This window comes from Ranitomeya imitator, chromosome 5 (genome assembly GCF_032444005.1).
Source record: "Ranitomeya imitator isolate aRanImi1 chromosome 5, aRanImi1.pri, whole genome shotgun sequence".
Lineage (NCBI taxonomy): Eukaryota > Metazoa > Chordata > Amphibia > Anura > Dendrobatidae > Ranitomeya > Ranitomeya imitator.
In genome coordinates, this window is record NC_091286.1 from 17,097,593 (window position 1) to 17,226,485 (window position 128,893).

At 46.8% G+C, this 128,893-nt stretch overlaps 1 long non-coding RNA gene and 1 pseudogene across 1 annotated transcript; one reads left to right on the forward strand and one right to left on the reverse strand.

Annotated features, from left to right (window-relative positions):
• The first annotated feature begins 14,465 nt into the window (after nucleotides 1–14,465).
• LOC138637642 (zinc finger protein 850-like) lies at nucleotides 14,466–103,910 on the forward strand (annotated as a pseudogene).
• LOC138681095 (uncharacterized) lies at nucleotides 33,009–41,397 on the reverse strand. The gene is made up of 3 exons (XR_011321886.1): nucleotides 41,292–41,397; nucleotides 37,664–37,822; nucleotides 33,009–35,431 (listed from the first exon to the last, which is right to left on the reverse strand). It is a non-coding gene; the product is annotated as an uncharacterized lncRNA (long non-coding RNA).
• Nucleotides 103,911–128,893: the final 24,983 nt, after the last annotated feature.

Consider the following 128,893-nt stretch of genomic DNA (forward strand, 5'->3'; position numbering starts at 1 on the left):
AATTTAAGTTTTGCCTATATTTCATTCACTTCACCAACTTAGACTGTTTAGCACTGATGCATCACACACAAATCGGATTACAAAAATATTTACACACCGGTTGTAATGTAACAAAATATGTAAAAAGCCAAGGGGGTGAATACTTTCGCAAACCACTGTGTACTGCTTTCAGTATGACTACTCATATAGTCATATTGTATATCCTCCAGTGCTGTCATATATCAGAGCCGCAGCCTACCTCGAGGCCAGAAGGTGTTCAGTGCTCAGAGACATGGCCGAGGTGAGGAGGCTGAGCCCGACCACCACTGAGCAAGAAATAGAAGTACAAGATGTTCAGTGCTCAGAGATACGGCCGAGGTGAGGAGGCCGAGCCCGACCACCGCTGAGCAAGACACAGAAGTACAAGGTGTTCAGTGCTCAGAGACACGGCCGAGGTGAGGAGGCTGAGCCCGACCACCACTGAGCGAGACACAGAAGTACAAGGTGTTCAGTGCTCAGAGACACGGCCAAGGTCAGGAGGCTGAGCCCGACCACCACTGAGCAAGAAATAGAAGTACAAGGTGTTCAGTGCTCAGAGATACGGCCGAGGTGAGGAGGCCGAGCCCGACCACCGCTGAGCAAGACACAGAAGTACAAGGTGTTCAGTGCTCAGAGACACAGCCGAGGTGGAGGCTGAGCCCGACCACCACTGAGCGAGACACAGAAGTACAAGGTGTTCAGTGCTCAGAGACACGGCCGAGGTGAGGAGGCTGAGCCCGACCACCACTGAGCAAGACACAGAAGTACAAGGTGTTCAGTGCTCAGAGACACGGCCAAGGTCAGGAGGCTGAGCCCGACCACCACTGAGCAAGAAATAGAAGTACAAGATGTTCAGTGCTCAGAGATACGGCCGAGCTGAGGAGGCCGAGCCCGACCACCGCTGAGCAAGACACAGAAGTACAAGGTGTTCAGTGCTCAGAGACACGGCCGAGGTGAGGAGGCTGAGCCCGACCACCACTGAGCGACACACAGAAGTACAAGGTGTTCAGTGCTCAGAGACACGGCCGAGGTGAGGAGGCTGAGCCCGACCACCACTGAGCAAGACACAGAAGTACAAGGTGTTCAGTGCTCAGAGACACGGCCAAGGTCAGGAGGCTGAGCCCGACCACCACTGAGCAAGACGCAGAAATACAAGGTGTTCAGTGCTCAGAGACATGGCCAAGGTGAGGAGGCTGAGCCCGACCACCACTGAGCAAGACGCAGAAGTACAAGGTGTTCAGTGCTCAGAGACACGGCCAAGGTGAGGAGGCTGAGCCCGACCACCACTGAGCAAGACACAGAAGTATAAGGTGATCAGTGCTCAGAGACACAGCCGAGGTGAGGAGGCTGAGCCCGACCACCACTGAGCAAGACACAGAAGTACAAGGTGTTCAGTGCTCAGAGACACGGCCAAGGTGAGGAGGCCGAGCCCGACCACCACTGAGCAAGACACAGAAGTATAAGGTGTTCAGTGCTCAGAGACATTGACAAGGTGAGGAGGCTGAGCCCGACCACCACTGAGCAAGACACAGAAGTAAGGGGGGTTCAGTGCTCAGAGACACGGCCAAGGTCAGGAGGCTGAGCCCGACCACCACTCAGCAAGACACAGAAGTACAAGGTGCTCAGTGCTCAGAGACACGGCCGAGGTGAGAAGGCTGAGCCCGACCACCACTGAGCAAGACACAGAAGTATAAGGTGGTCAGCGCTCAGAGACACGGCCAAGGTGAGGAGGCTGAGCCCGACCACCACTGAGCGAGACACAGAAGTATAAGGTGATCAGCGCTCAGAGACACGGCCGAGGTGAGGAGGCTGAGCCCGACCACTACTGAGCAAGACACAGAAGTACAAGGTGTTCAGTGCTCAGAGACATGGCCAAGGTGAGGAGGTTGAGCCCGACCACCACTGAGCAAGACACAGAAGTATAAGATGGTCAGCGCTCAGAGACACGGCCAAGGTGAGGAGGCTGAGCCCGACCACCACTGAGCGAGACACAGAAGTATAAGGTGTTCAGTGCTCAGAGACACGGTCGAGGTGAGGAGGCTGAGCCCGACCACCACTGAGCAAGACACAGAAGTATAAGGTGGTCAGCGCTCAGAGACACGGCCAAGGTGAGGAGGCTGAGCCAGACCACCACTGAGCAAGACGCAGAAGTACAAGGTGTTCAGTGCTCAGAGACACGGCCGAGGTGAGGAGGCTGAGCCCGACCACCACTGAGCAAGACACAGAAGTACAAGGTGTTCAGTGCTCAGAGACACGGCTGAGGTGAGGAGGCTGAGCCCGACCACCACTGAGCAAGACACAGAAGTACAAGGTGTTCAGTGCTCAGAGACACGGCCAAGGTGAGGAGGCTGAGCCCGACCACCACTGAGCAAGACACAGAAGTATAAGGTGGTCAGCGCTCAGAGACACGGCCAAGGTGAGGAGGCTGAGCCCGACCACCACTGAGCAAGACACAGAAGTATAAGGTGTTCAGTGCTCAGAGACACCGCCAAGGTGAGGAGGCTGAGCCCGACCACCACTGAGTAAGACACAGAAGTACAAGGTGTTCAGTGCTCAGAGACACGGCCAAGGTGAGGAGGCTGAGCCCGACCACCACTGAGCAAGACACAGAAGTATAAGGTGGTCAGCGCTCAGAGACACGGCCAAGGTGAGGAGGCTGAACCAGACCACCACAGAGCAAGACACAGAAGTACAAGGTGTTCAGTGCTCAGAGACACGGCCGAGGTGAGGAGGCTGAGCCCGACCACCACTGAGGAAGACACAGAAGTACAAGGTGTTCAGTGCTCAGAGACATGGACGAGGTGAGGAGGCTGAGCCCGACCACCACAGAGCAAGACACAGAAGTACAAGGTGTTCAGCGCTCAGAGACACGGCCGAGGTGAGGAGGCTGAGCCCGACCACCACTGAGCAAGACACAGAAGTATAAGGTGGTCAGCGCTCAGAGACACGGCCAAGGTGAGGAGGCTGAGCCCGACCACCACTGAGGAAGACACAGAAGTACAAGGTGTTCAGTGCTCAGAGACACGGCCGAGGTGAGGAGGCTGAGCCCGACCACCACTGAGCGAGATACAGAAGTATAAGGTGTTCAGTGCTCAGAGACACCGCCGAGGTGAGGAGGCCGAGCCCGACCACCACTGAGCAAGACACAGAAGTACAAGGTGTTCAGTGCTCAGAGACATGGGCGAGGTGAGGAGGCCGAGCCCGACCACCACTGAGCGAGACATGCACAAAACTGCACTTTTACTTTCTTACATATTTAGGTTTATTAACAGTTACGACTGATGACAGCATTGGAGACGTAAAATCATCAAAAATACAAATTGCCTTATAGCAGGTGAATCAATTGCGCTACACAGAGCTGAAGCTCCACCATATGTAGCACAGGCGATTGGATGATCGCAGCTTCTAGCCTCCTAATGAGACTACTGAAGCAAGTAAAAAGTTGAAGTTGTTGTTTTTTTTAAAAAAGAAAAATTCAAATCACCCCCATTTGCCCCATTCAAAATAAAACAATTAAAACAATACACATATTTGGTATCACCGTGTTTAGAATCGCCCGGTCTATCAAAATCTAAAGTAAATTAATCCAACGGGTAAACGGCGTAATGAGAAAAAAATTAAAGCCAGAATTACGGTTTTTGGTCCATGAAACATTGCATTAAAATGCAATAACGGGCGATTAATAGAACGTATCTGCACCAAAATGATATCAATAAAAAAGTCAGCTTGGTATGAAAAAATAATACCTCATCCAGCCCCAGATCCCAAAAAATGGCAACGCTGTGGGTCTCAGAAAATAGCGCTATTTTTGTTTTTTTTCAAACATTTGATTTTTTGTCACCACTTAAATAAAAAAGAACCTAGACATGTTTGGTGTCTGTGAACTCGCAATGACCTGGGGAATCATAATGGCAGCTCAGTTTAAGCATTTAGGGAACATGGTAAAAACAATTTGTGGAATTGAACTTTTTTTTTTTAAGTTTCACAGCACTTTGAATTTGTTTCCCGCTTTCCAGTACACGATATGGTAAAACCAATGGGGTCATTGAAAAGTAAAACTCGACTCGCAAAAAACAAGCCTTACATGACCATATTGACCTGAAAAATTAAAAAAAAAGTTATAGCTGTGTGAATAAGGGGAGCGAAAAATGAAAACGGAAAAAAGGAAAACCTCAAGGTTGTGCAGGGGTTAAATACTTAAAGGTTCAATATAAACCTCACCAAAAAGTGACATTCAACAGAAAGCAGAAATGTCATTTTCTAAAATAACCAGATAATAAGATCGAATAAGGCTGAGTTCCCAGAATGAGTATTTTCACTGCGCAAAAAACCGCAGCATCTTCCAGTTCCAGCAAAGTGGATGTGATTTACAGAGATCTCGTGCGCACTGTGCTTTTCACTACGCTGCATAAAACGACCTGCGGTGCGGGTTTGAAATCTGCTGCTTGTTAATTTCCCTTGTGGGCACGGCGAGTCGATTTTCATAAAGTTGCATTTGATGCAGAAAAACTTCGGGTAAAAAACGCACTGTACTAAAAACGTTAAAAAAAAAAAAAGCAAATACAAAAAAAGTTGTTTTTTTTTTTAGAGTAAACCCTATATATGCATATACGTGTATCTATCTATATAATCGTCTAAGGGGTACTTCCGTCTGTTTGTCTGTCTGTAATGGAAATCCCACGTCGCTGATTGGTCGCTGCCACGAATTGGCCCCTCCCTACTCCCCTCCAGTCAGCGCCAGTGTGGCGCCCCATCCCGGACCAACTTTTTACTATTGATGCTAAGTCATCTGGGTAATTTCGTAATGCATCACTGGGAACAGAAGCTGGCGGCCGCATCACGCGCATCGGGACAGCTTCGGTGGACGACGGAGGGTGAGTATATAACTATTTTTTATTTTAATTCTTTTTTTAATAGGGATATGGTGCCCACACTGCTATATACTACGTGGGCTGTGTTATATACTACGTGGGCTGTGTTATATACAACGTGGCTTGTGCTATATACTACATGGCTGTGTTATATACTGCGTGGGCTGTGTTATATACTGCGTGGGTAGTTTTAGATACTGCGTGGCCTGTGTTATATACTACGTGGGCTGTGTTATATACTACCTGGTCTGTGCTATATACTACGTGGGCTGTGCAATATACTATGTGGGCTGTGCTATATACTACGTGGCTGTGCTATATACTACGTGGCTGTGCTAAGCGCAATGTACATACATACATACATATCCTAGAATACCCGATGCGTTAGAATCGGGCCACCATCTAGTTTATATATATATATATACCGTATTTTCCGATGTATAAGACGACTTTTTAACCCCTGAAAATCATCTCAAAAGTCGGGGGTCATCTTATACGCTGGGTACGGCGTGTGCAGGGAGCGGTCCTGGATGGTTCCTAGGGTCTGGAGGAGAGGAGACTCTCCTTCAGGCCCTGGGATCCATATTCATGTAAAAAAAGAATAAAAATAAAAAATATGGGATATACTTACCCTCCGTCGGCCCCCCGGCTCTCAGCGGTGCAAGCGGCGGCCTCCGTTCCTAAGGATGCATTGAGAGAAGGACCTTAGATGACGTCACGGTCACATGACCACGACGTCATTTCCGGCCTTCGCGCAATGCATCCTTAGGAACGGAGGCCGCCACTTGCACCGCTGAGAGTCGGGGGCCGACGGAGGGTAAGTATATCCCATATATTTTTTTTTTTATTCTTTTTTTTTCTACATGAATATGGATCCCAGGGCCTGAAGGAGAGTCTCCTCTCCTCCAGACCCTGGGAACCATCCGGACCGCACACGCCGTATAAGATGACTGGGCGTATAAGATGACCCCCGTCTTATACGGCGAGTATATCCCAAACTCCATATTTTATATGGAAAAGTTGGGGGTCGTCTTATACGCCCAGTCGTCTTATACACCAGAAAAAACAGTATATATAATAGTAAGAGCATGCTATGAATAATGTGAAATCCAAAAGTCATATACTTAGTGCTGCGGCAGAAATCTGTGCGTTTCACTGTCTCATGGGAGCTTCCTCAGGGGTAATAAAATACTACAACTTGCCCCGACAAAAAACACAAGCCCTTTTTTACGGCTCTTTTGGCTGACAAATAAAAAAAAAAGTTATAGCTATTGGAAGAAAGTGAGAGAGAAAAAAACAAAAGTCCTTATCTGGGCGCGAGCGTTTAGTCTTATTTGCAATCATGTAACACTGTTCTTCTGAACCAAAAACCAATGCAAGAAATCGAAAAGTTTCTCTTACTTAGCTCTGGTGGTGAAATGAGTTGAGCTCGGGCCGCTCCGTCTTACGGTCGGATCCGCGGTGTCCGGACGCAGCAGCCTGGCAGCACTTCTGGGCCGGCTGAGGATGGCTAATGGCTACACGCCATAGGGTGTCATGCTAGTTTCTTTCTCGATGCCGTGAGACGGTCAGGTCTGAATCTGTGGAAGGGTGGGACTCCCGGGAATCGCTCACTGAATATTACAGAATCTGCCGTCAGCTTTACACCAGACATCTGGACTTACGAGATTAAAAAAATGCCTTAAGAAAGAATAGTCAGCCGAGCAAATGGCTAGAAACAGATAAGAAGAAACATCTAACAACATATGTGATAGCACAGCAAAAACCAAAGTGGCTGTAAAAAGGAAGCGAAAGAGTTAAAGGGAACATCAGCCCAAACTGACTGTATAGACCGCGCACTAAGGCTGCTGTCACACGGTCAGTATTTGGTCAGTATTTTACATCAGTATTTCTAAGCGAAAACCAGGAGAGGAACAATTAGAGGAAAAGTATAATAGACACATATGCACCACTTCTGTATTATCACCCACTCCTGGTTTTGGCTACAAATACTGATGTAAAATACTGACCAAATACTGATAGTGTGACGGCAGCCTGACAGTTCCAGCAAAGCGGATGTGATTGTATGAAAACTCATCCAGATGGGGCTTTTAATGACGCTGTTAAATTATGTGTTTTTTGTGTCTTTCTTCCCTTTAGTCTTGTATGGGGAGCTTAAAATAAAAAAGGAAGGCGTCCACACTGTAAAAAAAAAAAAAAAAGTAAGGCGTCGTCCCGGACACATTGATAACAAATATATGTACTCTTTTTTGTTGTTTTTTTTTACAAAAATAAATGTATTTATTGGAATACCGTAATATTTTTTCTTTCTCTTTTTTTGTTCATTATTTTGGGTTTTTTTAATATATTTTTTACACTTTTTAATATTTTTTTTAACTTTTTTACATTGTCCCAGGATGGGACACCACAGTACACAGACAGATTGCTGATCTGATACTCTGCAATGCTTCTGTACTGCAGACCATCAGATCAGCGTCTTGACAGGCAGGGAAGAGCCACCGTCCCTAAAGGACCCCGCAGCCATTTCAGCTGCCAGGGGCCTCCATGGAGACCATCAGCATAAGGCGATCACATCGTGGTGTGTTGATGGAAGCACACAGGGAGCTCACTCCCTGTGCGGTCTTCTCGATGTTGCTGTCACTATTGACAGCGGCATCAGAAGGGTTAAATGCCAGCGATCGGTGCTAGCACTGATAGTGAGCGTTGCTGCAGGGTGTCACCTTTCACGTAGAGCGGACACCCGCATATGATCAAGATTCTGCTCAGCGTGAACCCCCGCAATCGCGGCATACGGCACTTTGCCGGAATGCGGCTCCCGCAGCACCGTACATATAGGCCGCATGTCGGAAGGGTTAATGGTCATTTTAAAAAATGTATGTGATTCATTCCCTTATTGAAAAATAAAGAAAAATATACCAAGAAAGAGCATTGAATATTTTAAGAATTGTTTAATAAGTTAGAGTAGAGTAGGGCCCGACCAAAAGAGTCTCCTTGTCGCGGTGGTGGATGAAAAAATCTTTTGGCCAAAACAAAATCTGCTGGCTATATGTGTGATCTGGTGATGGGAACTGTTAATGTGTGATTGGGGAGGACGTGGTGCAGATGTGGAGTTTTTCCATGAGTGGGCGGTGGGACTGTGGAAGGTTTAAGGGGTGGAGGCGGGGCAGGAGTGGAGTCTCAAGGGGGCTACGAAAATGTTGCCAGTATGGGGCCTCGAAATTCCTAGTGACAGCCTTGGGTGTATCTAATTCTGTCATGTGTAGTACAAACCACATGGCCATGTATCTAATCCAGTCATGTGTGATACTGACTGCTGAACTTTAACACAGGTTAACAAGTAAAGAGACGTTATGTATCCGCAAGAAGAACAACCTATAAGTAGGACACACAACTATATTTATGGTAAATAGAATATTAGATTTTATTTGTTACATTTCATAGAAGAATAGATTAAAATCAGGGGAAAATATCCCCAACAGAGGTGATAGGAAAGATATATATCTTGGTACCGTGTTAGCCAGTAGATAGAAAAATATTTAAAATTGAGAGTCCTCAGTGGTTGATACCTTTTAATGGCTAACTGAAAAGATGGGAACAAATTGCAGCTTTCGAGACTACGCAGGTCTCTTCATCAGGCACAGACTAACAGAAATTCTGAAGGATCACATATTTATGCACAATACAGCCCAGAAATAATGCCATAGATAAGACAGGTGACGTGAAGCAGAACTACCATTATGTGAGAGTTATAAACCGTTGTGTCCATAAATATTGGAACAGTTCATAGATAAGGAGTGTGAATGTTTTATTGTCCTCTGATTGGGGTCTGGTTCTGTGTTGTGATGCCCCTATGCCTGATGAAGGGACCTGTGTAGTCTTGAAAGCTGCAATTTGTTACCATCTTTTCAGTTCGCCATTAAAAGGTATCAACCACTGAGGACTCTCAATTCTAAATATTTTCCCAACAGAGGTAAAATTAATGCAGGGTGTGGGGGCAATAATAGAAAAATCATATAGAAATGTACATATTATAAAGTGCACACCTTGTGTATAACCGGAAACTTAAAGCACTAACCCTTAGTGATCAGGAAGTAATATCTGGTCACTTAGAGATCAATAATCCATTTTAGGAAACAGAACAATCAAGTTACTAAAATATTTGTTTATAATCCTATGATAAAGTAAAATATTTTTTTTATATGTGCATCAGGGTAAAAACACAAGAATCAGCAATATACTATTATTATTATTATTTTTATTTATCATTATGGCGCCATTTATTCCATGGCGCTTTACATGTAAGGAGGGGTATGCATAATAGAAACAAGTACAATAATCTTAAACAATACAAGTCATAACTGGTACAGGAGGAGTGAGGACCCTGCCCGCGAGGGCTCACAATCTACAAGGGATGGGTGAGTATACAGTAGGTACACAATACAATATACACAAAATGTCATTAGCCAGAGAAAAATAATAATAAATATACATAAATGAAGGTTTCTATGCAGTGTTGTATAGCTTTAAATATGATTTAGTCACGTAAGAAATTGTAAACAACCCAATGGTCCTACCAATCTAATATAAAGTGACAAGTGCCAACGAAAGCAATTATAAAATTTTAAACATACAAGAAAAATATATAGAGACTACATTGCCCGGAATGGAGACACAGACTGATTCTGTACAAACCCCACAGCACTGCACCTGCCCAACGCGCGTTTCGCCTTCAGCTTTATCAAGGGAACCTGGCATGGGCACATGGCTGTGGATGTGCGGGGGTGACGGCCTCCCTGAATCCTGGCATACTTCAATGCTTCTGTGGTCAGGAGATTCCTTCTACCCAGGGGTGAAGCAGACCCACTGCACTACATTTTGTTGTGTTGGCCTCCTGGAACAGAAGAGATAACTGCTCTCCTACATCTTTGCTGCGGCTGCATCACTGCTACTCTGCTTTTCTCTACTAACCTTGCTTGCAGTGTTTTATGAAAAACCTTCACCCGCCATCCTGGAGCTTAATTACCTGAAGACTTTATGGTGTATGAAATGCTGAATCATCCTTCTTAAAGTAAAACACACAGTAATTGACCAAATCTCAATTCATAAAACAATACAAGTCTTTGCAGGAAATGGTGCAACAGGTCAAGTATTCAAAGGCAACTAAAAATATACTTCACATTGTAAAACATTGATGTAATCCCCATCATGAGGCATTGGATCATTGCAGATAAACTGCTCAGATCACATTACACAGTTCAGCAGTAAGTATCTCACATGATTGGGTTAGGGTGGTTTCACATTTGCGTTTTGTTTTGCGTTTTTGCGGTAAAAAACGCAAAAAAAGCATGCGTTTTTCCCTCTATATTTAACATTAAAAACGCATGCGTATTTTAGTATGCATTTTGACGCGTTTTTGCAACACATGCGTTTTTTTCTGCATGCGTTGTGTTGCAGAAATGCAACATGTAGTATTTTTAGCGTCGTTTTTTTTGCCGCAAAAAAACACATGCGTTTTTTTGCGGCAAAAAAATGCATTTCTGTCTATGTAAACGCATGCGTTTTTAACCACATGCATTTGCATGCGTTAAAAACGCATGCGTTTTAAAAAAAAACACACTGATAAACCACCCCACACCATACAATTGATAAAGGGATCCTACCCCTAACCCTACCCCCTTTAAGGGTAGGGTTAGGATCCCTTTAGGGTTAGGGGTAGGGTTAGGATCCCTACCCCTAACCCTACCCCTAGTTCTATTCTATAGTGGGTTTTTTACTTTATTTTGATGATTGGCAGCTGTCACACATTTATCTGCATGTGTTTAAAAAACGCAATCGCATGAAAAAACACATGTAAACGCGTCAAAACGCAGCGTTTTTTTCACCACATGCAAAAACGCATGCGTCAAAAAAACGCAGCGTTTGTACGCGTTTACATGCGTTTTTTCACCATGCGTTTTTTTTTAAAACACATGCATTTTGAAACGCAAGTGTGAAACCAGCCTCAGATGCATGGCTATATGGACTGTATCACACATGATAGCATTAGATACACACAGGGCTGCCACCAGGAATTGCAGTACCTTAGAAATCCATGTTACGGCCACTCACATAGTGTCACGAGGTTGTCACGATCCCCTGGAGGACCTGGAGTTAGACGGTCACGTCCGGTAATGAATCGAAGGTTTTCTTTAGAGATGGTGCTAAAGAGGTTGATGACCCGTTGTATGCTGGTCGGAAGCATGCAGCTCCATTTCAGCTGCTTCTGATCTAGTCGTTGCCTCTTCCTGTATAGACTGGTCAGGCCTTCCTGTCCCTGCCGGTGAGATATTCATCTTCCTGTGCTGTGTGCTAAAGCTAAGTAGTTGTTGTTTGTATCTTCCTGTGCTGTGTGCTAAAGCTAAGTAGTTGTTGTTTGTAGTTGGAGTTGTGGTGTTCTATAGTTTACTGCGCGTTTGTCTCCTGGTCCCTGTTCCCATTTAGTTTATTCCTCCCTGTCCCTATCATCCTCCATATTGTTGGTTAGGGCTTGTGTATGATAGAGGTTTTCTGTTATCCCTGTTTTGTCTTTGTGTTGTCTTGTTTATCTTACATTTCTGCCCCATGCCTCATGGGATGGGGGAGGGGACAGATCAGGGTTTAACAGGAGCATAGTAAGGTCGGAGACTCAGTCCTCTCCACCTTCAAGAGTACCCCCGGAATAGGGATAGTTAAGGTCCCAGTTCCAGTGACAGTGTGAGACCCCTACCTTGCCAAAGACCGTCACTGCGTGACACATAGTGACAGTTAGTTGTTAGTGGCCGTAACCATGAATATCTAAGCTTCTACAATGTACTGAACATGGGGTAAGTGACATAGCGAATCTGAAGAACTACTCTACATTTCTAATTGGAGGTATTTGCTAATATTATCATTACACATTCTACATATTGGAATAGGATCTTGGAGATGGGAATACCATTTATATTGCAACTCTGTGGAATCATTCTGGAGTTTGCATAAACCGGAATTCTCCTTTACAATGAAAATAGAAAAAATTGGGAGTCCGGCTCAACAGGACTGGATTTTCCTTTTCTTTTTTATTTTTCAAAAGAAAATATGGTGCATACAAAAGAAAAATGTACGTGGTCGACATGACCCAGTCAATGCATTTCGACTGCACTAGGCAGTCTTACTAATGACACATAGAACAACTGGATGAGAAGGAATCAAATTTCTATAATTCTCCTTTACAATGTAAGTTCCTTCTCCACCTGGACTGATCTTTAATTTAGTAAGTTCTCAATTCAAGGGAGGAGGGGGGAGCTATAGGAAGAGCCCCTCCATCTTTCAACTCCTCCCAGCTACATAAAATCTTCAGTAATAAGTGCCATCTCCGGTATCAGTGATGGAACAATCACCGAAGACAGATTTTACTTGGGAATCGAGAAGTTTGAAAATGAACGATCAGTCCAGGCGGAGAAAGAAGCCGATTCCTCTGATAAGATCTACAGTTACATCAATATATATTTGGACAGAGACAGCATTTTTCTAATTTTGGTTATAGACATTACCACAATGAATTTTAAACAAAACAATTCAGATGCAGTTGAAGTTCGGACTTTCAGCTTTCATTTGAGGGTATCCACATTAAAATTGGATGAAGGGTTTAGGAGTTTCAGCTCCTTAACATGTGCCACCCTGTTTTTAAAGGGACCAAAAGTAATTGGACAGATTAAATAATTTTAAATAAAATGTTCATTTCTAGTACTTGGTTGAAAACCCTTTGTTGGCAATGACTGCCTGAAGTCTTGAACTCATGGACATCACAAGACGCTGTGTTTCCTCCTTTTTGATGCTCTGCCAGGCCTTCACTGCGGTGGTTTTCAGTTGCTGTTTGTTTGTGGGCCTTTCTGTCTGAAGTTTAGTCTTTAACAAGTGAAATGCTGCTCAGTTGGGTTGAGATTAGGTGACTGACTTGGCCATTCAAGAATATTCCACTTCTTTGCTGTAATAAACTCCTGGGTTGCTTTGGCTTTATGTTTCGGGTCATTGCCCATCTGTAGTATGAAACGACGACCAATCAGTTTGGCTGCATTTGGCTGGATCTGAGCACACAGTATGGCGGCTCTGAAGACCTTAGAATTCACTCGGCTGCTTCTGTCCTGTGTCACATCATCAATAAACACTAGTGACCCAGTGCCACTGGCAGCCATGCATGCCCGCGCCATCACACTGCCTCCGCCGGGTGTTACAGATGATGTGGTATGCTTTGGATTCTGAGCTGTACCACGACTTCGCCATACTTTTCTCTTTCCATCATTCTGGTAGAGGTTGATCTTGGTTTCATCTCTCCAAAGAATGTTCTTCCAGAACTGTGCGGCTTTTTTAGATGTTTTTAGCAAAGTCCAGTCTAGCCTTTTTATTCTTGATGCTGATGAGTGGCTGCACCGTGCAGTGAACCCTCTGTATTTACTTTCATGCAGTCTTCTCTTTATGGTAGATTTGGATATTGATCCGCCGACCTCCTGGAGAGTGTTGGTCACTTGGTCGGCTGTTGTGAAGGGGTTTCTCTTCACCATGGAGATTATTCTGCGATCATCCACCTCTGTTGTCTTCCGTGGGCGCCCAGATCTTTTTGCATTGATGAGTTCACCAGCGCTTTCTTTCTTTCTCTCAGGATGGACCAAACTGTAGATTTTGCCACTCCTAATATTGTAGCAATTTCTCGGATGGGTTTTTTCTGCTTTTGCAGCTTAAGGATGGCTTGTTTCACCTGCATGGAGAGCTCCTTTGACCGCATGTTTACTTCACAGCAAAACCTTCCAAATGCAGCACCGCACCTCAAATCAAGTCCAGGCCTTTTATCTGCTTAATTGAGAATAACAAAACAAAGGGATTGCCCACACCTGTCCATGAAATAGCCTTGGAGTCAATTGTCCAATTACTTTTGGTCCCTTTAAAACAGGGTTGCATGTGGTAAGGAGCTGAAACTCCTAAACCCTTCATCCAATTATAATGTGGATACCCTCAAATGAAAGCTGAAAGTCTGAACTTCAACTGCATCTGAATTGTTTTGTTTAAAATTAATTCTGGTAATGTCTATAACCAAAATTAGAAAAATGTTGTCTCTGTCCAAATATATATGGACTTAACCGTATCACAAATGTTATTGATATATGTCATAAAAATTAACACGACTTTTATTCTTTAATGACGGATGCATTAAAAGTTTGAAATGTCCAAATGTTTCCAAACTCTTTTGTAAAATAATTTTTTTGCAAATAAATTCAAAGCACTTTGATCTGAATTAACTATTAATGTGAAGTCTTATGTGCCGTGAAAAAAAACCAACCCCCCCCCCAAAAAAAAACATGGAGGTATGTAAAGACATTCCACAGGTCAGTCAGAGTGAAAAAATGCACCAGTGACCAAACGTCCAAATGCACTGCTGCATTTGGACGTTTGTGTGACTACAGGACCTGCAGTGACGTCAAGGTCATGTGATCACTCATAGGAAGGGAGGAGTAGAGCACAGGCACTTCCTGTCACGTGACCTCATTGAAGGGTCCAATAATCACATGGCTGTGACATCACCACAGGTCCTGTCCTGTGTCGACCAGGCAGTGACATCCGCAGTGATGGTCGGTACGTGAGCTGCTTTGTCTCTTTGTTCCTCTCTGTATAATTCGGGGAATTTTCTCGTCTCTGTTTCCTATACCGCAGTAGTTCTATAGGTGATGTGTACTACAGCGAGTGCAGCCAGCAGGGGGCAGCGTTTCCTATATGGGGAAATATATATATATAGATTTACATTACAGAATGATGTGCAATATACAGGACTATGCAAAAGTTTTAGGCAGGTGTGGAAAAATGCTGCTGAGTGAGAAGCTTTCATAATTAGAAGTGTTAATAATCTATATTTTATAATTTACCAAAATTCAAAGTGACTACCTGCCTCCGACATCATCAGTATTGTCACGAGTGTGTCACGTCTTCCAGGGATAGCTGGCGTTAGGAGGTCACTACATATTGTGAATTGCAAATCTTCCATTTAGCCTGTGTGTCTGTGTCCCGTATTAAATGGATTTGGTTTCTTTTGGTGCTGAAGTGGTTAACGACCCTTTCTATGCTGGTCAGAAACTTGCAGCTCCATTTTCAGCTTCTTCTGATCTGGTCATTACCTCTCCCTATAAAACCTGTCCGGACCTTCTCTGGGAGACGCTGTGCTGAATTGGTGATCATTGTTGCTACTTTTCATTGTTGCATGCTGTTTTCCTCAATGTCCTATTTCCATTTGGTTCGTACATTTCTATCCCTCGTAATATACTTCTTTACCATTGGTGAGTATTTGTTGCTTTCTGTTATCCCTGTTTTGTCTTTGTGTCTTGTTCTACCTTACATTTCTGTCTCAGGCCTCATGGGTTGGGGGAGGGGACGGATCAGAGTTTAACAAGAGCATAGTTAGGTCGGAGACTCGGGCCTTTCTACCTACAAGAAAAACTAGCGACCACCCATCACCTTAATCATCAGTATCTGGTGACCACCCATCAGCTCCATCATCAGTATCTGGTGACTGACCGTTGCCTCCATCATCAGTATCTGGTGACCGCCCGTCGCCTCCATCATCAGTATCTGGTGACCGCCCATCACCTCCATCATCAGTATCTGGTGACCGTCCGTCTCCTCCATCATCAGTATCTGGTGACTGCTCGTCACCTCCATCATTAGTATCTGGTGACCGCCCGTCGCCTCCATCATCAGTATCTGGTGACCGCCCGTCTCCTCCATCATCAGTATCTGGTGACCGCCCGTCGCCTCCATCATCAGTATCTGGTGACCGCCCTTTGCCTCAATCACTTCTTCTCGTCACTTGTACACAGGTTATGGAGGATCTCAGCAGGAAGTTGTTCCAAACCTCTTGGAGACCTGACCCCAGATCTCCTGTGTATGAGGCTTGTGCGGATCCTTCTGTCTTCATGTGATCCCAGACAGACGAGATGATGTGAGATCAGGGCTTTGTGAGGCCTGATCACCCCCAGGACTCTTCATTCTTAATAACATTGGTTGGATGTTTGGGGTCGTTGTCCAACTGCAGAATAAATTTGGAGCCAATCAGATGCCTCCTGATGGCATTACATGATTTCCCCACATGGAGGACGCCATTAATCTTGACATAAGCCCAAACTTCCATTTGTTGAAATGTGTCATGGCTCGACTCCGGGACTCGATCCGGTGATGTCTGGCTCTGGTTGCTTTATCTCTCTGTTTGACCACAACCTGTTTTGTCTCTATCCAATTGCTGATAATTCTCTTGACTTTGCTGTGTTGCTTCTATGCAGGTGGTGTTTTCACTGCCTCGTTTTGGTTTGTCCTATCACATTTTGGCAGGAGCTATTTATGCACTCCTGGCTCATGCAGTCCTCGCTGGTTATACTCCAAGTTAGAAGGATTTTTTGGTGTCCCATCCCCCCATTGAAGGGCTATCTTGCTGAGGTTTTCTCTAGTTCTTCACCTGCGGTTTGTTTGCATGTTCCCCTTCTCAGCTCTTTTCCCATTTTGTTATTCAGGGTCTGGGGGGGATTTTCACGTATACCAAAGATCTTTTTGGGTAACTTTGCTTTCATCAGTCTTTCATGTATGACTGTATGAACACATCCTTAGCCTTGTGTCTCACCTTCTGTCTGTGTGCACTCTGTTCTGTTGTTGTTTTGGGTTACACTCTGTGTATAGTTGCGCATGCAGTTAAAAACACTCAGGGTCAGCCAACATTGAGTGAGGTACCATTGCGTTATTTTAGGGTGCCAACCTCGACAGTCAGGCAGGGGCAGATCAGTGTCAGGTAAGGGATTTGCCTAATCTGTGTATAAACCTGTGATGTGCAGGTTTAACATCTCCCCTTGTTTGTTCATCACCGTGTGAATGTTAGGGCTCAACCATAACTCGGTGATCATCCTCTCCAACGCATCAGTTGGTTTCCTCTCCTTGATGGGAATCTACGCTGGAAGTGAACGGTAAAAAGAAAAGGAAGAAAAACCCTTACCAAAGCCTATCCCGGTGTTTAGAAGAGCAGTCTAAATGACTGTAACGCCGGCCTTTAGGTCTCTGGAAGCGCGGTCCACTGGTCCACGGCTGGCTCAGTCATTCGTGTGAAGTCCTTAAAAAGGTTGGCCCTACCCTTTGAAGATTCTGGAGTGTTAAGAGACCCTCTGGATAAAAAAGGAGATGGGTATCTGAGACACATATGGAAGCTATGGCAGGGGGGTTGAAACCGGCACTTGTACCACCCATTCCCAAATTATTTGGTTACAAGTGGAGGAACAGCTGAAAGATAAAACCACGAGAGAGAAGATTCTGGTTAACTTGCCATTATTGCACGGAGCTGCAACATTTTTAGAAGATACATCTACAGATTCCATAAGACTAGCAGCTCGGTCTGTTTGTGAAGTACAGCTAGACGTGGCTTCAGTCTAAGAGCAAACTGTGCTCTATCCCATGTGGTGGCCAATTCTTGTTTGGGAAGAAATTGGACCATATTTTAGAAAAAGCCGGAGACAAAAAGAAGAGCTTTCCCTGTTTTTTTTTCACAGCAAATACAAAAAAAAGTTCCTTTTGGAGGAAAAGTTATAATAGAGGATGTCCTCTTCCATTCGGTTTGTGGCTCCAAGAGTCTTCACCAAGGTACTAGCTGAGATGACTGCCTATCTTCATGTCCGGAACACCATTATTATTCCTTACCTAGATAACTGCCTGATAGTGTCAAAATCAGAGGAGCACTGTGCAACACAGTTTGAAGATAAAAGAGTCATCTTAGAAGATCTTGGCTGGATTATAAACACTCACAAGCCAAAACTAAATCCAGTAAGAACACAGTGATTTCTGGGCCTCATTCTAAACTCTGAGTTTCAAACTTGTCTTTTACCCGAGAAGAAAAAGGACAAGATAGTAGCCCTTGCCTCAACAACAATGGAAATTCCAAAAATGACCTTAAGGAAGGCAATGTCCCTGTTGGGAACTCTAACCTCCTGCATTCCAGTGATGGTGTAGGCCCTTCTACACACGATGCAGCTTCAGTGGGATATATTGTCATCGCAAAGGTTGCAAAGAGGGCATTTAAAAGGGAAGGTAGAACTTTCTTTGAGAACTAGAAATTCCCTCTTGGCATGGACAGACACGACAAACCTAGCATCGGGGGTTCAATGGATCAAGCCAGTGATAAACATTAGATGTGAGCAAATCAGGTTGGGGGGCACACCTGAGAGATCAGACAATTCAGGGTTCTTGGTCAGTCTTCGAGAGAGGTCAATCGTCAGACCTGAAGGAGTTATGGCAGTAAAAAAGAGCTCTAAAAGGCTTTCTTTCTTCTCTCCTTGATCGCCACGTCCGTGTCATGTCAAACAACTGTGCTACAGTGGCGTATTTCAACCACCATGGGGGAACAAGGTCCCAATCTCTAATGGAAGTGTCACAATGTGTTATGTCCCCATGGATGATCCGGAGTTACACGGTCACATCAGGTAATGAATCGTAGGTCTTGTTTAAATGGATTTCCTTTTCTTCAGTGCTGAGAGGGTTAAGGTCTCAATCCATGCTAGATGTGACCATACAGCCTGGTTGTTCTCAGTTGCAACTACTTATCATTTAATCCATATATATATATATATATATATATATATATATATATATATATATATATATATATATATATATATACTGGCTCTAAATGTTTAATCCTTGCCGGTGAAAGATTTGTCTTCCTGTGCTAGTGCTAAAGCTGAGTAGTTGGAGTGGAGTTGTAGTAGTAGTGATCTGTTGTTTGCTCTTGTACATGTGAGGTTATCTTCTGGTCCCTACCCCCATTTAGTTTATTCCTCCCTGTCCCTATCCTCCTCCCTATTGTTGGTGAGTGCTTTTGTATGATGGTAGTTTTTTTGTTATCCATGTTTGTCTTTGTGCCTTTTTTGCCTTACATCTCTGTCCCATGACTCATGTGTTGATGGAGGAAACAGATTAGAGTTTAACAGGAGCATGGTAAGGTCAGAGACCTGGGCCTCTTTAAATTTAAGAGTACCCTCGAGACAAAGATAGTTTGGGTCCCAGTTCCAGGGACAATTTAAGGCCCCTCTTCCTTATTGAAGACTGTTAGAGGGTGACAGGAGGCTGCAAACAAGCCTTTTCATCTAGCAGAGCAACACCTTCTATCCCCAACAGAGCTGCACATAAAGGGAACGAAGAACACCAAGACAGACCATGGCAAAGACCATCATGGGCAGCACGGTGGCGCAGTGGTTAGCACAACAGCCTTGCAGCGCTGGGGTCCTGGGTTCTAATCCCACCCAGGACAACATCTGCAAAGAGTTTGTATGTTCTCTCCGTGTTTGCGTGGGTTTCCTCCGGGCACTCCGGTTTCCTCCCACATTCCAAAGACATACTGATAGGAATTCTAGATTGTGAGCCCAATCGGGGACAGTGATGATAATGTGTGCAACCTGTAAAGCGCTGCGGAATATGTTAGCGCTGTATAAAAATAAAGATTATTATTATTATTATTATTATCATTCTCCCTAATGAGAATAATGTCAGTGTCAGATCCATGGATCCTGCCGGAGATCCCAGATGTTCTGACTAAAGGTCCAGTTTGCCACTCTCAAATGAAGGGCTTCCATTTAACAACATGAAATTTGAGAGTTTAATACTGAGTTGGAAAGGTTTTTCTCCAAGGTTAGTTTCCACTTTATTGAAGAGTAAGAAACCTATAACAACAAAAATTTACAGCAGAAGGTGGAAAAAATGTTGAGAGTTTTTAACGAAGGCTTTGGGAAAAAAGGCCCCAATCAGTTCCAAAGCAGAGTTTCTCCAGAGGGGGTTTAAGCTTGAAGTATCTACAAATACCCTTAATGTTAAGGTTTCAGCCTTGGGCACATTATACAATTATAATCTCACAGCTAATAAATGGATATTGAGGTTTATAAAATCCTGGGACAGATCCAGACCTGCCCCAATTTCCTGGGTCTCCCCATGGGATCAGTACTGGAGGCATTAATCAAAGATCCATTCAAACCTTTACAGGAATTATCAATTAAATATCATACCCTAAAAACAATTATTTTGGTAGCACTGACCTTGGCACGTAAGGTGAGCGATATCCAGGCCATTTCAATAAACCCTCCCTATAAGCAGGTATATGATAGGAATATATTAAAACCTAATCCGGCCTACCTTCCCAAGGTAGCTTTAAAACTTCCTAAGAGTCAAGAGATTATCCTGTCCTCCTTCTGTAATAACCCTAGGAATTCAGGAGAAAAAAGTTTCATAATCTCGATGTTAGAAGAGCATTGTTAGAATACATGTCTTTATCTACTCAGTGCAGGAAAAACCAGTCCATGTTTAAAGCTTTTCATGGTAGCAGCAAGGGGTATAAGGTATCAAAGAGTATGATTGCAAGGTGGATCAGGTATTCTGTTAGTTTAGCCTATTTTGCTAGCGGTTCTCCAGTTCCTGAGGGCATCAAAGCTCATTCCATTGGCCTCCTGGGCATTATCTATTGGTCAGATTTGTAAGGCCGCAACCTTGTCCTCATCCTCTACTTTCTTTAAGCACTACAGACTTAACTTTTGGTACAAGGTTGCTGCAAGCGGTGGTCCCTTCCTACGGTGGTTTCTCCATAAATCTCTCAGGTGTGCTGTCATGGGTGAAGGGAAAACACCAAGGTTATTTACCGCTAGTTGTTTTTTTCCAGAGCCCATGACAGCACCCATATTCTTGTAAGGAGGTGGTTGGGACCCTCAGTTGCTCCCTCTCTCCTGTATGCCGGGCATGTGTGCCCCATGCGGTGCCCTGACGGTTTGACTATAAAATACTGTTAATATGATGTATCACTGTTATTCATGTGCTGTGTTTGTATGTCTGATATTGTCTTAATGTATTCCTATTGTGCATTGCAATATACAACATGCATATGTTAGATTAGGGCTAGTTATAGGTTAACTAAGGGGGCTGGATCAGCAGCCTCAAAGGGACAGGAAATTCCCGTCTCCCAGTCAGTGCAGGGCAGACTTGCCCAGGGCCAGAAGCTCTGCAGTGTCGGGAGCCTAAGACTCCCCTGGAGGGGAAAAAGTGCTGCCCCGGACCCCTGGGCAATGGAAACGGGCACCAAGACTGAGAAAGTGCCCACCCAGAGACTGTTAGGAGCCGTATGGGAGCTGATGCTGCTGTGATGTGACAGCTTTGCGCAGGAAGTTATATCTCCTTGTTTCTTCTTTATTAAACAAGTTTTCTACTGTTGGAACTGAAGAGTGCCGTGTGATACCTGTGGAGAACGCTGTTCCTATGTGGAAAGCAGCCGAGTGCTGGAGGTAATTGACTGTGCTACAGGTCTGGGACTGCATCTGTCCATTTATGTGCAAGGGGCCGGGGTGTTCACTGACTGTGACTTAGTAGGCTCTCCCACGACTACCACCCCGTGCCACCTTGTTACATATTCACTCCCCCTTTTCTCACCATGTGGATATGCACTATAGATTTTTGATGATGGTGTAGGTTATGTATATAATTTTTTGGAGGTCCTCTCATACTCTGTAACCCAACTGATGTGGGGGAGGGAGAGGTGCTACCCTTTCATTTCAGTAGGTTTCCTGTCCTTTGTGGGTGATTCTCTCTCTCTCTCTGATGTGCTGTCATGGGTTCTGGAAAAAACGGCTTCTGGAAAGTAACCTTGGTGTTTTTGTGCACAATTGTCACTTGACCTTGTTACTATAAAAGGTCTTGGGCTTTTGACCACAATTCTTCCATGATGACCACTTCTGGCCAGACATCTCCAAACAATAGATGGGTATGACAGGGTCCCACTAGTTGCTGTCAGATTTGAGCTGATGGCACTGTTGGACAACTTCCAATTTCAAAGGGAAGTAACATGATTTCATCTGCTGCACTAAGTTTCTTTGGCCGACAACTGCATCTATGGTCCACAATGTCACATTTTTTTGTTTTTCTTCAAAAGAACTTGTACAGCACATCTTGAAATCTTAGTTTGCTTTGAAATGTTTGCTTGGAAGAGACCTGGCTGGTGCAGTATAACTACCATTTGACTTCTTGCTTCTGTCTTTCCATAGCGTATGACCTGTGACATTTTACGCAAGTTTACCTAAAAGAACTGGTGAAGTTGATGGAATTTAGATTTCTCTTTTGTTTATCCCCTTTGCATTCTGTTAATTGATAAACATAAAATCAATACTTCTATTTTTCAAAGCTTCTTACTATGCAGCATTTTCCCCAAACTGTTGCACAGTATTGTATATGTATGTTATAGTGTGATGCTTAAATGGTTATTTCCTTTGCCACACAAGGCCCCTCAGGGACCCAGTACACAAGTTCAGCTTTTTGAGGAAGACATATGTGCAGGACCCTACCAACAAAAGAAGCCAGAAGCAAGGAAAGTTAAATGATTTATTTATTTAGTTAGTTTCTTGGAGGAGGCTATTCTGGGGTCTGATGTTGGGGTAGGGGGCATATTATAAAGTTTTGCATAGATAGGCAGCATTTTCTAGTCACTATTCTTTATCTAACATATCATCTCAGATGTGTTTTTCCACCGATTCCTCCTTGTTCCCTCAGATTCTTGATGTTCAGGACTCTTGTCCTTTATTAGACGATGGTCCTCTCTATCAGTGACCCCCCGAGGATGGAGCAGGACACAGACCACATGGCGGCTCGGATATTAGATCTCACCCTGGAGATAATCTACTGGATCACTGGAGAGGTGAGATCTTCACATCACTCTGATCTCTAGGAATAAAGCAGGGAAATGACGGGAAAGGTGTTGTGAATTCTGCTCTTGGGTTCCCTCCAGTGGTTGTTGGTGGGAATGCAGTTGTCTCTGACTCGCCGTCCTGGCCAGGTGTATCGGATTATTACAATTCTGACTGGGATATTTAGGTGTGCAGGATCCTTTAGCCCTTGCCAGTTGTCAATGTTCCTTGTGAAGTGTTGGATCACTTTCTGGCTTCTCCTGTTGCTGCCAAATTCAGCAAAGATAAGTGTTTGGTTTTTGTATCTGTGGCACATTGCTGTGTGCTTGTTTCAGTTTTATTCCTGCTCTGATTGTAGGATTCACTGGAGTTGCAGATTTACGCTCCTACATTTTTTAGTAGATGTAGGAAGTTTTTTGTATATTCTGCTGTGTATGTTTTGAAGGGTTTTAATACTGACCGCACAGAACTCTGTCCTATCCTGTCCTATCTAGCTAGAGTGGCCTCCTGTGCTAATCCTGTTTTTCTGCCTGTGCATGTTTTTTCCTCTCCGACTCACCGCCAATATTTGTGGGGGGCTGTCTATCCTTTGGGGATTTTCTCTGAGGCAAGATAGTATTCCGATTTCCATCTTTAGGGGTATTTAGTCCTTCGGCTGTGACGAGGTGTCTAGGATTGTTAGGTACACTCCACGGCTACTTCTAGTTGCAGTGTTAAGTTCAGGATTGCTGTCAGTATAGTGGACACCTTCTCCAGTGAAAGTTCTCATGCAGCTCCTAGGTCACCGGATCATAACAGAAAGGTGAAGGATTCTTGGCCTCTGTGTAGTGATCGGCGTCTCCCCATACACAGGATCACACAGTAGTGAAGACGTCGTCTGGGGAGTGTGTGACCCCCCGTGTGTCAGGAGGGCGGAGCAGGACCCCGAGTGACATCACCGAGCCTCCACCTCATTCACTGATACATGAGCAGAAGATCCTAGAACTGACCAATAGGATCACTGAGCTGCTGAGCGGAGAGGTGAGCGCTGCCGGGAATGCTGGGACATTATACAATAACGCCGGGGGAGGGGTGTGCTAATGGCGGGTCATTGTGTGTGTCAGATTCCTATAAGGTGTCAGGATGTCGCCGTCTATTTCTCCATGGAGGAGTGGGAGTATATAGAAGGACACAAGGATCTGTACAAGGACGCCATGATGGAGGATCACCGGTCCATCACATCTCCGGGTAAGAGGAGACCTTCCTGGGTTGTAGAGAACAGGTCTGAGAGTCGTCTAGATTAGATCTGGGTAAATTGCGGTCTGTGTGCCACGTTCAGCTTTTTGGCTGTCATTTTCTTGCCCATGGACATACACAGCCAAATTGTGAAAATCCAATACTGCGGTGATGCGCATGTATGTTAGGTAGTTGCCGCCGCGTCACCCGAGCAGCATATTGTGAATTCCTGCCACCAGCATATAACACCACATGGCAGGTACATGATAAGCGGCCATGTTAACATGTTGATGCCTTATTGAATGACTCAAACCTCTTTTCTCCCGGCCCAAAGTTTGATTCTGGAATAGAACAAGGCTCATTCTGTTGCAGAATCTCTCTTTGGGCCGGGTGAAAAGATATTTGGGCCTCTAGGAAAATGTGACTTGTTAAAAAAAAAGTATAGTTACCTCCTGCACTGACGCCGTTCATCCGCTCTGAGCCCTTTGTTCCTTGTCGGTTCTTTTGTTATCTAAATATATCGTCTACTACAGTGCACGTCACCGCTGCACCCGATCACTGAGTGTAGCATCCGTGTTGATGTAGGCAGCGCAAAAAGTTGAACTCAGTGATTAGTTGCAGTGGTGCCCGATAGTTATGACATCACCACTGCAGCCAGTACAGAGGTGATGGAGCAGCTGCGGTGGAGAGGTAGCGCCATAAGAGACCACAACTGCCTGGGCTTTAGTATGGAGTCCTGATGTCCTTGGTCGGAAAGCTAAGAAGGACATAGACCTTCAATCAGTGCTGCAAGAATATAATGGCGAGAGTCAAATCGAACCAATAAATTAACCCTTTCCAATTCACCTGTAAATGTGAACAAGAGAAAATAAGGTGTCTTTTAATGTAACTTTTATTTTTAATTTTTTTTCTTGTTAGCAGCAGACCTCAACAATGGCAGATACAATTAGTGTCATCATTCATTAATTTGGGGGTTAATGGTTCAACTTTTTTGGGGGGCAATTTATCAATGTTATTTTTTTAAGGTCTGAGGTGTGATTTATTAGAAACGATCGTCTAGTCTGATAAGAAAAAAAAAAGAAAATTCCCAAGGAGCTTGGAGCCGTGAATAAGAAGAAGCTAAATGATACTGGGCTACTGGCACCCACCTGGATTCTGGCGCTCATTGGTCTGCAACAACAGAGAATGAGACTTCACCATTCCACCAGCAGCTGGAGCACAGCGGCCTATGATTGGCTGCAGTGGTCAGGAAGCTTGAGCAAGGCATCATTAGATGTCTTTCTGATGACTTTTCTATCAACAGCAGGACCGCTGCTGACAATCAGATGCTTTGCATGTCACATCATCAGAAAAATATTCAATGATGCGCTGCTCGAGTCTCCCGACCACTGCAGCTAGTCACTGGTTGTAGTGCTCCTGCTGCTGGTGGAACGGTGAAGTCTCCTTATGCTGTTTCATCTCAGAAGACAGAGCAATCTGTCCTGGATCCAGTTGGGTGCCAGGTAGTTGAGTATCACCTAGCTTGTTATTCTTTAAAACTTTATGCCCGTGGGGAAACTATTTTTGCCTGGACAAAACCCTTTTAGGGTCTGGTATCCTGTTTATTTACAAGGTCTAGTCTGAGGATTTAATTAATTTTGGGGTCTGAATATATTTTGATATCTGATCAGGGATTTGATGGCTTCCCCAACCTACATCTTTTATGTACTGTATGTGTCTGTATTGTGCGTGTGTCTTGACCCCTATGTAGTGCATTATTTGCTTCCACAACCCCTTAGATTGTATTCCTGGCAGCAGCTGGTTAGAGCAGAGGAGCGGTCAGACAGTGGAGTGTAAAGAGGAGAAGAGCGTGGAGGTGCAGACTGCAGAACAGAAAGAGAAAGAGCCTGATAACAGTGAGTAATGTTGGCTGTGGTCCTGTGTATCTGTGTCTCTTTTTCTTAACTTTATTAATAATAGTGGCAGATTAAGGTAAAGCTTGGTTACTGGCATGGGTCACCAAGTTGGAAAGAGAGGGACTGGAAATCTACGGGCCACTGGACAAGAATGGCCGCAGAAGGCAGCTCAGAGGTCCTGAAGATGTCACCTACCCACAGGACAAGAATGCTGGGAATAACCCTTTAACTAAGCTAAAGGGACCCTGTGTCATGCAATTGCAAGGGACAATGGGCACCTACCCTCTGCCTCAAGCTAGGGGAAACCCTATGTTATCCCTGTCCCTCGGATTACCCCAGATGGTGGAAACGCTGGGGTCTCGTCTCGTTCCTTGCTATGCTATTATATTAACTTCTCTGTTCCCTCCCAAACCCAGGGAGGTATGGGACAGAGGTATATAGGATAACACAAACCAGACAGACGGGGATAGGCTGGGGTCACACTTGCGAGTGCAATGCGAGAAACTCGCATCAATACCCTGCACTGCCGGCGGCACTCGTGACCAGAGCATGCGGCTGCATGTATTTCTATGCAGCTGCACGCGCCGTTCCCGAGTGTCGGGTATTGATGCAAGAGACTCGCGTGTGTTTCTCGCATTGCACTCGAAAGTGTGACGCCGGCCATAAAAGAAAACTATAATCACATAAATACCCTTACAAAAGAACTGAGTGGGAATCGGAGGAGGAACAGGAGGGACAAACCAAATGCGGCGATGATTAGGATAAACACACAAAGCAACTCCACGCAAATATCCCCTAAAAAACATTCCAACCGGCTACTACGAACACTGATCTTCTCCTTCAACTCCAAGGTAGTGGTAAACTAACACTGGCAACTCCCAAATGCCAGTGGTGAGCATATATACCAGAGGGGAGTGGCCAAAACAGAACAGCTGAGACAATTCAGGATGGAGAACTCCAGGAGTCATACAGCACTGATTAACCCTCGCAATAACTGAGCAGGGAAAAGCTGCAGTGCTACTAAAAAGGTGAAGCAGTTGTAGTCAGTGCAGGGGTTTTGGTAACAAAACGCCCCTCTCTGCCGCAGTATCCCCGTGACACCCTGATACCTCTTTATTCTGAAGTTTCCAGATGTCAAACTTCTTATTTTTTTTTTACTTCTGTCTCCTCCTAGTTATTCAATCCCTGGATTCTATCACTAAAAACCCCTTCGACCTTGCCATTTCTCCTTGTTAAATGACCTGGAAAAGATTAGGAAGAACAGGATGCGGCACTGACTTCTTCAAAACTAGTGTCTAATAAACACAAATAGAGATGTATTGGTAATAAAATCGCTATCGCTACAATGGAGGACAATCTAGGATCTGTGAAAAGAACTCATAGTAATGTTTTCCCTGGTCTTTTTATTTTACTTTTATACATGTGTTTGCTTTTTCTTGCTTTCATACTATTGTCTTAACACTTTCTGATATATTAAAAACAATAAATACATTTCAGAAAATAAGACATTTTTATTTTCCAGGTGAATTTGAAATGAAAGCCTCCAATGAACATCACCATTTGACTCCCTGTAATGAAGCAAAACATAACAAAACCAGACAAGACAATTCAGTGATTCCTAGTGCACATACAGCCCTTCATAGCATAAATCTGTCCACTGATACTGCTGCCTCCAAGTCACTGACTTTGCATGAAAGAATTCATAAAAATGAAAGACCATTTCCATGTTTAGAATGTGGGAAATATTTTAGTCGGAAATCAAATCTTATGGAACATATGAGATTTCACACCGGTGATAAGCCGTTTTTATGTCCTGAATGTGGGAAATGTTTCAGTCGGAAACAAAATCTTAAGGGACATCTAAGAACTCACACAGGGGAGAAGCCATATTCATGTTCTGAATGTGGGAAATGTTTTGGTGACAAATCAGGTCTTGTTGACCATCAGAAAACTCATACAGGAGAGAAGCCGTTTTCATGTCCTGAATGCGGAAAATGTTTTAGTCAAAAACAACATCTTATGGGACATCTAAGAATGCACAGAGGGGAGAAACCATTTTCATGTTCAGAGTGTGGGAAATACTTTGTCCGGAGATCAAATCTTATTAACCATCAGAGAACTCACACAGGGGAGAAGCCATATTATTGTTCAGAATGTGGGAAATATTTTGGCCACAGATCGGGTCTTATGTATCATCAGAGAACTCATACAGGGGAAAAACCTTTTCCATGTACAGAATGTGAGAAATATTTTGTCTACAAATCAGATCTTGCGAAACATCAGAAAACTCACACAGGGGAGAAGCCATATTCATGTTCCCAATGTGGTAAATGTTTTAGTGACAAATCCACTCTTGTTAAACATCAGAGAACTCACACAGGGGAGAAGCCGTTTTCATGTTCAGAATGTGGGAAGCGTTTTAGCTACAAATCAACTTTTGCTAGACATCAGAAAAGTCACAGTTAGGATAAATCATTTTAGTGTAGGAAATCTTTTACATGTGGAGCTTTGTGATGTACACCTTTTTAATGTAAATTAAACTAGAAGAATCTTGAGTCCCGGTCTTTTGTATCAATGTTTGGTAAGACTGCTATCCCAGATGCAAGTACTACAAAGCAAGGCGAGGCACTGGATAGATTGTACTACAACTCCATTTTACAAAAGAAAACTATGATTTGGAAATCTCTTACACCCATATTTTATTCACAGCAGAGCATAGATCACAAATCAGAACGTGTACGTTGGACATTATTCCATTGCATTTGCAATTGAGGGCAGCAACACATTTAAAAAAAAGTTGGGATAGGGTTGAGAAAAGGCTGAAAAAGCAAATGATAATGAAAAACAGATGGAGGGTCAATTTTCAACTACCGTATATACTCGAGTATAAGCCGACCCGAGTATAAGCCGACCCCCCTAATTTTGCCACAAAAAACTGGGAAAACTTATTGACTCAAGTATAAGCCTAGGGTGGAAAATGCAGTAGCTACTCGTAAATTTCAAAAATAAAAATAGATGCTCCATACCGTTCATTATTGCCCCATAGATGCTCCATATACAACTGTGCTATATAGAATGCTCTGCACCGTTCATTATGGCCCCATAGATGCTCCACATAAAGCTGAGCCCCATATACGGTATATTGCTCTGCACCGTTGATTATGGCCCCATAGATGCTCCTTATAAAGCTGTGCCCCATATACGGTATATTGCTCTGCACCTTTGATTATGGCCCCATAGATGCTCCTTATAAAGCTGTGCCCCATATACGGTATATTGCTCTGCACCGTTCATTATTTCCCCATAGATGCTCCTTATAAAGCTGTGACATATATAATGCTCTGCACCGTTGATTATGGCCCCATAGATGCTCCTTATAAAGCTGTGCCCAGTGGCGTAGGAAGGGGGGTGCGGTCCGCCCCGGGCGGCACAATGCGGGGGGCGGCCGGCGCTGCAGGAGAAGAAAAAAAAAAAAAAAAAAGACGCCCCTTTAAATCTTCGGGCGGCGCCGTCCGCCGCCACGACCAGGGCCAGCTCCCCCCACCACCGGACCCCGCCCCCCGCTCTATACTCACCTCTCCTGGTTCCTGCGGCGCCGGCAGCTGCAGCGTCCTCTGACTCTGCGACGTCTCAGAGCAGAGGGCGCGATGACGTCACTACTGTGCGCGCCGCTCTGCCTCTCTGTCCTGAGCGTCGCAGAGCCGGAGAGACGCTGACTGCACCAGACCTGCGCTAGGAACGGGAGAGGTGAGGATTTTACTTTTTTTTTTTCTTTTCTTTATGTCTGACTGTCTGGGGCTGGGGCAATGCTGGACACACTGGGGCAATACTGGAGACCATGGGGCAGATTGCTGGACACACTGGGGCAATACATGAGACCATGGGGCAGATTGCTGGACACACTGGGGCAATACATGAGACCATGGGGCAGATTGCTGGACACACTGGGGCAATACAGGAGACTATGGGGCAGATTGCTGGACACACTGGGGCAATACTGGAGACCATGGGGCAGATTGCTGGACACACTGGGGCAATACAGGAGACCATGTGGCAGAATGCTGGACACACTGGGGCAATACAGGAGACCATGGGGCAGATTGCTGGACACACTGGGGCAATACAGGAGACCATGGGGCAGATTGCTGGACACACTGGGGCAATACTGGAGACCATGGGGCAGAATGCTGGACACACTGGGGCAATACAGGAGACCATGTGGCAGAATGCTGGACACACTGGGGCAATACAGGAGACCATGGGGCAGATTGCTGGACACACTGGGGCAATACAGGAGACCATGTGGCAGAATGCTGGACACACTGGGGCAATACAGGAGACCATGGGGCAGATTGCTGGACACACTGGGGCAATACAGGAGACCATGGGGCAGATTGCTGGACACACTGGGGCAATACTGGAGACCATGGGGCAGAATGCTGGACACACTGGGGCAATACAGGAGACCATGTGGCAGAATGCTGGACACACTGGGGCAATACAGGAGACCATGGGGCAGATTGCTGGACACACTGGGGCAATACTGGAGACCATGGGGCAGAATGCTGGACACACTGGGGAAATACTGGAGACCATGGGGCAGAATGCTGGACACACTGGGGCAATACAGGAGACTATGGGGCAGATTGCTGGACACACTGAATACTGGAGACCATGGGGCAGATTTCAGGACACATTGAGGCAATGCTGGAGACCCTGAGCAGACTTCTGGACATACTGGGGCAATACTGGAGACCATGGGGCAGATTGCTGGACACACCGGGGCAATACTGGAGACCATGGGGCAGAATGCTGGACACACTGGGGCAATACAGGAGACCATGGGGCAGATTGCTGGATACAACGGGGCAATACTGGAGACCATGGGGCAGAATGCTGGACACACTGGGGCAATACAGGAGACCATGGGGCAGATTGCTGGACACACTGGGGCAATACTGGAGACCCTGGGGCAGATTTCTGGACACTGAGGCAATGCTGGAGACCCTGGGGCAGACTTCTGGACACACTGGGGCAATGCTGGACACTGGGGCAGATTGCTGGACACACTGGGGGTAATATGCTGGACACACTGGGGCAATGCTGGACACTGGGGGTAATATGCTGGACACACTGGGGCAGACTGCTGGACACACTGGGGAAAGGCTGGACACTGGGGCAGATTGCTGGACACACTGGGGGCAGTGCTGGACATACTGGGGCAGATTGCTGGACACACTGGGGGTAATATGCTGGACACACTGGGGCAGATTGCAGGACAACATGGGGGTAATATGCTGGACACACTGGGGCAGATTGCTGGACAACATGGGGGTAATATGCTGGACACACTGGGGGCAGGACTTGAGGCATGGGCAGAATGTAGATACGGGGCATGATTGGAGACACGGGGCAGGATTGGATCATGGGGCAGGACGGATACGATGGAGGCTGGTGGGGCAGGATGTGGAGATCATATGGGGTAGAATGGATACTCATGAGGGCAGGATGCGAGAACATATGGCTGGAGCCAGGAATGAGAAACGGGGCCAGGGTGGGGAATATTATTACCATAGGGGCTAATTAAGGGATATTATTACTGCAGTGATGTATTTATTTTATTTTTTGAGTATACTGTTTTAAATGGGGGGGCGGTCCTGTTACTGTGCAGAGTGACACTATATCACCTTTTTTTCTTCATGTGATGTAATGTAGAAGTTGTGAAAAATTAAGTAATGTGTTCTGCAAGCGGAGCTCGAGATAACTGTGTTATTTCCTGCAGAAACGAGTCCTGGCTGGAAGGAATGATGGCGGTCTGTGCTGGATGAAAGATGAAGGACTTCACCTAGAGACGTCACTGGTGAGTCAGTGTGTTACCTATACACTGACACTATACACTGTATACTATATAGAGGTCCTGTGTATAATGTCACCAGTGATCTCTGTATTACCTCTACACAGACACTGCATACTAAGTACAGATCTCCTGTGAATACTGGCACTTATGGTGATAGTATTGTGGTTTTTTTTTTATTACTGATCAGTATTGTAGTATTCAGTCACTATGTGGTGGTAATATGTGGTCTGGAAATGGTGCGGTGGTATTTGTCCCTTGTATGTAGTATTATTCGGTCACTATGTGGCCTGGTCATGGTGTGGTGGTATTAAGTCACAGGTGTGGCATGTGGGGGTGACACCATTAGGCCCAGTTTAAGTTCTACAAAACAGGAAAACCGTTTTTGGTAACCTTTGTGTGTATGGAGCCGGGGGGGGGGGGGGGGGCGCCAAACTCGGGAACAGCCCCGGGCGGCAAAAGCTCTAGCTACGCCTCTGGCTGTGCCCCATATATTCATTGCTCTGCACCGTACTTTTTGGCCCCATAGATGCTCCTTATATAATGCTGTGCCATATAGAATGCTGCTGCTGGTGCTAGAATAAAAAAAAAAATCACATACTCACCTCTCTTGCTCAGGGTGCTGGCGCTTTAAATATTTACCTGCTCCTCGTGCGGCTCCGTCTCCAGCACTGACGCTCAGCAGAGAGCGCGCACTGACTACGTCACCGCGCCCTTTAACCTGAGCGTCAGTGCTGGAGACGGAGCCGCACCGGAGCGAGGAGAAGGTAAATATAGCGCAGTGCTGCGCTCCCCGTATACTTACCTGCTGCGGCGCGGTCCCTGCAGTCCCTGGCTTCCCCGGCGCTGCAGCTTCTTCCTGTAATTGAGCGGTCACAGTTACCGATCATTTACAGCAATGAATATGCGGCTCCTCCCCTATGGGAGGTGGAGCCGCCTATTCATTTCTGTAATGAGCGGTACCATGTGACCACTCAGTACAGGAAGAATCTGCAGCGCCGGGGAAGCCAGGGACTGCAAGGACCGCGCCGCAGCAGGTAAGTATAACTACATAGCCCCCGCTCCCCCTCACCTGCCGACCCCGGGTATATGACTCGAGTATAAGCCGAGAGGGGGACTTTCAGCCCAAAAAAGTGGGCTGAAAATCTCGGCTTATATACGGTAAGTCATATAACTGTATAAAAAGAACGAGAAGAGGCAGAGTGTCCCAGAAGCAAGGATAATAATAATTTTATTTATATAGCGCCAACATATTCCGCAGCGCTTTACAATATAGAGGGGATTTGTACAGACAATAGACATTACAGCTAGTGATGAGCGATTATACTCGTTGCTCGGGTGGTCTCTGAGTATTTGTTAGTGTTCGGAGATTTAGTTTTCATCACCTCAGCTGAATGATTTACATCTGTTAGCCAGCCTGAGTACAAGTGGGGGTTGCCAGGGAATCCCCACATGTAATCAAGCTGGCTAGTATCTGTAAATCATGCTGATGAGGCGATGAAAACTTAATCTCCGAGCACTAACAAATACTCAGAGACCACCCGAGCAACGAGTATAATCGCTCATCACTAATTACAGCATAACAATAAACACAGATCAACAGATACCAGGAGGAATGAGGGCCCTGCTGCTCGCAAGCTACAAACTATGAGGAAAAGGGGAGACACGAGAGGTGGATGGTAACAATTGCTTTAGTTATTCGGACCGGCCATAGTGTAAGGCTCGGGTGTTCATGTAAAGCTGCATGAACCAGTTATCAGCCTAAATATGTAGCAGTACAGACACAGAGGGCTAATAACTGCATAAAGTGTATGAGAACATGATGCGGGGAACCTGATTATGGTTTTAAGTTTTTTGAATGGGCCACACAGGGATAGTTAGGTTAATGCATTGAGGCGGTAGGCCAATCTGAACAAATGAGTTTTTAGGGCACGCTTAAAACTGTGGGGATCGGGGATTAATTGTATTAACCTAGGTAGTGCATTTAAAGAATCGGCGCAGCACGTGTAAAGTCTTGGAGACGGGAGTGGGAGGTTCTGATTATTGAGGATGCTAACCTGAGGTCATTAGCGGAGCGGAGGGCACGGGTAGGGTGGTAGACTGAGACCAGAGAGGAGATGTAAGGTGGTGCTGAGCCATGGAGGGCTTTGTGGATGAGGGTAATAAGTTTGTACTGGATGGTCAGAGGTCACCGATCTGAGGTCAACTGCACTAAAAATTGTGGAACAATTTCAGAAAAATGCTTCTGAAAGTAAATTGTAAATACTTTGAATATCTCATTATCTGGAGCACATAATATCATCAGAAGATTCATAGATTCTGGAGAACTCAAAGTGCACAAGGGACAAGACAAGGCCTACGGTCAATATTGGATGCTCATGATCTATGGGCCCCCAGGTGGTACTGCATTAAAAACAGGTATAATTCAGTCCTGCAGATCAGTGCATGGGCTCAAGAAAACTTCCATAAATCATTGTCCGCAAACACAGTTCACTAAGCAATGAAACTGAAATCTCCATCATGCATAGAAGAAGCCCGCATCTCTGGTAGTATGGAGTTGGCCACATACTGCATCTATCACAACAGGATGGTGTCACAGAAGAAGATTTCACGGGATGATGCGGCCGCCTGTGGTACAGAACTTTCACCAATAAAATGTATTTTGCAAATTAGAAAACTAAAAATCTGGCAAAGATCCTGAACTGAAGAGCAGCGAGAGTCCAACATCAGACAAGAACATCATTCCTCTCCCAAAACTCAAGCAACTTCCTCCTCACTTTCCCGACGTTTACCGACTGTAAAAAGATGAAGAGATGCTGTGTAATGGTGGGCATGGCTTGGGGACAACTTTTTTGAGATGTATTGCAGGCATCAATTTCTAAAGAAGTAAATTTCTTCAAATGAAATGGAAAAATATCCAACATTAAACTTCTCATCTGTGTCCTCTGTTCTGTGAGAATAAAATATAAGAGATTTCCAAATCATTTTTGGAATTGGATTTGTATAAAATGTTTACTCATGCTCAGATGCGGGAGCTTGTTGGGGTTCGCCACGTGGTATAAAGGGGTGAAGAAGACATCTGAGTGGGCCCCTAGCTTTAGTAACCATGTTTACAGGTATGGTGGGGCACACTTATCTAGTGGTTAAAGGAGAACCTCAGTAGATGACCCAACTGTCACTGAGAAAAAATTACTATACAGAGACCAAGACCCCTATAACTGCCATAAGGTAAGAATAGAGTGGTAGATACCAAAGTGGGGAAGAACTTTTTGGTGGTTGGATCTAAATGAGATTGAAAAGAAACCAGAGTTTCTGGGGAAGATGGAGAGTCGCTTGAAGTTGATTGCTTTGTTCGTATGATATGTCCAAAGTAGGCAAGTCGTAGCTTGGTGATCCTTTCTTTGAGTGACATGTCTGGCTTGGTTTGTTCTTCTCGCCATCCATGGTATTGATAACATCCTTCTCCATACCCACGTTTTGAAGACGATGATTCTTCTTCTATCTTGTTTCTTTACAGTCCTGGTTTCGCATCCCTATGTCTTTACAGAAAAGACCAGATTATGTACGGGCCGTGTCTTTGTTGCCAGTGATATGTTCCTTGATTTGAAGACCTTGTCCAGAGACTTCATTGCTGTTTCCCCATAGCTATTCTTCTATTGACTTCCGATGTCGTCGCTGCATCTTCAGTGATCATCTATTCCAGTAGGTTGAAGTCCCTTACAACTTCCAGTTAATTTCCATCCATCATGCAGTACATGTATCCCGGTCGTACCTGGCAGTAGTCAATATCTTTGTCCTCTTTGTGTTGAGTAGTGATTCTAATGTAATTTATATAAACCCTGAAATACCTGGAAACTGCAGAATTATGAAGACAAAAGAAAGCACATAGAGATTCATTACACCATTTAATGTGCTGCATGTGTTCTCCATAACTCTATGAACACCTTAATATAAAGTGCCTTGCGAAAGTATTCGGCCCCCTGGAACTTTTCAACCTTTTCCCACATATCATGCTTCAAACATAAAGATACCAAATGTAAATTTTTGGTAAAGAATCAACAACAAGTGGAACACAATTGTGAAGTTGAAAGAAATTTTTTGGCTATTTTAAATTTTTGTGGAAATTCAAAAACTGAAAAGTGGGGGGTGCAATATTATTCGGCCCCTTTATCTTAATACTTTGTTGCGCCCCTTTTGCTGCGATTACAAGTCGCTTGGGGTCTGTCTCTATCAGTTTTGTACATCGAGAGACTGAAATTCTCGCCCGTTCTTCCTTGGCAAACAGCTCGAGCTCAGTGAGGTTTGATGGAGATCGTTTGTGAACAGCAGTTTTCAGCTCTTTCCACAGATTCTCCATTGGATTGAGGTCTGGACTCTGACTTGGCCATGCTAACACCTGGATACGTTTATTTGTGAACCATTGCATTGTAGATTTTGCTTTATGTTTGGGATCATTGTCTTGTTGGAAGATAAATCTCCGTCCCAGTCTCAGGTCTTTTGCAGACTCCAACAGGTTTTCTTCAACAATGGTCCTGTATTTGGCTCCATCCATCTTCCCTGTCCCTGCTGAAGAAAAGCAGGCCCAAACCATGATGCTGCCACCATGTTTGACAGTGGGGATGGTGTGTTCAGGGTGACGAGCTGTGTTGCCTTTACGCCAAACATATGGTTTGGCATTGTTGCCACAAAGTTCGATTTTAGTTCCATCTGACCAGATCACCTTCTTCCACATGTTTGGTGTCTCCCAGGTGGCTTGTTGTTTATGGATATCTTTGAGAAATGGCTTTCTTCTTGCCACTCTTCCATAAAGGCCAGATTTGTGCAGTGTACGGCTGATTGTTGTCCTATGGACAGACTGTCCCACCTCAGCTGCAGATCTCTGCAGTTCATCCAGAGTGATCATGGGCCTCTTGGCTTCATCTCTGATCAGTCTTCTCCTTGTTTGAGATGAAAGTTTAGAGGGATGGCCGGGTCTTGGTAGATTTGCAGTGGTATGATACTCCTTCCATTTCAATATGATCGCTTGCACAGTGCTCCTCGGAATGTTTAAAGTTTTGGAAATCATTTTGTATCCAAATCCAGCTTTAAACTTCTCCACAACAGTATCACGGACCTGCCTGTTGTGTTCCTTGGTCTTCATGATGCTCTCTGTGCTTCACACAGAACCCTGAGACTATCACAGAGCAGGTGCATTTATACGGAGACTTGTTACACACAGGTGGATTATATTTATCATCATTAGGCATTTAGGACAACATTGGATCATTCAGAGATCCACAATCAACTTCTGCACTGAAAGTAAAGGACACAAATAATGTTGTACGCCCCAATTTTCAGTTTTTGAATTTCCACAAAAATGTAAAATAACCAATAAATTTTGTTCAACTTCACAATTGTGTTCCACTTGTTGTTGATTCTTCACGCAAGTGAAAAGTTACATTTTGCTCACACAGTATAAATCCTTCTCTCTCTTCTGCTAGTCCAGCTAACAAGAGTCCTTTACTCAACCCGCGGATTTGTGTCTTCTTTCCCCGATAGTGAACTATGGTGTGAGTATGGCCGGTACTTACGTTTTCTCTTTTTTCTGACTCTGGGACTCCCGCCCGGTGCAGCCTCTTCGTCCCTCGTACTCTGGCCTGTCCAGGCTTTTTACCTTTACGAGTTGTAAACTCTGGGCCGTACTGCTAGTTGTCCTCTCCCAGGACCCGTCGGTGGTAATTCACACTGTCTCTCAGTCACTTTCCTCATTTCTGCTCCTCATCACAATATCCCTTTTCCTCAGTCTCTTCTGTCATGACTATGGGACACCCACAAGCTGTGGCACTGCTCACAATGGACCCTCTTACTACACAATCTTGGCCCTTTCTGTCTACCTGACAGGAACTATCTATTGTCCCTTCAGCTTAGCCCTCCCACTCTGGGCTAGTCCAAAACATTACCTCCAACTGTCCCTGTCAGCTGCCTGTTGCTGGGCAGAATACAGCCTTGTCACCAACAACACAGATCACTACACATATAAACATCATTAATGCACATCACTATTCACATCACAAATTATAACAATTTTCAAGAATGGTAGCTCCATACCTGAGAGGGCCCCACGCACTCCTGGGAAGGCTCAAGCTCTCCAGCGGGTCACTGTCCATGAGGGGTAGGGTGTCATCTCCAGGGGGTGGTCGCCCGGTCCTGTTAGCTGCCTGTGGCAGTCAGATGGTGGGACGTTCCCTCCTCCAGTGTCTCTGTGGTCTGGAGGTGCAGATTGGGCATGGTCAGATGACTGCTGGGAGGCAGATGTAAACCTGCCATTTCCTCTTTTTGTTGCTGATTATTCTCAGTTAAGGCTACTTAATCCACAGCGCCATTAATGGCGTTGTGGAAAAAGTATATAGCGCCCCCCAGAAGCAAAATTTATCCGGGGTCTCGGCTGCCAGGGGTAGCCAAGATCCCAGAGAACATGAATTGGGTCGGGTTTTACCAACCCCGGTGTTGCGATCGCCGTTATTAACGTTATAACGTCGACCGCAAAAAAAAGTCAGATTTTCCATTTAATTTCTCTTTCCTCTGATGTGATCAGATAGGGGTGTGTTGGGGATAGGGTTATGGTTGGGATTAAGGTTAGGGGTGTGTTGGGGTTATGATTAGGGTTGTGTTGGGGTTAGGGTTGGAGTTAGAACAGGGGGAGTTCCACTGTTGAGGCACATCAGGGGCTCTCTAAACGCGACATGGCGCCACCATTGATTCTGGCCAATTTTGCGTTCAAAAAGTCAAACGGTGCTCTTCTCTTCTGAGCTCAGCCATGCACTCAAACAGTGGTTTACCCCACATATGGGGTATCAGCGTACTCAGGAGAAATTGCACAACAACTTTGGGGCTCTAATTTCTCCTGTTACCCTTGGGAAAATAAAAATTTGGGGGTCAAAATATCATTTTTGTGGAAAAAATATGATTTTTTATTTCCATGACTCTGTTATAAACTTCTGTGAAGCACTTGAGGGTTCAAAGTTCTCACCACACATCTAGGTAAGTTCCTTGGGGGGGTCTAGTTTCCAAAATGGTGTCACTTGTGGGGGGTTTGTACTGTTTAGTTACATCAGGGGCTCTGCAAACGCAACATGATGTAAAAGTTTGTGAAAAAAAGTTAAATGTAAATTTTTATTTAAACATTCCAAAAATTCCTGTGAAACACCTGAAGGGTTAATAAACTTCTTGAATGTGGTTTTGAGAACCTTGAGGGGTGCAGTTTTTAGAATGGTGTCACACTTCGATATTTTCTATCATATAGACCCTTCAAAATGACTTCAAATGAGATGTGGTCCCTAAAAAAAAATGGTGTTGTAAAAATGAGAAATTGCTGGTCAACTTTTAACCCTTATAACTCCCTAACAAAAAAAATGTTGGTTCCAAAATTGTGCTGATGTAAAATAGACATGTGGGAAATGTTACTTATTAAAGGGACACTGTCACCTGAATTTGGAGGGAACAATCTTCAGCCATGGAGGCGGGGTTTTTGGGTTTTTGATTCACCCTTTCCTTACCCGCTGGCTGCATGCTGGCTGCAATATTGGATTGAAGTTCATTCTCTGTCCTCCATAGTACACGCCTGCGCAAGGCAAGATTGCCTGTACTACGGAGGACAGAGAATGAACTTCAATCCAATATTGCAGCCAGAATGCAGCCAGCGGGTAAGGAAAGGGTGAATCAAACACCCAAAAACCCCGCCTCCATGGCTGAAGATTGTTCCCTCCAAATTCAGGTGACAGTGTCCCTTTAAGTATTTTGTGTGACATATCTCTGTGATTTAATTGCATAAAAATTCAAAGTAGGAAAATTGCAAAATTTTAAAAATTTTCGCCAAATTTCCATTTTTTTCACAAATAAATGCAGGTAATATCAAAGAAATTTTACCACTATCATGAAGTACAATATGTCACGAAAAAACAATGTCAGATTCACTGGGATCCGTTGAAGTGTTCCTGAGTTATAACCTCATAAAGGGACAGTGGTCAGAATTGTAAAAATTGGCTCCGTCACTAAGGGCAGGGGCGTAACAACTGCGGTCGCAAGGGTCGCGACTGCGACGGGGCCCGCAGCGTTTTCAGGGCCCGCCCAGTCTAGCAAACAAGTAGCAGGGGAAACAAAGGACTAGGAGACAAGTCACGCACGTATCCTGCTGGCCACGCCCACAGCTTCCCCAGACTTTCAGCAGTGTGCGGCGAGTGGGCGTGTCCGTGAAGGACATGTGACCTAGCAGAAGGGCTGTGCTGTCACTGACTGAAGCTGGAGAGATGGAAGAAGGCAGCAGCTGGTGAGTGATGTGCTGCTTACACCTGACACACACACACACATACACACACCTACCTGTTCTGTGCGCACAGGACCTGTGATGAGGTCACAGGAGGGGAGGAGTCAGGGGTCACATGATCAGTGGCCTCAGTGTATGCACTATGCAGGACTCTGCTGTGCTTGATTGTCATGGTGCTGAATGAGGGGATGTTTATGTAACAGAGCCGTGTGTGTACAAGGTGTACAGAGCGGAGCCGTGTATGTATGTAGTGGAGCAATGTGTACGAGGTGTACGGAGCGGAGTCAGGTGTGTACGAGGTGTACAAAGCTGAGCTGAGGGTGAAAGAGGTGAGCGGATTCGTGTATGTATGGGGTGTATAGAGTGGAGCCGCGTGTGGACGGGGTGTACGGAGCAGAGCCGCGTGTGTACGAGGTGTAAGGAGCGGAGCCACGTGTGTACAAGGTGTAAGGAGCAGAGCCGCGTGTGTACAAGGTGTACGGAGCAGAGCCGCGTGTGTACAAGGTGTACGGAGCAGAGCCGCGTGTGTACAAGGTGTACGGAGCAGAGCCGTGTGTGTACAAGGTGTACGGAGCAGAGCCACGTGTGTACAAGGTGTACGGAGCAGAGCCACGTGTGTACAAGGTGTACGGAGCAGAGCCACGTGTGTACAAGGTGTACGGAGCAGAGCCACGTGTGTACAAGGTGTACGGAGCAGAGCCACGTGTGTACAAGGTGTACGGAGCAGAGCCACGTGTGTACAAGGTGTACGGAGCAGAGCCGCGTGTGTACAAGGTGTACGGAGCAGAGCCGTGTGTGTACAAGGTGTACGGAGCAGAGCCGCGTGTGTACAAGGTGTACGGAGCAGAGCCACGTGTGTACAAGGTGTACGGAGCAGAGCCGTGTGTGTACGGGTTCTCGGAGCGAAGCCGTGTGTGTACGGGCTGTACACGGCTGTGGGCAGAGCCCAGCATGTGCACTGTGGGGGAGTATTGCGTGTACTCGCCAGCATCAGAATGTGCAGTGCGCATGCTCTGGAGCCGACCAGTACACCCAATACACCCCCACACTGCACAGGTCTGGAAATGACGCACTGCAGCGTCATACCAGGAAGAAACAGCACACAGAGTTCAAACGCCGGGAGTGCGCTTGGAATTAGAGCGAGGGAGGACATATTACTATAGGGACGTTAGTTATAAAATCATTTTTCTCAGCGAGTACAGGGCAGTATTAGGTCAGACTACACAACATTGCAACACAACTATAGTGTGCGAAATGAATAGGGAAAATGTGAATTTCGGTGGGAAATATTTTGGCGCGGGGGGGGGGGGGGGGCCCTCACTTTGTAGTTACGCCACTAAGGGGTTAATGTAGTGTGATGACGTGATGCAGAAAAAAGGAAAACAACAATCTCAGAACCACTTGGATCAGTACCGACATTCCTAAGCTCTCGCCGTGTAAAGTGACACCGGTCAGAGCTGACACCCGGGTGTGAGACCGACCGTGATGGATCCCGGCGACTGCAGGACCTTCAGTGATGTCATGGTCATGTGATCAGTCAGCGGAGGGGAGGAGTTATACTGCGGGACTTCCTGTCATGTGATCAGTCAGAGGGGAGGAGTTATACTGCGGCACTTCCTGTCATGTGATCCTGTGATGTCACCGCAGGTCCTGCTCTCTCCCTCGTCCCCCGTGTTTGTCCCCGCAGGTCCTGTCCCCCAGGAGGTGACGTCCGCACACGCTCGGGTACGGGACACTTGTCGTCCATGTTCCGCGCTCTCTTCCTCTCGCTTCTCCCCGTTGTTGTGTCGGTCACATACAGCGGCGGCTCCGCAGCACCGACGTCACCACATGAAGAAGCCGCGACATTGTGAGGTCACAGGACGGAGACTCCTGACCTGGAAACCTCTAGATTTCTCCATTGTGGAGTCTGAGCCTCGGCCGCGGTCACTGAGGTGATTAATGGCGTCTGAGGAAGGATCTCCGGCCAGTGACGGCCTCACTGCTCCATGGAGACGAGTCCGGAGACGCTGCAGCCGCGGAGACCCCGGACTCATCCGCTCACAGTCCGGTGTGTGGAATAATCCGCTCCTAGGACACCGGGGGATCTGGAGCTTCCGCCACTCGGTGTAACCGGCTGCAGGAACGAGCAATGCTGAGGACTGAGGAGAAAACTGTGCAGCGGATGAGTGAGCGCGGGGATAAGGTGTTATCTGAGCATGCTCGGGTGCTCGAATAATATGTCCCAGACGTGCAGCCGCGGGGACTCGGACATATTCCTCCAGCGGGCGGAAGACACCCGGTGAGCACATGAGCATGCCCAGATAACACCTTATCCCAGCACCTTCACTAGTTACTGACCTTCAAAATCAGAAAATGTCCAGCAGTGCCATCAGCTCAGAACCGACAGTAACCCGTGGAATCAGCTCCCACCATTTACTGTCCAGAAAAGTCTGATCAGCAGTCGTCTTCATGGAAACAAGACCAAGAGACAACTGTGCAGGAAACGTGGAACAGGGGTGTGGAAAATGGCGACAACGGTCAATGAATTTGTGAAATATTTAGCTGTAATGTGACCGAAGGGCTGGAGATTGGGACAATGAAGAAAGTCTGCAAGAACCATGAAGCAATGTGTTATATATAACGTCCCAATATAATGTGCACAAACATATCTATATATATCTGGTGACCGCCCGTCACCTCCATCATCAGTATCTGGTGACCGCCCATCACCTCCATCATCAGTATCTGGTGACCGCCCATCACCTCCATCATCAGTATCTGGTGACTGACCGTCGCCTCCATCATCAGTATCTGGTGACCGCCCATCACCTCCATCATCAGTATCTGGTGACCAACAGCCACCTCCATCATCAGTATCTGGTGACCGCCCATCACCTCCATCATCAGTATCTGGTGACCAACAGCCACCTCCATCATCAGTATCTGGTGACCGCCTGTCACCTCCATCATCAGTATCTGGTGACCGCCTGTCACCTCCATCATCAGTATCTGGTGACTGCCCGTCGCCTTCATCATCAGTATCTGGTGACCGCCCGTCACCTCCATCATCAGTATCTGGTGACTGCCCGTCGCCTTCATCATCAGTATCTGGTGACCGCCCGTCACCTCCATCATCAGTATCTGGTGACCGCCCATCGCCTCCATCATCAGTATCTGGTGACCGCCCGTCACCTCCATCATCAGTATCTGGTGACCGCCCGTCACCTCCATCATCAGTATCTGGTGACTGCCCGTCGCCTTCATCATCAGTATCTGGTGACCGCCCGTCACCTCCATCATCAGTATCTGGTGACCGCCCGTCGCCTCCATCATCAGTATCTGGTGACTGCCCGTCGCCTTCATCATCAGTATCTGGTGACCGCCCGTCACCTCCATCATCAGTATCTGGTGACCGCCCGTCACCTCCATCATCAGTACCTGGTGACTGCCCGTCGCCTTCAACATCAGTATCTGGTGACCGCCCGTCACCTCCATCATCAGTATCTGGTGACCGCCCGTCACCTCCATCATCAGTATCTGGTGACCGCCCATCACCTCCATCATCAGTATCTGGTGACCGCCCATCACCTCCATCATCAGTATCTGGTGACCGCCCATCACCTCCATCATCAGTATCTGGTGACCGCCTGTCACCTCCATCATCAGTATCTGGTGACTGCCCGTCGCCTTCATCATCAGTATCTGGTGACCGCCCATCACCTCCATCATCAGTATCTGGTGACCGCCCATCACCTCCATCATCAGTATCTGGTGACCGCCTGTCACCTCCATCATCAGTATCTGGTGACTGCCCGTCGCCTCCATCATCAGTATCTGGTGACCGCCCATCACCTCCATCATCAGTATCTGGTGACCGCCCGTCACCTCCATCATCAGTATCTGGTCACCACCCGTCACCTCCATCATCAGTATCTGGTGACCACCCGTCGCCTCCATCATTAGTATCTGGTGACCGCCCGTCGCCTCCATCATCAGTATCTGGTGACTGCCCGTCGCCTCCATCACTTCTTCTCGTCACTTGTACACAGGTTATGGAGGATCTCGGCAGGAGCTGGTGCCAAACATCTTGGAGACCGGACCCCAGATCTCCTGTGTATGAGGCTTGTGCGGATCCTTCTCTCTTTCTTCTGATCCCAGACAGACGGATGATGGGAGATCAGGGATCTGTGGGGCCGGATCATCACCCCCAGGACTCCTCGTCCTTAATGACATTGGTTGGATGTTTGGGGTCGTTATCTGACTGCAGAATAAACCTAGAGCCGATCTCTCTCCTCCCTGATGAATCTCCTGATGGAGAAGGATCTGCCAGGATTTTACAGCAATGAGGACGACATTAATCCTGACCAAATCCTCATCTCCATTGGCTGAAGTGCAGCCACAAACTTACAGGCCCCTCCACCGAGCGTCACTGCTCCTGCAGATGCTCTTATTGTTCTGCTCTTCAGCATTTTGGCAAAGGATCTGCTTTGCTTTTAGCTTGGGAGAGGCGTGGTAGGTAAGTATTAGACTCACTGTAGGGTCCCATCACAGAAACGTCCGCCTTGTCATGGCTGGTGGGCTCTCATGAGTTATCTAATTTGTGCGCTAAGTTCCTTCATTTCTGTAAACGTTCTAACTATAACCGTAGTGCAGAGCAGATGTCATACATTCAGTGTTTGCTGCGGTTTACTGCTGTCACAGGCGGCTGCATTTCCTGTATATACTGTATGTGTGTGTGCAGCTTATGGTATATTTACAGGGTTATTCACGGATTCAGAACTTTGTCATATGAGGTCTCTCTAGGACGGGACCTAAAGCCCTGACACTTGTTGGGCCAGGAATTATGTTTAGGACCCTAAAAACTACAGAAGCCCTGAATGAGGAGAGGTAGAAGTCTGACTTTTGTGTCTGTTCTGGGATCTGATTTTAAGTAGGGGGCGCTATTATAAAGTTCTGTATAATGGCCACACAGTTTTGTTACTATCTGTCAAGTAAAAGATTATTTCAGGTGACATTTTTCACCAATTTCTCCTTTTTTCCCAGGTTCCTTATGTACAGGACCCTGATTAGATGATGGTCCTTTCCATCAGTGACCCCCCGAGGATGGAGCAGGACACAGACCACATGGCGGCTCGGATATTAGACCTCACCCTGGAGATAATCTACTGGATCACTGGAGAGGTGAGATCTTCACATCACTCTGATCTCTAGGAATAAAGCAGGGAAATGATGGGAAAGGTGAAGGATTCTTGTCCTCTGTGTAGTGATCGGCGTCTCCCCATACACAGGATCACACAGTAGTGAAGACGTCGTCTGGGGAGTGTGTGACCCCCCGTGTGTCAGGAGGGCGGAGCAGGACCCCGAGTGACATCACCGAGCCTCCACCTCATTCACTGATACATGAGCAGAAGATCCTAGAACTAACCAATAGGATCACTGAGCTGCTGAGCGGAGAGGTGAGCGCTGCCGGGAATGCTGGGACATTATAGAATAACGCCGGGGGAGGGGTCTGCTAATGGCGGGTCATTGTGTGTGTCAGGTTCCTATAAGGTGTCAGGACGTCACCGTCTATTTCTCCATGGAGGAGTGGGAGTATATAGAAGGACACAAGGACCTGTACAAGGACGCCATGATGGAGGATCACCGGTCCATCACATCTCCGGGTAAGAGGAGACCTTCCTGGGTTGTAGAGAACAGGTCTGAGAGTCGTCTAGATTCCCCATCATCTGCTCATCACATATAGACAATGTATTCAGTCACTGCGGTTATTTCCTATAGATGGATCCAGTCCGAGAAATCCCCCGGAGAGAAGTCCCAGTCCTCTATATTCCCAGGATCGGCCAGAGAAGGAGGAAGATGTCCCCCGGGATCATCAGGTAGATGAGATGAGATTTCTACAATTCCTCTACAGAATAAAGGGGTTGTCCAGACATATAATATTGATATCAGATTTTTAGCTCTGGCCGTGGCTGGATGTAAGGATTGAATGGAGTCAGGACATCACAGCTGTGCTCAGTATGTAGCGGCCGCTGCGGAGAACTGCAGATCAGCTCCTGTTATCTTACATATAAATATTCAATCTGATTGAGATCTGGGGAATTTCGAAGCTAAAGCCTCATCTCACAGTTCACAACTACAGAGAAGGAGAATTAGCCGATAATCTGCGCTGCTGGTATCACATCTGATAGATCCAAGTCCAGACAGAAAGTATTGGCGGTTCTTCTTCATTCAGTCGACGCGTTTTGAAGTACTACAGAATGAACAATCGGATCCACAAAACCTAGACAGATATTTCTTACAATCAAATCCATGTTTCTCCTGTTCTGTTTCTATTTATCTTCTTTCCCTTGGAATCAACATAAGAGAATATACACTGCTCAAAAAAATAAAGGGAGCACTAAAATCCCACAACTTAGATATCACTGAATGAAATATTCCAGTTGTAAATCTTTATTTATTACATAGTGGAATGTGTTGAGAACAGTAAAACCTAAAAATTATCAACGTAAATCACAACTAATATCCCATGGAGGTCTGGAGTTGGAACGATGCTCAAAATCAAAGTGGAAAATGAAGTTACAGGCTGATCCAACTTCAGTGAAAATGGCTCATGACAAGGAAATGATGCTCAGTAGTGTGTGTGGCCTCCACGTGCCTGTATGACCTCTCTATGATGTGCAGGCATGCTCCTGATGAGGCAGCGGATGGTCTCCTGAGGGATCTCCTCCCAGACCTGGACTAAAGCATCCGCCAACTCTTGGACGGTCTGTGGTGCAATGTGACGTTGGTGGATGGTGCGAGACATGATGTCCCAGATGTGCTCAATCGGATTCAGGTCTGGGGAACGGGCGGGCCAGTCCATAGCTTCAATGCCTTCATCTTGCAGGAACTGCTGACACACTCCAGCCACATGAGGTCTGGCATTGTCCTGCATTAGGAGGAACCCAGGGCCAACCGTACCAGCATATGGTCTCACAAGGGGTCTGAGGATCTCATCTCGGTACTTAATGGCAGTCAAGCTACCTCTGGCGAGCACATGGAGGCCTGTGCGATCCTCCAAAGAAATGTTACCCGACATCATTACTGACCCACTGCCAAACCGGTCATGCTGAAGGATGTTGCAGGCAGCAGATCGCTCTCCACGGCGTCTCCAGACTCTGTCACGTCTGTCTCATGTGCTCAGTGTGAACATGCTTTTATCTGTGAAGAACACAGGGAGCCAGTGGTGAATTTGCCAATCCTGGTGTTCTGTGGCAAATGCCAAGCGTCCTGCATGGTGTGGGGCTGTGAGCACAACCCCCATCTGTGCACGTCAGGCCCTCAGACCACCCTCATAGAGTCGGTTTCTAACCATTTGTGCAGACACATGCACATTTGTGGCCTGCTGGAGGTCATTTTGCAGGGCTCTGGCAGTGCTCCTCCTGTTCCTCCTTGCACAAGGGCTTAGGTAGCGGTTCTGCTGCTGGGTTGTTGCCCTCCTATGGCCCCCTCCACGTCTCCTGGTGTACTGGCCTGTCACCTGGTAGCGCCTCCAGCCTCTGGACACTAAACTGACAGACACCGCAAACCTTCTTGCCACAGCTCGCATTGATGTGCCGTCCTGGATGAGCTGTGCTACCTGAGCCACTTGTGTGGGTTGTAGAGTCCGTCTCATGCTACCACGAGTGTGAAAGCACAACCAACATTTAAAAGTGACCAAAACATCAGCCAGAAAGCATTGGTACTGAGATGTGGTCTGTGGTCCCCACCTGCAGAACCAATCCTTTATTGAGGGTGTCTTGATAATTGCCAATAATTTCCATCTGTGGTCTATTCCATTTACACAACAACATGTTAAATTGATTGTCAATCGGTGCTGCTTCCTAAGTGGACAGTTTGATTTCACAGAAGTTTGATTTACTTGGAGTTAGATTCTGTTTGTGTTCCCTTTATTTTTTTGAGCAGTGTATATTAAAAATAGTAATAGTTTGTATATATTTTTCTATATGTCAATTATACTACCAAATTTGTAAAACCTTTTATTTTTTTCTGATGAACCCTGATGATCTTTCATCACTATAAATGTAGCCGCACTGTGTTGTAAACTCTGATTTTCTTGTCCTGATGAAGAAGTCTGTGGTACTTCGAAACGCGTCGGGGAATAAAGAAAAACCACAAATACTTTCTGTCTGGACTTGGATCTATCAGATGTGATACCACAGTGCAGATTATGTGAGATTGTGGGGCCAGAAACGACAATTAGGACTCAGCAGCTCCTGCTACTTTCCAACGCCCGGTTGTCACATGATTCCTGGCTCCAGAGGAGAAGGTGTTGTCAGCCCTTCTTTTACTGTATACACAGTGCTCAATCAGGACAGCCAAGATGGCGATATACCATTTCTATCTTCTCTGTTGGGGTCCAGTCGTCCCTCACAGCCGGCTTCCTCCTCTTCCACAATCTTGTACAGCTGTTGACTCTGCAGTGACATTTTAGAATGTCACTGCAGAGTAACATATGGACCATCCGGATGGTAAAAGCCATAGGACGGTCTAGAAACAGTTAGATCACATTATTTTGCTGTAATAGGGCTACTAGGATTAAGAACTTTCACTGTCATGTAAGGGACACTTGGTCTTGGCACATGTCACATATTGTACATATCTGTGCCGAGAGCTAAGGTTTCCCAGCAGAACATGATCCAGAGCATCGCTCTACCTTTGCCACCTTGTCTCCTTCCGATAGATCACCTTGGTGCCATCTGTTACCCAGGTAAGTGACGCACACACACCCTGCCATTCATATGATAATGGAAACATGATGTATGAGCCCGGGCTAGGATGTCTAGAGAAGAGACTTCTTGAGGGAGGACATGATGAGCGCTGAATGAGGGAAGAGTCAATCTTCAGTAGTGATGAAATGCTGCTTTACTGTAAAAGTGGTGACTATGCTGAAAAACTGGTGTGACTGAACACAGCGTCCACTTCACAGTAGATCAAGATCATTTCATACAGAGAATTATCAGCAACATTCCCGTCAATGTGTAAATGATGAGGTTGATTGGTAATTGTGCTTGATCATCACTTGAGGAGATCCTTCTCCTTGTCATTTCTTTTTTTCTCATTCACCCGGATTTAATATAATCCAGGATTCCTTTTTCCCTTTCCTCTCATATTCACTGTGGGATTCTTGCAGGAAAACTCTAGTGGAACAACGTGTGGACTCGAAAACTTCACATCTGCGTCAGTGATCGGTAAGAGCCGTCCATACATCTTGTTTTACTGTAAATTTCTGTATTAATGAGATCACTTCCTCATCGTGAATATTTCATTTATTGCCATCATATCACATCATATTCCATGGCACTTTTACAATGCGATACAATATGGACAGATGCAGCACCAGTCAAAAGTTTGTACACCCCTGTTCATGCGGTGGTTTTGCTTGTTCTTATTGGAATGTGCACATTTTAGATTCATACTGAAGGCAGCAAAACCACAAAGTAATGAGGAAACGAGTGAAGGAACACATATGAAACGGTACAGAATGTGTTACATCTTAGATTCCTCATTGCACCCCCCTTTTACTCTGATGACAGCTTCACACCCCTTAGGCGTATTTTCAACAGTTTCATCAGGTCAACACTTGGAATGGCTTGGACAGTGTGGAAGGAGCTCCCAGACAGGCTGAGCTCTTGTCGGCTGCTTTGCCTTCTCATCCCAAACCATCTCACTTGGGCTAAGGTCAGGCGGTTGTAGAGGCCATGTCAGCTGAGGCAGCCTCCAACCTTCTCCTTCTTTGTCACATGCTCCTTATGTAGCCTTGAGGTTTGTTCGAAGCATTGTCCTGTTGCAGTGCAAATTACTTACATTCACGTTCTTTTCCTCTCTAATTCCCTTAACCTTCTGGCTATTACAGAAACCTGGATCCAGCACTCAGACACCACCGCCGCTGCCGCTGTCTCGTTTGGTGGGCTGAAATTTTCACATACCACCAGACCTGAGAACAGACAGGGTGGAGGTGTTGGTTTGCTCTTTTCATCACAATGTGCTTTCCAGGTCATCCCCCCAGTTCCCTCACTCACATTTCCTTCCTTTGAAATCCACGCCGTCAGACTCTTTAAGCCCTTCTCCTTGCGGGTGGCGGTTGTTTATCTCACTCCAGGCTCCTCCTGCCTGTTTCTAGACCACTTTGCCACCTGGCTTAGGCTACTTTCACACTAGCGTCGTTTGGGATACGTCGCAATGCGTCGTTTTGGCGAAAAAACGCATCCTGCAAAGTTGTCTGCAGGATGCGTTTTTTTCCCCATAGACTAACATCAGCGGCGCATTGCCACACGTCGCAACTGTCGTGCGACGGTTGCGCCATGTTGTGGCGGACCGTCCGAACAAAAAAATGTTGCTTGCAACGTTTTTTTGAGCGTCGTGTCTGCCATTTCCGACCGCGACTTTAACATCCCCATCAATGATCCCCTCTCCCAATCTGCCTCTCATCTTCTTTCTCCAACTTCTTCATTCAACCTCTCACAGTTTACTAATTCTCCTACGCATGAGGACGGGAATACTCTGGACCTGGTTTTCTCCCATCCCGGATCGCTGCACGACTTTACTAACTCCCCTCTCCCGCTCTCGGACCACAACCTTCTTTCCTTCTCTGTCAAGAATTGTCTCCTCGCCCAGGACACCCCCACTTACCACACTTATCGGAATACACGTACCATTAATACCCAGCAGCTTATGGACAACCTCCACACATCTTTAGCCCCCATCTCCTCCCTCTCCTGTCCAGACTTAGCATTGTCACACTTCAATATTACACTGAAGAATGCCCTGGATGAAGCAGCATCTTCTACACGCAGAAAGACCCGACACAGACAACGGCAGCCCTGGCACACTATGCAAACACGCTTTCTTCAGCGTTGCTCAAGGTGTACAGAGCGGAAGTGGAGAAAATCTCTCTTAGCAGAAGACTTCATCCACTATAAGTTCATGCTCAAAACCTATAACTCTGCCCTTTCTCTGGCCAAACAATCCTTCTTCACCACCCTCATCACCTCACTATCCAACAAACCAAAAAGACTTTTTGAAACCTTAAACTCCCTCCTGAAACCTAAAGTACAGGCCCCCATCTCCAATCTCAGTGGTGAGGATCTGGCTACTTATTTCCTAGAAAAAATCATCCACTTTCATCAGGATATCTCAGCCCAATCTCCTCAGTGCCTGGATCCCCTTCCCTGCCGCACCTCAAGCTCACTAGACATCTTTGAGCCTGTTTCAGAAGAAGAAGTTTCCAAGCTCCTCGCTTCTGCTCGGCCTACAACCTGCAATAGTGACTCCATTCCTTCATCTCTCCTGCAGTCTCTGTCACCAGTGGTCACCACTCACCTGACTAAAATATTTAACCTTTCTCTTTCCTCGGGCATCTTTCCCTCCTCATTTAAACATGTCATCATAACCCCTTTACTTAAAAAGCCATCCCTGGACCAGAACTGCACGGCAAACTACAGACCTGTCTCTAACCTTTCCTTCATCTCTAAACTCCTGGAACGCTTGGTCCACTCCCGTCTGATCCGCTATCTCTCGGATAACTCTCTTCTTGACCCCTTACAATCTGGTTTCCGCTCTTTACACTCCACTGAAACTGCCCTCACTAAAGTCTCTAATGATCTAATAACAGCTAAATCCAAAGGTCATTGCTCTCGGCTGATTCTCCTGGATCTCTCTGCCACATTTTTTTTTAGTCAGATAAATTTTTATTGAGCATAATAAATGTTATTTATTTATACAACAAGTTGCATTTGTGTTTTATTTTAACAAGAAAATATACCCCTTCCCCCCCTCCCTCCCTCTGATAACCAACCCCAACTTTCCCCCCCCCCCCCCCCCCCCACGAGAAGATCTTCTTTATTACAGACATATTGTATTATTAACATTGTTTTCCACAACCCCTCAATTATTCCCGTTTAGCCATGGCTGCCATAGCTTTTGAAAAAACCCCATCTTATTCCTCTTGATATAAATGCTTTTTTCGAGCTGGACAATATGATTCGCTTGTGCGACAAATTCTCGTCTGGTTGGAGGTTCCTCCCTAATCCAGTATCTCGCAATCACTTTCCTTGCAACGAAGAGCAATCTAGCTATTGCCATTTTGGCAGTTTCGTCGGCCGACAATTCCTCCACATACCCAAGTATACAAACCACTGGATCCCTGGGAACCGCACATCCATAAAGCACCCCAATTTGGTTCATCACTGCTACCCAATACGAAAAGAGCCTGGGGCACAACCACAACATGTGAAGCATACCCGCCTCAGTCTGAGTGCACCTAGGGCACTCAGAATCCAATCTCACTCCGGCTTTGAACAACAAGTCGGGTGTCCTATAGGCCCTATTAACCACATACAGTTGCGACAGTCTCCCAGGCTCACTCATCGACAATTTGGGTATGTATTCCAGAATAGACTCCCATTTTTCATCGTCTATTTCCCCCAGTTCAGCCTCCCATTTCTCTCTAGCCTTAATCGGGTAATCCGCCAAGAATGTGTGCAGTAAATCCCCATAAACTTCCGATATAGCCCCCTTTGTTCCATTATTATTTAGTATACAGTCTAACATAAGATCCTTCTGAATCACCATGGGCCCCCTCCTCCTCTGTGCCTGAAAAGCGTGCTGAACTCTCCTATATTGATACCATTTTAACCCCGGAAACTGCAACTCCTGCTGAAGACTTAAGGCTCCCACTGTGAATCAATTGTCCCAACAACCTAATGCCTTTTTCTCTCCATTCTCCCATTCCTTCCATATGGTTAAATTCTTGAAGAGATGAGTTATCCCAGATAGGTGAGAATTCCGTGAATCCCCCAACTCCCCTAATTCGCTTCAGCATCTGCCATACTCTATGAATTAAATTCATGGTGGGACAGCCAATCCCCAATTTTTTAAAGAGTCCTGATTCCAGACCCAAACTCAAGGGCCCCACCCCGCTGATATGCACCAGACTACTATGACCCAGTTCTTCCTCTAACCCTTTCCCCCATCCCCTAAGATGTTGGCTCTGTGCAGACAGAAAGTACAGCCATGGGTTGGGTAATGCAAGCCCCCCCTCATCTTTGGGTCTCTGCAGAGTCTCCTGCCTAATCCTCGGGCTCTTCTTTCCCCACACCAACTCTCCGAATGCAGGATTCACTCTCCACCACCTCCCTCTGTGCCCCAGCCTGCTCACCCGTCTGCTCCACTGAGTCCACCGCTCCTCCTGTCACCTCTCCTTCAGCTCCTTGCATCATCCGTCCTGCCTCCTCTGTTCTGGCGAACTGCTCCAGCTTTGCTAATATTTCTAGCCGCTTCTGGTAAGCAGCGCCTGCCTTTGCCGCCTCCTCCGCTGCGCTGTAGGCGCCATCTTGGGAGCGCGTGCAGCCCGCCACCCCGGCTTCTTTCTGCCTTTTGCGCGTCATTTACCGGCTCCTGCAGCGTGCGGTTTACTCTCCCTGCTCCCCAGTTACTCAGGAGCTGCTCCTCCGGTGTTTGGCGTTCGGCGGCGCCTTTAGAATCTCCTAAGTCTCCGTTCGGGCAGCGGGAGAGGTCCGGCAAGCGTCCTCTCACATCTCCTGCTAGGCCACGCCCCCTCTCTGCCACATTTGACACTGTGGATCACCAGCTACTTCTCACCATGCTCCGCTCCATCGGCCTCAAGGACACAGCCCTCTCCTGGTTCTCCTCCTACCTCTCTGACCGCTCCTTCACTGTATCTTTTGCCGGCTCCTCTTCCTCTCCTCGGTCCCTTACTATCTGGGTTCCGCAGGGCTCAGTTCTGGGCCCCCTCCTCTTCTCTCTATACACTGCCCCTATTGGACAAACAATCAGCAGATTTGGGTTCCAGGACCATCTCTATGCTGATGACACCCAATTATACACTTCTTCCCCTGACATCACCCCTACCCTAATTCAAAATACCAAGGATTGTCTGTCTCTAACATCATGTCCTCCCTCTATCTGAAACTAAATCTCTCCAAAACTGAACTTCTTGTGTTTCTCTCTTCTACTAAACTCTCTCTACTCAACATCGAAATTACCCTGGAGGGTTCAACCATAACTCCCCAGCAGCATGCCCGCTGTCTTGGGGTCACATTCGACACCGAACTTTCCTTTACTCCCTATATCCGATCGCTCACTCGCTCCTGTCACCTGCATCTTAAAAACATCACCAGAATCCGACTTTTTCTCACCGTTGAAACTGCTAAGACTCTTACTGTTGCTCTTATTCATTCTCGTCTGGACTACTGCAACTCTCTTCTGGTCGGTCTCCCTCTTTCCAAACTTTCTCCTCTCCAATCCATCTTGAATGCGGCAGCCAGGGTCATATTTCTGTCCAGCCGCTTCACCGATGCCTCCATCTTGTGCCAGTCATTACACTGGCTACCCATTCGCTACAGGATCCAGTATAAACTCATCTCTCTCACCCACAAAGCTCTCCACAGTTCTGCACCGCCTTATATCTCCTATCTCATCTCCATCTATCGCCCTACACGTGCCCTCCGTTCACAAATGACCTAAGACTAACATCCCCCGTAATCCAAACCTCGCACCTCCGTCTCCAAGACTTCTCTCGTGCTGCGCCAGCTCTCTGGAATGCACTTCCCCAGACGACCAGACTGATACCTAGCCCCGACCTATTCAAGCGCGCTTTAAACACCCATCTCTTCAAACAAGCCGACCACATCAACTACTCAGTAAACTAACTTTGTCCTGTTCCCTCCTTCCAAATATTATCTGCATGTGAATCTGCACCCTACTATTCATCTGTCTCCACACCCTCCATGCACACGATAACTGCACTTGGTACTTGACTATTGCACTTAAACACACGGGCTGATGACCGGATCATGCAGCTTTATATGAAAATCCCTATTTATTATAATTGCCAGACCTGAAATAACAAGCACTTTTCACCTATTGTGTCCCCCCATTTCCTTGTAGATTGAAAGCTTGCGAGCAGGGACCTCACCCCTAATGTCACTGTTTAAATTGTCTTAACTTGTACTGAATTTATTGTCTGTACATGTCCCCGCTTAATTGTAAAGTGCTGCGAAATATGTTGGCGCTATATAAATAAAAATTATTATTATTATTAATGATGATACACTGGTGTATTAGCGGCGCTAGTGAAATGGATGACGGTAGCTGCGGGTACTTCTCCTCACCACACAGAGGAGAAAGGAGGGGAAGTTATACACAAAAGAATTGTATTCTATAGTATATGTACCTGCGTTTACTATAGAACCCTGTTGGGTTAAGCGCAGGTACATGTACTGTAGAATACAGTTCTTTTGTGTATTATTAATGATGATCCCAATATATTACTGCAAAGTGAATTAACAAGTGAGGCCATGGCAGGTATGCAGGCTACTCCACTGCCATTATGAACTTTCTATAAATCTGGACAGTATAGTTTCAGTGAACTAATATTATGTCATTGTTACGCCTGATGGTGGCGCATGTGGATTTGTGGTTCCACTGTGTCACAGGGCCGGGCCTACCCAGGAAGGGACCTTAGCTAAGCAGCTACCTGGTGTTCACCGGAGCTCCTGATGGTGGAGACAGACTGGGCTGCAGGTGGCCGCCAGGTACCAACACTGGGCAGAGCCCAGAACTGAAGCTGATGACCTCAGGGGCCAGGTACGCTAACACTGATTAGGGCTAGGTCTCCGTTTAGACTAGTAAGTTCTGGCACCTCTGCATAATGGTTACTGCCATGGATTCGGGCTCGGTTCAGACATGTCGGTCTAGGATACTGGATTAGGGTTTGACAGCACACGGATCGGGGAACAATGTTCAGGCAATGGCTGCTCTGGGACCAGGGGACTTTGGGAACAGGACTGACCACTCCAGGACTAAGGGACCTTACAACTCACTAGCAGCACACCTTACTCACTAATAATTCTACTCGTTGCTTGGCAACTCCCTAGCGGAGAGGAAGTCTTTTATACAAGATGCCTCCCAGCTATTGGCTAGGAGCCATCTTGCAAGGGCACTAAATTATACTAAATGCCTCTCAGCTACAGGCTGAGGTCGTTTACTATATGCACCGTGCCGTTAGAACTGTGGTGTGCACACAGGAATCAGAAGCACGCCAGGGACCGCACCGAGGGCCAGGCGGTATGTTGGCGCCCCTGCATGGAGGGGGATAGGGACACCATGCAGGGGCGCTGGCAATAGCGCTATTGTCATTATGTACACAACCATCAATATTTCTGCCTACCAGTTAGGAACCATGAGTCACAAGCTTCAGATAACAGCTCTGACTTAAGAAAGCAACCATTATAGAATTAGCTCTGTTACTTCACCATCTTGGGACCCAAAACCCTCAGCTGATGCCTGAACCTACTGTCACGAGTGTGCCGCATTCTGCTGAGACCTATGGGTATCTGGGATCAGAGGGTCGCAGTGGTTGTCAGATCACAGGTTTGCCTTGGTGTCTGCTCGGCATTTAACTTAAGTGATGCAGATTGATTTTCACTTGCTGTGGAAGGGGTTGAGTTCCTTTTTGATCCTTATGTGATTCCATATGGCTCTAATCTCAGCCCTGCAGTTTGCTGCCACTTCCTTCCATTATTTAAGGTTACTCCTAGCCGTCTCCTATGCCGGTTATAGGTTTTCTATGCTGTCCTCTCTGGAGAACTTGTTCCAGTTTAAGCTGTGGAGTTCCATTTGCTTTCTCCCTGATTGTCTCCCTCCCTGTGTTTCCTTTCCTTAGTAGTTAAACTACTGTCTTGCTGCCCTACTCACTAGTTAGGGCTAGCTCAGGACCAGCAATGGCTTAGACAGGTGATGGCGCTCAGGGGGAAGGACCTGTCTAGTGATGATAGGGAGAGCAGGGTGCAAACTCATGTGACTGTTTAGGGGTCTCCCTTCTCCCCATCGTCAGGGCACCCTTTACCTTTTTTCCTTCGTTTGTGCCGCACGTCGGTCATTTCCTTACTCCGGTGTTACACCTACTTTGCGTCAAGTCTCCGAAGAACCACTGACTGCCATAGCAATCCTATGGTTGACGACCTAGTAACACTTAGGGATAATAACTTTTGGGAAGCACGTAATGTTAGCACCTTAGTGACGTTTATTTGGCAAACACCATTTTGTCATTTTTCACAAATCCAGGAAGATATTTACGACTGCATTATGCCCTTCATAGTCAGTTCTACAATATTCATAGTCCAATCTCACATTCCCCAACAATAATGGTACTCAATTCTCAAGGTCTCAGATTTTGGTTCATTGGACCACAGAACAGATTTCCACAGGTTTAATGTCCAGTTCTTGTGTCTTTCTCTCCAACACAGTAAAATGGAGAATGTTAAACAGGACATGGATAGAACGTCATTTACAATCACTATGGCAGATAGCCGCTGGTTTATTCACCTGAACCGTAATTGTTTTTATAATGGATTTTAAGATGTAAAACTAAATGGATTCATGCACAATGGCTAAATGATATAATATAGGTCACTGAAAGGATCAAGAATAATACACTGCTCAAAAAAATAAAGGGAACCCTTAAGCAACAGAATATAACTCCAAGGAAATCAAACTTCTGTGAAATCAAACTGTCCACTTAGGAAACAACACTGATTGACAATCAATATCACATGTTGTTGTGCAAATGGAATAGACGACAGATGGAAATTATTTGCAATGATCAAGACACCCTCCTTTGCAGTTAGAGTAGTCAAACAATGGAATCCCCTGCCACAATACTACATGTCCAAACTATCACGCTGCCTATATTATGGGTTTTATGGAATTGTTTGGGCCATTATTGTCTGTTGTCCTTTGTGCATATTATATATTTTGTGTTCTGGATAGAAACATCTGCCACTATCTCTACAAACTTATAAGCACTATGTTTTCTATGGATTATCTCCACTTTTATACATAGATTTCTGATATTGTACTCTGTTTTCTTGCCGTTATGCTATTGTCTTAATAACCATTTTTGGTTAATTAAAAAAAAAAATGCAAAAATAAGAAGGTTTTGTTTCTTTTTTCCAGGTGAAGTCGAGTCGAGAGTCTTCAATGGACATCACTATTTGTCACCCTATTATGAAGTAGAAACTAACAATATCAGACAAACTATGTCAGTGTTGGCCAATGCACCCACAGTCCTTCAGAGCACAGATTTAGTTACAGATACTTCTTGTCCCACAACGCTATCTTTGCATGAAAGAATTTACAAAAACGAAAGGCAATTTCCATGTTCTGAATGTGGGAAATATTTTAGTCGGAGATCTGCTCTTGTGGAACATATGAGATTTCACACTGGTGATAAGCCATTTTCATGTCCAGAATGTGGGAAATGTTTCCCTCGGAAACCAAATCTTAAGCGACATCTAAGAAGTCACACAGGGGAGAAGCCATATTCATGTTCAGAATGTGGGAAATGTTTTATTGAAAAATCGAGTCTTATTGACCATCAAAGAACTCACACAGGGGAGAGACCATTTTTGTGTCTTGAATGTGGGAAATGTTTTAGTCAGAGACAACATCTTGTGGGACATCGAAGAACGCACAGAGGGGAGAAACCATTTTCATGTTCAGAATGTGGGAAATGTTTTGTCTACAAATCAAGTCTTGTTATACATCGGAGAACCCACACAGGGGAGAAGCCATATTCATGCACAGAATGTGGGAAATGTTATGGCCATAGATCAGGTTTTGTATATCATTTGACTACTCACACAGGGGAGAAGCCATTCTCATGTACACAATGTGAGAAATGTTTTCTCTACAAATCAGATCTTGCTAAACATGTGATAACTCACACGGGGGAGAAGGCATTCTCCTGTTTCCAATGTGGGAAATGTTTTAGTGAAAAATCGACTCTTATTAAACATCAAATAATTCACACAGGGGAGAAGCCATATTCATGCTCAGACTGTGGGAAACGTTTTAGCCACAAATCGAATCTTAGTAAACATCATAGGACTCACAAATAGGACAAGACATTTTAGTATTCTGATTGGAGGAAATGTCTCAGGTGTGGAACTTTGTGATGTTCATCTCCTTGATATAAATAAACAAGAAGAATCTTCAACTTCACTAAGTTAGTTTCGGTCTTTTGTATCAGTGTTGTAACATCTGTGAGTGACAGTTTCTGTCGCCTATATTTCTACTTCAGTCATTGGGTAGCACCACTTTTTGTTGTGGGTGACATGTGACTGTGGCAGTCATGTTAAACTTCTGGGACTTTTGGTGCCACTAAGTCAGGGAGCCATGCGGTTAATTCTTGTCTTGTTTTGGTTGCTTCCTCCTGAGAGACCTGGGCAGGACTGCTTGTTAATTAAACCCCCAGGCCGCCTCTGACTTCCACTGACAATAAGTTCTGCTTAACTGGTCTAAATACTTACCTTGGTCTTTGCTTCATTTGGGTCTCCTGAATTATCCCGTTTTCGGACTTGCTTGTATTTACACCACCCGTGACCTCTTGGTATCAATCCAGTGTGAAGACCTTTCTTCCCAACAGCTTGCTCCACCAGTCAGCAGCTGACTCTGTGGCCCCAGGCCATGGGCACCTGTGTAAGTCTAGATCCCTGAATATGGGCTAAAGTCATGTGATAAGGCTTCTTAAAGGGTTGATATTGACTTTAAGGATTTCCACATCCAATAGGTGGCTGTAGAATACTCGTCTTCTCTGAAGAGGCTATTTGCATGTTTAATTCCCATAGGAGCATTGCATGGACTATTAGTCTCTTTATGCCAGCTTGGCACTCTATACAGGGAACAATGATCCCCTTTAGAACTGATGTCAGAGGCCTCTCATCCAGCCAAATCAGATCTCCAGCTTTGCACTGATGAGGGGCAAGCACCCCAAAACACATCTGCAAAATAGAATTTCTGGTTTAGTTTCTCATCTTAAGTCATTTGGCAAGGGTCACCGCTTTCTATAACTCCACCCTCACATCAGCCATAGACTCAGTCGCCCCTCTCATGCATGGCAAAGTGCGAGAAATCAATATGCAACCCTAGCATAACAACCTCACCAAAAACCTCCAACAAGCATCCAGGGTCGCAGAGTGGCGTTGGGAAAAAAACAGGCCTGCCAGGCGACTTCACCGCTTTCAAACTAGCCCTCACTTCTGCTAAACAGACCTATTTCACTAACCTTGTATCTTCACTATCCTACAACCCAAAACAACTGTTCCGCACATTTAACTCTCTCCTCCGCCCACCACTGCCACCTCCAACTCCCCTCATCTTTTCTAAGAACTTTGCCACCTACTTCAAAAACAAGATCGACCAAACAAGGCAAACCTTTACTGTTCCACCACCCCAACCACTCCATATACCAGACCTCTGGCCTTCTCCAATAACTTCCCTTTCCAACATCACTGAAGGAGAACTTGCCTCCTTTCCAAATCACACCTCACCACCTGTGCACTTGACCCCATCCCCTCCCACCTGCTCCCCAATCTCACTAACATGCTCATTCCAGCCCTAACCCATCTCTTCAACCTATCGCTATCTTCTGGCACTTTCCCCTCTGCCTTCAAACATGCCACCATCACACTTATCCTCAAAAAAGCTAACCTTGACCCAACTGCTATGCCCAGCTATCGCCCCATATCACTGCTCTCATTTGCTTCCAAACTCCTTGAGCAGCACGTCCATGGTCAACTTTCCTCCCACCGCTCATCTACCTCTCTCCTTGACAACCTCCAATCTGGCTTCCGCCCCCACCACTCCACCGAAACTGCTCTGACCAAAATTACTAATGACTCACAGCCAAAGCTAACAGACAGTTCTCCATCCTCCTCCTTCTCGACCTGTCCTCTGCTTTCGACACAGTCGACCATTGCCTACTGCTACAGATTCTTTCTTCCCTTGGCATGAAAGACCTTGTCCTGTCCTAGATTGCCTCATACCTTTCCGACCACACATTTAGCGTTTCCCACTCACACACCACCTCCTCACCCCGCCCCCTCTCTGTTGGAGTCCCTCAAGGCTCTGTCCTAGGGCCTTTACTTTTTTCCATCTATACCCTTGGCCTACGACAGCTCATAAAGTCCCACGGCTTCCAGTACCACCTGTATGCGGACGACACTCAGATCTACCTCTCTGGCCCAGATGCCACCTCTCTGCTGTCCAGAATCCTGCAGTGTCTGTCAGCCATATCCTTCAACTCTCGCTTCCTAAAACTCAATGTAGACAAAACTGAACTCATCATCTTTCCCCCATCTCACGTATCCCCCTTACCTAACCTATCTATTATGGTAAACGGCATCACTCTCTCTCCCTCACCTGAAATCCGCTGCCTCTGGGTATCTCTCGACTCTGCCCTGTCCTTCAAACCGCATGTCCAAACTCTTGCCACCTCCTGTCGCCTCCAACTCAAAAATATTGCCAGAATCCGTCCCTTCCTCAGCCCGCAATCTACTAAAACTCTTGTGCATGCCCTCATCATCTCCCACCTCGATTACTGCAACACCCTCCTCTGTGGCCTCCCCGCTAACTCCCTTGCACCACTCCAGTCTGTCCTCATCTCTGCTGCTCGGCTAATCCACCTCTCTCCTCGCTACTCCCCTGCTTCTCCCCTCTGCAAATCCCTCCACTGGCTCCCAATTCCCCAATGAATCCAGTTCAAACTACTAACACTGATCTACAAAGCCATCCACAACCTGTCCCCTCCTTATATCTCTGAACTAATCTCCCACTATCTTCCCTCACGTAATCTTCGATCCTCTCAAGACTTCCTACTCTCCTCCACACTTATTCGTTCCTCACACAACTGCCTCCAAGATTTCTCCCGAATATCCCCCATCATCTGGAATTCCACTCCTCAACATGTCCGATTATCCACCACCCTCGGATCCTTCAGATGGAACCTGAAAACCCATCTCTTCAGGAAAGCCTACAGCCTGCAATAATCATTCTGTCGCCTCACCAACCACCTGAGCTGCCGCCTCACCAACCACCCGAGCTGCCACCCCACCAACCACCCAAGCTGCCGTGTCGCCACCACCAGAGCTGCGGCCTCACCAACCACCCGAGCTGCGGCCTCACCTCCACCAGTGCTCTAGCACACCGACGATCAGTCTCTTCCCCATTATCCCGAAGAATGTAAGTCCGCAAGGACAGGGTCCTCACCCCTCTGTACCAATTTGTCATTGAAAATTTGTTTACTGTTAACGATATCTATAACCCTGTATGTAACCCCTTTTCACATGTACAGCACCATGGAATTAATGGTGCTATATAAATAAATAATAATAATGAGTCGATATTGACTTTTAAAATTGCTATCCCTAACAGGTGGAGCTAAAATTCAAATTCTCTTTCTCTCTGAAGAGGCTATTTGCAACTAATATTGCCATGTGTATTTACTGTCAAACTAGTTGAATTAAACTGACGTTAATTTTAGTTGAGCACCAGGATCAATATACCAGGAGATAGCAGATCAAAGAAAAGAGGGCAAGACAAAGGGATAGTCAGAACAGGTTCCAAGGATCAGGCAGCAGAAGATCAGAACAACAGAATCGGGCAAACACCAGGAAGCACAAATTACGTCTGGCAGGGATCAGAGGCAGACAGCTCAGTTAAATAGCTTGGGCAATCTCCAGAACACCTGAAATAAGCCCCGCACTTCCAAGTGACAGATTGGACAGATTGCTGTCAATCAAAATACTGACAACTCAACATGACCCAGTTTCCATACGACAGTATAGCTATCACTGAGAGGAGGAATCGTGAAAACATGACATTTCACAGGCTGAGGGTAGTGGCCGCAGTGATAAGGAGAGAAGCAGACTACTGTCCCTCAAACTAAAGGGCACCCTAGTCTATCCCTGTTCTCCAGATTACCCCGGATGGTGGGGGTGCTGGGGTTCTCGTACCTTGCTATGCTCCTATCTTAACCCCTATCATTTCCATGGCCCACCCAGGGGAAGGGTGAGGCCAAAGTGTATTGGAAAACACCACCCAGACAGGGGTAAACAAACAGGGATAAAAGAAAACTACAATAATGCAAATACACTCACAAAACAACAGAGTGGGAAACAGGAGGAATGGGAGGCACAAACTAAATGGGAGAGGATAAGGATAAACATGGAAACCAACTCCATGCAGAAATCTGAAAAACTCTCCAAACGCTTAGGGTCACATTGCGTTAGTGCAATCCGTTTAGCGCTAGCGGATTGCGCTAACGCAATGTTTTTTATGGGGCCGCGTTCGGGGTCGCGGTAACGTCCCCGCTCTCGCAGATCCCCGATCTGCGAGAGCGGGGAACGGACCGCGGGCGCACCTCGGACGCTGCAAGCAGCGTCCGCAGCGCGCCAGGAATCTCCGGCGCGTCGCTAGCGCGTGCCGAACATGGCACGCGCTAGTGTAGCGCGTTCCCATTAGCGTGAATGGGCGCGTTAACGGCCGCGTTGCACGGCGTTAATTTCGCCGTGCAACGCTGTCCGTTTAACGCGGTCCCGTAACGCAATGGGAACCCAGCCTTACTCCAAACACTGAATTTCTTCAACTAAAAACCAAGAAGTGCAGAAACTATCACTGGCAACTATCAAGTGCCATTAAATCAATGGTGCTATATAAGTAAATAATAATAAGTGATTGCTAATGTAAGAAGTAAAGATCACCGCGCTGCAATACAGGTATATGAGCCTGCAAAGTACCTGGGGTGGATATGTAGTAACAAAGGGACTTACTTGGTTGGGCTCGAAGGACTGCTATTGTGCTGCACCGATGGCTGGATGGTGGGCGCATGGAGAGGCAGAGGTGTGGGGAGCGTCCTCTCGTGGAGGCAACTCTCGCAAGCCTGGGATCCGGAGGATGAAGGTGAGCGTGTACCAAATCAGCGAACTAGCAGCAAGCTCCAGCCGGAAGCGCCGCCGCAGTGAGACAAGTTAGCAGGTTGCCGAGGTTGACATCACGTAAGCAAGGACGGGTAGCCCTGATGAGGGACCGCTGTCCCTCGAGGCGCGTTGGTTGACTGCTGTCCCCCCCACGCACCCGTCCTTGCCTACGGCAAGGCACAGTAGAATTTCTAAATATTTGATATGTTTTAAAGAACATGCTCATTTGTGGAATTTGCAGCATTAGGAGGTCACATTCACTGAACAAAAAAGCTATTTAACTCCAAGACCTCCTAACAGGCCAAGAGCTGCTGTTTTGATGTGAACGGCCTCCCACCCTCATAGATCTTTTGCTTGATGATCCTCCAAAGGTTCTCTTTAGGGATGAGGTCAGGGGAAGATGGTGGCCACACCACAAGTGTATCTCCTTTTATGCCCATAGCAGCCAATGACTCAGAGGTATTCTATGCAGCATGAGATGGGGCATTGTCAGCATGAAGATGATTTTGCTCCTGACGGCACGTTTCTGCTTTTTATACCATGGAAGAAAGTTGTCAGTCAGAAACTCTATACTTTGCAGAGGTCATTTTCACACCTTCAGGAACCTTAAAGGGCCCTGCCAGCTGTTTCCCCATGATTCCGGCCCAAAACATGACTCCACCTCCTTGTTGACACAGCCCCCCATGGAAGCCCACCACGCCAAACGCGCTTTGGGGCCAGAACAGGTAAGACACTGAGACCCCCACATGGGTAAGCAATTTGCTGCTAGCACTATTTGCAGCACTTTATCTTTGGATGATATCTTTGGATGTTGTTTGTGGACCTGCCCCTTTTCCCAGCTATATGAGCCCCTGGGGTTACTTTATGCTCTATTATTTATCAAGCGAAGGCTTATGGACCCACTACCACCTTATTACAATGAGTTGGCATACCTGTAATGGTCACCTCTGAGATTTGCCGCAATTATCCTGCACTGTCCCATGTGTGCATGCCACTAGACACGTGCAGTATCCAGTGTCCCTGTTTTTTGTCTTTGCCTGTCATCTTATTCATTTAGCTTAAGTGTTATGGATTTGTATTCACCCTTATGATACGTGTATGTTGTCAATAAACTTTTTTGATATATTTATAAGGAGACACTGGTTTTCCTTTTTGTATTTAGTTGCCTAGACATTACACACTCATTCCAGGGCATATAACTCATTTCTTGTGTAGGTTCTCAATTCTTAGTTGCCCCTCCCCTCTTCTAATCTTATCAATCAAGTGGTATCGGTATGCTCTCTTTTGTTCAACTTCTTGCTGACGTCGCAGCCTTGTAGGGACATGATGGCTATCCACCAACCTTCCACTACTCCATCCATCTGGACCATCCTGGGTTGCTGGACACTCATAAGTAAACAAGACTGTTTGAAAATTAGTCTTCATGTATGTCTGGGCCCACTGCAGCCATTTCTGCTTGTGAACACTGTTTAGGGGGGGCTGAATAGTAGGTTTATGCACCACAGCAAGCCTTTGAAGGATCCTATACCTTGAGGTTCGCGGACTCCAGAGGCACCAACAGCTTCAAATATGTTTGCTGGTTTGTAATGGCTTTTTAGCAGCTGCTCTCTTAATCCCATGAATTTGTCTGGCTGAAACCTTCCTCATTATGCCTTTATCAGCACGAACATGTCTGTGCTCAGAATCAGCAACAAAGATCTTAACAGTGTGATGATCACGCTTAAGTTTTTGGGAAATATCTAACGTTTTGACCAAGGCATTGCACTATTTGATGCTTTTCAGCCGCAGAGAGATCCTTTTTCTTTCCAATGTTACTTGAAACCTGTGGCCTGCTTAATAATGTGGAACATCATTTTTAAGTAGTTTTCCTTTCATTAGAATCACCTGGAAAACTAATTATCACATGTGCTTAAGATTGATTTCAGTGATCCATTGAGCCCTGAGACACAATACCATCCATGAGTTTATTTAAAAAAAAAAAAAAAAAAAAATCTTTATGACGCAAATCCAATTTGCATAATAATCTGAAACATGGTGTAATAATAAAATAACATCTCCACCCTTGAAGTATAATAATAAAATAACATCTCCACCCTTGGAGTATAATAATAAAATAACATCTCCACCCTTGGAGTATAATCATAAAATAACATCTCCACCCTTGGAGTATAATAATAAATAACATCTCCACCCTTGGAGTATAATACTAAAATAACATTTCCCTGGGGTATAATAATAAAATATCACTTCCAACCCTGGAATATAATAATAAAATAACATCTCCGACCCTAGAGTATAATAAAATAACATCTCCCTGGAGTGTAATAATAAAAGGACATCTCCACCCCTGGAGTATAATAATAAAGTAACACACACACCCCTGGAGTATAAAAATAAAATAACACCTCCCTGAAGTATAATAATAAAATGTCATCTCCAACCCTGGAGTATAATAATAATAACAACAAAATAACGGCAAATTCCTAGTTTATAATAATAAAATAACGCCCCACCTCTAGTGTTTAATATTAAAATAACACCCCCAACCCTGGAGTATAATAATGAAATATAACACCCCCACCCGTAGAGTATAATAATATATTAACGCCCCCACCCCTAGTGTTTAATATTAAAATAACATCTCCACCCCTGGAGTATAATAAAATAATGTGACACCCATTCAGTATAATAATAAAATAATGCCCCTATCCTTGGAGTATAATACTGAAATAACACCCCCACCCCTAGACTATAATAATATAATGCCACCTTCGCCAGAGTATAATCATGAAAATATGTCAATACTGTAATGTGCAATATTCAAATATATTATTATTGGAGGCAACTTGTTTTTTACTTTATATTCCAGACATTTTGCTGATATTCCCTGACAGCTATCAGTTTTGATATATATATATATATATATGTATATGTATATATATATGTATATATATATGTATATGTATATATATATATACTACCTATTGAACCCGTTCTACGCCCGGGTGGCTGTAATGCATAAGAGTTAGATCTGTCTCTTTAAGAAAGCGAGGGCGGGAGTTGAGTTTAGTTTCAGTTTCAGTTCTGACCTGAGGAGGAAATCTTATGCTGCTGTTATGCTGTGTGCTGGAGGAAAAGAGAAGAATAAACTACAGTTAAAGCTTACTCTCTATTAAATTCCTTACACCGTGTGGACATTACAACTGGCGATGAGGATGGGATTGAATCACCTGCTACTGTGAGTACTGACCCCTGCTTTACTGCTTTACACGCCAGCGCCACTGAGAGACTCCATCATGGCTGAATACTTGCACATGTTCCCACAGTTTGATATGACTGATGTCACTAATCTCTCTCATAACTGGAGAAAATGGTTAAATCGATTTGAGAATTTCCTGGAAGCAATAGATATAAAAGAGGAGAACAGAAAAAAAGCCGTGTTCCTGCATTGTGCGGGCACAGGAGTCTATGACATATACAGCACATTACCAGCAGCGGAGACAGACACGTACAGCAAATGCTCCAAAGCTCTCACTGACTACTTCAACCCTAAACAAAACATCAGATATGAAAGATACAAGTTCAGGATTGCTAAGCAGCTTCCAGAAGAATCCATAGACACCTATGTCACCCGGGTGTGCATTTACTGACGTAGATGATGAAATCCTAACTCAAGTAATTGTCACCTGCTCGTCTAATACCATAAGGCGTAAAGCTCTGCAGCAGGATCTCTCTCTGCATGATTTACTCAAGATGGCCCGTGCTATAGAGATAGCAGATCATCAGGCAATGGAGAGTGGGGATCATTTACATGTGCATAATCTCAAACATAACAGTGCACAAGGCAAGCAGGCCCCGCAACAGAAGAAATGTTATAGATGTGGACAAGATTTCCCTCACCACATGAACAAATGTCCAGCTATAGGACAAACTTGCAGTAAATGTGGAAAAGGGAACCATTTTGCAGTTGTCTGCAAATCAGCGCCCAACAAGTCTCCTCTGCCAATTATAAAACCTGCAAATATAAAAATGGTAAATCAGGATATAGAAGAAATGTCTGTGGCTGAGAACTATGTGTTCACGACGTCTGCCACTGGCTCAGTGCAGTCTCCATGTATTACACTCACCATCTGCAACACGGATATCACCTTTACAATAGATACAGGAGCTTCGGTGGATATCATAGACAGCAATGCTTATGAACAGTTGAAAACAAAGCCAGTCTTACAGCAAGTGCAGACTAAAATCTTCCCATATGGATCTAAAACACCTCTAGTTACAATGGGACAATTTGATGCTGAACTTAGCTATAAAGAAAATAGGCAGAAAACCACTTTTCACACATTACAAGGATCCGGAGGCTGTCTTCTCAGCTATCACACATTACAAGGATCCGGAGGCTGTCTTCTTCTCAGCTATCACACATTACAAGGATCCGGAGGCTGTCGTCTTCTCAGCTATCACACATTACAAGGATCCGGAGGCTGTCGTCTTCTCAGCTATCACACATTACAAGGATCAGGAGGCTGTCTTCTTCTCAGCTATCACACATTACAAGGATCCGGAGGCTGTCGTCTTCTCAGCTATCACACATTACAAGGATCCGGAGGCTGTCTTCTTCTCAGCTATCACACATTACAAGGATCCGGAGGCTGTCGTCTTCTCAGCTATCACACATTACAAGGATCCGGAGGCTGTCTTCTCAGCTATCACACTGCCTTGAAGCTAGGACTCATCCAGATTGTTCATACCATAACCGACCCTGCGGACCTGGATGTACAAGCCATGGTGAACAGTTTTCCCTCCCTATTTAGTGGATTAGGAAAATTAAAGGACTCTCAAGTGCATCTTCATGTGGATGACAGTGTCCGTCCAGTAGCCCAGCCTCACAGGCGTATTCCATTTCACCTGAGAAAGAAGGTAGAAAAGGAACTCCAATTACTCATGGATGATGATGTCATTGAAACTGTTTCTGGTCCCACTCCGTGGGTCTCTCCACTTGTGGTAGTTCCAAAACCAAAGACTCCAGAGCAGGTAAGACTGTGTGTTGACATGCGCCTGCCCAACACTGCTATTCAAAGGGAAAGACACATCTCACCCACAATTGATGACATTATTAATTTATTAAATGGAGCAACTGTTTTTTCAAAGCTCGACCTCAATAAGGGCTATCATCAATTAGAATTGAGTCCAGAATCCAGATACTTAACAACATTTTCCACCCATGTGGGTCTCAGAAGATACAAAAGATTGACGTTTGGGGTCTGCTCAGCAGCAGAAATTTTTCAAGATACGATAAGGAGCGTCATTCAACATATTCCAAATGCCTTTAATTACAGTGATGACATACTGGTTTTTGGGAAAACTCAAGCTGAACATAATCGTGCTCTATATGCTATTTTTGAATGTCTGCTCTCTGCTGGACTCACTTTAAACAAAGAAAAATGCGAATTTGATAAAAATTCATTGGAGTTCTATGGTCACATTTTCTCGGCGGAAGGAGTACGACCTGATCCCAAGAAAGTGGAATCCATCAGAGCAGCTTCAATTCCACAGGAAGCCAGTGAAGTGCGCTCTTTTCTTGGAATGGCAAGTTACTGTGCTATATTCCAAATTTTTCGACAATCAGCACTCCATTAAGGGAACTTACGAAACAAAATTGCGTTTTTCAATGGTCCCAAGACTGTCAGGCCTCTTTTGAAACAATCAAAAAGGAACTCTGCTCAACAACCACCATGGCCTATTTTGATCCAGCTCTTCGAACCGAACTGATTGTGGATGCTAGTCCCGTGGGACTGGGTGCAATTTTAGCACAATACAAGGATGACAATCAAAGTCCCCACATAATTTCTTATGCAAGTAAAAGCTTAACAAGCACTGAAAGAAAATATTCACATCCTGAAAAAGAAAGCTTGGCAGTCGTCTGGGGATGTGAACACTTTCACTTATTTCTCTATGGCGCTCCCTTCACTATTGTCACAGATCGTCAAGCTCCCCTTACAATTTTTGGAAATCCCCGAGCTAAAATGCCAGCACGGATTGAACGATGGGGTCTACGTCTACAGGACTATAATTACAAAATTGTTCACAAACCTGGAAAATACAGCAATCCGGCTGATTATCTCTCAAGACATCCCACGAATGATGATTTACCTGTGCATTCCTCCATTGAAGAATACATCCACTTTGTTGCAGCTCACGCCGTGCCAAAAGCACTTTCTGTTGATCAGTTTGTGAATACGACAACAAGTGACAAGACACTCTGTGCCTTAATACAAATTATCCAAAATAGAAGGTGGCATGAAATTCAAAAGAAAAAATTTCCTGAAGATGGGATTGATCTGAAAGAGTTAAAACTATTTTCAAATGTACGTGAGGAATTATCAGTCACTGAATATCAACTCATCCTTCGTGGTACCAAACTGGTTGTACCTAAGGCCTTGCGCAACCTAGTCATACAGATAGCACACGAAGGTCATCTAGGAATTGTTGGCACAAAAAAGTTACTCAGAGAAAAAGTGTGGTTCCCAAATATGGATAAATTGGTGGAAGAGAAGATTGGACATTGCTCCACTTGTCAATTAATTACTCCATCATCAACTTTAGAGCCATTACAAATGTCTCCGTTACCCACTGCTGTATGGGAGGAAGTGGCAGTCGACATACAGTGGGGCAAAAAAGTATTTAGTCAGTCAGCAATAGTGCAAGTTCCAACACTTAAAAAGTTGAGAGGCGTCTGTAATTTACATCATAGGTAGACCTCAACTATGGGAGACAAACTGGGAAAAAAAAATCCAGAAAATCACATTGTCTGTTTTTTTAACATTTTATTTGCATATTATGGTGGAAAATAAGTATTTGGTCAGAAACAAAATTTCATCTCAATACTTTGTAATATATCCTTTGTTGGCAATGACAGAGGTCAAACGTTTTCTGTAAGTCTTCACAAGGTTGCCACACACTGTTGTTGGTATGTTGGCCCATTCCTCCATGCAGATCTCCTCTAGAGCAGTGATGTTTTTGGCTTTTCGCTTGGCAACACGGACTTTCAACTCCCTCCAAAGGTTTTCTATAGGGTTGAGATCTGGAGACTGGCTAGGCCACTCCAGGACCTTGAAATGCTTCTTACGAAGCCACTCCTTCGTTGCCCTGGCGGTGTGCTTTGGATCATTGTCATGTTGAAAGACCCAGCCACGTTTCATCTTCAATGCCCTTGCTGATGGAAGGAGGTTTGCACTCAAAATCTCACGATACATGGCCCCATTCATTCTTTCATGTACCCGGATCAGTCGTCCTGGCCCCTTTGCAGAGAAACAGCCCCAAAGCATGATATTTCCACCACCATGCTTTACAGTAGGTATGGTGTTTGATGGATGCAACTCAGTATTCTTTTTCCTCCAAACACGACAAGTTGTGTTTCTACCAAACAGTTCCAGTTTGGTTTCATCAGACCATAGGACATTCTCCCAAAAGTCATCTGGATCATCCAAATGCTCTCTAGCAAACTTCAGACGGGCCCGGACATGTACTGGCTTAAGCAGTGGGACACGTCTGGCACTGCAGGATCTGAGTCCATGGTGGCGTAGTGTGTTACTTATGGTAGGCCTTGTTACATTGGTCCCAGCTCTCTGCAGTTCATTCACTAGGTCCCCCCGCGTGGTTCTGGGATTTTTGCTCACCGTTCTTGCGATCATTCTGACCCCACGGGGTGGGATTTTGCGTGGAGCCCCAGATCGAGGGAGATTATCAGTGGTCTTGTATGTCTTCCATTTTCTAATTATTGCTCCCACTGTTGATTTCTTCACTCCAAGCTGGTTGGCTATTGCAGATTCAGTCTTCCCAGCCTGGTGCAGGGCTACAATTTTGTTTCTGGTGTCCTTTGACAGCTCTTTGGTCTTCACCATAGTGGAGTTTGGAGTCAGACTGTTTGAGGGTGTGCACAGGTGTCTTTTTATACTGATAACAAGTTTAAACAGGTGCCATTACTACAGGTAATGAGTGGAGGAAAGAGGAGACTCTTAAAGAAGAAGTTACAGGTCTGTGAGAGCCAGAAATCTTGATTGTTTGTTTCTGACCAAATACTTATTTTCCACCATAATATGCAAATAAAATGTTAAAAAAACAGACAATATGATTTTCTGGATTTTTTTTTCTCAGCTTGTCTCCCATAGTTGAGGTCTACCTATGATGTAAATTACAGACGCCTCTCATCTTTTTAAGTGGTGGAACTTGCACTATTGCTGACTGACTAAATACTTTTTTGCCCCACTGTATATGGACCATTACCAAATGGCCAATACATTCTAGTAACAATTGATGAATATTCTAGATACCCTGTCATTTCATTCATCTCTTCAACGTCTGCTAATAGTGTCATACCAGAACTGGACGACATATTCTCTGCATATGGCATTCCAAGAGTGGTCAAAACAGATAATGGACCTCCATTCAATGGACATGTGTTTGCACAGTTTTCTGAATACTTGGAGTTCGGCCACAGAAAAATCACACCTTGCTGGCCGCAAGCTAATGGAATCGTAGAACGTTTCATGCGCACCATGGGGAAATGAATCAAGGCAGCTAGCCTGGAGCACACCCCACTGAAACAGTCACTATACAAATTCCTGCGCAATTACCGCAACACGCCACATTCCACCACTAATGCTGCGCCATCTCATCTAATGTTCAGCAGAACTCTTCGTACACGGATCCCTGATGTGACCAGTCATCCCTTACCAAATGACTCTTCAGTGCGATCAACGGATTTCTTTAACAAGCAAGCCATGAAACATTATGCAGACAGAAGGCGACGGGCACAGCCATGTGCTATCAAAAGAGGTGATATGGTTGTTGTGCGTCAAATATCAACCAACAAAACCTCAGCTGTATATAGTCCTGCAAAATATAATGTTACTGAGAGAAAAGGCAGTATGGTCACGGCTGAGCGAGGCGGACACTCCATCACTCGAAATTCCTCACATTTTAAAATACCGCAGAACAATGGTAATGAACTCCCACCATTGGAAGATTTGATACCCGACGGTGGAGAGGACCAACAAGAGGTGACTGATCCGTCAGCACTGGACACCCCCAATGAACCCAGACATTACCCTACACGGGAAAGAAGGGCTCCATCGAGACTTATTGAAGAGATATAGTTTAAAAAAAAAGGGGAATAAGACAATACAGACATATGGTTTTTCTTGGACATTTTCGTGTTGTTACATTGTCAATATTTGTTTTAGGTTGTTTTATATATATATATATATATATATATATATATATATATATATATAAAAGGGGATGATGTAATGTATAAGAGTTAGATCTGTCTCTTTAAGAAAGCGAGGGCGGGAGTTGAGAGTAGTTTCAGTTTCAGTTCTGGCCTGAGGAGGAAATCTTATGCTGCTGTTATGTTGTGTGCTGGAGGAAAAGAGAAGAATAAAATACAGTTAAAGCTTACTCTCTCTCTTAAATTCCTTACACCGTGTGGATATTACAGTGGCGAGCATTTATATTGGTATATGGTCTCCATCCTGGTATGTGCTGCTCCATCCTGCGTCCCCATCCTGTCATGTGCTGCACCCATCCTGTGCCCCCATTCTGTCATGTGCTGCTCCCATCCTGCGCCCCCATCTTGTCATGTGCTGCTCCCATCCTGACATGTGCTGCACCCATCCTGCGCCTCCATTCTGACATGTGCTACACACATCCTGCACCTCTCTTCTGACATGTGCTACACACATCCTGCACCTCTATTCTGTCATTTGCTGCTCCCATCCTGCGCCCCCATCCTGTCATATGCTGCTCCCATCCTGCGTCCCCGTTCTGTCATGTGCTGCTTCCATCCTGCACCCCCAATCTGTCATGTGCTGCTCCCATCCTGCGCCCGTTCTTTCATGTGCTGCTTCCATCCTGCACCCCGTTCTGTCATGTGCTGCTCCCATCCTGCACCCCCGTTCTGTCATGTGCTGCTGCCATCCTGCACCCCCGTTCTGTCATGTGCTGCTCCCATCCTGCGCCCCCGTTCTGTCATGTGCTGCTCCCATCCTGCGCCACCGTTCTGTAATTTTCTGCCCCCATAGTATATGCCCCGTACACTGCTCCATTATGGTTGATGGCCCCATAAGATGCTCCATAGTATATGCCCCGTACACTGCTACATAAAGGTTTATGGCCCCCATAAGATGCTCCATAGTATATGCCCCGAACACTGCTCCATAAAGGTTTATGGCCCCCATAAGATGCTCCATAGTATATGCCCCGTACACTGCTCCATTATGGTTGATGACCCCCATAAGATGCTCCATATTATATGCCCCGTACACTGCTCCATAAAGGTTTATGGCCCCCATAAGATGCTCCATAGTATATGCCCCCGTACAGTGCTCCATTATGGTTGATGGCCCCATAAGATGCTCCACAGTATATGCCCCGTACACTGCTCCATAAAGGTTTATGGCCCCCATAAGATGCTCCATATTATATGCCCCCGTACACTGCTCCATTATGGTTGATGACCCCCATAAGATGCTCCATATTATATGCCCCCGTACACTGCTCCATTATGGTTGATGGCCCCCATAAGATGCTCCATAGTATATGCCCCGTACACTGCTCCATAAAGGTTTATGGCCCCATAAGATGCTCCATAGTATATGCCCCCGTACACTGCTCCATTATGGTTGATGACCCCCATAAGATGCTCCATATTATATGCCCCCGTACACTGCTCCATTATGGTTGATGGCCCCATAAGATGCTCCATAGTATATGTCCCCGTACACTGCTCCATTATGGTTGATGGCCCCCATAAGATGCTCCATATTATATGCCCCCATACACTGCTCCATTATGGTTGATGGCCCCCATAAGATGCTCCATAGTATTTGCCCCCGTACACTGCTCCATTATGGTTTATGGCCCCCATAAGATGCTCCATAGTATATGCCCCTGTAAACTGCTCCATTATGGTTGATGGCCCCCATAAGATGCTCCATTGTATATGCCCCCGTACACTGCTCCATTATGGTTGATGGCCCCCATAAGATGCTCCATAGTGTATGCCCCGTATGCTGCTGCGATATATATATTAAAAAAAATAACATACTCACCTATCGTCGCTGGGCGCCGAGTGCTGGGGGGCCTGAGCAGGCGGGGACACCGGCGCGCTGTGGGGGTCAGGTGCCGGAGTCGCCGCTAGCTCAGGCCCCCGACACTTGCTATATTCACCTGTCCCCGTACACTGCTCCATTATGGTTGATGGCCCCCATAAGATGCTCCATATTATATGCCCCCATACACTGCTCCATTATGGTTGATGGCCCCCATAAGATGCTCCATAGTATTTGCCCCCGTACACTGCTCCATTATGGTTTATGGCCCCCATAAGATGCTCCATAGTATATGCCCCTGTAAACTTCTCCATTATGGTTGATGGCCCCCATAAGATGCTCCATTGTATATGCCCCCATACACTGCTCCGTTATGGTTGATGGCCCCCATAAGATGCTCCATAGTGTATGCCCCGTATGCTGCTGCGATATATATATTAAAAAAAATAACATACTCACCTATCGTCGCTGGGCGCCGAGTGCTGGGGGGCCTGAGCAGGCGGGGACACCGGCGCGCTGTGGGGGTCAGGTGCCGGAGTCGCCGCTAGCTCAGGCCCCCGACACTTGCTATATTCACCTGTCCCCCGTTCCAGCACTGCCCGCCGCTCCTTCCGGGTTCTCTGGCTGTGATTGTTCCGTCAGAGGGCAGCGCGCATTAAGCGCGTCATCGCGCCCTCTGAACGTCACAGGCAGAGGACCGGGAACACGGAGCCACACGTAGCGCTGGAACGGGGGACAGGTGAATATAATACTTACCCTCCTGGCGCGTCCACGGTCCCTGCCTCTCCGTTGGAGATCGCGGTGTGCGTTCAGTGTTTACACATACCGCGATCTCCTGGGAGCATCACTCTGTGGGGTCCAGACTGCGCCGGCGCTTGCGCAGTCTATAAAGGCTTCGGACAGAGTGACGCTCCCAGCATTATATTATAGATATATTAGGCTCAGAAATTGGCATTATAGTGCTATAAGTAACTATTTGATCACTGAAAAAAATTGCTTTCTACTAGTGATGAGTGAGTGTGCTCGTTACTCGAGTTTTCCGAGCATGCTCGGGTGTTCTCTGAGTATTTTGGGCGTGCTCGTAGATTGTTTTTGTCCCCGCAGCTGCATGATTTGCAGCTGTTAGACAGCCTGAACACATGCAGGGATTGCCTGTTTGTTAGGGAATCCCCACTTGTATTTAGGCTGTCTAGCAGCTGCAAATCATGCAGCTGCGGGGACAAAAACATAATCTACGAGCATGCCCAAGATGCTTGGAGAACACCCGAGCATGCTAGGAAAACTCGAGTAACGAGCACATTCGCTCATCACTACTTTCTACCAGTGATGAGGTAGTATACTCGCTGCTCGGGTGATCTCCGAGTATTTTGGCATGCTCGGATATTTAGTTTTCTTTGCCTCAGCTGCATGATTTACAGCTGCTGGACAGCCTAAATACAAGTGGGAATTCCCTAACAAACAGGCAATCCCTGCATGTGTTCAGGCTGTCCAGCAGCTGTAAATCATGCAGCTGAGGCAAAGAAAACTAAATCTCCGAGCATGCCAAAATACTCGGAGATCACCCGAGCATGCTCGAGCAGACCCGAGCAACAGTGCTACACGCTCATCACTACTTTCTACCAATGGTTTTGCTAAATGCCAGTCATTAAGGGTATGTGCACACATTGCAGATTTGCCTGCGGATTTTTCTGCACTAAATCCGCAGGTCTTGGCAGAAAACGCAGGTGCATTTTTGATGCGTTTTTTTGCGTGGTTTTGACGCTTTTTGCGTGGTTTTTGATGTGGTTTTTTATGCAGTTTTGTATGCGTTTTTGAAAGCTAAATAAAGATGTATTGTTGAACAAAAAAAAAAAGATTTGTGATGTCATGTCTTGTCCAACCTCCTCTTTTACATTTGTCCAACCCACACTCCATTATCCATTATTAATCCTACAGTAGTGAAAGAGTTAAAAAAAAACTAAGACATCCAGAAAAAAGTATTTTATTATTCTTAATTTAACCATACTTACCATACTTCAGCACCTGCAAAAAAACGTACAATAAACCGTATACTACCTGTCCGCCGTAGTCCAAATAATAACGAGTGTCCCACGACGATCTCCCCTATAGAACAGTGACATCGGGTGATGTCACTGCTCTATAGGACCCTCAGTGACACACTGACAGGAGACAATGGCTCCTGCAGTGCATCACTGAGAGGTTACTGTAGTTCACTGGTCTCACTTTATGGCATTTGCTGAGTGGGAACTTTCTCACACAGCAGTGCCAAAAGTGAGACTAGGGACTACTTTTTACAGTGGCGGATGAATACAGTGAGGAAGGATATTTTCCGTCATTGTATTCCTGGAGCCCCTAGAGAGCGGTCACATCAGCTGATGCTGCTGCTCTCCATGGGAGATCGTCGTGGGACACTCGTGGATTTCTGTGGATCAGGGAGTATAGTGTTTGTTTATTATTTTAATATTTTTTACAGGTGACACTGGCTTCGGGGATCAAAGTGACAAGTGATGATGAGTATGTACTCTGTTATATGTACTGTATGTTATATTTATGTAATGTATGTATGTAGTATGTATGTTGTATGTATGTAGTATGTTGTATGTAGCATGTATGTAGTATGTTGTATGTAATATGCTTGAACATGTTCCTACAGACTTGTTCACTGTGCGAGTAGCCCATGTGTTCCTGTTTCCATAATTGTTCTCTTGTCTACAAGACTAGGGAGTTACCCCCCACTCCTTGTGGGCTATCTGCACAAAGGCCAATCACACACGTCCAGATAATTCCAGTACCGGAGAAATCGGTACCGGAGTTATCCGTGTGCTCACGTGGCACATCAGTGTGGCACACATGCGGCAGGCGTGTGTCGCACGTGTGCCGACTGAGGACCACACAGACCGTGCAGGAGACAGCGCTACAGTTAAGCGCTGTCCCCTGCGTATGCGCATATTCCTCACTGTAATGAGCGGTACCACGTGACCGCTCACACAGGACCTGCTGCCAGCGCTGAGAGCATACACCGCAGGAGCTGGGTGAGTATTTGTCAACAAGCGGGTGGGCGCATGGGAGGTGACCCCAAAATTTATTTTTTACACAAAAAAAAAGATTTTTCATTCCTTCTCTCCAGCGAACGCTGCTGGGGAGAAGGAATGAATGCCGGCTTCAGCACCACACGCAGGGGGGACAGCGCTTACTGTAGCGCTGTCTCTCCTGCAGGCGGTACGTGCACATGGAGGAGAGTGCACACTGTTCTCTGTGTGCACGTGTGCGGGACGCTTTGTGGACTGTGCTGCCAGAGAAAAACGGACATGTCTCCGTGTTTTGCACACGGACACACGGTCCGTGAAAACACGGAGACATGTGCATAGACCCATTCATTTGAATAGGTCTACGCGAGTCAGTGTCTCCAGTACGTGAGGAAACTGTCACCACACATACCAGAGCCACTGACGTGTGAAACTGGCCAAAAGCTGTTCCACTCAGCGTGTCCACATGGACATTTCCTCTCTGAATCCTGTTCACACAGGTAATATACAGATGATCAGGTTTTTAAATACATCAGATAGGGATCGCATACATCAGTTAGGACTGCTCTATATGGGTATACCTTGACGTTTAGTGGAGCAGCTTAGTATACATTTTTTGCAAAAAACGTATCAACCAAATACCCTGTTTTTTTACATCTTTTTACTAGCACTTGCTTATTACTGTGATTTTTTGAAACTGAGTGTTTTTGGTTTTACTATGCTCTTTTGTGTCTTCAAGTATGTTGTATGTAGTATGTATGTTTGTGGTTTTTATTTTTTTACATTCAACACATTAGCCGGATGATGGGACTACTACTGTCCCATCATTGGCTAATGTGTCAATCACTGTCAATGTAGCAGGCATAGCCCGATGGGACTTGTAGTCCCATCGGACGATGCCTACACACAGACACAAAGACCCCCGATAGGCCGGCACAGACCCCGCGGCAGCCAACACAGACCCCCGGCAGGCAAGCACAGACCGCCGACAGTCCCGCACAGACCCCGTCCGCACACACACACGCACAGTCTCCGCCCACACTCTTCCCCCCTCCCGATCTGCAGCGTTTCACCACAGCTAAACCGCAGATCTTTTTTATAATTGCGGTTTTGCTGCGGAATTGCCCGACTTAATGCCAGTCAACGGGTGCAGAAACGCTGCAGATCCGCACAAAGAATTGACATGCTGCGGAAAAAACAACGCTGCGTTTCCGCGCGTTTTTCTCCGCAGCATGTGCACAGCGGATTTGGTTTTCCGTAGGTTTACATGGTACTGTAGACTGTATGGAAAACTGCTGCAGATCCGCAGCGTCAAAAACGCAGCGGATCTGCGGTAAAAACCGCAACGTGTGCACATAGCCTAACAGCTATCATTTCTGCTTTGAATATGTAATACTGTCTCTTCTAATATGTGTATACATGTGTGATGGTGGTTCTGGGGCTATATTCCTGTACTGATGGTGGTTCTGGTGTTGTATTCATGTACTGATAGTAGTTCTGGTGACATATGCATGTATTGATGGCGGTTCTGGTTATGTATACATACACTAATGATGGTTCTGGTTATGTATGCATGTATTGTTGATAGGTCTGGTGATCTATTCCTGTACTGATGGTTTTATCTCAGCCAGGAATGTTTGAAAAATATATTTTAATAACTGCCGGGGACCAAGCGACACAGGAGACTAGTTGAACAGGCGGGTCTCCATGCCTCTTCTACATCCGCTGGCCAAGATTGACAGGTCATGTAGGCAGAGGCCTGTCAGTCTTGGGCAGTGGGTGGGGAGAAGCAACTGTGGACCCACCTGTCCAAATAGTCTACGGCGCAATCTCAGTTCACGGTAACTTTTCTCTCTGAAACACTGCAGAGTTTAACCCCTTTCTGCCAGCTGACGGGATAGTACGTCAGCTGGCAGTATCCCCCGCTTCAAGGTGGGCTCTGGCGGTGAGCCCACCTCAAAGCCGCACCATGTCAGCTGATTTCAACAGCTGACATGTGCGTGCAATGGGCGTGAGTGGAATCGCCATCCGCCCGCGCCCATTAACTAGTTAAATGACGCTGTCAAACTGACAGCGGCATTTAACAAGCACTGCTGGCCGCGCGGCCGGAAGTACAGTACTCGCACCGCAGTACTCGCAATAAAAAAAAACTATAAATACTGGCAGTACTTGCAATAAAAAAAGGATTAACCTGATCAAAAACGGCGTAGCGAGAAAAAAAATCAAAGCGCCAAAATTACGTTTTTTTGGTCGCCGCAACATTGCATTAAGATGCAATAACGGACGATCAAAACATTGTATCTGCACCAAAATGGTATCATTAAAAACGTCAGCTCTGCACGCAAAAAAATAAGTCCTCACCCGACCTGAGATCACGAAAAATGGAAACGCTACCATTATTGGAAAATTGCGCAATTCTTTTTTTTTTTTTAGCAAAGTTTGAATATTTTTTTCACCACTTAGGTAAAAGAGAACCTAGACATGTTTGGTGTCTATGAACTTGGAATCACCTGGAGAATCAAAATGACAAATCAGTTTTAGCATGTAGTGAACCTAGTAAAAAAGCCAAACAAAAAACAAGTGTGGGATTGCACTTTTTTTTGCAATTTCATTGCACTTGAATTTTTTTTCCCGTTTTCTGTTACACGACATGCTAAAACCAATGGTGACGATCAAAAGTACAACTCGTCCCCCACATGGCCATATTGATGGGAAAAAAAAAAAAAGTTATGGCTCTGGAAATAAGGGGAGCGAAAAATGAAAACGAAAAAAAGCTCCAGGGGTGAAGGGGTTAAGAGTCAAACATACCTGGCTAAGTTAATGCAGCCAGTGCCTGATAGTTTAAAGGGGTTTCCCATCTGTAGAAAAGCTGTGTTCCCAGTTGCAGTTCGTTGTAAATAAAAGCCCGGACTCACCCTCCCCGGGTCCAGCGATGAATCTCGGTCACTGCTCTGGTTTCTATTGTTTCCAGTGTTGACATAATATCGTCAGCGCTGCAGCCAGCCGCGGAGCTCAGCATGTCGCCAGGGTTGCCCACCTGAATTTTCATTTTTTTCTGTACAGCTAACCATAAACTTATGGCCAGACAGTATTTTTGCAGACACATTGGAAAACCATAATCAATAATCCTGACTATAAGCGATGTGGTGCCAGTCCTTGCCAATAGAAAAACCGCGCCGGGGCTGCGGGAAGGTAAGAGATACGCGGCCGGGGCTGCGGGAAGGTAAGAGATACGCGGCCGGGGCTGCGGGAAGGTAAGAGATACGCGGCCGGGGCTGCGGGAAGGTAAGAGATACGCGGCCTCTCATCCAGTCACCGGTGATCTACAGACCCGGGAATCCATCCGCTCATCTCTAGTCCCAACTGTCCCGGATACAGCGGACCGGCCTGGATTTGGGTCCACGCCCTGCAGTCTTAGGCTATGTGCACACTTTGCGGATTCCACTGCGGATTTTTCAGCAGCAGAATTCCAAAATCCGCAGTGAAAACCCGTTGCGGTTTTTATTGCGGATTTATCGCAGTTTTTACTGCGGTTTCTAATGCGGATTTTCATCTGCATCTTCCTATTGGAGCAGGTGAAAATCCGCAGAAAAGAAGTGACATGCTGCGGAATGTAATCCGCAGCGTTTCCGCGTGGATTTTTCCGCAGCATGTGCACAGCGGTTTTTGTTTCCCATAGGTTTACATTGTACTGTAAACTCATGGGAAACTGTTGCGGGTCCGCAACGGATCCGCAGCAAAATCCGCAAAGTGTGAACATAGCCTCAGACTGACGGTCCCTCACTGCCAGCGCCCCTCTGACAACTCCTCCTGTCAGGGGAGAAACAGATGCTAACGGATGTGGAGGTGTTGGGGCCACAATCTGCCGCACACTTTATCCCTCTTTCTGTTCCTCCAAGGTTGTGATGTCTGGAAATCGTCCTCACATCATGGCGGTCGCTGTTGTTATGTGGTTCTGAATTCAGCCAAAAGGAACCTTGTTCGTGTAAGACGTTCACATTTTTTATCAATATTCATAATTCTTCCATTTTTATCACATTTCTTGTATTTTTATGAAATAAAAAAAAAGAAAAAAAAAAGCACAAAACATATCACCAAGTACAATGTGTTACAAAGATGACAACTAATCTCCGGGTCCCGGGAGCTGTGGACGCTCCGGCGTTATTACCTCATAGAGTGACACCGCTCAGAATAGCAAAATGGCGATTTAAGGGCAAAATTGGCTCCGTCACTAAGGGGTTAAATACATTTATTATTAACGTGAAATCCGACGTGTTCCAAGAAAAGAAACCAATCTCAGAACCACTTGGATCAGTACCGACATTCCTAAGCTCTCGCCGTGTAAAGTGACACCGGTCAGAGCTGACACCCGGGTGTGAGACCGAACGTGTGATATTATCCGCTGCTGCACCGAGGGGTCACCGGGCTCCTGGGGGGTCTGTGATGGATCCCGGCCACCGCAGGACCTTCAGTGACGTCATGGTCATGTGATCGGGGAGGAGTTATACTCCGGCACTTCCTGTCATGTGACCATCAGATCACATGATGGTGACGTCAGCACAGGTCCTGTCCCCACCAGGAGGTGACATCTGCAGTGATGGGTCGGGTACGTCTTGCGTCTTTTCTCTGCCTCCGGCCCCGTTCACACCTCGGTTTTCCTCACGTTTTGCGTCTTTTCTCTGCCTCGGCCCCGTTCACACCTCGGTTTTCCTCACGTTTTGCGTCTTTTCTCTGCCTCATGCCCCGTTCACACCTCGGTTTTCCTCACGTCTTGCGTCTTTTCTCTGCCTCATGCCCCGTTCACACCTCGGTTTTCCTCACGTCTTGCGTCTTTTCTCTGCCTCGGCCCCGTTCACACCTCGGTTTTCCTCACGTTTTGCGTCTTTTCTCTGCCTCCGGCCCCGTTCACACCTCGGTTTTCCTCACTTGTGTGCGGTGTTTCCCGGATAGCTCTGCTCCATACACACATTCTGCCCCTTACAGTCTATGGGCTGCTCACACGTCCCTGTACGGACTGGTTCACACTGACTCTCAGACACTTGTGCGGTATTGATCGGGGCTCACACTCCCGGTGTCAGTCTGTGGATGGGGAATCTCTCGGACACGTCTTGTTCTGTCCGGTTTCCACAGACTGTGATAAAAGCAGAAGAAACCTCCATCAATGTCTTAAGAAAACTGAAGAAGATCGGAGCGTTCTCTGCATATAGGAGAAACCGCCGGAGTGTGAACGAGGCCTGATTCTGGGAGGTTTTCCTCCTGCTGGTGTCTTGGGCTCAGTTCACACTCACTGGTTTTCTTTCTGCAGTTTTAGTGCGATTTCTTGTTGTGCTGATGACGTGTGTTTTGTCTGCAGGACGTGGTTATTAATCCACCGAAAGTGGCGCAAAGTCCCTGAGCCCCTCCCGGATACTGGACGTCCCGGTGCCTCCAGTAATGGCTCCTGTCTGATTCTGACTCAGGAGTTGAGCCGCATCTTCCCCCGCGGATGATGACTGTAATATTCAGCCATCATCTGCCTGTGACAGTGTCAGTCTGTGACAGCAGCACTTACAGCACGTGGCCTGGGGGGATGGGGCACTGTGCTAACTGCCCGCTGACGCCCTGCAACGTGATCGCAGAGCGCCAATAGGTTGTCGTGTCAGCCGAGGGGCTGCTGAAGACCCCCGCACCTGTCATGGTGGCACTGCCTGTGGCTGGCAGTTATAGTATCAGTATTGCTGAATCATATTAGTTCTCAGCCAATATGGCCGCACGAGGGCTCGTATTCTTGTATCATTGAAGGATTCATTGTATGATGTGATGCACTGGAAAGCACAAACACATTCTAAGAGCAGCAAAACCCCCCCCCCAAAAAAAAAAAAAACAAACAAAATGAAGCAATTTTTTTGGGTCTTGTTTTATCAGCGTTAGGCCAGTCTCACATGTCCAGATAATTCCGGTACTGGAATTATCCGTGTCCGTGTGCCCATGCGTTTCTTGGCACATCAGTGTGGCACACGTGCGCCGACTGGGTACCACACGCACCGTGCAGGAGACAGCGCTAGAGATAAGCGCTGTCCCCCCCACTGGTGCTGAAGCCCCATTCATATCTTCCCTGCAGCAGCAGGGGGGGTGGGAGCGGGTTGGGAACAGGGATCTTTATGTTAAACACGAGAAACAAAAAAAAAAAGCATTTTTCATATCTTCTCTACAGCAAACGCTGCAGGGAAGATATGAATGGGGCTTCAGCACCAGTGGGGGGGACAGCGCTTACAGTAGCGCTGTGTCCTGCACGGCACACGGACAATGTCCGTGTGCGGTACGAGTTTTACACGGACCTATTGACTTTAATGGGTCCGTGTAATCCGTGCGCTCCCACGAACACTGACATGTCTCTGTGTTTGGCACACGGAGACACGGTCCGCAAAAAATCAATGACATCTGCACAGATGCATTGATTTTAATGTGTCTACGTGTGTCAGTGTCTCCGGTACGTGAGGAAACTGTCACCTCACGTACCGGAGCCACTGACGTGTGAAACCGGCCTTATAAGGTAAAAAGTCCCCGATAACAAGATGAGAGATCAGTAAGATGTTGACGAGGCCAAACACGCAGAGGTTGTTGTCTTTATTTAAATGGTGAAAAAAATTTAGGAAACTCTTAAAAAAATGAATAAATATATTTTTCTTGTGTCATAATTTTCTGAAATCCATAACAATTTTAAAAGGGGTTGTCCACAACGAGGAGGCTACTAGGACGACTCCTTTTTGATCTAAATGCTTGGCCACAATCTTATCTATATGATCGTCTAAGGGTCACTTCCGTCTGTTTGTCACGAAAATCCCTCATCGCTGATTGGTCGTGGCTGGCCGCGACCAATCAGCGACGGCCACAGTCCTGCCGCGAATTCGCCCTTCCCTACTCTCCTCCAGTCAGTGTCCCCATTGCGGTTTAGCAGTCTGTTAACACTGCCATTAACCCTGTGTGACAAACTTTTTACTATTGATGCTGCCTATGCAGCATCAATAGTAAAAATATCTAATGTTAAAAAAATAAAAAATCATTATATTTTCACCTTCCGGCGCCTTTCCCGCTCCTCGCGACTCTTCGGTCCCAAGAATGCATTGCGGCAATGACCCCAGATGACATAGCGGTCTCGTGAGACCGCTACATCATTACGTGTTATTGCCGCAATGCATTCTTGGGACCTGGGCTGGTTCCGGGGGCCGCCGGAAGGTGAATAACTATTTTCATTCTTTTTTTAACAGGGATATGGTACCCACATTGCTATATACTACGTGGGCTGTGTTATATACTGCGTGGCCTGTGTTATATACTACGTGGGCTGTGTTATATACTACGTGGCTGGGCTATATACTACGTGGTTGTGTTATACTGCGTGGGCTGTGTTATATACTGCGTGGGCTTTGTTATATACTGCGTGGCCTGTGTTATATACTGCGTCTCTGTGCTATATAATACGTGGGCTGTGTTATATACTACGTGGCTGTGCTATGTACTACTTGGCTGTGTTATATACTACGTGGCTGTGCTATATACTACGTGGCTGTGTTATATACTGCGTGGGCTGTTATATACTGCGCAGGCTGTGTTATATACTGCGCAGGCTGTGTTATATACTACGAGGCTGTGCTATATACTACGTGGCTGTGTTATACTGCGTGGGCTGTGTTATACTGCGTGGGCTGTGTTATATACTGCGTGGGCTGTGTTATATACTGCGTGGGCTGTGTTATATACTGCGTGGGCTGTGTTATATACTGCGTGGCCTGTGTTATATACTATGTCTCTGTGCTATATACTACGTGGGCTGTGTTATATACTACGTGGCTGGGCAATATACTACGTGACTGTGCTATATACTACGTGGCTGTGTTATACTGCGTGGGCTGTGTTATATACTGCGTGGGCAGTGTTATATACTGCGTGGGCTGTGTTATATACTGCGTGGGCTGTGTTATATACTGCGTGGGCTGTGTTATATACTACGTGGCGTGCTATATACTACGTGGCTGTGCTATATACTGTGTGGGCTGTGCTATATACTGTGTGGGCTGTGTTATATACTGCGTGGGCTGTGCTATATACTATGTGGCAGTGTTATATACTACTATACATATTCTAGAATACCCGATGCGTTAGAATCGGGCCACCATCTAGTAAAATAATAAAGCCTATACTCACCTCCTGGGTCGCCACTCACTGTCCCTGGGCTCTCATGCGGTGTTGTGACATGTGACACCGGCGCCCAATCAGGGCTCACATCACTGTCCCTGCCTTCGTACCAATTGAGCATGAAGTCCAGGCTGCGGCCGATCCTCGACTTCCTCTTCATGATGAATTTGTACGACAGCGGAGGCAGTGACGTCAGCCCTGATGGGGCGCCGGTGTCACGTGTCAGAAGAACCACACTGGAGCCTCGGGAGAGCGAGTGCCAACAACACGGGAACGGCGCTTGCACTGGAGGCGAGTATAAGGTTTATTATTTTATCGGGGCCAAACATTTAGATGAACAAGGGGGAGTCCTAGTAGTGAAAAATAAAAGTTATGTCTCTTGGAAGATTTGTAGGACAACATTAAAGCCTAACAATGGAAAATTGATCTTAAAAAACATCAGTTTATTGTTTGAAGCCGTGGAAAGAAGTTTCTCGCTGCCGACTTGTTTGCCCAGAAGCCGCGTGGACCGTCCGGCAGTGACCAGAATTGTGGCCATTACTTTCTGTGTGAACAGCGGCACAAAGTCGTGTAACTATTCGGTAACTCCTTTTGTTGCCCATTTTTGAGCCACTTGTACATTTTTTGAGCCATTGTTGTTTTTCATCGCTGCATTGTGTTTTATTACTGTGATCATATTTAAACTTTTATGCATTTATAAATAAAATGTTCTGCCTCGTGTATTTCTCTCCTTTCTGCTGACGGCCAAAGCAGCAGCTGTAAAATGGAGGTTATAGAGCAGAACGGGAACGACGTCTCCTGCGGATGTTTGGGAGGATTACAGAATTACCTAAGAGTAATGGAGATGATGAGAGCGGGCGGCCGTATACGGTGCAGTGTGGGGGGTATCCTGTGTAACCCTGGACTCACTATAGAGGGTCGGCTGACTAATATATGACCAGCAGTCCGGAGCATTTGTCACCGGCATTGTATACTGTGTGTACTCCTGTGTAACTCCCAATTAGTGACACCCTGAACTTTGTGTAAGATTCTCCTCCGTCCTCCTTTTTCTTATGTTTAGGACTCTTTCCCTTTATTAGACGATGGTCCTTTCTATCAGTGACCCCCCGAGGATGGAGCAGGACACAGACCACATGGCGGCTCAGATATTAGACCTCACCCTGGAGATAATCTACTGGATCACTGGAGAGGTGAGATCTTCACATCATTCTGATCTCTAGGAATAAAGCAGGGAAATAATGGGAAAGGTGAAGGATTCTTGTCCTCTGTGTAGTGATCGGCGTCTCCCCATACACAGGATCACACAGTAGTGAAGACGTCGTCTGGGGAGTGTGTGACCCCCCGTGTGTCAGGAGGGCGGAGCCGGACCCCGAGTGACATCACCGAGCCTCCACCTCATTCACTGATACATGAGCAGAAGATCCTAGAACTGACCAATAGGATCACTGAGCTGCTGAGCGGAGAGGTGAGCGCTGCCGGGAATGCTGGGACATTATAGAATAACGCCGGGGGAGGGGTCTGCTAATGGCGGGTCATTGTGTGTGTCAGGTTCCTATAAGGTGTCAGGACGTCACCGTCTATTTCTCCTTGGAGGAGTGGGAGTATATAGAAGGACACAAGTATCTGTACAAGGACGCCATGATGGAGGATCACCGGTCCATCACATCTCCGGGTAAGAGGAGACCTTCCTGGGTTGTAGAGAACAGGTCTGAGAGTCGTCTAGATTCCCCATCATCTGCTCATCACATATAGACAATGTATTCAGTCACTGCGGTTATTTCCTACAGATGGATCCAGTCCGAGAAATCCCCCGGAGAGAAGTCCCAGTCCTCTAAATTCCCAGGATCGGCCAGAGAAGGAGGAAGATGTCCCCCGGGATCATCAGGTAGAGGAGATGAGATTTCTGTACATTCGCATTTATGTAATGAGGCTTCCACTATCCTCAATGTAAAGTCCTGCAGTATTGATGTAAATGTCAGATAACAGCACAATGCCAATCAGCTGCTTCTAAGGCAGAAAACTCTTGTGGATTGTAAGAGTCATTCACTCTCCAGTTAGGTATATTGGTTTTCACCAAATTTGGTGGTGAAGAAAGTTTCAAAAATGAAAAAAAAAAAAGATGCTGCTCTCATGAAAAGTGGGAAAAGATGGTTGTGGTTCTGACTTTTTATTCTTGAATGCGTCTTTTAATAAATTTGTTGCAAGTTGTTGGATCTCACATTTTGAAGCGTTGCCATCTTCTGGTGTAGAAACCTCCAGATTTATTCTTAGTCTTGTACAGAGAATGAAGTTTAGTTATTTCTTTCTGTTATAGTTCCTGCTAGTTTTAGGCACAAAGTAGAAGGAGAAGAAACACAAGTGATGAGAGGCGCGGAGAAACGCGAAATGTGTTTATTTGTGAGAAGAGACGTCTAAGAGGAAGAAGTGATAGAAAAGGACAGATGTATAAATGTAAGAAGTATTGTGGGCAGATTAAGGCTATGTTCACACTTTGCGGATTTTGCTGCGGATCCGTAGCGGATTTGACCGCTGCGGATCTGCAGCAGTTTCCCATGAGTTTACAGTACAATGTAAACTTATGGGAAACAAAAAACACTGTGCACATGCTGCAGAAAAAACCGCGCGGAAACGCAGCGGATTACATTCCGCAGCATGTCACTTCTTTTCTGCGGATTTTCACCTGCTCCAATAGGAAACTGCAGATGAAAATCCACAGAAGAAACCGCAGTAAAAACCGCGATAAATCTGCAGTAAAAACCGCGACGGGTTTTCACTGCGGATTTTGGAATTCTGCTGCGGAAAAATCCGCAGTGGAATCCGCAAAGTGTGAACATAGCCTTACACTGTAGGATCACTGCGGAGGACAAAAGTAAATTCTCTGGTGCTAAGAGGATTTTTGGTGATTACTGTAAAATCTTTTGCTTGAGGTCTTCATTAGAGGACGCAGGAAACCATGCCGTGTGCACCAATGAGGCATCCGAGAAAAGGAGCGTAAATCCTCTGGTGATGAAAGGCTTCTTTACTGTAAATGCAGAGATTACTGAATAGTGTGAGCTCTGGTGTGAACTGAGCACAGCGTCCACTTCACCATAGACCGAGATCATTTTATGCAGAGACTTTTCTGTCATTGTGTAAAGTGCGAGATTAATCTTGATCATGTCTGATGACGACGTGAGACGATGTTCCTCCTTTTAGAGCAGATTGGTTCTTATTTTCATTTTTTTGTCTTCATTTGTATCTAAGATTACTTACTATTACAGAGTTACTTTTCCTTTTTCTGATGCCTTTACTGTGGGATTCTTCTAGGAAAGTTCTGGTGGAACGACGCATGAACACGAAACCCCCACATCAGTGTCAGTGACCGGTAAGTGCCGCTCGTAAAACCTGTTTCACTGTAAATGTCCCTAATGTTGGTGTCACTGATAGGAAGTTCCTGAAAAATGTCTTCCTAATGGTCATTAATATTAGGCCTCACTCAGACGTCCATGTTTTCCATAGATAAAACACGTACCCGTTATCATCTGTGGAGCTGCTCACGTGTCCATGTTAATTTGCGGTGCAAAAACCATCACGGTGACACGTCCGTATCTGATCTGAGTCACAGATCAAAATTAAATCAAATGGTAAAACTGGAGAGACACAAAACGCAGATAGGGTCTTATCTGATGACAAGTGGTATAAGATATTATAGGTCTGCTCACCTGGTGGGGACGTGACAGTCACAACTCCTATAGAAGCATGTAAAGGCTGCAGCAGGACCACCAGGGTGATACTTTGCAGTAAGGAATACGGTGATTCAGAGTCCTCGCTTCCCAAGGCTACTCATGTAGCGGGTAGAAGATGTTTTTCAGTTTATTTATTTAGTTTTTTTTTTTAGAAGACAATCACTGATGGTAAAAATGTACATGTCACGTCTTCTGGGGGTCTTTGTATTGTTCTCACGCTGTAAATTGAATGGTAAGACATTTATGGTAGAATCTAGAATTGTAGTTCGCCAAACAAGAATAAGAAAACGAGATTAAAGAGATTCCTCAAGAATGTTATGAAATGATTCAAACGGCAGCCCGTCCTAGTCACGTGTGATGATGGACTGCAGTCTGAAGAAACACTGCTCCCAAGACTTGTCTCAACTGACAGAGGAGCTGTAGCGCACATAACGTGTACTTACGATACATCTCCTCTGTCAGTTGAGACATAAGTCTCAGGAGCTGTGTTTCTTCCGAATGCCGTCTTGCCACCTGACTAGGAAGGCCCGCTGTACTGTATGAATTGTGTCGGAGTAATTTTATTACATTTTAGAAGGAGTGAAGCACACTTTCCTGATATCCTTAGATGGAATGTAAAAACTGATGGCTTAACCATTTTTTTTCTTATCCGCAAATGTATATTTCCTGTACACGATATTGGGGGCAGTCATCGTGTCTGGGACTCTATTGCCTTAAGAGCAGTTCAGATATTTGCTTTACCGCAGTGGCAGGAACATACATAAACTGGAGATGGCTCCTTGGTTTGTCTTAGAGAATGTTGTAGGCACGATCTACAAGTTGACTTGATTCACCAGATAAAATAAGTATAAATTATAACTTTTTATTAACTTCGTTAACCCTCCAATGCTACATGATAAATATATCTGTCATGGAGCCTCTCTGGACATATGAAATGGGCTCAGGAGTTGTATTATGCAGCCGTCATCTGAGTCTAACACCATCAACCGACGCTCGCTCCAATCACCGCAGTTAATCCCTTAAATACTGGTGTTAATCACTGACCGCGGCATTTAAACTGTGCAATCCTGCACAAACATAAGGTGTCCATTGACCGCCTGATCTGCTCACACATGCCGCGCGTACACAGTGACAAGCAGTCTGTCGGTCAATGTGCCGAGGAGCGATTACCGCGCTCACAGCATCATGAGCAGTGACTGTCACCGCTCCCTGCAAGTTTTTCTCCCTGTAGCCACTGCTCCAGTTAGGCAGCCGGACATGATGTAAACTCTATCTACCTGCAGATTAACCTTATATCTACATTTATATAGCGTTTCTATAGGCGATGGGGTTCCCTTTAAACTTTGTTGCCTTTTGACTCTCCGAAAAATGCAATATACAGGTGCTTCTCACAAAATTAGAATATCATCAAAAAGTTAATTTATTCCAGTTCTTTAATACAAAAAGTGAAATTCATATATTATGAGTCATTACAGAGAGTGATCTATTTCAAGTGTTTATTTCGGTTAATGTCATTAACCCAAAAGTCATTATCTCAGTAAATTAGAATACTTTATAACACCAGCTTGAAAAGTGATTTTAAAATCTGAAATGTCGTCCTACTGAAATGTACAGTGGGTACGGAAAGTCTTCAGACCCCTTTACATTTTTCACTTTTCGTTTCGTTTGCAGCCATTTGGTAAATTCAAAAAAAGTTTATTTTTTTTTCTCATTAATGTACACTCTGCACCCCATCTTGACTTAAAAAAAACAGAAATGCAGAAATTTTTGCAAATTTTATTAAAAAAGAAAAACTGAAAAATCACATGGTCATAAGCATTCAGACCCTTTGCTCAGACACTCATATTTAGGTAGTAACCAGAACCAAACCAAAGAATGGTAGCCGTGCGGCACTAGAACCACAACTTTTCACAGGTGTGTGGATGAGCGGCGGCAGCGTCGGCTGCAACACTATCCAGAGAAAACAGCTCAGGGTGGTGCTCACAGAACAATCCACAGAGGACCAAAGGCTTCACTGACGGTATATCAGAAGAGAAAATATGGCACTCACCCCTAGAAATGCTGTGATGAAGTCCTTTATTTGCTACAAACAGCAATCAGGTACACATGGAGAGGCGGCAGGACGTGAACAGGAGAGGGTGCGGGGAACCGCGGTGGCAATCTACATATGATTTTAATGATTTTATTGTCCAATACAGTCTAATTTCTTTTTCAGCCACGTCCTGCCGCCTCTCCATGTGTACCTGATTGCTGTTTGTAGCAAATAAAGGACTTCATCACAGCATTTCTAGGGGTGAGTGCCATATTTTCTCTTCTGATATACCGTCAGTGAAGCCTTTGGTCCTCTGTGGATTGTTCTGTGAGCACCACCCTGAGCTGTTTTCTCTGGATAGTGTTGCAGCCGACGCTGCCGCCGCTCATCCACACACCTGTGAAAAGTTGTGGTTCTAGTGCCGCACGGCTACCATTCTTTGGTTTGGTTCTGGTTACTACTATATGTTACGTGTTGAGCACAGAAGGAAGCAAGTCAGGTGAAAGTAAGCGGCATTTGGCAGAATGGAAACTTCTGATGAAATCATGATTGATTCGGACTCCAGCACACCAGTGGAGCTTGGTTTATTGGCAGGCAGAGAGGGTGCGGTGGAATTCTTTATGGATTGTAACCATAAAGAAGAACTAGAAATGATAAGTACAAAGACTTTGGAATCAAGAATATATACTTTGGCTGAAAAAGAAATTAGACTGTATTGGACAATAAAATCATTAAAATCATATGTAGATTGCCACCGCGGTTCCCCGCACCCTCTCCTGTTCACGTCCTGCCGCCTCTCCATGTGTACCTGATTGCTGTTTGTAGCAAATAAAGGACTTCATCACAGCATTTCTAGGGGTGAGTGCCATATTTTCTCTTCTGATATACACTCATATTTAGGTCCCATGCTGTCCATTTCCTTGTGATCCTCCTTGAGATGGTTCTACTCCTTCATAGGAGGCCAGCTGTGTGTAATTAAACTGATAGGATATGATTTGGAAAGGCGCACACCTGTCTATATAAGACCTCACAGCTCACAGTGCATGTCAGACCAAATGAGAATCATGAGGCCAAAGGAACTGGCCAAGGAGCTCAGAGACAGAATTGTGGCAAGGCACAAGGTTACAACAGAATTTCTGCAGTACCCAAGGTTCCTAAAAGCACAGTGGCCTCCATAATCCTTAAATGGAGGAAGTTTGGGACCAGCAGAAGTTTAAAGAGGTCTGAATACTTTCCGTACCCACTGTATGTTCAGTAAATGCAGTCAGTACTTGGTCGGGTTCCTTTTGCATCAATTACTGCATCAATGCGGCGTGGCATGGAGGTGATCAGCCTGTGTCACTGCTGAGGGGTTATGGAAGCCCAGGTTGCTTTGGTAGCAGCCATCAGCTCGTCTGCATTGTTGGGTCTTGTGTTTCTCATCTTCCTCTTGACACTACTCCATAGATTCTCTATGGGGTTAAGGTCAGGCGAGTTTGCTGCCGATCAAGCCCAGTGACACTGTTGTTTCTCCTATGCCTCATTGGGGGACACAGGGCCATGGGTGTCATGCTGCTGCCACTAGGAGGACACTAAGTAAACATATAAAGAATAACTCCTCCCCTGCAGTATACACAATCCTGCCGGCTCTAAGTGAACCAGTTCTTGCTTAGTGTCTGTAGGAGGCACTTGGGTCTGTTTCAGACTCCACCGTTTTTTTTTTTTATTCTATTTTTTTCTTAACGGAGCAAATGGGGGCGACGGACCCTTTCTAGGTTCCGATCTCCCCCGAACCATCAACAGGCAAGTACGTGGAGCGTTCCTCCCGTATCCTTGCCTGCAACGTTGGATGCCAGCCTTGAGCTCACCTTACGGGCGACGGTTCCTTCACGTTCCGATCTCCCCGCCCCCATTGCAGTTGACCACATGGAGTAGCCCTCCATCTACCTCTCCTGGAGCCAGGTGCAGAGCCGGACATAAATGTGTATGGTGTCCATGCAGCCCCCCTCTGCATCACCACTGAATAGCGGATGACGCAAGGCGGCAGAAGCTTTCCACCCCCTCCCTTACTATGGTGACGGTGGATTGAGCTTCGGCCCGCCGCATCTACCGTGAGTACTCTGCGGGGGCCGAGGCGCTGGGGGGTCCTGGTCCCCGGGGTATGGAAGGTCCACACCTCTAACAGAAAGCCCGGGTCCGTGGGTGTCCGCAGCGTGCATTTTTGATGGAGTGCTCCTCGGGATGGCACTAATAGCGGTCGCGAGGCCGCAATCGCAAGCTTTTCAAATTTAGTCCCCGGCTTTTCTCCTCATACAGGCCGGAGTCCTTGGCCACACCCACTGGCAATTACCGCCGCCCATCTTTTCCAGCGCTCCCCCCCCCCCCCCCCCCCGAGATAGCAGACCTCGCTACTCAGATAGCCAGAGTGGGAGATTTTATAGTTACTGCGTCCCTGGACGCTGCTAACTGTGCTTTGCAAGCAGCAGCAAATGCCATCACCATCCGGAGGTCTTTATGGCTCAGGGACTGGCGTGCGGATTCGACTTCCAAAAAGTAATTGACTTCTCTTCCATATCAGGGCGGTCGCCTTTTTGGTGAAAAGCTCAACCAATTAATTTCCGACGCCACTGGAGGGAAGAGTAAATTTCTTCCACAACAGAGACCCTTTTGGCCCTTTCGGAACCAGCAACAACAGTCCCGGACCCGATTTTTTTTCACTTAAACTCTAATTGGTCCTCTATTTCCACATCTTTCGGACCTGGCCGGGCGCAACGTAGGGATAGAGGTCCTCAAACCTCTTACAAACCTTCCCCCTCTTGGAGAGGCATGCCTAGGCAGTCAGGGTCCAGGGGGTCCAGACCGGGCAGGTCTCCTACTCAATGACTCCCTGCGGTATCCGGAGGACACCCTCAAAGTAGGCGGCTGCCTGCTTTCCTTCAGCGATGTGTGGCACTCGGTCGTTCACAACGAATGGGTCCACGCCCTAGTGTCCTCCGGATACAAGATTGAATTTCTCTTTCTTCCACCAAATCGCTTTTTCCCGTCTACTCCTCCCAGGGCAAAGGCATCAGAGTTCTTTCAGGCCATAAGCTCTCTAAAAGAAGACGGGGTTATTATCCCTGTTCCTCAAAGCGAAAGGTTTTAAGGTTTTTATTCAAACCTGTTCATTGTTCCAAAGAAGGACGGTACAGTATGGCCCATACTGGACCTAAAACTGCTGAACAAATTTGTCAGGGTGTGACGGTTCCGGATGGAATCTCTTCGTTCGGTCATCGCCTCCATGGAGAAAGGCAATTTCCTAGCATCCATAGACATCCAGGACGCGTACCTCCACATTCCTATTTTACCTTCTCACCAAAGGTTTCTTCGCTTTGCAGTTCAGGAAGATCACTTTCAGTTTGCTGCTCTGCTCTTCGGCCTCGCCACCGCTCCCGGGGTATTCACAAAGGTCATGGCGGCCGCCGTGGCCATCCTCCATACCCGAGGTGTGGTGGTGTTACCTTATCTCGATAATATCCTCATCAAAGGCCCCTCCTTCCGCACCTGCAAGGAGGCCGTGACCATCACAATAGATACTCTTTCTTGCCTGGGTTGGAAGATAAACTTCAAAAAAATCTTCCCCAGTACAGGCTCAGCGAATTTCCTTTCTAGGAATGATACTGGACTCGTCCAAGGGGTTGGTACTTCTTCCCCCGGAAAAGATCTCAGTCTTACAGCGGGAAGCTCAGAAGCTCTCCCAACCTCATATTCACTCTTTACGTTTCAGTATGAGAGTCCTCGGCAGGATGGTAGCGGTTATGGAGGCGGTCCCATTCGCTCAACTACACCTCCGCCCCTTACAACATGCTCTCCTGGCTGTGTGGGACAGGAACCCGTTATCTCTCGATGGTCGTTTTCTTCTTCCCCAGCGAAGTCAGCCTCTCAGATGGTGGACTTTGAAGTCCTCCCTTAATCAAGGGAAGTCCTTTCTCCCAGTACATTGGTTAGTTGTAACAACAAATGCCAGTCTTCTGGGCTGGGGAGCAGTGTTCGACCATCACACTGCTCAGGGCCGCTGGTCTCTTCAGGAAGCTCGCCTGCCCATCAACATCCTGGAAATACGGGCAATCAGGTTGGCTCTTCTTCAATTCCATCCCTTCCTGGTGGGTCGTCCCATCAGGATTCAGTCCGATAATGCCACGGCAGTGGCATACATCAACTGGCAAGGGGTACCACACAGCAAGGCAGCCATGACCGAGGTAGGCCACATCCTTCTTTGGGCCGAGGAAAACCGCTCAATGATATCAGCGGTTCACCTCCCGGGAGTGGAAAATTGGGCGGCAGATTTCCTCAGCCGCCAAGGTCTCGACTCTGGAGAGTGGTCTCTCCATCCGGAGATCTTCCACCTGATCTGCTGTCATTGGGGAACCCTGGACGTGGATCTGATGGCCCCACGGCTAAATTCCAAGGTTCCCAATTTCATAGCTCGGTCCCACGATCCGGCAGCCATCGGGGCAGATGCACTCGTTCACTCGTGGCATCAGTTCCAGCTTCCGTACATATTTCCCCCGCTTCCCAGATTGGCCGCGCAGGGCCTGGTATGCCGAACTAGTTCAACTAGTCGCCAATGTCCCCTGGCGATTACGGAATCGCACAGACCTGTTGTCCCAGGGCCCCATTTACCACCAGAACTCCGAGGCCCTGTGTTTGACGGCATGGCTGTTGAGTCCTGGGTGCTGACACAAGCAGGCTTCTCTCAGAAAGTCATTTCTACCATGATCAGTGCTAGAAAGCCTACGTCTATGCGTATATATCATTGCATTTGGAAGACCTTCTTCCCCTGGTGCCTGGACCGTGGACGTTATCCTCTTGAATTTTCTGTTCCTTCCATCCTCGAATTCCTTCAGTCGGGTTTGGACTTAGGTCTCGCCCTTAGTTCTCTCAAAGGGCAGATTTCAGCCTTGTCAGTCCTGTTCCAACGTAAAATTGCCAACAGATTACAGGTGAAGACGTTCATTCAGGGAGTCTCCCGTATGTTGCCGCCATATAAGATGCCGTTGGAACCATGGGACCTTAATTTGGTCCTTGGAGTCTTGCAGGAGGCTCCTTTTGAATCTCTGCAGGACGTTTCCCTGTCTCTTCTGTCATGGAAAGTTGCCTTCTTGGTTGCGGTCACGTCCATCCGACGAGTCTCAGAACTGGCGGCCTTGTCTTGCCAAGTTCCTTTCCACATTTTTCATCAGGATAAGGTGGTTTTGAGAACATCGCCGTCTTTTCTACCGAAGGTTGTCTCATCTTTCCACCTCAATGAGGAAATTGTTTTGCCTTCACTTTGCCCGGCACCAGTACATCGCACCAAGAAGGCTCTCCACACACTGAACTTGGTGAGAGCTCTTAGGAGATAAGTCTCGAGGACGGCGTCTTTCCGCAGGTCAGATGCCCTGTTTGTGCTAACGGAAGGGCCAAACAAAGGTCTAGCCGCTTCCAAAGCTACGATAGCCAAGTGGATTTGTTCAGCTATCCAGGAGTCCTACCGAGTTAGAGGTCACTCCGTCCTAGCAGGGATCAAGGCTCATTCTACTCGGTCAGTTGGTGCGTCTTGGGCCATCCAGCACCAGGTGTCGGCAGCACAAGTCTGCAGAGCTCGGACTTAGTCCAGCCTGCATACGTTTACGAGACATTACCATGTCCATTCTCAGGCCTCGGCACATGCGTCCTTTGGCAGGAGAATTTTGCAGGCGGCAGTGCTGCGTCTGTAACTTGTGGGTACAAGGAGCAATTGCAGTGGATTGTTTTCCCACCCAGGGACTGCTTTAGAATGTCCCATGGTCCTGTGTCCCCCAATGAGGCGTAGGAGAAATAGGGATTTTTGTGTACTCACCATAAAATCTTTTTCTCAGAGCCAATCATTGGGGGACACAGCACCCACCCTGTTAGCCTATTGGCTCTAGTTTTTTTCTGTGTTGACTTGGTTTTGACATAGTTCATTCTTGTTAATTGTTAAGCTCCTACTTCTTTGTTACCGAACTGGTTCACTTAGAGCCAGCAGGAGGGTGTATACTGCAGGGGAGGAGTTATTCTTTATGTGTTAACTTAGTGTCCTCCTAGTGGCAGCAGCATAACACCCATGGTCCTGTGTCCCCCAATGATTGGCTCGGAGAAAAGGATTTTACGGTGAGTACACAAAAATCCCTATTTTTACACCAGGTATTGGTACTTTTGGCAGTGTAGACAGGGGCCAAGTCCTGCTGGAGAATGACATTTCCAATCTCCAAAAAGCTTGTCGGCAGAGGGAAGCATGAAGTGCTCTAAAATGTCCTGGTAGACGGCTCCGCTGACTTTGGTCTTAATAAAACACAGTGGACCTACACCAGCAGATGACATGGCTCCCCAAACCATCACTGATTGTGGAGACTTCACACCAGACCTCCAGCAGCTTGGATTGCGTCCTGTCCACTCTTCCTCCAGACTCTGGGACCTCGATTTCCAAATGAAATGCAACATTTACTTTCATCTGAAAACAACATTGACCACTGACAACAGTCCGGTTCGTCTTCTCCTTGGCCCAGGTAAGACGCTTCTGGCATTGGCTATTGTTCATGAGTGGCTTGACACAAGGAGTGTGACACTTGTAGTCCATGTCCTGGATACGTCCGTGTGTGGCGGCTCTGGAAGCAATGACTCCAGCAGCAGTCCACTCCTTGTGAATCTCCCCCACATTACTGAATGGCCTTTTCTTAACAATCCTTTCAAGGCTGCGGTTATCCCGGTTGCTTGTGCTCCTTTTTATTGTATTATTTCGGAGAGTCAAAAGACAACAAAGTTTAAAGGGAACCCCATCGCCTATAGAAACGCTATATACATGTAGATATAGGGTTAATCTGGATAGAAACACCAGTGGCTATATATACAAGACATTGCATTATAGAACCTTGTGAACATTATGGCCCTGATTCATTACGGGGCTCGTCCAGCACTCGGGACAACCCTTTCTGAATCCCCATTTTTTTCACCAGAAAAATAGAAACACCTACAGTCAACTTCAGTGCCGTTATAGCGGTGTTGGCGCTTGCTCTCCCAGGGATCGCTGGTAAATCAAGAATTCTGGATGGAGTGAGCGCTTCTGCTGCCCTGTAATTTTCTCCCGATATCAGTTATTCCTGTAGGAGAATGAAGCCATCGCTGATTAAGCGGGGACATGTACAGAGGTGGAGTGAGGGTCTTGCTGCTCACAAGCTACAATCTATAAGGAAAGTAGGGGGGACACTATAGATAGAGCGTGCTGTTATGTACGGCCTGGACATGATTATAATGAATAAGGGTTTTCCTATAAAGCTGCAGGATCCGTCATCAGCCAGGATCAGTCTGAGTGCAGTCATCGTGCGCTATTGAGTGCAAGGAGGATGTGGAGACAGATAAATAGGAGGAAGCAGTCTATGATTAACATTTAGAAAGAGGGAACAGGGGAGAGTTAGGTTAGTGAGTTGAGGTGATAGGCCTGTCTAAACAGATGTGTTTTTAAAGCACTCCTAAAAAACATGGAGGTAGGTATTAGAAGGATTGTTTTTGGTAATGCATTCCAAATAACTGGTTCAGCACGGGAGAAGTCTAGGTGTCAGCGGTGCGAGGTTTGTACTATGGGGGATGTTAGTCTTAGATCGGTTGCGGAATGGAGGGCACGGGTAGGGTTATAGACAGAGATGAGGGAGGAGATGCAGGATGGTGCAGAACTGTGGATACCTTTGTTGGTGAGAGAGAACTTTATATTGTATTCTTTAGCGGATGGGTAACCAGTGTAATGACTGGCACAGGATGGTGGCATCGGTGAAGCGGCTGGACAGAAATTCGATCCTGACTGCCGCATTCAGAATGGATTGGAGAGGAAAAAGTTTGGTTAGAAGGAGACCAATCAGTAAAGAAAACTAAATGCTGGAATGGTGCATTAAATAGTTAATAAAAAATAATACCTGTCAGGGTTCACACCGTGCTGCCCACACTATCTCACGGATCCCAGCGTATATGTCAGGGATCCTGGGGAGGATATCTGTATCATCCCCACTGTCAGGGATCCCGGGGAGGATATCTGTATCGTCCCCACTATTCACACCACTTTGTCACGAACCGGGGTTCTTTGGTTGCCCCTGGTTCCTTCTGAAGGGGATTTAACTATATCCCACTTCCGGTTTGGAACTTGCAGCTCTCTGGCCCTCAGGTCAGACTAGGTACTACACCTAGGGTAATTAGTCGCCAGAAAGGCTGCCTGCCATGTACTGGCTATTGGGCTCTGCAGCGAGGGCGATAACTACTGCCACACAGGCGGGAACAATAATTATCAACGCCTCCGTCGCTACAAAGATTTCCAGTCGCACAGAACAAAGTCGCTGCCACCAGCTCCGATTAACGGGTCCGGAACCAACCCAAATCAGTAGCGCAATTCACTTCAGAGGGTGCACAGTTCGTAATAGAGCAGGTAGAGTCAAGCTAGTAAAATTATATATTTTACTCCATAAAAGTTAGGCAGTGTTTACAAAGTATAAAGAGATATTAAAAGGAGACAATGTACATTGCAAATTACAAAATAAAATAGGATTAATGGAAGAAAAACACACTTACAGGTCGTTAGATCATGTCATATCAGCATGGAGGCTGTGGGCTCAGGAGATACATCCAGGTGCATTGGAAACAGCTTGAAAAGCTGTTGTTAGCTGGCTTCCTGAACCAAAACTAAGGGTACCGTCACACTATACGATTTACCAACGATCACGACCAGCGATACGGCCTGGCCGTGATCGTTGGTAAGTCGTTGTGTGGTCGCTGGAGAGCTGTCACACAGACAGCTCTCCAGCGACCAACGATGCCGAAGTCCCCGGGTAACCAGGGTAAACATCGGGTTACTAAGCACAGGGCTGCGCTTAGTAACCCGATGTTTACCCTGGTTACCAGCGTAAAAAAAACCAAACACTACATACTTACATTCCGGTGTCTGTCCCTTGCCGTCTGCTTCCCGCACTGACTGACTGCCGGCCGTAAAGTGAAAGCACAGCACAGCGCGCTGTGCTCTGCTTTCACTTTACGGCCGTCAGTCAGTCAGTGCGGGAAGCAGACGGCAAGGGACCTGACGGACACCGGAATGTAAGTATGTACTGTTTTTTTTTTTTTTACTTTTATGATGGTAACCAGGATAAACATCGGGTTACTAAGCGCGGCCCTGCGCTTAGTAACCCGATGTTTACCCTGGTTACAAGCGCACAAGGTCACACACACCGATCCAGCGATGACAGCTGGAGATCCAGCGACGAAAGAATGTTCCAAACGATCTGCTACGATGTACGATTCTCAGCAGGATCCCTGATCGCTGCTGCGTGTCAGATACAGCGATATCGTATGGATATCGCTGGAACGTCACGAATCGTACCGTTGTAGCGATCAAAATGGCACTGTGTGACGGTACCCTAACTCCCATTTCAGCAGGGGTAAAGATAAGGCCCTAGTAATGATATGCACTGGTTTCTACTTATTTACTTTTTTCGAGTCTTGAGACAAAGGCATTCCTTTTAGTGGGAGGGACTGCTGCACCTTGGTCTCCCATTACACTATACAGCAGGGGATGAGGGGTTAGTGGCTTTACAGGATTGGTTGCCTGCAGTTTAAAAGCCACACCCTGCTCACACAGTAGTATCAAGTTGCCCAGTGTATCGGCCATAGGGCTTGGTATGTGCGAGAGAAGGGGGGTCGACGCTGCAGTGTGTGTCTAGGACCATGGCCACATGTGCAAAAATTCCTCAGACCATGGTATTATACCTTAACGTGACACGGGTAGGATGATATACATAGATGAAGGAGGAGATGTAGGATGGTGCAGAACTGTGGATACCTTTGTGGGTGAGAGAGAAGTTTATATTGTATTCTTTAGTGGATGCGTAACCAGTGTAATAACTGGCACAGGATGGCGGCATCGGTGAAGCGGCTGGACAGGAATACGACCCTGACTGCCGCATTCAGGATGGATTGGAGAGGAAAAAGTTAGATTAGAAGGAGACCAATCAGTAAAGAGAAAACAAAATGCTGGAATGGTGCTTTAAATAAATTGTTAATAAAAAATAATACCCCAAACATTTTTTGTTTTTTTTCCAGTTGAAAAGACAATGAGAGGTTCCTGGGGACATCACCATTTATATCCCTGTTATGAAGAAGAAAATAACAATACCTTACAAGCTAATTCTTTGCCTCCTAATGAACCCATTGTCCTTCCCAGCAGAGATCTGTCCACTGATCCTTCTGATCAGAAGATTCCTTCATATAGTCAAACACTGATTGGCAAACAAACAAGTAGATATAGTCAGGGGGAAATATTCCCACATGGAAAAGATTTTAAAAAAGAATCTAATATTTCTGTGCTTGAGAAAAATCACAGAGATCTTATGTCATTTTTGTGTTCAGAATGTGGGAAATCCTTTAAAGGGGAAATTAATTATATTAAACATCAGATAACTCACATAGAAGAGAAACCACTACAATACCTTAACACCCAACCAAATGTCATGAGTGATCCAAGAAGTCAAAAGGAAGAGAAGCCATTTTCATGTCCTGATTGTGAAAAGTGTTTTGGCAGAAAAGCTACTCTTCTTTTACATCAGAGAACTCACACAGGGGAGAAGCCATTTTCATGTCCTGAGTGTGGGAAATGTTTTAGTAAAAAAACAACTCTTATGGAACACCTAAAAACTCATACAGGAGAGAAACCATTTGCATGTTCTGAATGTGGGAGATGTTTTACCGACAAATCTGCTCTTGTTAAACATCAAAGAATTCACACAGGGGAGAAGCCATTTTTATGTCCTGAATGTGGAAAGTGTTTCAGCCGGAAATCAAATCTTGAGGGACATCTAAAAATGCACAGAGGGGTAAAGCCATTTTCATGTTCTGAATGTGGGAAATGTTTTAGCCAGAATTCAGCTTTTATTCATCATAAGATAACTCACACAGGAGAGAAGCCATACTCATGTCCTGAATGTGGGAAATGTTTTAGCAATAAATCTAATCTTGCAGGACATCTCAGAAGTCATACCGGGGAGAAGCCGTTTAAATGTTCAGAATGTGGGAAATGTTTGAGTCAGAAATCGAGTCTTGTTAAACATCTGAGAACTCACAGAGGGGAAAAGCCCTTTTCATGCTCAGAATGTGGGAAATGTTTTAGTCGAAAAGCAAATCTTGTGGACCATCTAAGAATTCACACAGGGGAGAAGCCATTTTCATGTTCAGAATGTGGAAGATGTTTTAGCGAGAAATCAGGTCTTCTTAAACACAAGAGAATTCACACAGGGGAGAAGCCGTTCTTATGTCCTGAATGTGGAAAGCGTTTCAGTTGGAAATCAAATCTTGAGGACCATCTAAGATCTCACAGAGGAGAAAAGCCATTTTCATGTTTAGAATGTGGAAGATGTTTTAGCCAGCAATCCAGTGTTAAATTACATCAGAGAATTCACACAGGGGAGAAACCGTTTTCATGTCTTGAATGTGGGCGATGTTTCAGTCGTAAATTATATCTTATGGAACATCTAAAAATTCACACGGGGGAGAAGCCATTTTCATGTTCAGAATGTGGGAGATGTTTTAGCCAGAAATCGAGTCTTTTTAATCATCAGAAATCTCACTGTCGGGAGAAGTCTTTTTACAGTTCAGCTCTATAACTATAACCCCTGGACACCCATGTCAGGGTAGTACTAAGCAGATCGAAGTCTGCAGAGGACCTGCACCAAACTATTATGAGGCTCTGAGTATGTGGGAATTTTTCTGAGTGCTTGGGAGCAAAACTGAGGACCATTGGCTACAAAGGAAATAGTCAATGGAGAAGCCGTACTCGGACCTGAAATTAGATCATACATTCATTGACCTTACATGAGTAGTCCTGCATGATAAGCAGGTATCGTACACCTGTCCTATTCATTAGAAAGGTACCGGTGCGGTGCCACAACACTTACCAATCACACACACACATCTAGCAGGTACTTTTTGTGTCCTACCACACTCGCCTCATGATGCAGAAGTGAGAGGAAAAGGACTAATTGCAATTGCTGGTATTGCTTCTAAAGATTGTGCCACCGTGGCCATAATAGATGATGGTCACATACAGTGGGTACGGAAAGTATTCAGACCCCTTGACATTTTTCACTCTTTATTTCATTGCAGCCATTTGGTAAATTCAAAAAAGTTCATTTTTTTCTCCTTAATGTACAATTTGCACCCCATCTTGACTGAAAAAAAAACAGTAATGTAGACATTTTTGCATATTTATTAATAAAGAAAAACTGAAATATAACAAAGCAAAGGGTCTGAAGACTTATGACCATGTGATACTTCAGTTTTTCTTTTTTTTTAAATTTGCAAAAATGTCTACATTTCTGTTTTTTTCAGTCAAGATGGGGTGCAGAGTGTACATTAAGGAGAAAAAAATAAACTTTTTTGAATTTACCAAATGGCTGCAATGAAATAAAGAGTGAACAATTTCAAGAGGTCTGAATACTTTCCGTACGCGCTGTAAGTTGAGGTTACAAAAACTTGGACTGTAAGTGATTTGTGAGTGGCTAATGGAAATGTAGACCTGATTAAAGTAATGCTCTCCATAAAAAATAACCTTTATTGGTATGCATTAAAATGTATATAAGTTATTAATCAGTTATTCCCTGATTTCAAAGTTCTTCCCTCTCGATAGAACCAAGAAGAGGGCTTTGTCCTGTTTGTTAACCTATCATTAACCCCTAAAGAACACAGACAATTGTTTGTTTTCTGCACTTCCTTTTTTTTCCTTCTCCTCATCCAAGAACCATAACTTTATGGCCGTTTGTGCGACGAGTTGTAGTTTTCTCTTCATTAAATATTTAAGTGGAATAAATAAGTCCTGAAGCTTGTTAAAAATAAATAAAAAATGGTTTGTGTTGGTGTGTTCTTCTTTCATTTTCTCCACGATGGAGATGTATGAGAGCTTGTATCTTTTGCACACCGAGGTGAAGTTTTTAGCCAAGATGAAACTGTGACACACTCTGCAACCAGGCCCGTGCGGGAGGAGGATCGCGCTGATGCCAGCTCATACTTCAGCTGGATGTGTGTCCAAGGGTGCACATTCAGCTGAGATGTACTGCTGCACAGAGACCCACCCTGCGTGCAAGTCATTGGCTGCGCATGGCAGTGACGCTGCCCGTCAAGTGCACGCTGAAGTCAGCTGCCGGCTACAGAAGATTATGTCGCATGTCATGGAAGTGGAGCGAAGGTGAATAGAATTTTTTTTAATGCATTAAAGAACAGGAGCAGAATGGGGGACATGCATACCAAGATGGGGGCTATGTATGCCAGGATGGGCCCAGAATGGGGGACATTTATACTAGGATGGGGGACGTGTATACCAGAATGAGGGGAACATATATGTCAGGATGGGCCCAGAATACCCATGAAGCTTCCCAGGCTATGAATATCAGCTGTCTGCATAGCCTTTACTGGCTATAAAAATAGGAGGACTCCAAAAAAATTGATGTGGGGTCCCCCTATAATTTATAGCCAGAAAGGCTACGCAGACACCTGCGGGCTGATATTTATAGCCTAGAGGGACCATGGTTACTGCCTACACCCCACCCCCGGCTACAAATACAGAGCTTGTAGATAACTCTCCAGCGATCACCTACATTCTAGCACTCACGATCAGCTGACTGCGGGAACTAGCCTAGTGTGACCGGAGATAACCCCCGGTCACGTGCATGGCATTTCTCGCGGTAAGCTAAATTATCGCGAGAACTTATCTTACCGCGAGAACTGCAGTGGACGCGGGGCTTCCGGCGGAACAGGTAATCCGGCATGTGACATGCGTAGTAAGCTGCATTAACGCAGTTTCTACACATTTCACTAATCATTAGATGCGATTTTACCGCATCTCATGATTATCTATGGGAAATTTACGGTGCGGCGACGGAGCGTCGCCGCACTGTAAACAGACATGCTGCATTCTGAAAAGACGTGCTGCATGTCCGTTTTGCGCAGGTCTGCCGCCTGCATGTTTTACTGCATAGTGGAGACAGGATTTCATGAAATCCCCTCCACTATGCTGTAACATCTGGAAGCTCCGTGTTTGACCCTGCGGCTCTACGCAGCGTCAAACACACAGTGTTTCCTAAACGTGGACACATACCCTTATTCTGTGACTGACATAAGTCTCCGATTCATGCAGTTTGTATGGAGGACTTTTTGCATTCTCCACAGACATTTAATACTATTAGCACTAGGGTTGAGCGAAACGGGTCGAACATTTTCAAAAGTCGCCGACTTTTGGCTAAGTCGGGGTTTCATGAAACCCGATCCGACCCCTGTGCGGGGTCGGCCATGCGGTACGCGACTTTCGCGCCAAAGTCGCGTTTCAATGACGCGAAAAGCGCCATTTCTCAGCCAATGAAGGTAAACGCAGAGTGTGGGCAGCGTGATGACATAGGTCCTGGTCCCCACCATCTTAGAGAAGGGCATTGCAGTGATTGGCTTGCTGTCTGCGACGTCACAGGGGCTATAAAGAGGCGTTCCCGCCGACCGCCATCTTACTGCTGCTGATCTGAGCTTAGGGAGAGGTTGCTGCCGCTTTGTCAGAAGCAGGGATAGCGTTAGGCAGGGTCCATTAACCACAAAACCGCTTGTGCTGCAGCGATTTGCACTGTCCAACACCACCCTCGGTGTGCAGGGACAGTGGAAGTTTTTTTTTTTTTTTTTTTCCCCTCAGCGCTGTAGCTCATTGGGCTGCCCTAGAAGGCTCCCTGATAGCTGCATTGCTGTGTGTACGCCGCTGTGCAAACCAACTGCTTTTTTCAAAGCACAAATCCTCTTGTTCCTTCCTTTCTGCACAGCTATCTTTTTTGTTTGTCCACACTTTTTATTTCATTTGTGCATCAGTCCACTCCTTATTGCTGCCTGCCATACCTGGCTGAGATTACTGCAGGCAGGGAGATAGTAGCTGCCTGCCATACCTGGCTGAGATTACTGCAGGCAGGGAGATAGTAATTGTAGGACATTCCCTGTTTTTTTTTTTGTTTTTTTTTTTGGTGGGAGATTAAGATTGGCAATTTGGCATTTCTGCTAGAGTGCCATCCCTGTGTGTGCCATCTCTCTCACATAGTGGGCCATAGAAAGCCTTTTCATTTTTCTGTATTTTTTTTTGTGGGGTGTATAAATTCTCCCTGATAAAAATACAGTGGGAGATTAATATTGGCCTTTGGGCTTGTGTGCCAGTCCTGAGTGTGCCATCTCTCTCACAAATAGTGGGCCATAGAAAGCCTATTTTATTTTTTTTGGGGTTTTATAAATTCTCCCTGAAAAAAAGGGAGATTAATATTGGCCTCTGGGCTTGTGTGCCAGTCCTGAGCGTGCCATCTGTGCCAGCCCTGAGCGTGCCATCTCTCTCACAAATAGTGGGCCATAGAAAGCCTATTTATTTTTTTTTTTGGTTTTATAAATTCTCCCTGAAAAAAAGGGAGATTAATATTGGCCTCTGGGCTTGTGTGCCAGTCCTGAGCGTGCCATCTGTGCCAGCCCTGAGCGTGCCATCTCTCTCACAAATAGTGGGCCATAGAAAGCCTATTTAATTTTTTTTTTTGTTTTATAAATTTTCCCTGAAAAAAGGGAGATTAATATTGGCCTCTGGGCTTGTGTGCCAGTCCTGAGCGTGCCATCTGTGCCAGCCCTGAGCGTGCCATCTCTCTCACAAATAGTGGGCCATAGAAAGCCTATTTAATTTTTTTTTTTGTTTTATAAATTTTCCCTGAAAAAAGGGAGATTAATATTGGCCTCTGGGCTTGTGTGCCAGTTGTGAGCGTGCCATCTGTGCCAGTCCTGAGCGTGCCATCTCTCTCACAAATAGTGGGCCATAGAAAGCCTATTTAAATTTTTTTTTGGTTTTATAAATTCTCCCAGAAAAAAAGGGAGATTAATATTGGCCTCTGGGCTTCTGTGCCAGTCCTGAGCGTGCCATCTGTGCCAGTCCTGAGCGTCCCATCTCTCTCACAAATAGTGGGCCATAGAAAGCCTATTTTTTTTTTTGGGGGGGTTTTATAAATTCTCCCTGAAAAAAAGGGAGATTAATATTGGCCTCTGGGCTTGTGTGCCAGTCCTGAGCGTGCCATCTGTGCCAGCCCTGAGCGTGCCATCTCTCTCACAAATAGTGGGCCATAGAAAGCCTATTTATTTTTTTTTTTTGTTTTATAAATTTTCCCTGAAAAAAGGGAGATTAATATTGGCCTCTGGGCTTGTGTGCCAGTTGTGAGCGTGCCATCTGTGCCAGTCCTGAGCGTGCCATCTCTCTCACAAATAGTGGACCATAGAAAGCCTATTTAAATTTTTTTTTGGTTTTATAAATTCTCCCAGAAAAAAAGGGAGATTAATATTGGCCTCTGGGCTTCTGTGCCAGTCCTGAGCGTGCCATCTGTGCCAGTCCTGAGCGTCCCATCTCTCTCACAAATAGTGGGCCATAGAAAGCCTATTTTATTTTTTTGGGGGGTTTTATAAATTCTCCCTGAAAAAAAGGGAGATTAATATTGGCCTCTGGGCTTGTGTGCCAGTCCTGAGCGTGCCATCTGTGCCAGCCCTGAGCGTGCCATCTCTCTCACAAATAGTGGGCCATAGAAAGCCTATTTATTTTTTTTTTTTGTTTTATAAATTTTCCCTGAAAAAAGGGAGATTAATATTGGCCTCTGGGCTTGTGTGCCAGTTGTGAGCGTGCCATCTGTGCCAGTCCTGAGCGTGCCATCTCTCTCACAAATAGTGGGCCATAGAAAGCCTATTTAAATTTTTTTTTGGTTTTATAAATTCTACCAGAAAAAAAGGGAGATTAATATTGGCCTCTGGGCTTCTGTGCCAGTCCTGAGCGTGCCATCTGTGCCAGTCCTGAGCGTCCCATCTCTCTCACAAATAGTGGGCCATAGAAAGCCTATTTTTTTTTTTTTTTGGGTTTTAGAAATTCTCCCTGGAAAAAAAAAGGGAGATTAATATTGCCCTTTGGGCTTGTGTGCCAGTACTAAGCGTTCCATCTCTCTCTCTCTCTCTCTCAGTCAGTGGGCCATAGAACGCCTATTTTTGGTTTTATTTGTTTTCTAAATTCTCCCTGAAAAAATCATTTTATTTTATTTGGTTTCTAAATTCTTCCTGATAAAATCACATTTTTTTTATTATTTTTTTTTCTAAAGTCTCCCTGAAAAAAAAAAAAAAAAACAGTGGGAGATTAATATTGGCCTTTCTGCTTGTGTGCCAGTCTTGACTCCTGGGTGCGTCATCTCTCAGTCAGTGGGCCATAGAACGCCTATTTTTGGTTTTATTTGTTTTATAAATTCTCCCAGAAAAAATCATTTTATTTTATTTGGTTTCTAAATTCTTCCTGATAAAATCACATTTTTTTTATTATTTTTTTTTCTAAAGTCTCCCTGAAAAAAAAAAAAAAAAACAGTGGGAGATTAATATTGGCCTTTCTGCTTGTGTGCCAGTCTTGACTCCTGGGTGCGTCATCTCTCAGTCAGTGGGCCATAGAACGCCTATTTTTGGTTTTATTTGTTTTCTAAATTCTCCCTGAAAAAATCATTTTATTTTATTTGGTTTCTAAATTCTTCCTGATAAAATCACATTTTTTTTATTATTTTTTTTTCTAAAGTCTCCCTGAAAAAAAAAAAAAAAAACAGTGGGAGATTAATATTGGCCTTTCTGCTTGTGTGCCAGTCTTGACTCCTGGGTGCGTCATCTCTCAGTCAGTGGGCCATAGAACGCCTATTTTTGGTTTTATTTGTTTTATAAATTCTCCCAGAAAAAATCATTTTATTTTATTTGGTTTCTAAATTCTTCCTGATAAAATCATATTTTTTTTATTATTTTTTTTTCTAAAGTCTCCCTGAAAAAAAAAAAAAAAAAACAACCAAAAAAAACAGTGGGAGATTAATATTGGCCTTTCTGCTTGTGTGCCAGTCTTGACTCCTGGGTGTGCCATCTCTCTCTCTCTCTCTCTCTCTCTCTCTCTCTCTCTCTCCAATTGTGGTCCATAGAAAGCCTATATTTTTTTTCCTTGATTTGGGTTCTAAAATCTACCAGAGAAAATAACTACATCAATCATTGGTAGAAAAATATTGGCCTCTGGGTTTGTGTGCCACTCCTGACTCCTGTGTGCGTCATCTCTCAGTCAGTGGGCCATAGAACGCCTATTTTTGTTTTTATTTGTTTTATAAATTCTCCCTGAAAAAATCATTTTATTTTATTTGGTTTCTAAATTCTTCCTGATAAAATCATATTTTTTTTATTATTTTTTTTTCTAAAGTCTCCCTGAAAAAAAAAAAAAAAAAACAAAAAAAAAAAAAAACAGTGGGAGATTAATATTGGCCTTTCTGCTTGTGTGCCAGTCTTGACTCCTGGGTGTGCCATCTCTCTCTCTCTCTCTCTCTCTCTCCAATTGTGGTCCATAGAAAGCCTACATTTTTTTTCCTTGATTTGGGTTCCAAAATCTACCAGAGAAAATAACTCCATCAATCATTGGTAGAAAAATATTGGCCTCTGGGCTTGTGTGCCACTCCTGATTCCTGTGTGCGTCATCTCTCACTCAGTGGCCCATAGAAAGCATATAGTTTGTTACATTTGTTTTCTAAATTCTCCCTGCAAAAATCTTTTTTTTTTTTTTGGGGGGGTTTCTAAAGTGTTCCTGAAAAAAATAAAAATAAAAAAAAAATAATAGTGTGACATTAATATTAACATTTGTGCTTCAGTGACAGTCCTGCGTGTGGGGCATCTCTCTAATTTGCAGCCACCAAAAAAAGAGTGTGTAACATTGGGCCTGATTTTCGCTGTGGTCTCACCAACCTGTAAAGGGGTAGCTAAATCATACTGAAGTTATAGCTCACCGTGTAAGTTGTGTGACTGCAACAAATAACGTTAGTTTGGTTACGTTTTTAAAACAATGAGGAAGTCTAGTGGAAGAGGTCGTGGCCGGGGGCGTTCATTGTCAGCTGGTAATGAGGGTAGTGGTAGTGGTGGAGCATCAGGTGGTCGTGGGGGAAAAAATATTGCACCTAAGTCTGGAGCTGTGGAGCCAGGTTCGTCGTCCGGCTACACAAGGCCTCGAACGCTCCCTTTTCTGGGATTAGGAAAACCGCTTTTAAAGCCGGAGCAGCAAGAGCAAGTTTTGGCTTATCTTGCTGACTCAGCCTCTAGCTCTTTTGCCTCATCTCGTGAAACTGGTAAATGTCAAAGCAGCGCGTCGTTAGTGGATGTTCACGGTCAGGGACAAGTCACTTCCTTGTCCTCTTCAGCAAAAACAACAACAGAGAAGAATGCAGCAGGCGACACAACGGGTTACTCCATGGAGCTCTTTACACATACCGTCCCTGGCTTAGAAAGTGAAGCAGTTAACAGTCCATGCCCATTACAAATTGAATCTGACATGGAGTGCACTGACGCACAGCCACAGCCAGACTACTATGCTGGTCCTTTGACTCAGACCACAACATTGCCCTCGCAGGGTGCTGATCAAGAATCAGACCCTGATGAGACTATGTTGCCCCATCACGAACGCTATACCACCGAACGACACGGTGACACAGACGAAGTTGCGCAGGAGGTACAAGAAGAGTTATTAGATGACCCAGTTCTTGACCCCGATTGGCAGCCATTGGGGGAACAGGGTGCAGGCGGCAGCAGTTCTGAAGCAGAGGAGGAGGAGGGGCCGCAGCAGGCATCAACATCGCCACAGGTTCCATCTGCCGGGCCCGTATCTTGCCCAAAACGCGTGGCAAAGCCAAAACCTGGTGGAGGACAGCGTGGCCATCCGGTTAAAGCTCAGTCTGCAATGCCTGAAAAGGTATCCGATGCTAGAAAGAGTGCAGTCTGGCATTTTTTTAAACAACATCCAATTGATCAGCGCAAAGTCATCTGTCAAAAATGTTCTACTTCCTTAAGCAGAGGTCAGAATCTGAAAAGTCTCAATACTAGTTGCATGCATAGACATTTAACCACCATGCATTTGAAAGCTTGGACTAACTACCAAACGTCCCTTAAGGTTGTTGCACCCTCGGCCAATGAAGCTAGTCATCAACGCAACATCCCTTCCGGCAGTGTAGGACCACCATTTAGCGCACCACCTGCTGTATCTGTGCAGGTATCTTTGCCAGGCCAAAGCAGTCAGGGTCAGGGAATCACCAGTTTCGTAGTAGGAAACACTGCATCTAGGGCACCGGCGGCAACAATACCATCTCCCACCGTCTCTCAGTCTGCCATGTCCACCGGCACCCCCGCTAGTTCCACGATCTCCAGCTCTCCAGTCCAGCTCACCCTACATGAGACTATGGTTAGAAAAAGGAAATACTTAGCCTCGCATCCGCGTACACAGGGTTTGAACGCCCACATAGCTAGACTAATCTCGTTAGAGATGATGCCCTACCGGTTAGTTGAAAGCGAAGCTTTCAAAGACCTGATGGACTACGCTGTACCACGCTACGAGCTACCCAGTCGACACTTTTTTTCCAGAAAAGCCATCCCAGCCCTCCACCAGCATGTTAAAGAGCGCATCGTCCATGCACTCAGGCAATCTGTGAGCACAAAGGTGCACCTGACAACAGATGCATGGACCAGTAGGCATGGCCAGGGACGTTACGTGTCCATCACGGCACACTGGGTAAATGTGGTGGATTCAGGGTCCACAGGGGACAGCAAGTTTGGGACAGTTCTGCCTAGCCCACGGTCTAGTAAACAGTTGTCTGTAGCCGTTCGCACCCCCTCCTCCTCCTCCTCCTCGTCCTCCTGCAGAAGCAAGAGCTCGTCCACAGACCGCAGTCGCACAAACACTCCATCCGCACCTGCCACTGTTGCACACCAGGTCTCCCATTATGGGGCAGCTACTGGCATACGTCAGCAGGCTGTATTGGCTATGAAGTGTTTGGGCGACAATAGACACACCGCGGAAGTTCTGTCCGAGTTCTTGCAGCAAGAAACGCAGTCGTGGCTGGGCACTGTAGATCTTGAGGCAGGCAAGGTAGTGAGTGATAACGGAAGGAATTTCATGGCTGCCATCTCCCTTTCCCAACTGAAACACATTCCTTGCCTGGCTCACACCTTAAACCTGGTGGTGCAGTGCTTCCTGAAAAGTTATCCGGGGTTATCCGACCTGCTCCTCAAAGTGCGTGGACTTTGCGCACATATCCGCCGTTCGCCTGTACACTCCAGCCGTATGCAGACCTATCAGCGTTCTTTGAACCTTCCCCAGCATCGCCTAATCATAGACGTTGCAACAAGGTGGAACTCAACACTGCACATGCTTCAGAGACTGTGCGAACAGAGGCGGGCTGTTATGTTTTTGTGGGAGGATACACATACACGGGCAGGCAGTAGGATGGCAGACATGGAGTTGTCAGGTGTGCAGTGGTCGAAGATTCAAGACATGTGTCAAGTCCTTCAGTGTTTTGAGGAATGCACACGGCTGGTTAGTGCAGACAACGCCATAATAAGCATGAGCATCCCCCTAATGCGTCTGCTGATGCAAAGTTTGACGCACATAAAGGATCAGGCGTCTGCACCAGAGGAAGAGGAAAGCCTTGATGACAGTCAGCGATTGTCTGGTCAGGGCAGTGTACATGACGAGGTACCGGGCGAAGAGGAGGTGGAGGATGATGGGGATGAGTATATTTTTAATGAGGAAGCTTTCCCGGGGGCACGGGAAATTGGTGGCGTGGCAAGGCCGGGTTCTGGTTTTTTGAGGGACACAAGTGACGTAGATTTGCCTGCAACTGCCCCTCAACCAAGCACAACCGCAGATTTGACAACGGGAACTTTGGCCCACATGGCGGATTATGCCTTGCGTATCCTCAAAAGGGACACACGCATTACAAAAATGATGAACGATGACGATTACTGGTTGGCCTGCCTCCTTGATCCTCGCTATAAAGGCAAATTGCAAAATATTATGCCACATGAGAACTTGGAACTAATATTAGCAACAAAACAATCAACTCTTGTTGACCGTTTGCTTCTGGCATTCCCTGCACACAGCGCCCGTGATCGTTCTCGCACGAGCTCCAGGGGCCAGCAGACCAGAGGTGTTAGAGGGGCAGAAATCAGAAGTGGCGTTGGCCAGAGGGGTTTTCTGACCAGGTTGTGGAGTGATTTTTCTATGACCGCAGACAGGACAGGTACTGCAGCATCAATTCAAAGTGACAGGAGACAACATTTGTCCAGTATGGTTACAAACTATTTTTCATCCCTTATCGACGTTCTCCCTCAACCGTCATTCCCATTTGATTACTGGGCATCCAAATTAGACACCTGGCCAGAATTGGCAGAATATGCATTGCAGGAGCTTGCTTGCCCGGCAGCTAGTGTCCTATCAGAAAAAGTATTCAGTGCTGCAGGTTCAATACTAACAGAAAAAAGGACTCGTCTGGCTACCCAAAATGTAGATGATCTAACCTTCATTAAAATGAACCACAACTGGATTTCAAAATCTTTTGCCCCACCCTGCCCGGCTGACACCTAGCTTTCCTATGAAAAGGTCTTGCCTGTGGACTATTCTGAATGACTTTTCCAATCTCGTAATTTTCTTCACCTGATTGTCCAGCATACGACATGTTTCCACCTCACGAAATGGCCAAACTCCCCACACGGGGCCGTGCTATCGCCACTTTGCGCTTGGACCCTTGAGAGTGCTGTTTGTCTGAAGAGGTGGGTGTGGCCGCTTTTGGTCGACGGCACTGCCACTGGGTCCCTCATAGTACAATAAAGTGTCTCTGGCGGTGGTGGTGCGCACCCAACGTCAGACACACCGTTGTAATATGAGGGGCCCTGTGCCTGTAACGCCGGCCACAAGACAGTTCCCCCCCCCAGCTCAAACAGTGCTCTACCACTAGCAAAATTATCTCTCACAGCTTCACCAATGTGTAGTCTAGGCGCTGACATCCTTCAATGCCTGGCACTGACAATACCATTGTTTTGACATTTTTGTTATGTTAGGCCTTCGAAGCCTGTCTGCGGTCCCTTCTTTCTACAACTACTACACTGACCAGGCCACTGCTGGCCGTGTTACCCTGGAACCAATTTAAAAGTGCCTACAGTCAGCCCAATTTTGTTATGTTAGGCCTTCGAAGACTGTCTGCCGTCACTCCTTCCACTAGACTTCCACTGACCATACACTGCTGCCCATGTACCCCTGGAACCAATTTAAAGTGCCTACAGCCAGCCCAATTTTGTTATGTTAGGCCTTGGAAGCCTGTCTGCGGTCACTCCTTCCACTAGACTTCCACTGACCAGACCACTGCTGCCCGTGTACCCCTGGAACCAATTTAAAAGTGCCTACAGCCAGCCCAATTTTGTTATGTTAGGCCTTGGAAGCCTGTCTGCGGTCACTCCTTCCACTAGGCCTCCACTGACCACACCACTGCTGTCCGTGTACCCCTGGAACCAATTTAAAATTGCCTACAGCCATGTGTTATTATTTTAGGCCTTCGATGCCTGTCTGCGGTCACTCCTTCCACTAGGCCTCCACTGACCACACCACTGCTGTCCGTGTACCCCTGGAACCAATTTAAAATTGCCTACAGCCATGTGTTTTTATTTTAGGCCTTCGATGCCTGTCTGCGGTCCATTCTTTCAACTACTACTACACTGACCAGGGCACTGCTGGCCGTGTTACCCTGGAACCAATTTAAAAGTGCCTACAGTCAGCCCAATTTTGTTATGTTAGGCCTTCGAAGACTGTCTGCCGTCACTCCTTCCACTAGACTTCCACTGACCATACACTGCTGCCCATGTACCCCTGGAACCAATTTAAAGTGCCTACAGCCAGCCCAATTTTGTTATGTTAGGCCTTCGAAGCCTGTCTGCGGTCACTCCTTCCACTAGACTTCCACTGACCAGACCACTGCTGCCCGTGTACCCCTGGAACCAATTTAAAAGTGCCTACAGCCAGCCCAAGTTTGTTATGTTAGGCCTTGGAAGCCTGTCTGCGGTCACTCCTTCCACTAGACTTCCACTGACCAGACCACTGCTGCCCGTGTACCCCTGGAACCAATTTAAAAGTGCCTACAGCCAGCCCAAGTTTGTTATGTTAGGCCTTCGAAGCCTGTCTGCGGTCCATTCTTTCAACTACTACTACACTGACCAGGTCACTGCTGCCCGTGTACCCCTGGAACCAATTTAAAAGTGCCTACAGCCAGCCCAAGTTTGTTATGTTAGGCCTTGGAAGCCTGTCTGCGGTCACTCCTTCCACTAGACTTCCACTGACCAGACCACTGCTGCCCGTGTACCCCTGGAACCAATTTAAAAGTGCCTACAGCCAGCCCAAGTTTGTTATGTTAGGCCTTGGAAGCCTGTCTGCGGTCACTCCTTCCACTAGGCCTCCACTGACCACACCACTGCTGTCCGTGTACCCCTGGAACCAATTTAAAATTGCCTACAGCCATGTGTTATTATTTTAGGCCTTCGATGCCTGTCTGCGGTCACTCCTTCCACTAGGCCTCCACTGACCACACCACTGCTGTCCGTGTACCCCTGGAACCAATTTAAAATTGCCTACAGCCATGTGTTTTTATTTTAGGCCTTCGATGCCTGTCTGCGGTCACTCCTTCCACTAGGCCTCCACTGACCACACCACTGCTGTCCGTGTACCCCTGGAACCAATTTAAAATTGCCTACAGCCATGTGTTATTATTTTAGGCCTTCGATGCCTGTCTGCGGTCACTCCTTCCACTAGGCCTCCACTGAGCACACCACTGCTGTCCGTGTACCCCTGGAACCAATTTAAAATTGCCTACAGCCAGCCCAATTTTTTTATTTTAGGCCTTCGATGCCTGTCTGCGGTCCATTCTTTCAACTACTACTACACTGACCAGGTCACTGCTGCCCGTGTACCCCTGGAACCAATTTAAAATTGCCTACAGCCATGTGTTATTATTTTAGGCCTTCGATGCCTGTCTGCGGTCACTCCTTCCACTAGGCCTCCACTGACCACACCACTGCTGTCCGTGTACCCCTGGAACCAATTTAAAATTGCCTACAGCCATGTGTTATTATTTTAGGCCTTCGATGCCTGTCTGCGGTCACTCCTTCCACTAGGCCTCCACTGACCACACCACTGCTGCCCGTGTACCCCTGGAACCAATTTAAAATTGCCTACAGCCAGCCCAATTTTTTTATTTTAGGCCTTCGATGCCTGTCTGCGGTCCATTCTTTCAACTACTACTACACTGACCAGGTCACTGCTGCCCGTGTACCCCTGGAACCAATTTAAAATTGCCTACAGCCATGTGTTATTATTTTAGGCCTTCGATGCCTGTCTGCGGTCACTCCTTCCACTAGGCCTCCACTGACCACACCACTGCTGTCCGTGTACCCCTGGAACCAATTTAAAATTGCCTACAGCCAGCCCAATTTTTTTATTTTAGGCCTTCGATGCCTGTCTGCGGTCCATTCTTTCAACTACTACTACACTGACCAGGTCACTGCTGCCCGTGTACCCCTGGAACCAATTTAAAATTGCCTACAGCCATGTGTTATTATTTTAGGCCTTCGATGCCTGTCTGCGGTCACTCCTTCCACTAGGCCTCCACTGACCACACCACTGCTGTCCGTGTACCCCTGGAACCAATTTAAAATTGCCTACAGCCATGTGTTTTTATTTTAGGCCTTCGATGCCTGTCTGCGGTCCATTCTTTCAACTACTACTACACTGACCAGGGCACTGCTGGCCGTGTACCCCTGGAACCAACATCAGAAAATATAAAAATAAGTATTTTGCTTATAAAAAAGAAAATACTGGTGAGATATCAAATGCAGACATTTTAACATTAAAAACAAACACACAACTAAAATCTGGTACAGTACTAAAAATGGCCACCAGCTACAATTACTTTCTCCTGCAAGTAGTTAACTGAAAGTTTTTTTAAATTGAAAACACACATATGGCATCCACCGAGTGTTGTCCTGTCGCGTCTTCTTTATATTATTGCCGAGAAGATGCAAAATAATGAAAATAATAAAATCATTAATTACCAAAATAATAGAGAAAGTCAACACCACATTGCAAATAAACATTCATTCCAAATAAAGAAGCAGGGCGCGTCCGAGGGTGAGTATATACCTAATAAGAATCTAATCACCCTTGGACGCGCAATGCTTATTTCCAACAGCCTTCCTTCCTAAGAATCATCCCTTCCGTGGTGTAGAGAGACGTTGTGTTACACTCCAAGGTGTTCCCCAGGTTGCCTTTCCTGAGCTTCGATCTACCGGCTCTCGTTTAGTAGTTGTTGGATACTACGCTGCATTAGGCCTTCAAATTGGGTATGGGGTGTAGAGAGATGGTGTGTTCCACTCCAAGGTGTTCCCCAGGTTGCCTTTCCTGAGCTTCGATCTTCCGGCTCTCGTTTAGTAGTTCTTGGAAACTACACTGCATTAGGCCTTCAAATTGGGTATGGGGTGTAGAGAGAGGGTGTGTTACACTCCAAGGTGTTCCCCAGGTTGCCTTTCCTGAGCTTCGATATTCCGGCTCTCGTTTAGTAGTTATCGGAAACTACGCTGCATTAGGCCTACAAATTGGGTATGGGGTGTAGAGAGAGGGTGTGTTACACTCCAAGGTGTTCCCCAGGTTGCCTTTCCTGAGCTTCGATATTCCGGCTCTCGTTTAGTAGTTGTCGGAAACTACGCTGCATTAGGCCTACAAATTGGGTATGGGGTGTAGAGAGAGGGTTTGTTACACTCCAAGGTGTTCCCCAGGTTGCCTTTCCTGAGCTTCGATCTTCCGGCTCTCGTTTAGTAGTTGTTGGAAACTACGCTGCATTAGGCCTTCAAATTGGGTATGGGGTGTAGCGAGAGGGTGTGTTACACTCCAAGGTGTTCCCCAGGTTGCCTTTCCTGAGCTTCGATCTTCCGGCTCTCGTTTAGTAGTTCTTGGAAACTACACTGCATTAGACCTTCAAATTGGGTATGGGGTGTAGAGAGAGGGTGTGTTACACTCTAAGGTGTTCCCCAGGTTTCCTTGCCATTGCTTCGGTCTTCCGACTCTCGTTTAGTAGTTGTAGAAAAGTACACTGCATTAGGCCATACAAAATGGGTATGGGGTGGAGAGAGATGGTGTGTTACACTCCAAGGTGTTCCCCAGGTTGCCTTTCCTGAGCTTCTATCTTCAGGCTCTCATTAAATTGTGGTTAAATGGAACAACTGCATTTGGCGTACTAGTTGGTTTGGGGCCTACTATCGGTGTCTGCCACTCCTTGCTGTTCTCCTCCACTGAACAAAGCTGTGCCGCCTGTTTACTACGGTTGCCAATTTTGAACTGCATTTCGACTACTTACTGATTTGGCCCTACTCTCTGTGTCAGCCTCTCATTCCAGTTGTCCTCCACTGCAATGCCCCCTGGTTATTCCTGTGTTACCAATTTTGAACTGCATTTAGCCCACTTTCTTCTTTGGGCCTATATCTGTGTTTCCACTTCATCGTGCCCATTGCCCAGCCAGTGATAGATGAGTCTGCTGGTACATTGACCCATAACGCAACATTCCCCGTGCACGCTACACAACAACATTGTGACCCTGCTGAAAGTCAGGTTGCTCTTCCCGCATACCATACCACCTTACACGGGGACAAAGAGGAAGGTGCAGATGAAAGTGCAGGTTCCTTCATCAGGTGGGGGGAGGAATACTAGTTGGCGACGTCACTGGCACAGGGCCTCTCATAGTACGCAAAAGTGTTGCTGCCGGTGGGAGGCGCCCCCGCCGTGCAAACACACCGCTGTACTTTGAGGGGCCCTGTGCCAATGCCAATGCCAACGAGTGGGCCCCCCCTGCTTGCTCAGGTTCACAGCACTTGCAAAGTTGAAATACTTACCTCTCCCTGCTCCACTGCCGTGACGTGGTCCAGATTTCCTGGGCCCACTAATTACTTGAACCAGCCCTACCCCCCACAACTTTAGCCAAATGACCCCCAATTTCAAATGCCTTCCAATTATTATAAGGTAAATTACGCTTGACAAGCTTCATTAAGAAGAATGGATGGTTTTGACATTAAAATGGGCACTCTAGGTGTTTTCCTGGCCCCCACTCACTGCCGACTATGCTGCCCCATTGACTTGCATTGGGTTTCGTGTTTCGGTCGATCCCGACTTTACGTCATAATCGGCCGATTTCACTCGACCCGACTTTGGACATAGTCGGGTTTCGCAAAACCCGGCTCGACTCTAAAAAGGTCAAGGTCGCTCAACTCTAATTAGCACATTTATTACTCATATTCACCTTCCTACTTTCCTTGCATGTCCCAGCCTCCTCTAGACTCATGAACTCCTAATGTCTCACTCTGTCTACTCTATCCTATATTTTGCACAACTATCCTCCCTCCCCACAGACCCTAGTTTAAAAGCTCCCCCGTCCGTCTCGCCATTTTCCCCCAGCACAGCTGAGGTGCAGCCTGTCCCTACTGTAGAGCCTGCAGCTGACGTAGAAGTGGTCCCAGTTCTCAATGAATCCAAACCCTTCCTTACTGTATTTATCTCTCTAATCTCATGCAGTCTAGTGATGCTTATGGCACCGGCAGTATTTCTAAAAAGACCACCTTGGAGGTCCTGGACTTCAGCTTCTCTCCTGGTTCCCTGTAATCGTTTTTAAGGTCATTCCATCTCCGACTTACTCATTGGTACCGATGTTTACCATGACCGCTGGGGTGTCCCCTGCCCCACCCATCAGCCTGTCAATACGATCCGCAATATATTAACCCCTTACCGGCATCGGACGTACTATACCGTCCGATGCCGGCTCCCCTGCTTTGATGCAGGGCTCCGCGGTGAGCCCGCACCAAAGCCGAGACATGTCAGCTGTTTTGAACAGCTGACATGTGCCCGTAATAGGCGCGGGCAGAATCGCGATCTGCCCGCACCTATTAACTAGTTAAATGCCGCTGTCAAACGCAGACAGCGGCATTTAACTACCGCTTCCGGCCGGGCGGCCGGAAATGACGTCATCGCCGACCCCCGTCACATGTCCGGGGGTCGGCGATGCGTCTCCATTGTAGCCATAGAGGTCCTTGAGACCTCTATGGTTACTGATTGCCCGTCGCTGTGAGCGCCACCCTGTGGTCGGCGCTCACAGCACACGTGCAATTCTGCTACATAGCAGCGATCAGCAGATCGCTGCTATGTAGCAGAGCCGATCGTGCTGTGCCTGCTTCTAGCCTCCCATGGAGGCTATTGAAGCATGGCAAAAGTTAAAAAAAAATGTGAAAAAAATAAAAAAAACATAAAAGTTTAAATCACCCCCCTTTCGCCCCAATCAAAATAAATCAATAAAAAAAATATCAAATCTACGCATATTTGGTATCGCCGCGCTCAGAATTGCCCGATCTATCAAATAAAAAAAAGTATTAACCTGATCGCTAAACAGCGTAGCGGGAAAAAAACTCGAAACGCCAGAATTACGTTTTTTTGGTCGCCGCGACATTGCATTAAAATGCAATAACGGGCGATCAAAAGAACGTATCTGCACCGAAATGCTATCATTAAAAACGTCATCTTGGCACGCAAAAAATAAGCCCTCAACCGACCCCAGATCACGAAAAATGGAGACGCTACGAGTATCGGAAAATGGCGCAATTTTTTTTTTTTTTAGCAAAGTTTGGAATTTTTTTTCACCACTTAGATAAAAAATAACCTAGTCATGTTTGGTGTCTATGAACTCGTAATGACCTGGAGAATCATAATGGCAGGTCATTTTTAGCATTTAGTGAACCTAGCAAAAAAGCCAAACAAAAAACCAATGTGGGATTGCACTTTTTTTGCAATTTCACCGCACTTGGAATTTTTTTCCCGTTTTCTAGTACACGACATGCTAAAACCAATGATGTCGTTCAAAAGTACAACTCGTCCCGCAAAAAATAAGCCCTCACATGGCCAAATTGACGGAAAAATAAAAAAGTTATGGCTCTGGGAAGGAGGGGAGCGAAAAACAAACACGGAAAAACGAAAAATCCCCCGGTCATGAAGGGGTTAAACCAAAGTACCAGGCAGACTACACACTGTTTGGCACTTAGGGTCATCTGTAATGCAGAAACATGTCTATTAACTTGATGAAATAGGAGAGGTAGGACCGAGTTGCAGTGTGAGTGAGAGGACAACATAGCCAGCGATCTGTGTAAGAGGGGAGACCATGGGGAGTGGTCTGTGCGAGAAGGGAGACCATGGGGAGCGGTCTGTGTGTGAGAGGGGAGACCATGGGGAGCGGTCTGTGCGAAAAGGGAGACCATGGGGAGCTGTCTGTGTGAGAGAGGGGAGACCATGGGGAGCGGTCTGTGTGATAGAGGGGAGACCATGGGGAGCGGTCTGTGTGATAGAGGGGGGACCATGGGGAGCGGTCTGTGCGAAAAGGGAGACCATGGGGAGCGGTCTGTGCGAAAAGGGAGACCATGGGGAGCGGCCTGTGTGTGAGAGGGGAGACCATGGGGAGCGGTCTGTGTGATAGAGGGGAGACCATGGGGAAGCGGTCTGTGAGAGAGGGGAGACCATGGGGAGCGGTCTGTGTATAGAGGGGAGACCATGGGGAGCGGTCTGTGTGTGAGAGGGGAGACCATGGGGAGCGGTCTGTGTGATAGAGGGGAGACCATGGGGAGCGGTCTGTGTGATAGAGGGGAGACCATGGGGGCGGTCTGTGTGAGAGGGGAGACCATGGGGAGCGGTCTGTGTGATAGAGGGGGGATCATGGGGAGCGGTCTGTGCGAAAAGGGAGACCATGGGGAGCGGTCTGTGTGAGAGAGGGGAGACCATGGGGAGTGGTCTGTGTGATAGAGGGGGGACCTGTCTGTGTTAGAGAGGGGAGACCATGGGGAGCGGTCTGTGTGATAGAGGGGAGACCATGGGGGCAGTCTGTGTGAGAGGGGAGACCATGGGGAGCGGTCTGTGTGAGAGGGGAGACCATGGGGAGCGGTCTGTGTGATGGGGGATCATGGGGAGCTGTCTGTGTGATAGAGGGGAGACCATGGGGAGAGGTCTGTGTGATAGAGGGGAGACCATGGGGGCAGTCTGTGTGAGAGGGGAGACCATGGGGAGCGGTCTGTGTGAGAGGGGAGACCATGGGGAGCGGTCTGTGTGATGGGGGATCATGGGGAGCTGTCTGTGTGATAGAGGGGAGACCATGGGGAGCGGTCTGTGTGATAGAGGGGAGACCATGGGGAGTGGTCTGTGTGTGATAGAGGGGAGACCATGGGGAGCGGTCTGTGTGTGAGAGGGGAGACCATGGGGAGCGGTCTGTGTGTGAGAGGGGAGACCATGGGGGGCGGTCTGTGTGATAGAGGGGAGACCATGGGGAGCGGTCTGTGTGATAGAGGGGAGACCATGGGGAGCGGTCTGTGTGATAGAGGGGAGACCATGGGCAGCGGTCTGTGTGATAGAGGGGAGACCATGGGGAGCGGTCTGTGTGATAGAGGGGAGACCATGGGGAGCGGTCTGTGTGATAGAGGGGAGACCATGGGGAGCGGTCTGTGTGTGAGGAGAGACCATGGGGAGCGGTCTGTGATAGAGGGAAGACCATGGGGAGCGGTCTGTGTGATAGAGGGAAGACCATGGGGAGCGGTCTGTGTGATAGAGGGGAGACCATCGGGGCGGTCTGTGTGAGAGGGGAGACCATGGGGGGCGGTCTGTGTGATAGAGGGAAGACCATGGGCAGCGGTCTGTGTGTGAGAGGGGAGACCATGGGGAGAGGTCTGTGTATAGAGGGGAGACCATGGGGAGCGGTCTGTGTGATAGAGGGAAGACCATGGGGAGCGGTTTGTGTGATAGAGGGAAGACCATGGGGAGCGGTCTGTGTGATAGAGGGGAGACCATGGGGAGCGGTCTGTGTGATAGAGGGGAGACCATGGGGAGCGGTCTGTGTGATAGAGGGGAGACCATGGGGAGCGGTCTGTGTGATAGAGGGGAGACCATGGGGAGCGGTCTGTGTGATAGAGGGGAGACCATGGGGAGCGGTCTGTGTGTGAGGAGAGACCATGGGGAGCGGTCTGTGATAGAGGGAAGACCATGGGGAGCGGTCTGTGTGATAGAGGGGAGACCATCGGGGCGGTCTGAGAGGGGAGACCATGGGGAGCGGTCTATGTGATAGAGGTGGGATCATGGGGAGCTGTCTGTGTGAGAGAGGGGAGACCATGGGGAGCGGTCTGTGTGATAGAGGGGAGACCATGGGGGCGGTCTGTGTGAGAGGGGAGACCATGGGGAGCGGTCTGTGTGATAGAGAGGGGATCATGGGGAGCTGTCTGTGTGATAGAGGGGAGACCATGGGGAGTGGTCTGTGTGTGATAGAGGGGAGACCATGGGGAGCGGTCTGTGTGTGAGAGGGGAGACCATGGGGAGCGGTCTGTGTGTGAGAGGGGAGACCATGGGGGGCGGTCTGTGTGATAGAGGGGAGACCATGAGAAGCGGTCTGTGTGAGAGGGGAGACCATGGGGAGCGGTCTGTGTGTGAGAGGGGAGACCATGGGGAGCTGTCTGTGTGATAGAGGGGGGGCCATGGGGAGCGGTCTGTGTGATAGAGGGGAGACCATGGGGAGCTGTCTGTGTGATAGAGGGGGGGGCCATGGGGAGCGGTCTGTGTGATAGAGGGGGGGCCATGGGGAGCGGTCTGTGTGATAGAGGGGAGACCATGGGGAGCTGTCTGTGTGATAGAGGGGGGGGCCATGGGGAGCGGTCTGTGTGATAGAGGGGGGGCCATGGGGAGCGGTCTGTGTGATAGAGGGGAGACCATGGGGAGCGGTCTGTGTGATAGAGGGGAGACCATGGGGAGCGGTCTGTGTGATAGAGGGGAGACCATGGGGGGCGGTCTGTGTGATAGAGGGGAGACCATGGGGAGCAGTCTGGGTGATAGAGGAGAGACCATGGGGAGCGGTCTGTGTGATAGAGGGGAGACCATGGGGAGCGGTCTGTGTGATAGAGGGGGGCCATGGGGAGCGGTCTGTGTGATAGAGGGGGGCCATGGGGGCGGTCTGTGTGAGAGGGGAGACCATGGGGAGCGGTCTGTGTGATAGAGAGGGGATCATGGGGAGCTGTCTGTGTGATAGAGGGGAGACCATGGGGAGCGGTCTGTGTGTGATAGAGGGGAGACCATGGGGAGCGGTCTGTGTGTGAGAGGGGAGACCATGGGGAGCGGTCTGTGTGTGAGAGGGGAGACCATGGGGGGCGGTCTGTGTGATAGAGGGGAGACCATGAGAAGCGGTCTGTGTGAGAGGGGAGACCATGGGGAGCGGTCTGTGTGAGAGAGGGGAGACCATGGGGAGCGGTCTGTGTGATAGAGGGGGGGCCATGGGGAGCGGTCTGTGTGATAGAGGGGAGACCATGGGGAGCAGTTTGTGTGATAGAGGGGAGACCATGGGGGGCGGTCTGTGTGATAGAGGGGAGACCATGGGGAGCAGTCTGGGTGATAGAGGAGAGACCATGGGGAGCGGTCTGTGTGATAGAGGGGAGACCATGGGGAGCGGTCTGTGTGATAGAGGGGGGCCATGGGGAGCGGTCTGTGTGATAGAGGGGGGCCATGGGGGCGGTCTGTGTGAGAGGGGAGACCATGGGGAGCGGTCTGTGTGATAGAGAGGGGATCATGGGGAGCTGTCTGTGTGATAGAGGGGAGACCATGGGGAGCGGTCTGTGTGATAGAGAGGGGATCATGGGGAGCTGTCTGTGTGATAGAGGGGAGACCATGGGGAGCGGTCTGTGTGATAGAGAGGGGATCATGGGGAGCTGTCTGTGTGATAGAGGGGAGACCATGGGGAGCGGTCTGTGTGTGAGAGGGGAGACCATGGGGAGCGGTCTGTGTGTGAGAGGGGAGACCATGGGGGGCGGTCTGTGTGATAGAGGGGGGGCCATGGGGAGCGGTCTGTGTGATAGAGGGGAGACCATGGGGAGCGGTTTGTGTGATAGAGGGGAGACCATGGGGGGCGGTCTGTGTGATAGAGGGGAGACCATGGGGAGCAGTCTGGGTGATAGAGGAGAGACCATGGGGAGCGGTCTGTGTGATAGAGGGGAGACCATGGGGAGCGGTCTGTGTGATAGAGGGGGGCCATGGGGAGCGGTCTGTGTGATAGAGGGGGGCCATGGGGGCGGTCTGTGTGAGAGGGGAGACCATGGGGAGCGGTCTGTGTGATAGAGAGGGGATCATGGGGAGCTGTCTGTGTGATAGAGGGGAGACCATGGGGAGCGGTCTGTGTGTGAGAGGGGAGACCATGGGGAGCGGTCTGTGTGTGAGAGGGGAGACCATGGGGAGCGGTCTGTGTGATAGAGGGGAGACCATGGGGAGCGGTCTGTGTGATAGAGGGGAGACCATGGGGGGCGGTCTGTGTGATAGAGGGGAGACCATGGGGAGCGGTCTGTGTGATAGAGGGGGGCCATGGGGAGCGGTCTGTGTGATAGAGGGGGGCCATGGGGAGCGGTCTGGGTGATAGAGGGGAGACCATGGGGAGCGGTCTGTGTGATAGAGGGGGGGGGCCATGGGGAGCGGTCTGTGTGATAGAGGGGGGGCCATGGGGAGCGGTCTGGGTGATAGAGGGGGAGACCATGGGGAGCGGTCTGTGTGATAGAGGGGGGGGGGGCCATGGGGAGCGGTCTGATAGAGGGGAGACCATGGGGGGCGGTCTGGGTGATAGAGGGGGGGGCCATGGGGGGCGGTCTGGGTGATAGAGGGGGGGGCCATGGGGGGCGGTCTGGGTGATAGAGGGGGGGGCCATGGGGGGCGGTCTGGGTGATAGAGGGGAGACCATGGGGAGCGGTCTGTGTGATAGAGGGGGGGGGGCCATGGGGAGCGGTCTGTGTGATAGAGGGGGGGCCATGGGGGGCGGTCTGTGTGATAGAGGGGGGGCCATGGGGGGCGGTCTGTGTGATAGAGGGGGGGCCATGGGGAGCGGTCTGTGTGATAGAGGGGGGGCCATGGGGAGCGGTCTGTGTGATAGAGGGGGGGCCATGGGGGGCGGTCTGTGTGATAGAGGGGGGGGCCATGGGGAGCGGTCTGTGTGATAGAGGGGGGGGCCATGGGGAGCGGTCTGTGTGATAGAGGGGGGGCCATGGGGGGCGGTCTGTGTGATAGAGGGGGGGGCCATGGGGAGCGGTCTGTGTGATAGAGGGGGGGCCATGGGGGGCGGTCTGTGTGATAGAGGGGGGGCCATGGGGAGCGGTCTGTGTGATAGAGGGGGGGCCATGGGGGGCGGTCTGTGTGATAGAGGGGGGGCCATGGGGAGCGGTCTGTGTATAGCTCCCAACTGTCCTGTGCGGGACTGTCCTGATTGGAGACTTCGCCCCGCAGTCCGGCACGGGACTCTGCTTCTGCCGCACACAGTCACACAGAGCAGGAGAAGCAGCTGACACGCCCCCTTGTTTAGGCCACGCCCTTCCCCATGTTCTTCCCGCGGTTACGGTACAGCTCTGTGTGAGGGGACATTTTGAGGTAGTGTAACCATAACCGGACGCAGCCTGGGCGCCAGTGTAAGCAGCAGTGGAGGGAGCTAAACTGCCGGCTAATCCTGCTGTGGAAAGAGAGGGGCTGAGCAGGGTGGTGGGTGCCGGGATGGACACAGCCTCCTCACTGGCCTCGGCTGCTGTCACTGCAGAGTGAGTGGTCCAGACTCCAGTGAATGATGGAGGAGCAGCTGGGCTAATCAATGTGGCTGCTATTTTTCCACACTGGCCGCCTCACCAATAATTCCCATGCAATTGAGCCTCCTTGGGTGCTGCGGCCTTGTAAAGCCTGACATTAAGCCAAGCCTGACACTGTATCATGTGCTTTATAATGAGAGCAAATCGTGTACCGAGGCACAATTCGCTCCGTACAAACATGGCTCCGCTCGGTACACCTCGTCCACATGCGGCTCCGCTCGGTACACCTCGTCCACACACGCAGTTCCGCTCGGTACACCTCGTACACACATGCGGCTCAGCTCGATACACCTCATACACACGCGGCTCCGCTCAGTACACCTCGTCCACACACGGCTCCGCTCGGTACACCTCATACACATACGCGGCTCCGCTCGGTACACCTCGTCCACACACGGCTCCGCTCGGTACACCTCATACACATACGCGGCTCCGCTCGGTACACCTCGTCCACACACGGCTCCGCTCGGTACACCTCATACACATACGCGGCTCCGCTCGGTACACCTCGTCCACACACGCGCGCTCCGCTCGGTACACCTCGTTCACACACGCGCGCTCCGCTCAGTACACCTCGTCCACACACGCGGCTCCGCTCAGTACACCTCGTCCACACACGGCTCCGCTCGGTACACCTCATACACACACGCGGCTCCGCTCGGTACACCTCGTCCACACACACGGCTCCGCTCGGTACACCTCATACACACACGCGGCTCCGCTCGGTTCCCCCTTCGTACACACACGGAGTTCCGCTTGGTATACATTGTACACACATGCTGCTCCACTTGGTAAACCTCGTACACACGCATGCGGCTCCGCTCGGTTCCCCTTTGTACACACACACACGCGGCTCCGCTCGGTACACCTCGTACACACACAGCTCCACTCGGTACACCTCGTACACACACGCGGCTCCGCTCGGTACACCTTGTACACACACACGCGGCTCCTCTGTATAGATCAGCTGACATATGCCCGGTTCAGTGCGGGCTCAGCGCCGGAGCCCGCGCTGAATCGGCATTTATTACCTATGTCGTACTATTACGGCATAGGTGATAAAGGGGTTAAAGAACAGCAGCTGAATGGGGGGCATATACCAAGATAAGGGATATATATTACCAGGATGGGGGATATAGCCCAGTATCAGGGACATATACCAGTGGTGTATATAGATAGACTAGCTATTGAATTTATATTGGTATATGGTCTCCATCCTGTCATGAGCTGCTCTCATCCTGCACCCCAATCCTGTCATGTGCTGCTCCCATCCTGCGCCCCCAATCTGTCATGTGCAGCCCCATCCTGTCATGTGCTGCTCCCATCCTGCATCCCAAACCTGTTATGTGCTGCTCTCATCGTGCGCCCCCATCCTGTCATGTGCTGCTCCCATCCTGCGCTCCCATCCTGTCATGTGCTGCTCCCATCCTGCATCCCAAACCTGTTATGTGCTGCTCTCATCGTGCGCCCCCATCCTGTCATGTGCTGCTCCCATCCTGCGCTCCCATCCTGTCATGTGCTGCTCCCATCCTGCATCCCAAACCTGT